The sequence below is a fragment of the Lissotriton helveticus genome, chromosome 2_1 (genome assembly GCF_964261635.1).
Source record: "Lissotriton helveticus chromosome 2_1, aLisHel1.1, whole genome shotgun sequence".
NCBI classification, from domain to species: domain Eukaryota; kingdom Metazoa; phylum Chordata; class Amphibia; order Caudata; family Salamandridae; genus Lissotriton; species Lissotriton helveticus.
Genome location: NC_136059.1, coordinates 1927250446 through 1927394624, shown reverse-complemented (window position 1 = coordinate 1927394624; position 144179 = coordinate 1927250446). Strand labels below are relative to the sequence as shown.

The 144179-nt window shown below is 43.1% G+C and overlaps 1 pseudogene; it reads right to left on the bottom strand.

The window, feature by feature from the left end:
- Positions 1-52308: 52308 nt before the first annotated feature.
- LOC144819976 (sorcin pseudogene) lies at positions 52309-53026 on the bottom strand (annotated as a pseudogene).
- Between the last annotated feature and the right edge of the window lie 91153 nt (positions 53027-144179).

Genomic DNA, 144179 nt, shown 5'->3' with positions numbered 1-144179 from the left:
AAAAAATCTTTGAAATTCACAAAAAAAACTAAAGGTTACATAGATATTATAATTAGGTTACAATAGCATTGATTTTATTAATTCATTATTATTTTTTTTTACTTTTTAGCTAAAAAACACTGAAATATCTACAGTTATAGTTCATTGAGCTAACTATAACTCAAGTCCCCTCTATGCACTTCTTGAGACCTTATGTATTAAATCACTCCGGACATGTTCAATGACATCATAGATGACAGCACTAATGATATCTTTAATGGCATCATTGTTGACATCATCCAATGAGTGTGACAGTTTGCTAACTGGTTTGGTGGCATTCTGAACGGTACGTCTAGGTGACATAATGGGATCAGCTCCTTGGAGTATGTGTGACAACAGTATGGTACCTCATGCCAGATATGCATGATCCCCCCCAAAAGAATAATTACCCCTAAAATACAGAAGGACCCACATTCATGTGAGAGCCTTATACCTCACTAAGGTGCATAGAACACCTGTTAAAAAGCAGGGACACACATATCTAGACCTAAAGAAGGCCCCAGACCTGTATGTGCTCTTTGCAAGGTCCAAAACATATTGGCAAGAATCAAGGGTGATTGAGACAATAATACTCAATTAGAATCCTACACTTACATTTTAATAAACTCAGGGTACCCTATTAATAAGAAGCACTTCTGACTGGGTATACCATGAGGTGTTGTTAACCTTTTCTTCATTAGACTGGATCCCTGCTTTATTCTGCTTGATATTTCATATAATAACTCCCCTTTGTGGTTGAGTCCACCCTGGTGGTATCACCGTACCAGTGTGTGGAAAGGCACCAATGATGAAGCATGCCACTATTTAGTGGGTGTGGCGTCTATTTCAAAAGAGTTTGATTTCCCGGTAGGATCTCTAATTGGTTTTCTTGGATTTGGCTTCTTAGGGCCTGGTTGCCCTTTTGTGTGTAGATATTACTTTGGGAGAATGCAATTTGGTTGATTTTCTCTTGCTATCCCTGTGTGAAGAATGCTATATGCTTAACACACTGAAAGGTATTAGGAAACTACATGTGGAGCAAATGTTCTATACTTTTTTTTATTGCTAATGACTGTAAGCTTTCACAACATGCTTGGCATCCTAGTATGTCTCAGTGTTCAGGTTACATTTATAAACCACTCTGCCTTTCGTCTCATGGTTTATAAATGTCACCAGAACTCCTCAATGGCACTATATTGCCCAGGATAGATACACACAAATAAATACACATACTCATAAGAACTCACACACACACTGCCAACTAACTTAGAGGGGAAGTGTAAAGTATTTATGTAGCATATTAACAATAATAAAGTGGAAACATAACACAAGAAAAATCCCACTCTAAATTAGAAAAATAATTTCATTTTAAAAATGTATTTGACGGCAAAGCAACAAAAACTCCATCAGTAGAATTATAGTTATGAATTATCAGAGTTTTTAGTAAAAACTAGTGCCGTAAAGATCAAACTGCTAACCACAGATAGTCATGTGAGACCGGGTCAACGTAAAAAAATATGATCGACTGCGATAAAGCGTGGTTCGGATACAAGAAGTTGATTTGGCCCAGTCAGCACTTACCTTCAGACTTAGAAGAATTTTCAAGAACATTTACTGAGAAGGTAACGTTCAGTGGGGCAAGGCCACAGGCGGTTATACGAGGAGGAAGCATAGTTGTTGGGGAGCCTCTGGACGAGTCATTGTGAAGATTTCTATATACAGACTAAGGGCCCGATGTAGGTAATCTTGATATACCTACTCTTAAATACCGAATCATACTGATTCGGTATTTAAGAGTAGGTAAATGGGATGCAGGTAATTTCTCTTTTTAAATTACCGAGTCGGTAAGATTCGGTAATTACCGAATCGGTATTTACCGATTCGGTAATTGCCATTCATTCCAATGGGCCTGGAGGCCCATAGGAATGAATTTCAATTACCGAATCGGCAAATACCGATTCGGTAATTGGGGGAAACATTGAAGGGTGGCAGGGTGTCACTTTGACACCCTGTTGCACCCCTCAATCGTGTATGGGTGCACATGTTGCAGACATACATGCCCTAAGGGCATGTATGTCTGCAACATGGCAGCGTTTGAAAAGCAAAAAAAATGATTTTTCAAGACTTTTCATTATTTACCTCCAACTTCTAGTTGGTGGTAAATAACAAATTCTTAAAGCCCTGTAGCACTGATTACAGTGCTACCTACATCTCATAATACAGATTCGGTAATGTTACAGAATCGGTAATTTAACCGAATCTGTAAAATTACCGAATCTGTAAAATTACCGAATCTGTATTTTAGGTGGCCCTACATCTCATTTTCCAAATACCGATCGGTATTTGCCTACCTACATCGGGCCCATAGTCACTTTTTTGTAAGACAGAAATCTGCAGTGGGACAATGCAGGAGGTTGTAGCTGAAGACAATGCCTGGAGACTGGATACTCTTTTGGAGAAAAACCGCTGAATAGGACTTGCTGCTTCAGTGAAGAATGTAGAAGGAGCATCCGCAAAGTCAAGCTGATCGGCGATGTACCCTGGGTGGATCGAAAAGCAGGTTTGTCCCAGTCTTCCCACGTTTCTCAGAGCAGGTTTGAGCCAAAAATGCTCACGTGAGCTCAAGAATGCTGATGGATTAAACCCAGATCAGTTGACTGGGGTGAGTGCTTGTAATGTTTAACACCCCGTCCATCATCCCCTTTGGTTTTGCTTTGTTCGCCCTAAGTTGGCAGGATATGCCCAGACGTGGGTCCCTTGCTCACTTTGCCACTGGATTCAAGCTAGCCCGGCTGTTGACTGCTGATTAGCCAGAAACCAGTCGCAGGACGCTTGTTTCAGGTCAAGGGAAGACATGGCTTAGCAGTTCGGGTTGGATTGTTCCCATGAGGCACAGGGTCAGACTGATTTGCATATGCTCCTGTCTGAACTGGAGTGGCGGAGTGAGCTAAAGAATGGTGATGGGTTAAACCCAGATCATTTGACTGGGGGTGAGTGCTTGCCAGCCTGGCTGATGACTGCTGATTAGCCAGAAACCAGTCCCCGGATGCTTATTTCCGGTCCAGGGAAGACATGGCATGGCAGTTCGGGCTGGACTGTTCCCATGAGGCACATGGGTAGACTGATTTGCATATGGCCATGTCTGAACTGGGGTGGCGGAGTGAGCTAAAGAATGATGATAGATTAAACCCAGATCAGTTGACTGGGGTGAGTGCTTGCAATGTTCAACACCCCGTCCATCATCCTCTTTGCTTTTGCTGCTGGTCACCCTAAGTTAGCAGGATATGCCCAGACGTGGGTCCCTTGCTCACTTTGCCACTGGATTCAAGCTAGCCTGGATGATGACTGCTGATTAGCCAGAAACCGGTCGCAGGATGCTTGTTTCAGGTCAAGGGAAGACATGGCTTTGCAGTTCGCGTTGGACTGTTCCCATGAGGCACAGGGTCAGACTGATTTGCATATGCCCATGTCTGAACTGTTGTGGCGGAGTGAGCTAAAGAATGATGATGGATTAAACCCAGATCAGTTGACTGGGGGTGAGTGCTTGCAATGTTCAACACTCCGTCTATCATCCCCTTTGGTTTTGCTTTGTTCGCCCTAAGTTGGCAGGGTATGTCCAGACGTGGGTCCCTTGCTCACCCTAAGGCTGACAGGTCTAAAACACACGATTTTAGATGGAGAAATATTACTGTTATTCTTCCCCTTTATTTCAAGTTATTTATTTCTCTACTATTATTTACGTCACAGTATTTTGTGTGACCATTCGTTTTGTTCAATTTGTTGCTTTCAAATAGGTTTAGAACTTGTTACTGCAAGTCCATCCTTGTTTGCATTTGAACAATTGCCATTACACTTTTATAACACACTGTACAGTGACCTTACTCTTTACTTAAAAGCTTCATCCCATTCAAGGAGTCATTAGTGCATACCATGACTTTTGAAAATATGTTGTACTGGAGCCATTGGAGACAAGCCTTCCAACTTTTTCTTTTCCATTCATTATTTTTTAGAATACATTTTTCATTATGTTCAATTTTCTCCTTAAGTAAGTGACAACAATGTACCGTCTGGAATCATTTTATTTTCTTAACATATGTTCGGTGAGATTGGCACTTGCTTTCAAGCTTGGCTTTTTATTAGATTGCTCATACATCACACTGGTGACGGTATTTTCTGCATTTCACTTTTTGGACTATTCTCTTGAGTGTATTTCCTCCCTGCCTATCATTTTTGGATGTGGCTTCTATTAATATTTAGTTTTCCCTATTTTAGTAATCTTTTTTGTTTCACTCTTACTTAATTCTACCTAATATCACTTAATTGGTATTTTGTACAGCATTATGATTATGCCTCTTGCCTTCCTACTACCATTTATACCATTTTACTGTATATACATTTTGTAGCCTTGCAACAGTTTTTTCGATGAAACACGTCGGCTGTTTAGAAAGTACCCAAGAAGACCTTATCTCCACATAGGTTGCTGTGAAAGCGTCCAAGAACTTCTTGTTTCCACATATATGCAGACTACAGCATTGCAGCTAATTCAACATCTAGTATTCAACTTACACCTGTTGGAGCACCTTATTACAATGCCTAGCATCCTCCCCCATAGCTACCCATGGCCTACCTTAAGGGTGACATATATACAATAAAAGGGGAGTTCAAGGTTTGGCAAGTCACACTGGCAGTCGAATTGGCAGTTTAAAACTGCATTCATGCTGCAATGCAACACCTGGGACATGTTTGAAGGGCTAGTTAAGTGGATGGCACAATCTGTGTTCACAGCAACCTGTTACCCTGCATGTCAGTTCTGTGATTGGATTTCGAGGATCCTCTTCAGGTTATTTAGGATGAATGCAGAGGAGCAATTGGAGGGTCCACTTCTTCGACTTTGAATCCATGCATTCTTTTATTGGTTTGAGCAGGATGCCATGATCTGTTGTATCATACCCATAAAAAGGGCCGCTTGTTGGTCTTCACTTAGGAGAACAATGAAGTCCTCCCCTTTGTCAGTGACAATAGTTTCTATTACTCTCATAGTTATGAATGTTGATTGACAATCTGAGTGACTTGTGTTGTTTGACGTTTTCGCTTTTATAGTGACCACTTTCAAATATGTTGCTGGTCACGAAGAGACCAGAAGTGGCGCATTTGTAGGTCTGCAGATTTTTTTTTGTGGAGCAACTAAAGCCTGTTTTAAGAGATTAGGCACTCAGCACTCTATTCTTAGTTATGGAAGAGGTTGTATGTTAAAAAAGTTTGGTGAAAAAATATGGCCAACACTGATTACTGAACTAGTGAGTTTCGTAATCATCTGTGTAAATAACGAAAACATTGACTACTAAAATCTCGCTAAGAAAATATCAAACGAACACCAATATCAACCAGAAAAATATTAAAAGGCAAAATAATATGCACATAATTATATTTCGCACATTTACATCATTCACAGACTTCATACTGGCCATTGTAGCAACCATTACCCTTTCACAAAAAGGCAAACATTTACTTACATACGGGTTACACATAAACTAAAGAAAGTTTAAACTATGAGACCATATTGGCAATGTGCCAAATATTATTCAAACGGTTGCTAAGGTTATGTAATAACAATAAATGACAATGTAGAAAATGTTAAAGAGCACAACGTTTCACCTAATATATCAGAAATAGAAATTCTAAATATTGTCCATGATTTAAAAGATGCCTACAATAGTTAATCTACACCAACAGGGACAATGCTCAAAAAATATATTCCTAATATTCTTGAACAAATAATAGGAAGGATGTCCTATATTCCTAGATTATACAAGAGAATAATATAAACCACATGAACAGGAAAGCATGCTACGCTTGCTTAAAAAAAATTGAAGAAATATACATTGCAGCTCACCCGACAGATACACATATAAAAGAAAACTTTATTTTATATCTCCATGAAAGTAATGAGAAAAGGACGATAGTGTTCGGTACATCTTGCACTATAGTAACCTTAATGGATAGCACATTTAAATCCTACACACCACTATTCCACGGCCAGCACCAAAATATCAACATTCCACTAATCTATGAAGTTCTGCCCCATAAACAAAGAAACACCTTTCTCAAATAACTAATAGTGGTTAAATAAAAAATATCTAAATACATGAGGGAGGTAGAGGAGTTTAAAGTGCCAGTGTCAGTTTGATGTCCCTGTTCATAGACACACATAGATAAGACAGTCTAACGGCTCAAGTTTGTATTTGTAAATTGGTTCTTTATCTTGTAGAGTTGTTTATGTTCCTCTTCCATGATGATGCATATAGATATATTCGTCTCTTAAAAAATATTCTTAAAAAAATGCCACAACCTCTCACTTACACTAGGTGGCACACTTACTCCTAGGTGTAAGCTCAGCTCTGCACAGAGACAGCAGACATCCCAGCCTCCCAAGACCTCTGCAACAACCTCAGTGCCTTCTTCCACCACAAGATTAAGAAGATCTACAACAGCCTCAACGGCCTCGATAACCAAGACCCTCTTCCCACCCTCTCAACCACCGCACCCAATGACCCTGATCAGCTGGTCCCCCCTCCCCACTGACAACTCCCTAAAGATCATGAAGAGCATCCACTCAGGATCACCCTCAGACCCCTACGTCCACCACATCTTCAACAGAGGCACCAACTCTATTGGCCCCGAGCTCTGCCACAACATCAACGACTCCATCAACTCCATTACATTCCCCGAAGACTAGAAACACACAGAGATCAAATTCCTGCTGAAGAAACCCCTCTGCCGACCCGAAGGACCTCAAGAACTTCAGACCCATTTATCTACTCTTCTCTCCAGCCAAGGTCATCAAGAAGGCCATCAACAACCCAACTTTCTGAGTTCATCAAAGCAAACCACATCCTGTACCTCTCCCAATCTGGCTTCTGAAGCAATCACAGTACCAGAACTGCCCTCCTCACTGCCACAGATGACATCCACACCCTCCTCGACCGAGCCAAAACTGCAGTTCTCATCCTCCTGGACCTCTTGGCTGCCTTCAACACCACTCCCACAGCACCCTATGCACAAGACTCCACAATGTCGGCATCCGCAAAAAAAAAGCCCTGGAATGGATCTGACCCTTGCTCACAGGCCGAACGCAAAGAGGGAGGCTACCACCGTTGCACTCTGAACCCACAGAAATCAGCTGTGGAGTGCCTCAGGGCTCCTACTTGAGCCCCACGCTCTTCAACATCTACATGGCCCGCTCGCAGCCACCATCAGGAATCACAGACTCGACATTGGCTCCTACCCTGATGACACCCAGCTGATCCTCTCCATCACCAACAAACCCACAGTTGCAAAGAACAACTTCCTTTATTGGACTAAGGCTGTAGCCATCTGGAAGAAGGAAAGCTGCCTCAAGATAAACTCAGAGAAGACCGAAGTCCTCATCCTGGGCTCCACCGCCTGCACCCCGGATGACTACTGGTGGCCCGTAGATCTTGGACCCCCCCACCTACAAACCATGCACAAAATCTTGCCATCTTCTTGGACTCTTTGCTCACCATGAACCTCCATATTAACGCCCTCTCATCATCCTGCTTTCACATGCTACACCTGCTCTGAAAGATCTTCAAGTGGATCCCCACCAATTCTAGAAAGATGTTCATCATCAGCAGACTCAACTACGGCAATGGACCCTATGCTGGAATCACCCAGAAACTTCTCAAGAAACTGAAAAGCATTCAGAACACCTCCACCAGACTCATCCTTAATATCTCCTGCCGCAGCCACATCACCAACCACCTGAAAGACCTCCACTGGCTCCCAGTCAACAAAAGAATCAACTTCAAGCTCCTTAACCCCTTCCATGCTCATGACAAGCTCAGCTCGTCATGGCATATACCTCTCAGGTGCTCATGACGACCTGACCTCGTCTTGACCACACCTGTTTTTGTTGCTGTCCAGCACAGCAGGGAAACTACCAAGCACCAATGTGGTTAAAGCACCTACAAGCCCTACAAACCTCATCCACCGCCTCTCATTCCAGGCACCCACAAGAGACCTCTGCTCAGCCCATCTGCCGCTGGCTGCCCTCTCACGTATCCACAAGACCATGGCTGGGGGGAGATCCTTCTCCTACCTCACAGCAAAGACCTGGAACACCTTGCCTCTCCACCTAAGGCAATCACAGTCGCTGTCCCAATTCAGGAGGGACCTCAGAGCTGGCTCTTGACTGATCCAAAGTGCCTGTGACAGATAAGCAGTCCCCTGCCACTACCCAATCACCGTAAGACCTTTATGAGACAGTAGTTGCACTTTACAAGTCTCTTAATTGATTGATTGAGGGCTGTTCTTTTGCCAGCAGCATCTGGTGCTATGAGGGCACATTTAGACCAGGTGACTGAGCCCAGTTATTTATTTTAGTCTTTCTTATAGAGAAACATCTAGCAATTATGTCCTTAGAAAAATGTATTGGACTTTGAAAATCAGTAATCCATACTGTTTGAACCACTTGACTACAAGGGTTTTGCCCTCCTGCATTTTGTTTGATGTTTGAGGTATTTCACGTTTAAGCCTTCATAACTTTTTCCCACAAAAGGTTTCTAGGTCAAATCTGCATCCTTTATCCCCACATCTTGTGGATTCTAAAAGTACCTGGGGTTTGTGAATCTCCCATGAGAAAAGTAAGAAAGTAGGCAAAATATAGCTATTCAAAATAAAAATATATTTAGGAAACAAAGTGCCATGAAAGAAAGTATTGGCTGCAAAGGGTTTGCTGTGTTAAGATCATCATCTTCCCAGCTTCCAGGAACAAGTACAGTTGTGAAAAGCAATCACACTGTTTACATTTTACTAACTGATAGTCCATTTTCCCTATACTTATGGTTTCAATCTACATGCAGTTTGTGATGAAATCTGATGTGAACCCATAATGCTATACATTTCTGAAAACTAGACAATATTTTGAATTCAGTAAGGGGTTCTTTGTGTGCATTGCTTCTGGTTTTTCAAAATAAATTTATCAAAGAATTTGTGAATATAATACAAATTAGTTAGAAAAATTAGCAATTGATGACAACATTTTGACATGGATCTTTTTAAATCAATGGTTTACCTATAAAAGTGACATACCTTTACTTCCTGGCTGATGAGGGGTGATACCCTGAAACCGGTCCTAGCGTTCTTGTTTCCGGTCCAGTAAGGACCTGGCTTGGCAGTTTTGGCTGGACTGTTCCCATGGGGAGCAGGGCCAAGACTGATTTGCATATGGCTAGGTCCAAACTGAGGTGGCGTGGTGAGGATAAAAAAGTATGGGGCAGATTTACAAGCCCCTTGCGCCACTTTTGCGTCACTTTTGACATGGGAAAAGTGACGCAAATGTGGTGCAAGGGGCTTGTAAATCTGCCTCTATGGATTTAGGCCAAAATTTCTGTACTAGGGGTGAGTGTTTGACATTTTTTAGCATTCCATGCATCAATTATTTGTTTTGCATTTGTCACATCAAGTGGGCGTGGATTCCCAGAGGTGGGTCCCATGCTTGCCAAGCCACTGGATTCAAGCTATCCTGGCTGACGAGGGGTGATACCCCAAAACTGGTCTTAGGATTCCTCTTTCTGGTCCAAGCAGGACCGACTTGGTAGTTCAGGCCGGACTGTTCCCATGGGGAGCAGGGTCAAGACTCATTTGCAAATATCTAGGTCCAAACTGGGGTGACAGGGTCACCAAATAAAATGATGGATTTAGGCCCAGAACTCTTTACTGGAGGTGAGTGTTTGACATTTTTCAGCATTTCGTCTATCAATTGTTCTTTTTGCATTCGTCACCCCATGTGGGCGGGTATGCCCAGGTGTGGGTTCCATACTCACCATGTCACTGGATTCAAGCTATCCTGGCTGATGAGGGGTTATACCCCGAAACGGGTCCTAGGATGCTTGTTTCCAGTACAGGGAGGACCTGGCTTGGCAGTTCAGGATGGACTGTTCCCATGGGGAGCAGAGTCAAGACTGATTTGCATATGGCTAGGTCCAAACTGGGGTGGCTTGGTGAGGAAAAAAAACAATACATTTAGGTCCAAATCTCTGTAATGGGTGTGAGTGTTTGACATTGTTCAGCATTTTGTCCATCAATTGTTCTTTATAACTTTATGTCTGTCACACCTTTCTGGTTGCAGGCATCTATAGAATTTGTTAGTTGCCAAAAAACATGGAATAGCCAGAGCCAACAACTGAGCTGAAGCCTATAATGATTTTCCACTGTGTACTGACCATGCAACAATTTATATTGTAAAATCTAAAGAATGAAAAATGGGTTTGAAGAAAGCCAATGTTTCTCTGAAATGTGTACAAGACAATGAGTCTAGGAATAGTGAAAATGTGTACAACTCTGGATCTGCATTTACCCATTCTACCATGGGAGTCAGAAGGTACATTTAAAAATGTGTTCTTTCTTGCACACTTGCTTAGATTTGGGTGACAAAAATTGAGAAATATTCAGTTGATAATAACAGATGGCATACTGTTCTCTGTTCCTTCACTTCTCACAATAGAAACAGTACCTCCTTTCTGTAGCTGGGCCTACCGCCCACAACAGAAAAGGCACCAAAACGCAATATCAAAAGGTCAAATAATTTCAATCAAAATCACCCCTTTTTTTGGTATGTGGATAGCCATGGATTCTAGGCCTAAATTCAGCCACATATCAGGTAATCTACCAAAACCAGACATCGATGTGAAAACTAAACACCGAAGGTTGTATAGGGTGGTCTCGCTTGCATGGTTTACACTTTCTATTCGTACCCAGAATTCCTTGCAAACTTCAAACTTTGGCCAGACACATGTATTGTCCTCACATTTCTGTGAGGAAATATCTGCAATCTGTAGAGATCCACAAAAATCCTACCACCCAGTGTCACCCCACTTCTTCTCATAAAAGCAGTGCCCCATTTATGTGGGAGGGCCTGGTATCAGCAACATGAAAGGTTCAAAATGCATTGTGGAAAGATTCAATTTTCCTAATCAAAATCAACACTAATTTTGCAATGTGAGTAGCTATGGTTTTTTGGGCCGGGCTCGGCCACCCCCCAGGAAACCCCACCAAACCAGACATTCAAGAAAACTAGATACCCTTGGAAGTCTAGGGTTGACTATATTTTCTTACCTACAATTCCCTGTAAACTGCAATTTTGACTTCAAATACAGATTTTCCTTAAATTTCTGTTTGAGAAATTTCTGGAATATGTGGGGATCCACAATATTCTTATACCACCCAGTGTTCCCTTACTTCTCCTGATAAAAAGGGTCCCCAAGTGTATTGGTGTGCTTTGCTCCAAAACACAAGAAGATATCAAATTTTGCCACATAAAATCAACCCTTTGTTGAGGATCTTGGGACGAGGCAAGGACACGACCCAGGTAAAACTATGAAACCCAGACATTAATGAAGATTATACACCAAGAGAAGTCCAGGGTCATCAGGCTTGCCTAGATTGAAATACCTTTTCTTATCTGAAATGCAGAGCAAACCTCAAACCTTTTTTCTAAAACACACATTTTCCATTCATTTCTGTGAAAAAAACGTTGGAATTTGCCGGGATACGCACAATTCCTTCCACTCACCATTCCCACACATCTTCCTAGAAGAACAGTACCCCACTTGGGTGACCGGCTGTCCATCACAGGAACACATTATACCTTGGACCATGCCAAGCCCATATGATCCTTACATGGTCTGATCTATTCCTGGTGCAGGTGCTAAGCATTTCCACACAAATTGAATTCAATTTGTTTCAAGAGAAGTGTGGGAAGGATGTAATGTAGAAATTCTATGGATTCCTACAGATGCCAGGAAAATGTGTGATTTTAGCCAAAGTTTATCCAAAGAGACTTGGAGGGTGAGAAAACTCACACCACAATGGACTCCCATCCGTTTTAGTTTTCGTGCACGTCTCGGTTAATAAGTGTGGGCTTATTGTTTTTTGTTTCTTCAAAAACAGAATCCTGCTTTGAGATTTTCTTTTTCAAAAACCAAAAACTTGTTGAAAGTTAGATGAATGTGCGCCATTTCAAACTTTTAACCCGCTGATAGGAACTGCGGTGACAGCAGTTCCTCTTAATGAATAGAGTTGTCACTGGGCCAGCTGAAAACTCTAAATTCGGAGGATGAGACCTTCTCAGGGCAATGGTCTGAAGGATTAAAAACTGTTCTCTGAATTCTAAATCAGTCCCTTATAGCTTTAGCATTCATTCCTCCTAATGAGATAGCTAAGTAATTTGACCTATTCCTAGACTCACAATTCTAGAGTACCAATGGACATAAGCTAACTTCCTTTCTATATTGCTTTCTAGCTACCTGTTTTGGTTTCAGGCACCAATCAGGACAAAGACCACAACCAGGTTCCATATATTCTTGTGGAATGCCTATGACAGCATACTATACCTGGAAGCAAAAATGAAAAATACCATGGAAGGAGGGCATAACTCCTTTCAAGGTGCATTTGCGAGGACCCATAATACCCTGTATTAATTTGTTCAAATTCTAAAAAATTACACATATAGCAACAAGTAAAAAGCAATTGGTATGCCTATAATTACGCCATAGACTTTCCTTACAAAGTAGACAAATGCACAAATTGCACACTGACAACAAACAATTTTGTTAACCCCTTCACAGCGGGGGTAATTCCCCCACTGTGCTGGGGTAGTGGAGGGGGCGCGCACAGCGCCCGTGCTCATGACTAGCTGAGCTCGTCACGGGCACACCCGTTTTCGTGGAACATTCAGCACAGCAGGGGGATTATCCCCGCATGTGAGCGTTCCACGGCTCATGACGAGCTCAGCTCGTCATGAGCACACGAGCACCGTGCCTCATGAAGAGCTCAGCTCGTCATGAGCACGGAAGGAGTTAAAGCAGCCAAAGACAACCCCTCTTAAAAAACCTAACACAAAGACAGCAACCACTCTACTTTAAAGGGGACAGGGATATCAACCACCACCAAGTATTGAAATCTAAAAATAATTTCTTTACATTTCTAATGAGCGGAGTATTACAAATTACTTATATATTAATATATATCAAAATATACATTATATTTTATAAATAAAAATGTTTACTATGTAAAACTGAATTTTACATAATATAACCTAAATGCATATTATTAAAATTATTCACGTGGTTTTGCAATGTTTCCATTTCATCTTTTAAAATAAAGATGAAAATCGCATTGTTTAAGTGGATTTATTAGCATCCCTAACTTTACCCCGAAAACTCTTCCCCTCCCTAATAACCCCTCCCACCTCAGAATAATAAAGCTTCGCTGTGAAACAATGATATTGATGTTCTTCTCCTCTCTTATGCCCACCCACTAAACATGAACAAAACACTTCTGGACTCATGCAAGACCCCTATGAGCTCAATCCAAACCATCCATGCCAACCCAAACAGGGAACCCTCCCACAACACGCAGCCGACATCTTTAACCTCATCCTTAACAACGAGCTGGATATCATCATCCTCACGGAAACCTGGCTAATAGGGTCATCCACCCCTGTCCTTGACCTTCTAGTCCTACCTAGCCATGACATAATTTGATTAGACAGATTCACAAAACAGGGTGGAAGTTTAGCCGTTGTACATCGAAATACACTCTCTGTCTCTCATGCCAATCCATCCGGGCTGACCTCCAGTGGGTACCTATTCATAAACATCTCTAGCAACCACCGCCCAATATGAAAATTACACACATTCTATGACCCCCCTGGAGACAATCTTTCCCTCATTGAAGAATGAATAGAAATAATCTCCTCCATTGATGACATTCTAGTTTCCCAAATATTCCTGGGAGAATTCATCCTTCAGTGGTCTAACCCAAATGATCAAGCTGTAAACTTTCTAAAAACTTTCCTATTGGAGAACAAGCTGACACAATACTGCTAAAGTCCAACCCATAACAAGAGTGAAACTTTGGAACTCATCATCTCCAAAGGAAAAACCATCTCAATAGATGCCATTTTATCCCTTATGATTGGTCTGACCATTACTGCATCTTCTTCCTAATTAACAAGGCAGTAACACTGAAGAGGGTCCAATCCAAGAAAACAAAACAATGGAAAAGGAACCTTAGGATTATTAACTCTATAGATCTAGCATTCCACTGTAGAAAGACCTTAACTCCCCAATCGGACATGTCGGATGTGCATGACCTCATCGACTTCTATAACACCACCATCGCTGGCATCCTGGACGAAATAGCACCTCTACAACTAAAAAGTGCTTCCATCAAAATCTCCAAACCTTGGTTCAATGACAACTTAAACTCTGAACGCCGCAACCTAAGGCCAGCTGAAAGAAACTGGAAATCAGTACACTTCACCGAACATCTAATTCACCTTAGATCGGTCAGGAATACCTATAACAAAAAATCAGAACTGCATAGGCTGAGTTCTTCCGAACAAGCTCAATCAAGTCAAAAACGCCCTAAGAAACTGTTTTAAATTGTTATACAACAATCAAGCAAGACACCCAGCAGCTCTGACCATGAGGACAGACTTCCAACTTGCGACTAGTTGGTGGTCTTCTTCACTGAGAAAATGAAGAGCATCAGTTTTGACCTGGAAGCAAAGAGGGCTATTCTACCATTAGCAGGGTTGATCCATCTCACCGTGAGAGGCTCAGGCCCTTTAATACTGGCCCTAAGAACAATGCCTCTTGGTTCTCTTTTACCCCCCTCAGCGAAAGAGCTATTTACCACACTCTGCGGGTCATCAACCCATTGAATCATTTCACCGACCCGTTCCACCACCCATCTACAAAGACATCAAGGATACCATCCTCCCCCTTTGGACACAGATTATCAATGCCTGGCTTTAAAAAGGCTCGATCCCCGACTAAAGTCGGGCAGATCTGCCCCATTCTAATGCAGACAGAGCTGATCTCAATAACTTCCAGCCCATCTTCTCCATCCCAACGCTGGCTAAACTGCTGGAAAAATGCATGCAGAAACAATGGTGTGAACACATAGAGTATTTTCAACTTCTGGGCCAACATCAATCCGGATTTCGAAGAGGGTACAGCATGGAATCTGCTCTCACTCACATTTTGGATGACATCTTGATAATGTTAGACCACAACGAAGCATGCCTCCTGATTCTCCTGGACCTTTGTCAGCCTTCAACACTGTTAACCACAACAGTCTTTTATCCAGCCTTGAACATAGGATGAGCTTTTGAGGGCTGGTATTGCGATGGATTATGTCCTTCCTCCATAACAGATCACAAAAAGTCAAGATAAAGCAATTCCTATCCCAGCCCTCCTCAGTCTTGTTGAAGGTTCCACAGGGTTCAGCACTATCATCGATATGCTTCAATTTATTCCTAGAACCCTTGGCAAATGCTCTGAATGCTGCGAACATCCTCTTCCATATGTATGCGGATGACACTCAGCTTTATCTGAAAATCACCTCCCCTGAAGACTTCGTCTCACTCAACTCTACCCTTTGGGATACTCAAAACTGGCTAACTGACCACCTCATGCTCAACACCTCCAAAATGGAATTCCTTCTCATTGCTCTGCCTAATCGGACCCCAAAGATCAACCACTGGCTGAAACAGTTATGGCTTTCAACTGCACTCCCCGCATTATCTACTCTGCGAAATCCCTCGGAATCACACTGGATAAGCACCAAAGCATGCAGAATCATATAAGCAATTTAAGAAAGAGAGCTAAACACCAAACAAAACCCCTAAAGAATCTAAAACCTTTCCTTCCACAAGAGGATTTCAAGATGGCGGTGCAAGCTCTGGTGCTGACTAGGCAAGCTATGGTAGTTCCACTCTCTGTGGACTTCCCAAGTATAACTTGGCCCCACTGAAAGGGTCCATTAATGCAGCAGCTAGGCTGCTCATTGGGTCAAAAAGTAACAAACACATCTTCCAAGCCCTCCAATCCCTAAACTGGCTGCCATACAAGGCTAGAATTCAGCTAAAGATAGCCTGCATGACTCACAAAGCCCTACATTTCAAGATTCCAATGTATCGGCTCAAAAATTAGAACTGTCTGGAGATTGCAGACAGTCAAGAAGTGCAAGTTCATGGTTTTTAAAACCACAGATCTTTCAAAAAATGAGAATGAGTCACAGAGCTTTCTCAGGCGCTGACCCAAAGATCTGGAACTCTCTTCCTCCATAGGTCTGATGAATTTACTCCACAACTACCTTCAGAAAGGGAGTAAAAAAAATACTAATGGCTAAGTTCCTACCTTAAAACAGCTCTGGCCCACTGCTCATTGATTACCACCTGATTGACAATGAGATTGCTGGACACCTTTGAATCCCAGCACTCACCTGCCATGCTCATTTATGTAGCAAAGATTATCGAATTCTCTTCTCCATGATCTGTATCCCACGTACCTTAACTATGTTGCACGTAAGCATGGGCGTAAAATCCGCTCCGCTCGCGGATTTTTCGGATTTTCGGCAAATTCGCAATCCGCGAACTCTCGCGAATTTGTTGAAAATCCGTGAATCTGCTCGCGGCGGATTTTTTTCTTGGTTGCGGCGCGCGGCGTGGTGCACGGCGTTCACTTTCCGTCATTAAGCGTTTGCCGAGTTGTTTTTCTCGATCATATTTAGCGAGTGCCGCGCCATTTTGGATCTTGCTGCGTGATCCCGCGGGAGTTTGGCGCCCGCGAATACGTAATCGCGGCTTGCCACCTTGCACAGCATACCTCGCGAGAGTTCGCAATTGCGAACACGTAGTTGCGGCGGAAAGGAACAATCTCGCACTCGCGAAATAGAGATTTTGCAATTCTGCACAAGAAAATCACCAGCAAACAGGATAAACCTTCAGAAAATTATGATTTTTATCAGAATCACTCCTCAGGTTGACATTTGCATGGCCTTTTTTTTTGCAAGGAGTCCATTTTTTGGGGGGGGGAGGAAGGAAGTGCCCCACAGTCTCCAACTTCCTGTTCCTGTCCAGCAGGCTCCTCCCAGTGCTTTGTCCATCTCCTGGTCACTTTCATTTGGATCTGGAGCTGGAAGGATTACTTTTTGTGGGTGCTGCTGGATATTTGGATTTGAGGCCTTTTTTGACTGTCTTTGGATCACTTTTGGATTAGAAATCAACTTTCACAAGTAAGTTTGTTTGGGGCATTACAGTTGCTGCAAGTACAATTTTGGAACTTTTTCAGAACATTAAATAAATTATATTGTTGGTAGCCACAGTATCCAGTAGGACCAGGGTTGGTTAGGGGTGCATGATACAACTGTTTTGTTGAATTTAAACACCATTGAGGCCATGGATGGGCTGGGATTGTGCTGATTTTATTGTTTTTTGTCGTTTTTTTTGGGGCTGCTGGTGGGGCCTTTTGCCAAGGGGTAGTGGTGCATGGACTGAGTGTGCCTGTAGTGTGGTCTCACTCTCTTTAATGTAAACATCATGGATGGCATTGGATTGTGGTGATTTCTGGCTGGTTTTCTGTTTTTTGGGGGTGTACTGTTGATGTGGACTGTGGCCATGTGGGTGGTGGTGGTGGCCATCTTGAGTCCTGGCTGGTACAGGCAACATGTGCTTGGGGTGTAAGGGGCCATTTTTAAGAGAGGCAGTGTCTGAGGCCTGCACTTATTTTGCCTACTTTTCATCCATTATGCCCAGGGGTAGTGAGTGTTGCATGGGCCTAGTGTTTCTGAGGGGTGTCTTCTTGAATTTAAACACCATTGAGGCCATGGATGGGCTGGGATTGTGCTGATTTTATTGTTTTTGTCGTTTTTTTGGGGCTGCTGGTGGGGCCTTTTGCCAAGGGGTAGTGGTGCATGGACTGAGTGTGCCTGTAGTGTGGTCTCACTCTCTTTAATGTAAACATCATGGATGGCATTGGATTGTGGTGATTTCTGGCTGGTTTTCTGTTTTTTGGGGGTGTACTGTTGATGTGGACTGTGGCCATGTGGGGGATGGTGGTGGCCATCTTGAGTCCTGGCTGGTACAGGCAACATGTGCTTGGGGTGTAAGGGGCCATTTTTAAGAGAGGCAGTGTCTGAGGCCTGCACTTATTTTGCCTACTTTTCATCCATTATGCCCAGGGGTAGTGAGTGTTGCATGGGCCTAGTGTTTCTGAGGGGTGTCTTCTTGAATTTAAACACCATTGAGGCCATGGATGGGCTGGGATTGTGCTGATTTTATTGTTTTTTGTCGTTTTCTTGGGGCTGCTGGTGGGGCCTTTTGCCAAGGGGTAGTGGTGCATGGACTGAGTGTGCCTGTAGTGTGGTCTCACTCTCTTTAATGTAAACATCATGGATGGCATTGGATTGTGGTGATTTCTGGCTGGTTTTCTGTTTTTTGGGGGTGTACTATTGATGTGGACTGTGGCCATGTGGGTGGTGGTGGTGGCCATCTTGAGTCCTGGCTGGTACAGGCAACATGTGCTTGGGGTGTAAGGGGCCATTTTTAAGAGAGGCAGTGTCTGAGGCCTGCACTTATTTTGCCTACTTTTCATCCATTATGCCCAGGGGTAGTGAGTGTTGCATACTTGCATGGCCCTAGTCTTTCTGTGGGGTGTCTTCAATATAAACATCATGGATGGCATGGGATTGTGCTCATTTTTCTGTGTTTTGTCGATTTTTTGGGGTGTATAACTGAACTGATGTTCCTCTGTCTTCCATTGCTTTTAGGTGCACAAAACTCAAGAGAACCACCAGTGCCAGGTAGAAGTCCTGCAGCAGTGTGTGTGTGCAGCATAACGTCACGCGACGTCACGTCTGGACACAGACAACTCTGCAACTCGTGCAACTGCTGCCTGCTGTTCTGACCTGCTCTGAAGAAGATGGCCCCAAAAAAAGTAACCCGTAGCTCCTCTAGCAAGAAAGGTGCCAGTAAGGAGCAGAAGAAGCAAGTTACCAAGGAGACTGGTGTGCCACCCGCCCCTTTTTTTGGGAGTAAAAAAAAAAGTATGCCTGCAGCAGCAGCGGGATCTGCTGGGGACCAAGCTGGCAGCAGCACCCCCGCTCCATTGGGCTCAGTGCCACCACCACCACCACACCAACTTAAGTCCAAGCCCTTGAGTGCTGCAGAGGCAGCCAGTATAGTTCTTCAATCACCATCGACCAGTGATGTTGGCTCATCGCAAGAAAGCAGCAGCAATGTCCCTCAATCAACACACGTTGTTGTAGCTCATCTGACGAGTGTTGAACAACCACAGCCGCAACAACAATCACATGTGCAAGTACAAACCCAAGTACATGTGGAAGGAGAGGCAGCGCAAGGAGATGCGCAAGCAGAGGTGCATGGAGGGTCACAAGTGCCAACAATAGTTGTTCCTCCCGAAGTAGGGGCACATCAGGAAATCGACAATCAAGGCGAGGTATCATTTGAGGAAGCCACTCCTCCTGATGATCCTTCATTGTCTTCCACACCCCTAGCAAGGAAGAGATCAAGGGTGGTGTCTACATCTTCTTCAAGCACACCTCCTTCTGATGATACGGATAAAACTTGGGAACCAGCACCACTGCCGTCTGAGAGTGAGGCACACCATGATCCGACAAAGGTAGTTAAGCGTAAAAGGAAGCTCGTCCAAAGTCTCAGAGTTATGGAGTGTGATGAGGCTCAACAAGAAGTGGCGGATACTGCTGCTGATGAAGACTCTGCCAACGACGACCCAGTCATCATAAAGGTCACTGCAGCCCCAGCGGGCATGCAGCAAACAGACATTTTGACCCTAGCCCGAAGAGCTGCTGAGCGTGATGATGATGATGTTGTCGATGAGGAGGCAGTGGAAACACCACAATCATTGGAGTTAAGTAGTACACCAACTCGTCCCGCTTCCATATTTCTTTCTGGCAAGAAGAGACCTCCATCCACCTTGACCTTAATTAGTGGCGGTGAAAGTGCACAACGTACAAAAGTTGGGCAATCCAGATCCTCCACTTCATCTGGCATTAGCTTCATGACCACCACCACCAGTATCGCCGCCTCCTCCAGGTCCCACAGACACTTCAAGTCCCCAGTTTGGGACTTCTTTACTGTTTGTCAAAAAAATCCAAAGTTTGCCATTTGTACCCTTTGTAAGGTTGCAGTTAGTCGTGGTAAGCCAGGTACCAACTATGGTACCGGAGGCCAGAGAGGTCTTCTTAGGAGACAGCACACTGTCCAATGGTTTGTGCACCTAGAAGTGATCAATAAAGGCCGAATTCAAGGAAACGTTGATGTTGCATCTGATGATGACGAGGAGGAAGAAGACGTGTCAAACACTTCCCTTACACCCAGTACCCCTGTCAGCAGCACACCCAATGTGAGGCACACTAAGAGTGTTGGAGCGAGTGAGACACCAACGCACAAAAGTTCACCAGCGAGCAAAATTGGGTCAACGAAGTCATTATCAGCCCGTAAATGCTTGGTCCAGGGCAACATTAGAACAATGCTTACTTCAGACGTGCCATATGAACGCAACCACCCACTGACGCGTCTGTATAACACTAAGCTGGCTAAAATGCTAGCTGTGGACCTTCTCCCTTTTTCTTTTGTAGAAGCGGTAGGTTTTCTAGAATTAGTGGCAACGCTCTGCCCTAAATGGAAGGTTCCTAGCCGGTTCTATTTTGCCAGAGTTGCGGTTCCAGCACTACATGAAGATGTGCTGGAGGCGATTGGGGCAGCTTTGCAGAAGAGTGCTGTTCACACAATACATCTGACAACAGACATGTGGACCAGTGGCGCAGGCGCTGATTACATGTGCATCACTGCACACTGGGTCTCTTTTTCAGGTGTTAAAGCAAAGCTAAACGCAGGTGTTGACCCGGACAAAGTTTTCAAAGCTGCTCGGAAACATGCAACACTAGCCATGTTTGGCTTGGAGAAAAGTCACACATCCCAAAACATTTTGGACGAGTTTGACAAAAAGGTCTTGAAAATGCTATCCCCAAAAAAACGCCGGATTGGTTATGTTTCCACGGATAATGGCGCCAATGTAGTTAAGGCCATGGCGCTGGGTCGCTATTTTAGAGTGCCGTGTTTGGCGCACTGTATCAACCTGGTAGTTCAAAAATTCTTGAGTGATAGAGACAGTGCAGCGTTCGCGGTAATGGCCACCTGCCGCAAAATGTGCAACCATTTCAGCCATTCTTTTAAGGCCCGGAAGCATCTGAGGAGGCTGCTACTTCAAAGTCGAATACCAGTGAAAGCACTCATCCAGGAGGTGGCAACACGTTGGAACTCAACCTTCTACATGCTTGAGCGTCTGTATGAGCAGTATACGGTACTCGATCACTATTTCTTCACAGAGGGTACATCTCAGAAGGAGGACATGCGGATGGGTGCGGCACAATGGGACATAGTTAAAAGCCTGACAGACATGCTTCGTCCTTTTGAGTTCTTCACGCGTGCAGTCAGCCAGGAGGACTGTAATTTGGGAAAAGCTATCCCATTGTTGTGCATGCTGGAGCACCAACTGATGGCGGTGTCTTCTGAGTTTGAAAAAGATGAAAAAAAAAAGACCATTTTATTTTGTCTGAGAAATTATTAGAGCGCCTACGTGGTGATGAACGTCTTCAAAAGATCAAGTCAGAACAGCATTACATTTGTGCTACTATTCTGGATCCACGCTACAAAGAGGCGCTGGCAGGCGAAGCATTCTTTCCTTTTGCTGATGCAGATGTTCAAAAGTACAAACATTGGTTAGCCTGGTCAGCCAAGAGGTTTGAAAAAGAACGGCAGGTTATTGAAGGAGAAGACAGTACATCAGCATCAGCATCAGCAGGCCATCCCCAGTCACAAGAATCCACTTCTGCACCTGTGGCTGGGGCACAAGTGACCTCTCAGCCGTTAAAGACACCGGCAAGTGGATCATCTGCACCACACACAATGACAACACTAACAGTGGCTGCGGAGGAGGATTGGCTAAGTTTGATGGGGTATGGTTCTCGAAAAAATGTCACAGGCACAGCAAAAAGTAAGCAAAGTGGAGGAACCGTTGATGACCTTGAGTCGATGGTGCAGGACTATCTGAATGACTCAACAGAGGTCTTTCTTAATGATGAGCCATTGCAGTATTGGCATGGGAAAAAACAATTGTGGCCAGAGCTCTCCAACCTGGCTATAAACTATTTGTCTTGCCCACTCGCAAGTGTGTCTTCTGAACGTGTTTTCAGTGCTGCTGGTGGCATTGTAACTCCCAAACGGAGCCGCCTCTCGCCCCAAAATGTGGAGCGGCTGACAATGATCAAGATGAATCAGCACCTCATACCACCAGATTACAAAGTACGAGAAAGCACGCCGCATGAAGACGAGGAGGACGGCAACGTAGATGAGGGGATTTGTTCTCTGTTCGGTGGCACTGACCTCATCCTGCCTGAATTCGCAGAGTATGATGACGAAATCTTCTTCTTATTCCCTGACACCGAGCCCTGAAAATGAGACAATGAATCAATAACTTTCTTTTTCGTCCTTATTCACTTTTATTCCTGTGTGTCTCTCTTTCTTTGTTTTGCACAGTTAATTTAATTCAAACTTTAATCACCTAATCCTAAAAACAAGACCATCAGCAGAACTGTCTTCACTTGTTTGCTTATTGATTTGAAGGTGCCGCAGTCTACATTCCTCAGGTTCACAAGTTCTGAAGAACATGCTCCTCTATCCTCCTCCTCCAGACTGCGATTTCCCTCAAAGCAGAGTGCTGGATTACGCCCAATGAAGAAAGACTCAGCACTTGTGGTGGTGTTCTACTTCTTTGCGGGTGAGTTGACGGATTTGGGCCCATTGCTGTGAAGCTCTAATAATGGATAAAAGTGTTTTGGACCAAATATGAGGTGGAAATTTCTTGCCGTTTTTGCTGACTTGCTTGCCTTTGAGGTGCTCTTTGGCGGGGTTCCGGGTGTTTGTGGGTGAGTTTTGGGGTCTGGGAGCACTGCTGCGACAGTCTAATCTTGATTGCATTTGCTTTTCAGGAAATCCGTGGTGGAAAACAGGAGTTATGATGATTGATGATGACCTAGCTGCACAGCGCGTTTGGACCAGAAGGCCGAGAGATATTGTAAGTATGAGATTTAGCTTTTTTGCTGTTTGGGGGTGTTGTCGCGTGGTTTTTTGCGGGTGGGTTGGCGGGTCTTGGCTGGGGCATTCCTGGGGCATTCCTGGGAAGGTCTAATGCCGGATAGAAGTGTTTTGGACAAAATCCTTAAGGAAAAGCCTTTTTTTTGCTATTTCTTCTGACATCTTGCTCAATGTAGCGTTTTGGGGGGCTTCCTGCTGTTCGTGGGTGGGTTGCAGCCGGGGTCTCTGTCGAAGCACTGCTGCGACAGTCTAATCTTGATTGCATTTGCTTTTCAGGAAATCCGTGGTGGAAAACAGGAGTTATGATGATTGATGATGACCTAGCTGCACAGCGCGTTTGGACCAGAAGGCCGAGAGATATTGTAAGTATGAGATTTAGCTTTTTCGCTGTTTGGGGGTGTTGTCGCGTGGTTTTTTGCGGGTGGGTTGGCGGGTCTTGGCTGGGGCATTCCTGGGGCATTCCTGGGAAGGTCTAATGCCGGATAGAAGTGTTTTGGACAAAATCCTTAAGGAAAAGCCTTTTTTTTGCTATTTCTTCTGACATCTTGCTCAATGTAGCGTTTTGGGGGGCTTCCTGCTGTTCGTGGGTGGGTTGCGGCCGGGGTCTCTGTCGAAGCACTGCTGCGACAGTCTAATCTTGATTGCATTTGCTTTTCAGGAAATCCGTGGTGGAAAACAGGAGTTATGATGATTGATGATGACCTAGCTGCACAGCGCGTTTGGACCAGAAGGCCGAGAGATATTGTAAGTATGAGATTTAGCTTTTTCGCTGTTTGGGGGTGTTGTCGCGTGGTTTTTTGCGGGTGGGTTGGCGGGTCTTGGCTGGGCCATTCCTGGGGCATTCCTGGGAAGGTCTAATGCCGGATAGAAGTGTTTTGGACAAAATCCTTAAGGAAAAGCCTTTTTTTTGCTATTTCTTCTGACATCTTGCTCAATGTAGCGTTTTGGGGGGCTTCCTGCTGTTCGTGGGTGGGTTGCGGCCGGGGTCTCTGTCGAAGCACTGCTGCGACAGTCTAATCTTGATTGCATTTGCTTTTCAGGAAATCCGTGGTGGAAAACAGGAGTTATGATGATTGATGATGACCTAGCTGCACAGCGCGTTTGGACCAGAAGGCCGAGAGATATTGTAAGTATGAGATTTAGCTTTTTCGCTGTTTGGGGGTGTTGTCGCGTGGTTTTTTGCGGGTGGGTTGGCGGGTCTTGGCTGGGGCATTCCTGGGGCATTCCTGGGAAGGTCTAATGCCGGATAGAAGTGTTTTGGACAAAATCCTTAAGGAAAAGCCTTTTTTTTGCTATTTCTTCTGACATCTTGCTCAATGTAGCGTTTTGGGGGGCTTCCTGCTGTTCGTGGGTGGGTTGCGGCCGGGGTCTCTGTCGAAGCACTGCTGCGACAGTCTAATCTTGATTGCATTTGTTTTTCAGGAAATCCGTGGTGGAAAACAGGAGTTATGATGATTGATGATGACCTAGCTGGTAGTAGCTGCACAGCGCGTTTGGACCAGAAGGCCGAGAGATATTGTAAGTATGATGTTTAGCTTTTTCGCTGTTTGGGGGTGTTGTCGCGTGGTTTTTTGCGAGTGGGTTGGCGGGTCTTGCCTGGGGCATTCCTGGGAAGGTCTAATACCGGATAGAAGTGTTTTGGACAAAATCCATAAGGAAACACCAGTTTTGGCACTTTTTGTAAGTTAGGGTTCGTTAGGGTTAGCCCTAGCAGCAGGATTGCATGTGTTTCGGGGTGTTCTATTGCAACGCAGTTCTGGGGTTTTAGAGCACTGTTGGAGCGATGCTGGCTATGGATACTTTTGCTTGCTTGCAAGTGGTTTGAATACAATCCACGGTCTGTATTTGGGCCTACTGTTACTTTCAAAGTACGTTTTGTCTCCATTTTTCTGCTAGGCATCGTTTTTGGAGATCTGATTGGGGATCTTCTACATTTTTGCGACTGGCTTTAGTAAGGGTCTTGGTGGGAGCATTGCTGGGAAGGTCAAATTTTGTTCTAAAACACAGTTTACAGTACACCTACCTTGAGGGGAAAGATCCGCTATAATATTTTGGCCATACTTATTTATCCTTAAAAAGGTGACTCAGACAGAGCACGCAATTTCAAAAATATTCTACTGTCTATTAGGGAAATCAAAGTGTGACTTTTTGCACCACACAGCGTGCATACCTTTTATTTATTTATCAGTGGTATTGTAATAGCAATTCCTGTTTTCCGTTCAATAATTACAGGCCGGGTTTCAGTCAACATCCGCCAGGCAGGCAGTGGACAGGGTGTCTTCTGTCAGTGGTCACCAACATTGATGGACGAAGCGTCAGCTGGAATGGAGGAGTGCCGCTAATAAGAGGAATTGTTTGCTGCATGCAACTTACTTACCAAATTCAACAGGACAACTCCAACAACATACAGACTACAGATACAGTATCCATTGTTTTCTTCTATGAGTGTGACTGCATGTGCTTAGCTTTAGTTTGTACCCAAAGATTTCTTTATCTTCAATTATTGTTTGTCCAGGCTGTGCTTTTTTTTTCTTCTCTCAACAAAACCTACCCAAAAAGAAACCCACATTCCCATCCATTTTCCAAACCCTAACCCTCTTCCCCCGGGCTGTGTTGTTTTGCTTGATGTCTGACTAAAATGACATCAATAATTCCACACACTTGCTGGGGAGGATAAGGTCATAGCAACAGGCTGGTGAAGGAATACGAGGATATCTTCTAGACTTACTCAGCTTCAGTACTATATCTTCTAGTAGTAGGAGCCAATGTCAAATAAATTCAACTCAAGTACTAGTTATACTTGCAAGCAAATACTTTACCATTTGTTAGGCTACATTATGGCACTGTTCTAGTGTACTGTCACCTGCTATATTCTCGATCGTACCGTAACCGATGTAATGCTACAGTAAGGACAAACCAGGTTTCGTTTTCTTTTTTTCCATAGGCATGCAACTGCCACTGTGTCACACCACTAGTACCACCGCAATGAGGAAATTTCACCCGCCCAGGATTGCCAACGTTAATCCCCATTTCACGTGGAGCCAGCCCTGGGCCTAGCCCTAATTTCTAACACAAATTACAGGTAAGATAAGCGTTTGGTGGGAGGTAGTATAATGGAGTATTATTTAGGACTAGACGAGAGATTGACGGTAGTACTACTAAAGTCCTACGACTGTTCAGGAAAACAAACTTACTGTTACACCCCCGTCCCCCACCCACCAGACTGAAAAGCAGTAAAAAACAGGTATGGTCAGATAAAGTTGAAAAATGTATATTTATGTAGCCCTAACAAAATAATCTCCCTCAAGACCCACCCTAACCCCAACGATTGTCTTTGAAAAGTCCCAAAAAGAACCCAACTCCCAAATCCCACCCCCCAAAAGTCTCTAAAAAAAGGGCAAGGGACACTCCACTACTGGAGGGTGCTGGTGCATTTTGCGGCATGGGCATCATACTCCTTGCGGAGGGTGGCAAGCTCGAAGCGGAGGCCCTCTACCAAGTTCTTATAGTTCTGGACCTCCTGCTCCAGGTAGGACATTCGGACTCCTAGGCGGCGTTGGCGTGCCTTGCAGCTCCTGTGGGGGGCAGCTGGTCTTTCTGTTGCTTGGCGGTGGCGGTTGGCTTTGTTAGCCCGGCTCGGTCCCGCTGGAGCACTGCGCATGCTGGCGTCCCGTGGGGTCACGGAGGAGGATGCAGCTGTCCCAGTCGAGGATGTTGTTGTTGCACCGGTCGACTGCGTGTCCTTCTCCTCCTCCAGGGCCACCAGCCGCCGATATTCGGCGACAGTGGCATCCAGCCTCCGTTGCCGGGCCATTCGAGCCTGCTCCCTCCGTGATGTTGATTTGGAAGGAGCAACTATATGAAGAAAGAAAGACATAGTCTGTAACCAATGCTCCTTAGCATTAATAACACAAAGTGATTGAGCCGAAAGTTGGGTCACAGTACAAGTAGCAAATTGAAAGCACAGTACATAACTATTGAGGACAGTATCTATGTAACCTCCCACTTCTGCATCCTTGCTCTAACATTAGTGGTAGTTTAATGAACAAATTCTACGACCACTATGGACTTCCATTACAGTCGACTATGACAGTACACCAGTCTTATTCTTCTTCTTCTCTCTTGTTTAGGAAAATTGGTACGTTATCTTATGCAAGCCGGCAGAATGGCAGCACAGTGAACTTGCACCCGAGAAAAACAGTTGCACACCATGATGAGTGAGACAGACTTGCGTTACTGTACCGGTCCAGTACATGCAGGTGGTGAAGCTATTACTTTTCTATTACGGGTGGCACTGAGAATACTCTGATACAAGGGCTACTGCTTAATTAATTTACCTTTCACCCTACAGTGCAAATGAGTACTAGAAAAGGAAAATGAACAAGCTAAATAATTTGATTATCTATCACTTCACATGGGACGTATTTGATGACATATGGGATGACTTTAGGTGCTTTGCTTAATATTGAGTGAACAGTGATACACCCACACATGAATGACGTACTACAACTAAACTAAAGTTATTAAGAGAGGTACGGAGTGTCCACCGTAATAACCAGATATATGCTGTGCTTGCAGTTGCAATACAAAGTACTGCTACTATTCATGGTAGTATTGGACACATTTACAATTTCTTTTCCTTGCCTTCCCTACACTGGAACGGACGTGCGGGTGCGGTGGTACATGCTCTTCAAGGTAACACTTAGTTCATCCAGCGACCATCTACTCTCTCTAGATACACATGTGCTATCTAAGAGTCAGAGAATACCATGCTCCAGGAATCCATTCATTCAAAGTATACGCACACATACAGTTTCTGTTTCACCCACCCAGGCTGCTGTCCTTCCACCCATCCTTGCTTCATCATTGACCCAGCCATGTACCATACCATATTCTTTCCTGCCCAGCCACCTCGGGGGCCAAGCAAACACATATCGTTCTTCTTTGCCAGCTATCATACAATTTCGCGTCCCACTTACTTACACCCTTCTTTCGCTTTTCGTTCATCCCATCCATCACGTACATCTAAGAACTTATTGGGATTCTTCTCACCAAAAACTTCACAGCTAAGTCGAAGTACATTTCGAGGAGGCTACTACCTGGTTGATTTGTAATACACCCGTGCAGAAAGCACACTATGCAGTCTTCAATCTCAATAAGTAAGGAATATATATCTTACCTGTTCCCGCCACCACCGTGCGAACCCCCACAGGACCGTCCGCCGGCTCTTGCACCGCCTCCTCCCCAGAGTCCTCCGAGTCCTCGCCCAACACCGCCACCTCCGCGCTGGCCCCGTCACCAGATGTTCCACCTACAAAGTACATTTAAGAATGTTAGAATACACCACTCACTACTATATAATATTTGGTCTAGGAGTAATAAAGAAATGTTAAAAAAACAGAATACAATGTAATAATTTGTGACTGTCTACTCTAAAGTAAAAATGTCCCTTTTTCCAGGGAAGGCTGTTGTCTTGCTGCACTTTTATGCACAACTGATGAATGCTTGCTTTTTATTTTTAACACGCACCACTTTTTCTCCTAACAGACAGAAGCTTGACTCCTAAGAACACGACCAGGATCAAGTTCAAACCAGGTGAGAGCTCGGCTCGACCACAAGAAATGTGTCCAATTAATCGTCAGCACTAAGCACTTTTCCGTTTTCAGTTAAATAGTTTTATGACAAAGTAGATTTTAATAAATGTGTTTACTTTTAATAAAGCTTTTAAACTTAAATAGACTCTGTGGTTTTTGGTCCTCCAGACTAGAGTGGATGAGCTAAAGGTTTTGGAATTTTTGCAAGCATGAGTGCCTCTGACACTTCTTGACTGTGACTCCGTACTCTTGTCCTGCGTACGATAATCTAGAGATCATTGGGGATCAATCATCGGTGACTTCGGGAGCTAAATGACTCTGCCACACTATCTAGTCAGTAAGGAGACAGTGCATAGAGCTATTGCTGAATAGAATGGGAGTACAATGGAATTGCCAAATGTCCAATCTTAGTTAGCTACACAGACAGACTAATAAGAATAATCTAGTAATACCACATGGAGTCATATTCGAGGCAGGATAAGAATTTATATCCAGTCTACAAGAAGATCAAAGACGATTTAGAAAAAATCGAATGAGGAACGCTAGGAAAAAATAGGTACTCTTTATTAAAATTTAAACTTACTGGGGCCAGCAAAGGAGCCCTCGCCTGCCCGATCCTGGCCTGCATCCTCCTGAACAGCACCCTCCTCCTGTGTCCTCTTGCCCTTGGGGGGAGCTGATGTACAACATGAAAGAAAGAAAGACCAGAAAACATGGATGAGATTTGTCAACCAAATCAAACATTTCAAAAGAACAATAACAAAATATTTTGGAGAAATAGCAAATAGATAGACAACTATTCCACGGGATCTATCTCATGTGGTATACTACGTTATTCGTATTGCCTGATTTGCGGACCGTTGACTTAGAAAGTTCCTATGTAACTCAATAAACAGACTACTAAAGAGGTTTGCCTAGGCCTGGCAGGCAGCAGTCCGCAGCACGCGAAGTGACAGACAAAGTCCATCCTGCTTGCAGATCAGTGAATACTCAAACTATCAATCCACCGACCACCGCCACTATTTCTTCTTATAGCCATGTGTCTAAAGGAAGGACTGGACTTCAGTCTGTTGGGGCTGATTTAGAAGTCCCTTGCGGCTCATTTTCCTCCATTGTTGCATGACTTTTGTGACGCAGCGGCAGAACAAAAGACTCGCCATGGTGTTGGTGCGGCGTATATATGCATCACGTTGTAAAGCCCTGCACCATCAGGGGGCGTTCCGGCGCAAGGGAGGGCGTACCTGCGCAGGAACGAATCCTAAAAGTGGCTGAGGGAAATCTACAAGATGTCAATCAGTCACTTTTAGGACAATGATGCATGACTCAAACCCTGCGCGCTTGAAGCCGACGTACGGCTTGATGCAGCATTGGGGAGATAGGGTACCCCAGAGCATTGCTGGAGCTGCGCCATCGTTGGCACGCAACTCCAGCAATGCGCCGCCTTTACGGCACAGATGCGTAAGGCTTCTGTGACATTTTGGGCCAACGGGTGGTGGTGGCATGGCACACAATTACTGCCGCACCCCTGCTACTTTGCAGGGATGCACCGGTAATTGAAAATATGACCCTTAGTGTCTAGCATTACGCAGTTCTTATCTTTACACTACACTCATACATAATTTCTCAGGCCAATGAAATGAACACAAAATACAAAACAAATAAGCATAGTAGCAAGCAAGGCTACTGAGAAGGAGAGCAGTGCACCTGAAATGCATAGAAGATTTTGAAATATAATTTACCTACAATGTAATCGGCAGCATTATTGCTCTTGGTAAAGAACAAAGATTTGCAAATGACAGAGCTGGATAAAACAGAGTAGTGATGAATAGCTACTACTACTCACCAAGCCCGGGGACCTCTACGCCGAGCGCGTCCAGCAAGTCCCGCTCCCGGTCCATGACATCTGTCCAGCGGTGGGTGGCCTGGTTATATGTGCGCCGGACCCCAGAGAGCTGAAACATGGCCCGGCACACCTTCTCCCACCGCTTCCGGCGCTCCCGGATGCCATAGCCGGTTGCGATCTTGCCGCCTCCCAGGATCGTCTTGGGGAGGCGGCGCTGGACGTGGAAGATGAGTGCGGCCACCTCCTCCGCGCTAAAGATCTCCCGTGGCACCACTTGCTCCCCCCTCAAACGCCCGCACGGGAGCCGGTCACGGGGTGCGGGACCCTTCCCCTTCTCAGGGTGCTTCCCGGCTCCCTTTACCATGGTCTGGGCAGAAATAAAGTTAAATGATAAAGAAGAAATAGAATAGTGAAGAAGAAAAGAAAAGAGTTTAAAAAAGTAGTTTAAAAGTAACTAAAAGCAGCAGAAAACACAAAAATATAGAGCTAGAAAAATAGAGGGATAGATTAATAAGTAAAATAGATCAAATAAACTTCAAACAAGCAAAGGATGGCAGAGATTCAGAGAGGATACAGAAAGCATGCCCAGAACCATAGCAATGAATGAGAAACAAGATGGCCGCGCCCGTTCCCGACCGCGTGGGTAAGTTCGCGCGAGATTTTCCTCGCGAGCACGCGCGAAATTGTACTAGCGAGCAGCACACTTTGCGAGATTACACATAGCGGCCGGAAACTGAATTACGTCACGCAAACAAGATGGCCGCGCCCGTGTACGACCGCTAGGGTAACTTGGCAAACGTATAGCTACAAGCGCCTCGTGAACACGCACAAAATCACGCGAACATACACGTCGCAAAAAAAATTAGTGTATTCGCAAGCATTCGCGGCTTCCGAAATCGATCTCGCACGGATTTGCGCCCCAAAAAACGCGCGAAATTGCAGAAAAAACAATTTTTGCTAAACTGAAAGCAATGAGCAGGTGCAAAAGTTCAAACTTAACATTTGTAACATTCACTGTAGTGCTTCCTGAGGGGCCCCTCCAGAGTTTGCAACTATTCTATGACCCTGCTATGACCCAAACAGCAGGCTCATAGAATAGCTACAAGTAGACCATAAAGGTCCTGTGAAAAAAAATTTCACTGCAACAGAAAGCAAATTACAGATAAGGAAGGAAGCAGGTGCCAGCCAGACTGGAACTTTCTAAATAACTGACACATTAATCAACCCCAAATTAATTCATGGCAGTTGAAGTAGGGGAGGTGTGCTTGCTTTTTTCACCCCCCATAAACTACAGTGATAAACAAACCTAATGGGTGGCAGTGAGGATGTACCAGAGGGTGGCATGGGTGTCCCAGAGGGTGCAGTGGTGAAACAGAGGGTGCTGTGAACCTGTGATGATAAACCAGATGTAGAAACAACATAGTCGCGACCGTTGCGAGCCGAAAAGTAAGTTCGCAATTGCGAAATTGTCCCAAAATCGGCGCGAACGCGCGCCAACACAAAAAACGGGAAAATCCGCAAATCCGCGAGAGTTCGCGTATCTTCGCGGATTGCGAATCCGTAAATCCGCAAATTCGCGTACGCGAGATCCGCTAGATCCGCCCATGCTTAGTTGCACGACTATCTTGTTGTATTATGTTTACTCTTGTAATACCTACCCAAATTATAAAGCACTCTGATACCCACCGGGGTCAAGTTTGCGCTATATAAAACTTTCTAAATAAAAAAATATTAGTTCAGCCCTCCTTCTTCAGGGTGCCATAACACAAAGATTTCCATATTTCATAAATAACTTTCTCTTAAAGAGCTGAAAAAACAAACGCACAAGAAACATCATTGTGTGACACCGCTCATGAATTAAAATTCAATGCTATCAAATAGACATCAGTGATCCAACAAATTCTTTGCCATATTTACTTTATTTCAAAATTTTATAAACTACTTACATTTTTCTATTATCTTATTCATTCAATCTAAATAATAGTCTCCATATTTTTCATAGGCTATGTAACAAATAAATACTATATTAAAGTTTATTCACCCATATCTCTCCTTACGACTACTTTTCTGTAGCTCAACCACACTATTGACTTGACAAGTAGGACTCTAATCTTTTACGTTTAGGATCATACAAATGAATATGAATCATGTCCCCACCTTCCTAATCCATATGTTGAGTCAAAGTTTTATAATCAACCTCTCAGTAATAAAGTTATTTGCTATAACCCTACACTAAATTGAAAACATAGCACAATGGTTACTCTAACCTACACCACAAAAACACAATAAAAAAACAATTAACAAAAACTTAAAACATCAGACTGAAAATTAAAGTACGAAAGATAATACATAATTTTAAAATAAAATATTTGTAATTTATTTTAAATTAATCCTAAATATTAAACATCAAAATAAAATATGTTGAATTTCAAATAACAGATTAAAATAAAACATACACATGAATATTAAGCACAATCCTCAAGCTACATCAAATTAGAAATAATACAAATAATTAAAATGCAAAAATCCTCATTGCATAATTCCCCCTACAAGTAAAACAATACTTTCCAAATACTAAACATTAATTAAAATATCACAATATGGAAATTAAACACAAATGACATAACATTAATTAAAATTACAACCTAAAACAATTACAAATCCAACTTTTATTTAAAATAATACAGCTATAAATTAAAAACATTTAAAACCATTATCTATATGAAGCCACATTAGTCAAGGAATGCCTCCAAGCCCAGAAAAAAATGTTTAAAAAAGAAATGCTGCAGGACAACTGAACAATTTAAGGAAAAATTCCAAAGTCTTCTCCTTAAAAGAAAACTAATAAAACACATCCACCAAAGTAAAGTCTTTTCTGAGAGAGATAATTTACTGCAAAACCCTACTCTATTTACTCAAAACCCACTTTCCTTGGGGAAAGTACCTATAATTGTGTAGCTAGATTTACTATTCTAAATCCCTCTTTTATTTAAGGAGAGTGGATACAATTGTGAGGGGGAAATTTGCTTTTCCAACTCCAATCCCACTTTTATAATACCACAATGCATATAACCGAGGGGGCCTAATTTACTATTATAACTGCAATTTCACTTTTATTTGGTCTTCCCTTTCACCCATTCTCTTCAATTTGTTAATGGAGCCCCTGGCGAACGCTCTGAATTCTCCGAACATTCTATATCACCTTTATGCGGATGACACCCAGCTATACCTTAAAATCACCTCGCCAGATGACTTCGTTGCTCTTAATACTACGCTTCTGAATACGCAAAGCTGGCTCACCAACAACCATCTCATGCTAAACACCAAAAAACGGAATTCATTCTCATCTCACCACCAAACTACACCCCAAAGATAGACCTCTGGTTAAAACACCTAACCTCCTTTGACTGTGTCCCCCTCATCATAGAATCGGCTAAATCCCTAGGTGTCACCATTGACAAACACTTGAATATGCAGTCGCACATCTCTACTGCCACCAAGGGAGCTAATCACAAAATGAATATATTAAGAAAACTTAAACCCTTCCTCCCTCAGACTGACTTAAAAGTTGCTGTACAAGCTCTTGTACTGCCAAGACTAGACTACGGAAGTACCACCCTCGCTGGTCTCCCGAAATACAGGCTTGCACCGTTGAGAGCAGGTCTGAATGCTGCAGCTAGACTGGTATCAGGAACCAAAAGAAACAATCACATCTCACCAACCTTGAAAGCACTGAACTGGTTGCCTTATGAAGCAAGAATACACCTTAAAGTGGCGTGCATGACGCACAAAGCAATTCACAACAATACACCCAGGTACTTGGCGCTAAAGTTGGAAAAATCAGGAGGCGGCAGACAACTACGAAGTGCGAGCACTCTACTTCTGAAACCCCAATCCTTCAGGAAGAAGAGAACAGGCTGTAGAGCTTTCTCAGGGATTGCTCCAAAGATTTGGAACTCTCTACCACCCCGAGTGCGTGGAATCACATCCCTTACTGTATTCAAAAAGGAAATAAAAAGTCTATTAATGAACAAATTCATGTCCTAAATCTAAGTATGGGACGTAGTTGGCTGCATGTCTTTTATCACATCCCCTGTTGCTCCACAATTGTTTGCTGATTAATGTTTTTCGTGGGATATAGATCTGTGCTGCTGAGAGCACAATGTCTAATGTAATTTGTTCTGCAGATGCTATTGCTCTATTATGACAAATTGACATTTTGTTTGTGTTGACTACCTCTTCCACTGTTTACTCTTCTATTGTAAAGTGCTCTGATACCCACGTGGGTCACATTCGCTCTATATAAGACTTTATAAATAAATAAATAAATAAATAAATGCCCATTTTTTGGCTATGTTAGATTTACTATTCCAACTTTTACTTTTATTTGGGGGAAGTGCATATTTGGGTAGGGAAGGGTGTACAATTGTAACTCCAAACCCACTTTCATTAAGGGAAGTAAAGACAATTGGAGGATTTAGAGTTCCCGATTTAGGTCCAATCCCACTTCTAGCTGTGAAAGGTTGCATTTTATTGAGAACCTATGGATGGAGTCAGATGTACTATTCTAACATCAACCCTACTTTCACTATGAAAAGTGAACTTATTTAGAGGCATCAAATATATAGTTAAACACCAACTATATTTCCATGCTGAAAGGACAAAATGTACTACTCTTACTACTCTTAATCCAATTCTACTATAATTTCTGAAAAGTAAAAAAATTACAGTAACTCTGTTTTCATATATTCAAAACATGGCCACATAATTTTTAATTTTACTTTTCCTTTCAATCTAAACTATCATGATTTTCCTTTTATGAATATATTGATCAAAATAATAAATAATGTATGTAGTGTATCAACATAATAACGAATTTATAATGTGATGCATAAATCTTTTTTATATCATTCCTTCAATTTATTAAATATTCATATTAGCAATCGACAACCTGAGCTGAGAGGCACATATAAAGTCCAAGTCTTAGTCCTTAGTATTTTCTTCATGCTTTATTCCAAGATCTTTAAGGAATACATCCATATTTTAATCTTCTTAACACTTGTTGTCCAAGCCACAAACCATGCCAACACATGTTTCGTCTATACGGCTGGAAGCCATAGACTTCATCAGGGCTAGAACAAGAGCAAAAGCAGCTAGATTACAACATGTTACACCAGTTTCTGACATTGATGGTACAGTAAGTCCGTCACCCGTAACGCCATTAATGAACATACGGTATGACCCACAGCTTTAGGATGTCATGAATCAGACAATAAAAGAGGTAACTTTCTTATTTGGTGCGATTCAATATAGGGGGCAAAGAAGTAAAATAAGAGTCAGAAAAGAATCACCACTACCGTGCATACGTGCTTTTCTAATAATAAGCATTGTAACAATAATATATATATATAATTATATATGTATATAGTGTGAGAAAAGGTAGCCAAGGACCAAAATTGCCACACCACTTAGTGCACATAATAATTGCTTCATACACTTACCACTAGAAAAAATTATCATGGTAACTATAATCATAAAATCAGGGTATGGTCGCATTAATCCAAAAAGTCCTAAGAAAAATGAAAAAACAAATTGATCAATCCATTAAAAAGTAACAAGAAACTATCGACAGGGCAAAAAACTAACTGCGCACAGCCAGACCAAAACTGTCCATATCAAAAGCCCACACCTGTCTGATAGTAAAGTCATAGGTCGTAAAGTCCTCATATGAGAAGCACACACTACCTAACGAGCATAGGCGTAAAATGCGAAATGGTCATCTATTATTTCACATCCAAAGCCACTATAGTAAAGATATAGTTAATAGTCAAGCAGCAGACTAAACTGCTCTTGAGTTCATGACCAGTATAAGAGATGCAAGGTACCACCTTCTGCAGTCGCATATACTTGAAAGCTAAAATCATGTGCATCAACGCGCAAGAAAAGGAATACATCACTTAGGTCATGGCAGCAACCATACTATTTGAGAGTAATACCTTATAATCAAAGTCCAGTGAAGGAAGTCATTCCAAACGTAAAACCCGTTGTTAGCAGAACCATAAAATCAAAAGGAGGTCGCAATAGACAACATATCCTCAGAAAGGACAGAACAGACAGTATCTAGCATGTAAGACACACTGCATTGGGCTGTCAATGGTGACAATTGAGTCTGTAAAATAATTGTGCAGTATATAAGAGCCGCAATATCCTTGATGTTATCAGTTAAAAAAATTCCTTTCTTATAAAAATTACATTATTCGTAGCGCATATAAACTAAGTCTGACCCATAGAATATCCATTATTAACAAAATACCGTATTCCGGCATTACAATGGAGGAAAGTAGTCCTTGTGTCTTCAGTTGCGTGTGGCACCGGCGCCATCTTGAAGTGCCTTTTTGTATCCAGATTGTGTAAAAACTGAAGACAGTAACAACGGAAGTCACCGAGCCTAACGCGCAACCTATTCCGTGAGTAAATCAACATACGCCATATTAGACGTCAACAATAACCATTATGTATCCATGCTTGAAACCAAAACGATAATAAATTGAGTAAAGGCCAAAAAATTATCATCAACTAAGCAACCTACAGCTAAAGTTATGAAATGTCAATATTATCGAAATACCATGAAGAGAAAAAAAATATATATTTTGGGGAAAACCCACTGACTATATATATTTATTATTATTTTTTTTTATTGTCCTCATCTCTACCATTGTTGCGAACTGCTGAACTGTTGAAACAAGAAAACAAGGGCGTATAATGGTACAGACGTGCTGCCTCAGTCAAAAACTGGTGTGGGTTGTAGGGTGTGGGGAATGAAAACAACCCAACAGCGCCGACTTATACCATACCAAGCCTGGCGCCTCGTTATTCAGTTGGCAGATACTAACCATTAGCCGGTTACACCAATGCTTTTAACCACCGTCGTGCCGTGGGGAAGGCTATGTGGCTTAGCAGGGAGATTGTGCCATGGCTAGGTGATCATCGGACCTGGGGGAAAAAAAAGAAAAAAAACAACCCAGAACAACTAATTAGACCAGTCGAGTAGATACCAGAAAGCTCTCTTTTCTGGTTTCCCAGCCCTGGCGAGGTCTAATTTCGGTATTTGAAGTATTGATACACACCAGTCATGTATAGATGGAGAGGCAGCCTCCTTCCATCGCTTACAGATTTCTCTGCGCACCACCAGAATGGAATAAAAGAAAAGGTTCTTGGCTGGGCTACGGTTCTGATCCAATATACCGAAGATTACTTTTTTTTTTTTAAATATTTTTATTGTTCATCAACATCAAGAATACGTATTCATTATATATTTCACCAAGATAAGAAAATAAACAAAAATTCATTTCAACAAATTAATCCATATAATAAACTCATCATGCAAATTCTAGCTATATTGATTCTTCATGACTCAAAGTCGTTCAAGTAATTAAGTATCTTGCTGCATACTTAAGCCTCCCCCAATCTTTGTTTCCATTCCATTATTGGAGCCCATATCCGTCTTGCAGCTTCTCTTCTTACCCTTCCCTTTTTTTCAAATAGGGCCTGTTCCAACGTACATAAAGCCAAAAGCCTAGAGACCCATTGTTGTAATGTCGGAGGTCTGGGGTCTTTCCATAACGACGCGATACATAATCTACTTAATACCATGGCTATATACAAAAACTCGTAGTGAGGTACATCCAAGCCATCTTTTGTTACTCCTAAGATCATTACTTCATCTAACAATGCTATACTCATTCCCAACGAATTCTTAAAAAACTGCTCCAATTCTTGTTTAAACTTGTCTAAAACAGGGCATGAAGCAAACATGTGGATAGTGTCAGCTTGGGTAGATTGACATCTTGGACAGGTTATGCCTCTTGTTCCGCCCCACTGTGCCACCCTGTGGGGAGTATGGTATAATTCAAACAATGTTTTATATTGCTGGGTTTGCACGTTTGCTGCTCTCAGCACAGTATTTGACAGTTTTAACGATTTCTCGGCCTCATTCCCTGTCAACCCCAATTTTATTCCCCATTTCTTATACATTTTTTCAGAGTCATCCTCCTTATATTTACATATTTCACCATATAGTTGTGATATGGAGCATCCTGTTTCTTTTCTTATGTCTTCCATTAAATCTATTTTTTGCATATCAACACCCCCACCACGCTTCTTTGATAAGACAGACCTAACTTGTAGATATTTATAAAAAATCTCTATGCCTTAGATTATATAGCCGTTGCGCATTCTCATAAGTGATTATTATCCCTGCCGCCCCTATAAGATCTCCTATAGTTCTTACCCCTTGCCTATCCCAACCTTTCATTACAGAGTCATGAAATATTCCTGGGAGCGATGGGTTCCCATATAGCGGTGTATAGTAGTTCATTCTACCCAATTTTATCTTCCACTTAATGATAGACCATACTGTTATTGCAGCCCCCAGGGTCTTCAAGCGTACCTTCTTATAATAGCTTTTCTCATCATATTTAAGAAGCCATCTGTCTGAGTCTTTGACCAGAAGTTCATACACATCTGGAATCGCATCCCTCCCTCTCCATTTATCCGTTATATCCCCCCCCAACATCCCTCTTATATATTGCAAAACTGTAGCCCAATAATAGGCTTTGAAATAGGGAAGCATCAGCCCACCACGTTCTTGGAGTAGTGACAAACATTTTTGACTACGGCGTGTTCTTCCTCCTGCCCAGATGAACCTGTTTGTTACCCCTTCCAACTCCCTAAACCACTTATTATCAAATAGCAAGGGGATAGTCCTAAAAAGATATAGCACTTTGGGTAAAAATGACATTTTTATCAGATTGCACCGGCCAATTGTAGTCAAATGTAGATTATTTAATCTATTGAAATCAAGCTTGGCCTTACTTATTATAGGTTCTATATTTTTTGCCACCACTGTCGAAATATCGGAGGTGATTAAAACCCCTAAATATATCGCTGTTCCAGTGATTCTTTGATCTACCATCGTTATTTTTTGATTTATTACAACCTGCGTTTTGTCTGCATTTAACTTGTATCCTGATAGTTTTCCATATATAGCTGCCTCTTCTTCTATCGCCCGCAATGCCAATTCGGGATCACATGATGTGACCGCCAAATCGTCCGCATACCCCGGAATTTTTGTTTCATATGCGTTCAGAACAATTGGCCGGATGTCAATATTCTGCTCTATTCTTCGTATAAATGCATCTATATATAGGGTAAAGAGGAGCAGTGAGCAAGGACACCCCTGTCTAGTTCCCCGCCCAATCGTTATTGTATTGCTGATTTCACCCATGATTCTAAGTTTTAATCTTGGGTTAAAATATAATGCCCTTACAGCTTTTATAAATATACTCCCAAAGTTTACCTTTTCTAGCACTGCCCAGAGGAATCCCCACGAGACCCTATCAAATGCCTTTTCTGCATCTAACAATATTAATGACATAGGGTCTCGTGAGGCTGCACTTCCATCAAAGAGGGTTAATACTCTCCTGATATGCTCTGCGGTGCCTCTCCCAGGGATGAACCCATGTTGTCTGGGGGATACGATCTTACCTATTATACTCCCTAATCTATTTGTCAAAATTTTCGAATACATTTTCACATCGCTGTTCATTAAACTAATAGGTCTATATGACCCAGGATTAGTCGGAGGTTTTTCTTTTTAATAAACACAATCATGACTGCTTCACTCCAAGACTCTGGGGGGGGTGCCATTTTGAATATTAGTTATTAAATTGAAAAAATCCCCTTCTATTTCAGGCATAAAGGTTTTATAAAATTCTAATGGAATAGAATCCGGGCCAACAGCTTTTCCTGCTGGAAGATCCAAAATTGCTCTATGCATTTCCCCTCGATTAAACATTGTTTCCAGAGCCCCTTTATCAGCCACATCCAGTTTTTCTAAGTTTGCTCCTTCAAGATACTCCTCAATATCACGTATCTCACCCCCTTGATCAGGACTGTAAAGTAGCTGATAAAACTCCTGAAACCTTGCACATATGTCCCTGGGTGCTGTTACTTTGCTACTATCTTGAAGCATGATCTCCGCAATATCCCCCTTTGTGGCCGCCTGCCTTGTTCGAATAGCTAATATTCGGCCAATCTGTTCACTGTATTCATATTGTTCCTTCCTCCATGCCAGGTATTTCCCTGCTGCCTTAGATGCAAATATCTCCCCCACTGCTGCTTTTGCGATTGTTAATCTCTGCGATATTGCAATAATGTCTTGTTTGGACCTGATAGCGAGGCCAATTTCTTCCTCAATATTAGCCACCGTTCTTATTCTCTCCGTCACCTCCTCCCTTTCTGCCTTGTTTCGTCTGGTTGAATAGCTAAATGTCTCTCCCCTTATGCCTGCTTTCATTGTATCCCAGACTATAGCGGGTGAAGCTGTTCCTCTGTTTACCTCGAAAAACCCTTTAATCCATTCTCTCATATGATCAATGTACTTAGCATCTTGTAGCAGGGCTCTCTCAAAAGTCCAATTTGAGGTCCGTTTATATTGCGTTGGAATCGCAATATCTAAAATAAGCGGGTTGTGATCCGACATGACCCGTGGGAGCCTACTCACTTTGCCTATAGTTGCTATTGTAGGGGAGACCAAAAAATAATCTAACCTTGCTAATGTTTTGTGGGGTGCAGAAAAATATGTACTACCCCCACCAACATTGTGTTGCTGTTCCCATATGTCTATTAAGCCGTTATCTTCCATTAGCCTTATCAAAGCCATATGGCTTCTCTTTTTCCTCCCCACAACATTTTTGGGATCATTCTTCCATAAACCGTTCAAGCCATTAATATTTAAATCCCCACATACCACCAGGGGCTGGGGCCAATTAGCCAGTAGTGTATTCATAGCATTAATAATTTCAGGGTCATCAACTGTCGGGGCATACACTGAGCACAAAGTAAAATTAAATCCCTGCACCTGGCATTCCATCAGCACCCAACGGCCATGTGAATCTACTTTTTGTCTTTTAACAACCACACCGCCGTGCCGCGCTAATATAGCCACCCCTCTTGTCCTCGTCCCTTGTGTCGTACAAGCAAGCAGTTGATAACCTATCTCCCCCAATAATCCCTTTTGAGCAACCTCTATATGAGTCTCCTGCAGACAAAGCAAGTCAACATGGATTGTTTTTTAAATACTCCCTCACCTCCCTTCGCTTCCTTCCGTCATTCAATCCACAAATATTCAATGTACCTATCCGCATTGATATTCTTGTTTTATCCTCAAATCAACATTCAGCCTTTCTTCTACTCTCTCGTCTTTCAAAATTTGGTGTTTCTGATCCTCCCCTTGTTTTATCTTGTCTTGATGTGATAATTTTCTTGTTTTTTCCCCTCCTTCCCCCTCCCCCCCCCCACCTATTAGAGCAAGCAGGCCGCTGGCCTCTGTGATGGAGTCTGGCTATCGACTCTCCTTTGCCGACCTTTATATCGTATTAAATCACCTAAATAAGTTACTTCACTTTGATATCTCCTTCACATCCCCTTCATCCCAATCACCCCTGACTTTACCATTACCCTTATCATTAACGTATCTTTTCACTGAACAAAGGGAATAATTAGGGAAAAAGTCGTTAAAGAAGTCTTCAAGGTTTATCTCTAGCTTCACCGCCGTCTTCGCCACTGGCACGAATCATGTCCATATATTCCTTTGCTTGAACTTCAGAGAAGAAAACCCTAGTAGAATTCTTGTAAATTATTTTAAGTTTTGCCGGGTTCATTAGATAGGCCTGCAGGCCCATCTTGTGGCATGGATCCAGTAATTCTCTGAGTCTCCACCTCCTTTCGACAGTGCTATGGCAGTAATCTGGGGTTGAGAAGAAGGACTGACTCTCAAACGAGCGTTTGGCATTGGGGCGAGCTTTTGCATACACTTCTTCTCTCAATAAAAAGTTGCCAAAATACACTAATATGGCTCTCGATCTTGATACCCCCTCTGTGGTAGAGGGCCCTTTCTTTTTTAAGGTCATTGGGAATCTGTGCACTCTTTGAACTTCCCTGTCCCAGTCTCAATGGTTCAATTCCGGGAAAGCTCCTTTGAACATTCTCAGGGCGTATGCCCTGATATCCCCGCCTTCTGCCCCTTCCTCTATACCCAGGATTCTGAGATTATTTCGTCTCTGGCGGTTCTCTAGGTCCTCTAGCTTCCACTGGGCATTCACCATCTGCTTTTATATCCCTTCAATCTAGCCGAATCTTTGACTTGTTGGTCTTCCATCATGCCCGTTCGATCTTCCAAGTGTGTCATCCTCGTATTTGTGGCTGTGCAAATCTTGGCCACCTTCTTTATAGCTCCTTGTAGATGCTTAGTTGCTAAGTGTTTTTTTCCGCTCAGCCTTTGTCGCATCCTGCAATTGTTTGATTGAGTTTAAAATTAGCTGAAGCGTAGGTTCCGCTGATGGTGTCTGTCCCTGTGCCCCCCCCCAGCAGTAGGATCCTCCTTCTCATTCTCATTCTCTATATCATTATAAGTATGCTGTGTAGCTGAATAATCCCAGTTTAAACCTGCTTCTGTTTCGGTGCTTGCCACACTGATTCGTCTACGGCTGCTACCGGCTTTCCCTTGTGACTGCGTACTTCTCTGTCGCCTGGACAATATTTTTCTTCTTGGCTCATGACCTTTCCCCTTTGGTGGGGATCCACTTCCCCCTTCAATACTTATGGCCAGGCTTGATTCAGTGTTTGACCCACCATCCTCTTCCAAGTCAGAATGTGTGTCCTTGGATGCATCAGACCCATCTGTAACTGAGTAGAAATTATCTACTGGATCTGCGTTATCCTCTAGCCCGCTCAGGCCGCAATTTGCAGTTATTTTTTGTACCAGTAGTCCTGTTTGTTGCGCTATAGTGGTTGCTGTCTCAGGAGTCCCACCTATGATTGTATCCATATTTATCACCACTGCTGTTCCTTCAGTGGGGCGTGTATCTTCCTCTATACTATCCACTATATCATTGAGGTCCATGATTTTGCTCCACTGAGTCTCTGCTGAGGGAGGGCTGGGCGGCTCAGATGTATTGGCAGTGTCTATTTTAGCTGTATTAACTGTATTGGAGGGGGCAAAATATCCGGCGATGCTTTTTGATTGTCCGGTTGACTGTGCAGCATTTATTGCAGCCTGTTTTCTGGCTCTCGTTTTACTCCAGGCAGCTGCTCCTTCCTCATTCAGAGCGCTGTAGGCATGGGCATGCAGGTCCTTATCTCCCCCTTTGTTTTTCATAACCTGCCCAGAAGGTTGTTTGCCAGGATTCTCGCCCCCCTCGGGCGCTTTCACTTTTTCCCCTCGAGTAGGTTTTGGTGCCATTTTGACCCCCTCGGCAACCTCTGCCACCTCTACTACCTCTGTCACTGTTACTAAGTTAGGATGTCGCTGAGAAGCTCTCAGCCGTTCTGTGCTAGGCAAGCTCTGACTCAGGCTCAGGCTCAAACGTAGTATGTAGCTTCTTGCAAAGCTCGCTACTCCCGCAGCCCTGCCTGTTGAAATTGTCAATGCCGGAGTTTCTCTCGAACTCCCTCTGGCCCCACGCGCTGCCTCAGTCTTACCCCTGATGCCGTGATCAGCCTTACAGTCCTTGAGCGCGATGGTCTGGGGTCCTCTCAAGCCGTCACCGTAAGAGTAACAGCTTAGCGATGTGCACCGCCGCCGCTTACACTCCCTCCGTTGTCCTCGTTTCAGCTGCCGTTTCAGCTGGCCTTGTGGCGTTTCAACTGATACTCCGCTCTTCTGAGCTCCACTGTGTCTCCTGCGCCGTTGGGTGCTGCAGGTTCTGAGAGCTCCGTGCTCCGCCCAGCCCGCTCCGCGAATTCCGCCTGCACCACTGGGTTGCCGAGAACGCCGTGAGTATTGCACTTCAGCTGCTGCCGCCACTGCCGCTGCCGCTGACACTGCCGCTGCCGTGGAGATCAGTACCAGGACCTCTTCAATCCCCATTCAGATATCGCTGGGGTATTACTTTGTATTTGGTAAAGCCTTTAGAATATCAAAGTAGGCTTTCTGCTGTCAGCATCGTGTTCCATCTGTGTTCCTCAAAACAAACAGGTCGGCATCGGAGCGTTCTCCTCTAGCCGCCTAGCCAGACGCCATCTTGCTCTCTCTCACCAAAGATTACAAGGCGAAGGTGAATCACGACTGTAAAGCCCAGGGAAGATGTAAGTTTACTACTTATGGAGTCCCAAAAAAACGACAAATGAGGACACTCAAAAAACCTATGCGCATCCGAGGCAGATATTAAACAACATCTGGCACAAGCCACCGGGCCACCTGTGGAAAAGTTAGACAACCTCTGTGGAGAGTAGAATGCCATATGCAGGGTAAATAGGTGGTTCATGCGGAGCCAAGGTGGTTTAACTATGTCCCATAAAACATTACAAGATACTAGCCAAAGGTCGTTCACATTCAGGCTAGGCATCAAGGAACCCCACAGCTGCTCGGGAAGGTGGAAATCCCCATCAATCTCTTCCAGGATTAGATTACACCACAAAGAAACTTGTTTTGTTACAAATGGTTTATCCAGCAAAAGAGAGTCCAGTTGACTGCCTCCCCCCAGCAGCAAGTTGTTACGACGAGGGGTTTGGATAGAAAAAGCTTGTGCCCAACTTGATATTTGGAGATATTTAAATCTTGAAAAAATGGGACCTACTTTACTCACTAGATATTCCCATGGAAGCAAAGACCCTTCCACAAATAGATCCCCCCATGTAGATATTCCAGCCTCCATTAATGGAATTGCTAGTGTATCCCTCACCCAACCTGGAGCGGCGGGGATATCCCATATGGGTGATCTGCTAGAATAATATCCCAATTTTATAGAAGATCTGATATTAAACCAAGTTCTTGCTAGGCTCTGCAGTACCTTAAGTTTGATCTTCTTGAAGTATGTGGGGTCGCCAAACTTAAACAGAAAGCCCGACTCCCCAACTCCTTCGCCCGCCAGCAAGGCCGAGAACATCTTCCCTACACCCTGATCCGTTGGCATTTTTAGCAACATGCGTGCGTGTGATAATTGAAATACCCACGCGTATATCTGCAGGTCTGGACCCGCCAGACCACCCTTCTCCCTACGCCACCTGATTTTCTTCCAAGCAATCCTTATATTTTTTTTCCAAATAAATGAAGTAATGTCCGCCTGTAACTTAGCCAACATAGATGTATCAAAATAAAGTGGGATTGTGTTAAATAAAAAAGACAACTTAGGTAAAATGGACATTTTCACCAGATTTGCACGAACCAGGACCGACAGGGGAACATACCCCCAGGAAGCCAACAACTTCCAACACTCTTTAGCAACTATAGAGAAATTAGTAGAAGCAATCAAATTAATATCTTTAACAATTTTTAACCCCCAGATATCTCAAGTTTGTACTAAGTTGCTCATTGAATCCTGTTCCATCACTATTCCACACCATTATCTCGGTCTTTGAGGCATTTACCTCATACCCCGAGACTTTTCCGAATTCCAGGGCTAGCTTGATGGCTGCGGGAAATGTGGTGCTGATCTCTGAGGTCATAACCATGACATCGTCCGCATATAAGGCCAACCTCTTCTCCCAATCTCTATACTTAAATGGCTTGATGGTGTTATTATCCCGTAATTTTTTAGCAAAAGGCTCAATATAGAGATCTAAAAGCAATGGGGATAGAGGGCAGCCCTGTCGTGTTCCTCTTGTGACATTAAAAGGATCGGACAGCGCTCCATTAACCAGAACAGATGCCGACGGATTATTGTACAGAAGTTTCACAGCTCTGCGAAAGCCCTCACCCACGTTGAACTTAGCCAAGGCCCCCGACAGGTACAACCAATTGACCCTGTCAGAGGCCTTGGTGGCATCCAACGTGAGGATAGCAAGAGGCATGGAGTTGGTGGTCGCCATGTCTATGGCTCCTATTAAGTCATAAGTTAGTTCGAAGAGCTGGCGACCCTTAACAAAGCCCTTCTGGTTGGGATGTAAAATATCAGGAGCAACCTGACCCAATCTCCTAGCCAAGATTGATGAAAAGATCTTATAGTCGGCATTAAGGATCGATATGGGACGGTACGAGCCACAATCAATGGCAGCCTTGCCCGGTTTAAGAATAACTGTAATAGATGCGTTGTTACAGGATTTTGGGGGAAAAAACCCCTCCTGTAATATTTGATTAAAGAGCACAGCAAGGAAGGGAGAAATTTCTCCTACAAGATTTTTATAGATTTCGGCTGGCAGGCCGTCAGGGCCTGCAGCCTTGCCCCCCTTGCTACCGTGTATTGCTGTCACCACCTCTTCTGTAATCGTCTTATCTAGAAAGGCACTTTGTTCTAGGGATAGTGATGGTAGGGAGATGCCATTCAGCCACTCACCGATGCTTTCATGGGAGATGTTTTTATCATCCTGATATATATTCTGAAAGAATTCTTTAAAGGCTAATCTAATTTCTACGTCAGATGAAACGGTCCCTACACTAATTGTAACTGAATCAATGTTGTTACGCGCCTGATCAGTTCTAGATTTCAAGGCCAGCAATTTGCCGGTCCCTTCTACAAATTAAAAATGGGCCACCGACTATATTGATCTACATCTTATTCCACATGTGTATCAACTCTGTGGCTCATATGTCCTGTAGCGATAACAAACCCATTTTACTCATATGAATATACGCTGTCAACATTGTAATAGCAAAGGCTACTCACGCATGCAATTTATTAATCAAAGTTACCCATAGGCAAATGTTACAAAGTCATGTGTATATAGCCAATCCTAAGAAGGGTAATTAGCCAACAGAACATATTAATTGCATCTGCAGCTATACACAGTGGCATCAAACTTACATAATTTATTATGAATAGTACCAGAAAATATTTGACACAAAGGGAAAATAACTATAAACACACAGGTCCCATTTTCAACATGAAGGGAAATACCAATCATGGGCATGACTATTTCATTCATACAAGTGTATCCGCACTTAGTCAGAGCAAATAACCCATCTCCAAAAATAAGATATAGAGAGCAAATATAGTACATACATACCAATTATGGACCAATATATAGTTGAGTACACAATTTTAACCTGCACATCCATTTTAAAACACAAAGGATTTATAATCTGAGGAAGTATACAACTTCTCATAAGTCATGTAAGCTTAACAGATACATATGATGAAACAACATTTCAAAAATAGGTCAAGAATTCAGAGACCCCACAATAGGCGCCATACATAACATATTGACATATATTCGCTAATGCGTAGGTAGGTAGGAAACAATATAAGTGACAGTGTCAAACTCCTAAGAAATACTGCCGATCATTGTCAATATTGATTCCTAGTTCTACCACATGTAGTCTAGGAATCCAGCGTGCTTCAGCCTCTCATACGTTTAATTCCTGATTCCATCCCCTGGGGTGAATCGGTACAGTTTCCAAACCATGAAATTTAAATGACAATTGTTTATGTTGTTCTACACATTCTGTCACATGGTTCACAATAGGGTATCTCTCATCCAGATATTTAAGTGCTGATTTATATAATACTTTCTAGATCCATTATATTGGAAGTCACATATTCCAGTCAAGGCAAATTTACACATACTGCAATTGATGCATTTATATGATCCCAAATTGCATTTATGTAGCCATGTATGTCCCCGTGTGTCCATTTTGGGGTAACTGGGGCTTACCATATTACAGATGGTTTTCCCTTTGTGATAAGCAATACTAGGGTGTTTCGTTATGTGTCTCTGTAACTGTGGGTCAGCTGTTAGTAAATGTCATTGGGTTTCAAAATATTGAAAACTTTGTGTTAGCCATGGATGATAATTGGTAATCATTCTCACTGGTGTTTGTCCCTCAGCAGCTTTAGTAATCCGAGGCTTATGGCTCTCATTTCTAACTAGTATATGTACACTCTTCTTAGCTTTGTTGATAACTTGTTTGTCATACACCCTTGATAGAATTCTCAGTTTTATAACAATCATAGAATTCCAAGTCTTTGCTACAGTTCTTACGTGCCCTATAAAATTCTTCATATGGTATAGAGTTAATTTGTGTCTTGAGGTGAGCACTGGCTGCGTGCAGCAAATAATTACATGATGTGTCCTTCCTATACATTCTACAGTTAGTATTGTCATTGTCAACATATAGCTCCACATCAAGAAATACAATTTTATCTGTACTGTGTACATTGTAAATGTCATGTTGAACATATTGTCATTCAGATATCCCAAAAAATGGTGCAAGTCAGTAACCTACCAGTCCAAATTAAAAGGCAGTCATCTATATATCTGCCAAAATACATTATATAATCATGCCAAGTGGCCCCAGAAGGGCCACAGATATGCACCGCCTCAAACCACCACATTAAGAGACAGGCAAAAGACGGCGCAAATCTAGAACCCATTGTGGTCCCGCACGTTTGTTGGTACCAGTTTCCTCCAAACAAAAATACATTGTGCTCCAAAATCATTTGTGACACATTTGATCATTTACACATATTGGAATATTTAAATAAATAAGTACACTATCCTACGTGAACTTCCCCTACTGCCCTTCTTTGTTAAGTTTAGTTTATTAAATATTAATTTACTCACAATGAAGTCTCCATATAAGTCCCTACAGAATATTCAAATAGCACAGGCCAATTACGAACACTTTATCCTAAGTAGGGTCCACTACAACTATTTTTGGAATGAAAGAAATGGATTGCACTATCAATCGAAATTTACATTAATTGAATGGAACATATTTGATTGGTTGAATGAATTTGTCTACTGACAAGAGCCATTGCTAGATTTTTTATGGATTTGTAATATCTACTTGGTCAGCCGGTAATGTGCCATTCATATAGACTTGTTTCGGATATTGTTTGTATAAATCATGCATGTTTGATTAAAACGTAATATTGTTGGTGAATGGAAATGATTACTGAATACACATTATCAAAAAAATTTAAGCAGTGTTTGTGACTTGTGTTTCTAACAATACAGTCAGGGAATACCAACGGTACCACCGACCCAAAACATTTAATAATATGAATAATATTGACAAACAACTCCTTCGGGAGGATTTTATGTTTAGATGTATTCTAGATAAATATATGTGAGCTCTCAGTTCACTTGGGATGTTGACAACCACAGCACCGAAATTGCCCTCATCGCTGCCACCGATGACATCAGGACCCTGCTCGACAATGGAGAAACCGCGGCCTTCATCCTCCTGGGCTTGTCAGCCGCCTTCGACACAGTCTGCCACCGCACACTAAAAGCACGCCTCCACGACGCCGGAATCCAAGAAAAGGCCCTGGACTGGAACACCTCCTTCCTCACCGAGAGAACCCAGAGCGTACGCCTCCCCCTCTTCCGCTCCAAAGCCACCCAGATCATCTGCGGCATACCCCAAGAATCATCCCTCAGCCCAATGTTGTTCAACGCATACATGGCATCGCTCGCCCAAGTCGCCCGACGGCACGACCTAAACGTCATCTCCTACGCTAACGACACCCAGCTGATCCTCTCGCTCACCAAGGACACGAGCACTGCCAAAACCAACCTCTACGAAGGAATGGGCCGTCGCCGACTGGATGAGGAACAACCGTATGAGTCTGAACTCGGACAAGATGGAGGTCCTCATCCTCGGTTTCACCCACTCAGCCTGGGATGACTCCTGGTGGCCGACGGCAGTAGGAGCCCCCCCTACACCCACCTACCACGCACGAAACCTGGGGGTCATCCTCGACTCCACACTCTCCATGACAAAGCAGGTCAATGCAGTCTCCTCCTCCTGCTTCAACACCCTCTGCATGCTTCGCAGGATCTTCAAGTGGATCCCCACCACAACTAGAAGGATGGTCACCCAGGCCCTCATCAGCAGTAGACTGGACTACGGCAACGCACTCTACGCAGGAGCCCCGGCCAAACTCCTGAAACGGCTCCAACGCATTCCAGAACGCCTCCGCGCACCTGATCCTAGACATCCCGCACCGCAGCCACATCACACCCCACCTGAGAGACCTGCACTGGCTCCCCATCAACAAGAGGATAACCTTCAAGCTCCTCACCCACGCACACAAGGCACTCCATGACACCGGACCAGCATACCTCAACAGCCAACTCAGCCTCTACACCACATCCCGCCAGTTCCGCTCGGCAGACCGTGCCCTCACCACTGTCCCCCGCATCCGTAGAGTGATCGCCGGCGGCAGATCATTCTCCCACCTCGCCACCAAGACATGGAACACCCTCTCCATCCACCTACGGCAGACCGAAGGCCTCCTAACCTTCAGGAAACTCCTCAAGACCTGGCTCTTCGAACAGTAGCAGCGTCCCCCCCCACCCCAGTGCCTTGAGACCCTCACGGGTATGTAGTGTGCTTTACAATTGCTATGATTGATTGATTGAATGACAAATATTGGGGTCTTGTTCATGGAAATATGATGTATATTGTCAGTACAGGTTTACCGGTTTTCGCTTATGGTTTGAGCAATACCCAGCTACCCATCTGTCATGAGTGAGTATGGTTTTGTAGTTCTGAAACATAGGCCTGCCACGGGACCCTCCAGACCACTACAGAAGTTTTTAAGTTCTACCTGTCGTGGAACATTTGTTTGCCAAATGCCCTGAGATTTATATTCCAGGGAAGAATATAGAAGTCAATGAGTCTTTGCTCCTTTACAAAGAATGGCAGCTGGACACCAGTAAAGTTTGAAATATTTGCTATGCTGGGTCCCTTTTACAGCCAGTTTGATAAAGGTATTGAAATTAATGGCTGATCTTGTTTGGCAATCCTTTCCCCAAGAGGTTTGAGAGTAGTTGTCCTGTTATTCAGTTTCTTCTTAAGTGACAAGGGTCAGTCATTTTTGCACCTTGGCCCATGATCTCACATACAGATCTCACATACAGTCAACACAGTAGTCTGAAACTTCAACTTCGTTTTGAGTGCCAGCTGATTATAAGATAAAAGATCTTTTGGAAACATTTCTTTCTCAAGCAGAATTACATAGATTTTTCTATTGATTTTGATCAACTGTTAAGTTAGTTTGTCCCTTATATGTATGTATCTTAGTATCGGGAAATATTGACACTTAATAAATGGAGTATTCTGTGTGTGTTGATATGTACCAAGAAATATGAAAATAGTATTGGTTTTCCCTAGTGTCTTTAAAGCCTTTACAAAGGTTGGATGCCCTTTAAATAGTATATATCATGCGAGAGAGCTCAGTACAAATCAAGCTTTACATGTTTTCTCAGTAGGATAATACTTTATTACCAAGAAAACATCTTATAGAAATACATAGCTTCCATTATCAAATTACACATATATATTATCAATTAAAACAGTTTTGCAGTGAAACCTTCATGCTTTTACTCAAATCACAAAGCAGCATTGATTAATTTGACTAAAAAGATACACAGTAAATAATTCATACAAATACGTAATATCCATCATACAATAGATATTTAACAAATTAGAACTGACCCAATTGAAAGCAGAACCTTTACGTTCATCACACATGACAACAGACTATTATAGATATTCTGCTTTAAGCAGACATCTTTTTTTTTATTGTATTTTTTTTCACTTTGAGTTGCTTTAATAATATGTGAAAAAATGGCTCAATGGGTTACAAAAATATTGAAAACGCTACACAAGGAGTAATAACTACAAAATATAAAAAAACAAACGAGGTAATTACAAAAGAAAAATCGACCCAAGGAATGGAGGTCATATGCCGAGGGATATAAGGAATTTACATACGAAAACCCCATTTGATATTTGTTTTATAAAATTGAAGGAATATATTGTACACGTAGCACTAAAATCTTGATAAAATGCCTAACATGAAGCAGCAAGATTTTAACAATTTGGAAATAATTTCCTAGAATCTAGACATAATCTGGAATGTGATGCATGCTCATCCACACCATCGTCCGACGTTAGATACTCATAACACACAGTATGAAATCATCATATGAAAATGTTACTACTCCTTGTTGGGCTTGATCACGTCTTCGAAAAGTTTCAGTGAGAGATCGGAGTTTGACACAGCAGGCAACGTAATCATCAAATGTAATCCTTCCATTGTTACTGTATCTTTTTGCAATAGCATTAAATGCTTGAGGACTCAATCTAAATCTCATGCTTTCAAGGGCTCTCTGAAGCGCCGGAAAGTCTACTGTTCCACTTCAGTCCGCATCAAATGAATGAAATTCTGCCTCCAACCATTTAATGCTGCCCAAAGTTCCTTGAATTCGTTAAAGCCCATTTTGCCAGACATATCTCTATCCAGCATTGAGATCATGAGTCTGCAGGTCTCCAGATTAAAGGGTTTGTAGGAACCAGCAATGCCGGACGGAGTCAAGCACCTTTGAGGTTCATCCGCATCTATTTGTCCATCCTGACCAGAGACAGTAGCAAAATATTGATACATGGGATCTTGAGGCTGACCGCATTGAGGTCCTCCTGGAGCGCCGCCATACTGCTGGGGTGCCTGCTGCTGCTGGTAGTATCCGCCGCCGGGATAGGCCATGCTGAGTAATGATTGGGGTGCGGGTCAGGGAGTTAAAAGTACAGCAACTGAAGAGCAATGACTAGTAAGGCACTTTAAGCAGACATCTCTTGGACTTTCAAACATTTCAAATCTGAGTCTTCAACGTTCATCTTTATTGATTAACATAACATATTTTGCATTGCAATTGTCATGTCTAAGGTTTTCATTGTGCATAATGTGACTTGTACCTTTTTTCTAGTTTTGATTTCATACTTCACTAGGAGTGACCGAAGAAACCTTTTCCGCTCACCCACAAAGAAAGTAGAATCCAGAAAGAGATAGACTAGAGAATATTTGTTTGTAATCCCCACAGACAGAAACTATTGTCCTCAGTGACTCTTACTCTAATTCCAGATATTCTCCAGCTTGGGTCAGTTCCTATCCAGAGTTTGTGAATGGTACTCTGCATATGCCTGTCTGGGACCCAAGTTAAATTTGGAAAGGTTTCCTGTTCACCCAAATGTTCAATAAAGTAATATGCAGAACCCTTTAACAAATGGTAGTCTCTAATTAATGTTCCCTCCACTCTTCAAATTATTTAGAGGTGAGACATCTTCAATATTAAATATGTCTGCTATCATTTCGAGATTTGATAAGCAATTTTGCTAGGTCTTCAGAAATGAGCATTGAGTCATTCACAGTTAGGGTAAAGAATTTACCTTCTTGTCTATTTGCTACCCTAAATAAAAACCTTAACGTTCTAGTTGCAGTAATAATAACCAAGATTGTAAGCCAATGTCCTTGCTGGCTGCTTGAAGCATTACATTTTGTGGGAGAACAAAAAGAGTTTTTAGACACAAACTGTCAAACAGTTTCCTTTTAAGTCTCGGATGTAAAGTAAGTCCTCTGCATCTGTGGTATTAATTGTCCAGTTATGGAAATGTTTTGAGATTTCACAGACACTCTGAAATGGCAATAAAATCATTTAAAGCAGTTAAAGTAGCAAAGCTATGTGATTATCTAGTTGTAAGTTACTTGCAAATGATATACCTAAATATTTGTAATTCCCAACTTGCTCCAAAGGAATAATATTTAAAAAACACAAAAATGTCTTTGGGTGTTTGGAGATGATCAATGTCCTAATCTTCTCCAAATATATTGTTAGTCTAGTGTTATTACAATAGGAGTGAATGGCATACAGTTCTTGTTGCAAGCCTATCTGCATATAGTCCATTGCAACTAGATGGTCTGCATACCTGAGACAAGTGACAAATACGCCGCGTATTTGTGGTGAAAAGTGGGATGTACTTGCAATTCCAAAGGTAAATCAGAGAAGAAAAGGCTAAATAATAGATGTACTGTAACACACTCTTGCCTTAATCTATTTCTGACTGGATTTATTTCAGATAAAATACCCATACCATCTAAATCAACCTGGACCCAATTGTTTGAATGTAGATGTTGTGTCATAAACAGCATGTCCTGTTTACCTTTCCATTATCTTAACTCTTCCCTTGGGATGCCACAGTTTTCCAGGTGAAAAACAGCTCATAAGTCTGCAAAGCAACAAGAAAGTATTCTAATTGCTTCTATTGACTTCTTAACAGGTTCCCAAAGTACCATACAATGATCAATTGTTGAGTGATTCTACTTGAATCCTTTGTGCTCCAAAGGCCCAAGACTCTACAAGGTTTAACAAAGTTTGAACATAAATATTTGCGATTGTATCCAGAAGGGAAATCCATCTATAGTTTCCTGGTTCACTTTGCTAACCTTTCTTGTGAATTGGCTTCATAACTGCATCTCTCCATGACTCTGGAACTTTCCCTGAATAGGAAACCCACCTAAAGAAGACTCCAGCTCACCAAAAAGGGTTTGCTTTAAATAATATTGCCGGCAGACTGCTTGTGAAGGTCTCAAATGAATAATTCTTTCTGCAATTACCCCTCCTTACTGAAGCTACATATGTTGGTCACTCTTCCAGTAATCAATAGTACAATCTGAAACATGTTCAGGTGCAGACATTTTATAAAGATTTGAAATAAATTCAATCCATTGTGATTCCAAGACTGCGGCCTCCAAATTCACAGGAAAGATTGTTAGTTCAGTACTTACAAGCGCCAAACTGATTTTTGAATGCCCTGTAATTTTACTTCTTGCATTTTGTTCCAGTTCATCTTGTAATAACTTCACTTTTTTTGCATTGACAATAATTAGTATGCCTTCTTTTGTGTTTTACATTCTTTGACTAAGCATTGGTCCTTCATAATTTACCTATTTTCTACCTCATCTATTTAAGGATCTGAGTATTTTCATGGCATTCTAAGTCATACCAACCCTTACAGATGCTACATCTGTCACTGCAAGTAACTAAAGAGAGATTACAGTTCACTTTTAAATGTAAAAAAAGTGCTTCAATTAAATGCTTGTAGCACTCCAGTGTGCAATTTTCAATCGTATATAGCATGTTCTTATCAATTGTGATCTTAAATTGCTCTTGGATACTTTTGTCAGCTAGAAACCCCTTACTCTATGATTATAAATGAATTTCACTTGCAACATAGGCCCTATTATTTTTTTATATTCAGCCTTGAGAACGACCACCACCAAATCTCACCCACTACTTATTTAAATATCTGTTCTTCTGCTTTCTTATCTATTGATGGAACATTCCTAGGTAACAAAGGGGTGGGAATTGGAATTGCTCTGGATGGTAAAACAACCTTTTTAATCAAATTAGCAATCAATACACTACATGGTTTCGCCTTTAATTTACTAAACTTGGGGGCATATTATCAACGTTCAGCGATAATTATCGCTGGCCGTGCTTAGAGATAATTTTAGTTTTCCAGCGATTTTACCTGCAAAACAGCGATAACCTTACCGATACGACACTGTGGGTCGTATCAGCATAATCCACCCCAATGTTGGGGATAGGTAAGTCTGCATTTTAGTGGTTTTCTCCAAAAACTAACGTGTGCTAAGATGCTTGGGCAGCCTTGTAAATATCACGATGTGAACATCAGTGATATTTGCAAGGCTGTCCATCCGGGGTACACCCAGTGATGCCCACTTTGCATCTCATTAGAGATGCAAAGGGAGGCGTTGGGAAAAAGGGTGCTAACATGCGATTATGCATGTTAGCACCCACTTGTAAATAGGGTGATAGTTTTATCTCCGCTTTTTTGGAGATAAAGCTTTTGTTAATATACCCCAAAATCCTGACAAGGCCCTATTTTTAACATACCTTTTGTTGGAGCCAAACCCCAATATTCTAATGCACCCCAATAGTTTGGATCCACTGAAATCTACCTCAGAGGTTTTGCAACAGCACTACTTGATCTTGCAATAAGAGTCACCACCCTCCTCAACATTAGGCAAAACAGAAATTATTAGAGTAATAGGTACCAGGGGCACTGACAATCACTGAGTTCTAGATTGAAGAAAAGTGAATGGGTTTTATTACAAAAGTCTCAAATTAAGCATTACAAAGTAATGCAAAAATATGTCCTTAAAGCTAAGATTATATTATATATTATGTAGTTAATAATCAGAATTATTGTAAGACCCAATAGGCAGAAAAAAAGTGGAATGGACAGCATCCCTACAAGCAAGAGGAAAGCCTCCAAAATCAGAAGTTTTTATACAAATTTTATGAATTGGTAAAAAGCACATTGAGGAAATCCGAATAAATATTTTCACTAACAAAAATATAACACTACCCCATTTCTAAGGAAGTGGAAAAGTCCACCAGCTTCAGCAGCGACAGTAGCATTTTCTGGAGATGCACAACACAATATGAAACATTTTCAAACAAAGACCCATACACCAATGTATGCTTGCAGGTCCACATTGGAACTTCTAGTGGAAGGTCCTTGTCAAGTTGATACTTTCAGTACATGAAGACAAGTCTATTCACAACAAATGCAACCGAAGGAAAATAATCAGTTACGTTACAGTGCCCTGTGCTCTGTGAAGACTTGTGGAGAGAAAACACGCAGGGAGGAGTAATGAGCAGAAGCAAAGGTGAACAGAACACCAAAATAACATCCCTTTAATAAAACGGTATCTCTGCAAAAATGTGGCACAATTAAACTACATTAATAAACATACTTCTAAATACCTAACTAAAATAGTCATAATTCATTGATTACAACTATATTTGTCATAAAAATCATTGGTATTCAAAAATAATGTCACCCAAAGTTGCACATTTAGAAAAACGTTAACACTTTCCTCAAGGCAACAAATCAGTCCTGGGCCATAAGATAAGTAAACACTACTCATCTCCCTTGAAAAGGACTGGCCCTCTTGATCTTAACTTAAGCTCAAATGTAATACTTTCTAAAAGAGATATCTGCTTAGCTTGCTGAGTGTTCACGAAAACCAAGGCCTTTTATATTCCCTGAAATATCAGTTGCATTATTGATAGCCTATTTAACATTGGACCTTCTGGTGCCCCCTCAACATAATTAAGAAACAAGGAACCAAAACCATGTGACTTCAGAGACACAGCGTCCACTAAATTCTGGTGAGAGAAATTGAACATAGAAAGATTCGGGGACAGATGTACGACCCTAATTTGCAAGCGCAAAGAGGTTTGCGACCTTTTGCGCATGAAAAATACAATTGGGGATATGTACTAACCCTATTTAGGGAGTTGCAATTTTTTTGTGACCCGCTACATAGGATTAGCGAGTCGCTATTAGGAAGGGGCGTTCCAAGAGCGTCCCTTCCTAATAGCGAGTCAGAGGCCTATGCGTAACTGTTTTGCGACTGCAATTGCAGTCGCAAAACAGTCGCTTGGATGGTAGACAACAACTTACGACTCAATGGGGACAAAACAGAAGTCCTGATCTTTGGCAGTCGACAATCCATATGGTCTCACTCCTGGTGGCCCATGCCCCTGCCCTGCTGTTTCAGCAAAGAATATTTGTGTATTAGAAGACAACTCACTCTCTTTTGACCCCCTGATCAACAGAACTGCATCTACCTGTTTTGGCGTTATCAGGATCCTGAGGAAATTTTTTCCATGTATTTCTCTCTCTTCTCGAAAGCAGGCAGCTGTTGCCTTGATTTTGTCCGGGTTGGATTATTGTAAAGCTCTCTACCTGGACATCAACAAGGGATCCATCCACAAGCTGTAACTTGTACAAAATGCAGCAGCAAGACTTGTGATGGATCTTCCTAAATTCCACCCAGTTTCTGCAGAAATTCGTAAACTATATTGGCTTCCTCTAGAAAAGAGAATTCTGTTTAAGGACCTATGCTTTTTCCATAGGACTATTCATAATTCTGGTCTCAAAGGTATTAAAATAGTTAATACTTCTGTACCCAGTGTCCATGTCAATGAGGCCTTTGCATCCCACCTCTTCATTCAATACCACTCAAAAGTAAAGTCCTGGGAAACTGACTGAGGAGTCATTTTAAGTTTTAGCTGACCTTCTCCTCCGATGGTCTGATGGAGTAAGGGTCATCAGAGGTTTTCCCATTTGTCCTTCTTCCCTATTTGGAGTGGATGGACAAACTTCCAGTTTTTACTTTAACACACAAGCATTCAAAACATGACAGTAAGTAAAATGACAAACATTTTAATGACCCCTTAGCCCTGGGAAAAAAACTTCCATGGCAAGGGGGTCATTACTTTTCTTATGTTCAAAAGAAAATCCTACCTTTGGATTTTGTTTCTGAAAATAAAAAAAGATTAAAAGTGTGCCATTTGATACTGTCACGTTGATGGAGCTGCATGGTATACATTCAATGCATTGACATGAATCGTCATTATGGCAGTTCCTGCCAGTGTAAGATTCCACTGAGACTGCAGACAGCTCTAAATTCGGAGTGAGGTTACTCCGCCAGAGTGATGTAGTACTTTACTCTGTCACACTGATAGAGAACAAGCTATACTCTGGACTTTAAAGAAGCCCCTTAGTCTTTCCGGACATATATTTTCTAGGGAACGTAGGAGAGTCTGCCTCAGAATTTGTACCACAGTTTTCAAATGTAGATCTGCTCACATTGTCTGAGGAATGGTTCAGCAAGATTTCGTTTGACACCTCCATCTTGCTTTCATGCAGTGGAAAAAGTTGCATTTAGTGCAGTAAGTGCACTAAAAGTAACAAATAAGAATGTTCCTGAGCCCTGAATATGGGTGTGGGGCACCTGATCCCTGTACCAAGACACAGGCACCGCATGGTGCCTGTTATGTAGTACAGGACTGTGTTACACATCCCTTTTCTCCATTACGGGGGGTGCTGAAGCCAGCAGCACCTGCCGCAATGGAAACCCTGGACAATGTGACCGCAACGGTGGCGGTCACATTGTAATTTGTAATTTGTCCAATGAGACCCCCAACACTATGTCGGGTAGTCCACATCTCCGTAAGGGTGGCGGGCGGACGTGATTCCACCCACCATCCTAATGAGCCCCTCTGTGTTGAAGACATACATCAAACTAAATCAACACAATAATGTCAAATCCATACTGGTACACTTCAAGAATATTTAAACTTACAATGTGCATCACTTGCCAACAACAAAAAACACCCAGTGTACTGTCAACCATGAAAAATCACTAAGTGCAAAACCACTATCCGAACATACAGTGTGAATAAACATAACACAAAGTGGGTACCAAACCAAGTGTAAAATACAGTAAACTACCAATAAACTTACCAGAGAGGGAAAGTTACATCATAAACACCTCGCTGTTCAAAGACAAAACAGACGGAACAAAAAAATAGTGGTTGACCATTCACCACTTAAACGAAAATGTGCAGATTGAACCGTCTTACCAAATCAATATGCCAGAGTTAGCAAAATGAAGTATCTACAGTGAGGTATCAAAGCCCTAGTCAGTTCTATCGTGCATATTGATCAGCTACAAGAAAAACTCAGACAATACTCCACATACAGGAGGGTCTATATACTACTTACACCGGATGCAGTCATCCGCTTTGAGTCACAACATACGTTTTTTGTCAACTGCACACGAAACTCCAAACGCACTTAAGACACACAAAGATAGTGATGTGTCAGCGAAGGTCACATGAGCCTGTTAGGGTTGTGATGGCCATCTTGGAGTGGATCATGTTAGTCACCAGTCTTATAGATAAATAAGTGCGTGCACTAAAGGCACAAGAAAAACAAGTACTCCCGACTCTAAGCAGGCTGTCATGGGGAGGCATTAGAAAGGTCCATCTGGCCCCTGCACTATATTCATCAGGACTTAGGGACAAATTATGACTACAGTGGTCTAATGGACTGCTGTAGCCATGGTGGCAGTGTGGGCACCGCTTCCCCAGCGGTCCGACCTCCCAATTACAAGTGGGATGGCCGGAATGCTATTGGACTACCACAACTGCCACTGATCAGAAGAGATCTCTGGCAGTGGTGTCGCAGTCTTGAGGCTGCAATATGTATTGCAGTGCTGCTGCAGCACCAACAAACACATTACAAGTTTCCTCTCTGCCACGGTTTTCATGGTGGCGAGTACACCATGAAAATTGTGGTGGTAATGAAACAAAAGGGGCCCTACAGTGCCCCCTTTTGCCCCAGGGCCATAGGCTGCAGGCAGGGGTCACATGTGTGCATGCACCCCAGTTCCTGCATAGAATAAACTGCAGAGTCCATGCCTTTGCAGAAACTGCCTTTGACGCTTCCATTGCAGTGTTCTTTTTCAGAGGCACTGCCATGGAACCGCCTAAGAAACGCCAGCCAGACACGAGAAAACTAGTAATCTTACGGGTGGTGCTCACACAGCTTTGGTGGTGTGGGAGCAGGGCAGCGGCGTGGCAGTCTGGCTCCCACACCTCCAAAGTCATAATCGGTCCCATTGATTTGTTTTCATGGGGATTACACATAGGTAGAATGTGAGGATGACACACAGATCACTACACCCAGCCCTACTCACAAAGATTAAACTTGTGACCAGATAGCTACCTTCATCTTCTGTCAAAAAGTGCCAGAAGTTCTATCCACCGTATTACAAGTGCATTATATTCAATGATAATGTACATATTGGCAGACTGAATACCCATCATGTTTTGACAGAAGGATACCCTGTTAGCAAAATCCTAAAGTTATTTTCCTTATTGAAAATGCCTTTTCTGCTCTTCAATATTTACTACAGTTTTCAAATGTAAAAATGCTCATATTGTCTGGGAAATATCATCCTCTGACACCACCCTACCTACTACTTTGCATTGGAGGGAATTGAATATGTCAATTTTCAACTGAATTTTTTCTAGTCACTTTGCCGCTCATTATCCAAATCCTACCAGAAGAGGGCTTCTGCTGCAAAATGACTGAACTAAAAGTACAAGAAAGATAAGTCCTCCTGAGCCTTTAATGGGAAAATATAATGTTGCATTTTGGGCTGTTTCCTGTTGTGGGCAGGAGGCCAATCCACACAAGTGAGGAATCACTTTTATTGGGACAATTGGAGAAACGCTAGGTGGAAGGAAGTTAGTGCCTCCTCACATATTCCTGAACTTTCCATCACAGTAATGCAAGAACATTTTTTGTTATTAAACTGTAAGGTTTGCAAGGGATTCAGGGTAAAAAAAAACTTTGAGAGGCATGCAAGTCACCTTGCCCTGGATTCCCCCACATGTCTATTTTCCAAAAATTTACAAATGTGCTAGGTTTTTCTAGATGTCAGCTGAGCTAGGGACCAAAATCCTCGGCTACCCACTTTAAAAATAAAAGGTCAATTTTGAGTGGAAAAATGTGATGTGTCTTTGTTGCGTTTTGGGCTGTTTTCCGTTGCAGGCACCATGGCTAACCCCTATGCCTAACCCGTCAAGTGAGGTACTATTTTGATTCGGAGACTTGGAGGAATGCTGTGTGGAAGGAAATTTGAGGCTCCTCACAGATTTCAGAACTTTCCATCAAAAAAATGTGGGGAAAATGTGTTTGTTTAGTTAAAGTTTCAGGTTTGCAAGGGATTCTGGTTAAAAAAAACACACAGGTGAGAGCCACGCAACTCACCCCACCCTGGATTTGCCCAGTTGTCTAGTTTTCAAAAAAGTTTGCTATGTTTCCCTATGCTCCAGCTGAGCTAGGTCCCACAATCTACAGCTACCCACTTTGCAAAAAAAGGGTCAGTTTTGGGTGGGAAAATATAATGTATCCATGTTTTGTTTTGGGCCATTTCCTGTCACAGGCAGTAGGCCAACCCACAAACGTGAGGTACCATTTCTATCAGGAGACTTAGGGGAACGCTGGGTGGAAGAAAGTTTGTGGCTTTCTGCAGATTCCACAACTTTCCAGCATAGAAATATGAGGAAAATGTGTTTTTTAAGATAAAGTTTGGGTTTTGCATGGCATTCTGGTTAAAAAAAACAAGCTAGGTTCCCCCAGGTGTCTACTTTTAAAAAATGTGCAGGTGTGCTAGGATTCCCTAGGACCCGGCTGAACTAGGGACCTAAAACCTAGAGCTACCCACTTGGCAAAAAGGGTCAGTTTTGAGTAGGAAAATATGATGTATCCATTATGAGCTTTGGGCCTTTTCCTGTTGTGGGTACTAGACCTAACCACACAAGTGAGGATCTACTTTTATCTGGAGACTTCAGGGACTGTTGTGTGGAAGAATTGTTGTGGCTTCCTGCAGGTTCCAGAACTTTCCATCGCAGAAATGTGAGGAAAATGTGTTTTTTTGGTCAAAGTTTGAGGGTTGCAAGGGATTCTGAGTAACAAAACCAGCTGAGAGCCACGCAAGCCTTCCCACAGGTGTCTAGTTTTAGAAAATATGCAAGTTTGCTAGGCTTCCCTATGTGCCAGCTGAGTTAGGGTCCCTAAATTCACAGCTACCTACTTTGCAAAAACAAGGGCCAGTTTTGATTGGAAAAATGTGGAGTATCCATGTTGGGTTTTGGGCCGTTTCCTGTCGTGGGCACTAGGCAATTCCACACAATAGAGGAACCTATTTTATTAGGAGACTTGGGGAATGCTGGGTGGAAAAACATTTGTGGCTCCCCTCATATTCCAGAACTTTCCATTACAGAATTGAGAGGAGCATGTGTTTTTCTTTAGTTAAATTGTGTGAGGTTTGCAAGGGATTCGGGGTAAAAAAAACTGGTGAGATTCACACAAGGCACCCCACCCTGGATTCACCTAGGTGTCTAGTTTTAAAATTGGACCTTTTGCTAGGTTTCTCTAGTTGCTAGCTGAGCTAGGGTCTAAAGTCCACAGCTGGCCTCATTGGGAAAAAAGGAAACATTTGATGTGTCCATGTGTTTTGGCACTGTTCCTGTCTCTAGCACTAAGCCTACCCATTGCAAATCCACATGCAGTTGAGCACATTTTGGGAACTAATGCCTCCCTTTTCTAGTCTTCGAAATATCTGGGAGCCATTTTTAACCTGGATTCAAAAATCACAGTCATCGCCTGAAGTGACAGACAAGGCTGACACACAGACCACACCTCAGATATGATGTACTCACACCCCACACTTACTTACTGTGCCCACTCACTTGCACTACCATATTAGACCTGGGACCGCCCTACATAGGAGAAAAATGGAGAAATGAAGTAAGATGCACAAATGTATTTTATGCCTTTTCAATGGGGAAAATGTGCAGCACTGTTAATCTTGTATTATACCCTGCAAGTAATGTGACTGTTTGGATGGTTGTTATATGTTTACTCCTTTACTCATGGAGGGCATGTATGGTGTGGAATATCATGAACATTGTACTATTAATATTGCGATTGAATAGATCCTATATCGGCCCCTATTGAACTGGCCTGTTGAAATGTAATATCACTGTTTGTTTGAAAATGATCAATAAAAAATAAAGTCTACTCATGCATGTGAGGTATCATTTTTATTAAAAGACATTTGGAAGCATAGTCTAGTAGAAGATTAGTTATCACTGATTGGATTTCTCTTTATTTGTGCCATCTTAAAAAATACCCTGCAAATCATACACTAGTACGGGTACCCACAAATTCAGAGATGTACAAACCACTGCTCCTAAACCCCATATGTTTTGCCTATTTCAGAAATAGTTTCCTTGATAACCATTTTTCAATCTACATATTTCACCATATGAATTGGTCTGTACTCAGTAAGCAATGAAAAACCAATGTACGGTGCAGCTCAGTTGTTGGCTCTGGGTACATTGGTGTTTTGGAGAACCTACAAACACTATGTATCCCAGCAACTAGAAGGATCTAATGGATTTAATGTTATATTGCTATTGTGAATCGGCCCTCGTGACAAAAGTTACAGATTAAAATGTCATAAATAGCTGTGTTTTCCTATTCAGTTTCAATATTTCTTTATTTCAGCAGTCATTTTCTCTCAAAAAACCTTGAGGGATCTACACATATGACCCATTGCTGAATTTAAAATGGTGTCTATTTTTCAGAGATCTATAGCTTTCCTGGATCACCCATGACTTTTACACTGGTTTTCATCCCAAACTGGACGTAGGTTGAGAGAACAAATAATAGGAAAAATTAGCTACCTCTTTGAAAAATGCCAAAACTGTGGTAAGAAATTAAGTTTTTTGATTCAGCTCTGCATGTTCATGAACGCATAAAAGAGGGTGAATTTAGCACTGAAAACCATCTGCTGATGTAATTTGTATGTAAACAAGCACACATTTCTCCAGAGCACTTTTTTCCTATTTTTCTAAAAAAACTCAAAATGTTTCTATATATTGCTTACTTTCTCACTCCCCTCCAGGGGAATTCAGGAACTCTGAGCACCTTTAGAAACCCGCGGATGTTGGAAAAAAGGACACAAATGTGTCATGTATACCTTATGTGGAAAAAAGTTTATAAAGTCCTCAGTGTGAACTACCCCAAATAGCCCAAAAAGGGCTCAATACTGGGGAGGGTGTGGGGGGAGGCCCAACAGTTAAGGGATTAAGGATGGACCGTTTGATGAGCTCCACTAGGTAATTTTTGGAAACGTTTCATGTTTAAGAGATGATGAGGGGACTTTGAGAGCAGCTTACGCTGTTTGTACAATTCAGGAGTGATGAAAGTCCCCTGGCTTCAAGGGGTTACCTCTGCAAAAGTTTTGAAAATTGATTTGCAGACCAATTGCGAGTAACTATATTTACAGATAGTCTGTATGGCTTGGTGTGGTCCATGAATTTAGACAGTTGTGGTCCCAGGGGGGATTCATGACTTTATCTGGATCTCCAATTAGGAATGGTGAATATGTGATTAGATTGTTGGAAGCATCACAATTACCACAATAAATTGCAGTACTTCAATGAGCAGACTATAGAAGAGGGAATGACAATGTTACTGTTGGGAAAAAATATGCTCACGAAGTTGCTCTGTATTGTGCGAATGTGGCAAGCACCTACAGAGAATGTACAAATTAATCTGATGAGTACACCACCTTTGCAATGATGTTGGCAGTAGCTGAAACATGGGAAGAAAACAGATGGATGGGTCAGAGCAGGATGTGACGAAAATGCAAATGCTATTTGGGTTTCAGCAGATGAAAGGCCAGTGTTGCCTGTTATTTCCCATGACAGACAGTTTCATTGCCCTGCACACACTGGGAGAAATGCAATGGTTGGTTTAATCTCCTATTCCAAGATTTAGCTGAAGAGCTATGCCATAGATGTGTGACAAGCCAGCAGATGAATGTAGCACTAAGCATATAGGCAAATCAGGGGAACCTTTTAACAGCATGCAGTTGGATTTTATCAAAAGGTCTGTTTGTAACAGGTTGAGATATATCCGAGGTTTAGTGCCATTTTCTCCCGAGAGGTGGAAGCACACCCAACACGGAGAAAGTCTCACTGAAACCAAACTGGTATTACACAAACTCAGATTTCCAGTTCTCTAGAGTTAGACTGAGGGATCCACTTTAACAACAAAGTCCATCAGAAAGCTACGTGTGGCACTTCAAGTGGAACAGGGACTGTATTGTAGCTATAGGAATAGTAGCTAAATGGGACGCTGAAATCACGTTTGACCAAAGTCTGTGCATCTACTTCCCTGAAATGGCTAGATGCTTTTACCATTAGTGTTGGTGAGTTTCTCAAGCACTCATGACAAGTGTACAGGATTATCGCCTTACAAAATGCTCAAAGGATGTGCTACGCGACTGCCTACTGTACCTGCAAATGCACTTGTAAATATCACAGATGACATGCTCCATGATTATTGCAAGGGATTGGTGATTTCAGTTTCTCAGGACGTTAGAGCTGTCACTGCCACTTCAAGCCTGGAGCAGTGTCACAACCAGAACCCTGGCGACTGGGTCCTGCGGAAAAAACATGTTGAAAAATCTAGCCTAAAGCCAAGGTAGATTAGGCCCCACCAGGTGATTCTAATTACCAACACTGCTGTAAAGTGCGCTGGGATACATCATTTGGTGTATGCCTCTCACACTGAGAGGGTGAGGTGTCCACTTGATGAAGTGGTGGCTTTTGAATCCAGTCCAAGACCTCCGGTGTCCATACATCTTGAAGGACCAGAGGGGGGCGAAGTACAGTATACTTACCCATCTGTTCAAGTTCCTGAAATCTCGCAACGTGGTGTGGAAGTATTCCCTGAAGATGGAGGCCTAAAAACTGAAAGTAGGGGAGCTATTGAATTGCCTCTCGAACAATTGAGCAATCTTTATGAGGGGACAAGTGTGAGGAAGGAAAAACTACAATTAGGATTGGAATGGCCACACACTAGGAGACAGTTAAGATCTAGTGTGTCAGTTGAACACATATCACAAACCAGCACTGAAGAAACCCAATCCAGTGGTAGAAGTGAGTCAGAAGAAGATCAACAGACACTAAGGAGATCCAGGAGAGCAAGAGTACCTTATTGTATATGTTCTGCACCTGAGTGGACCTACTACACAGAGAACTTGTCTCATGTACAAGATCCCAATGAACTGAGATCAGAATTACTTGAACCTCCATGATATGTCTCACTGAAATAGCATTTAATGTAAATTCCTGAAACAATATTACCAAACAAGACTTGACAATCAATATTTAGCTAATTCAAAAGCAAGAGAGTTCTGATTCACAAACAATAAACTGATTTATTAAGACTGCTATAAGTGAAGATGACAATTATTCTCAACAAGGACAAATAAAAAGACCTAAGAGGAATTCCCCAGGGCCAAGGCTTTAGTCAAAAAGTAGGGATAACACTTTTTAGAAGAGGAAGATGGGGTAGGGTTAGGGATGTCTCCAGAAGATGATTGTGAATAAGTTGAACGAAATAATTGCAACTTAACCTTCAAAGTTTTTGATTATTTCACACAAGTAAAAGTCAACACAGACTATTGAATCTACTTGCTGCTCTATTTACTAAAGATCTAACTGGAGACAAACATGTGTTTCCTTACCAAGGCTAGATGTAGAATAGTTATGACCATTACATTAATAGTTGTAGAATTAGAGTTTATAATTATTTGAGTTGGTATGAATCTAACACCAGAGACAGAAACACTTAAATGTGCACCAGCACCATCATCTCCTGCACATACCATTGATGAGAAGAAATGAAAAGCTTAATTTATAGATGTTTCAAGAGATGATTTCAAAGCGATACAAAAGGGGATGATTGACGGAGCGTTTGAGCAAATCAAACACACACCCCCAGTCAACTGATCTGGGTTTAATCCATCATCATTCTTTAGCCCACTCAGCCACCCCATTTCAGACATGGCCTTATGCAAATCAGTCTGACCCTGTGCCTCATGGGAACAGTCCAGCCCGAACTGCCAAGCCATGTCTTCTATGGACCGGAAACAAGCATCCTGGGACCGGTTTCGGATTCATAATCCTCATCAGCGAGGCAATCTTGAATCCAGTGGCCAAGTGAGCAAGGGACTCACGTCTGAGCATACCCTGCCACACTTAGGGTGAACAAAGCGATACAAAAGGGGATGATGGACGGAGCGTTTGAACAAATCAAACACACACCCCCAGTCAACTGATCTGGGTTTAATCCATCACCATTCTTTAGCCCACTCAGCCACCCCATTTCAGACATGGCCGTATGCAAATCAGTCTGACCCTGTGCCTCATGGGAACAGTCCAGCCCGAACTGCCAAGCCATGTCTTCCATGGACCGGAAACAAGCATCCTGGGACCGGTTTCAGATTCATAATCCTCATCAGCCAGGCAATCTTGAATCCAGTGGCCAAGTGAGCAAGGGACTCACGTCTGAGCATACCCTGCGAATGCCACTGGATTCAAGCAAGCTGGGCTGAAGACGGCTGCAATGCCGGAAACCGGTCCTCGGTAGCTTGTTTCCGGTCCAGGGATGGCATGGCTTAATAATAATAATAATAATAAAAACACTTATAAAGCGCCTGGTTACACTTATGACAGTGTGTCCCCGCGCTAAGAAATGCTGCAGTATATCAAAGAGGCCGAGGTCAGGAGCCCACGCGGGTACAGGGGTACAAAACCAATATTACTTTGGGAAAAGGTATGTTTTAAGTTTGAGCCTGAATCTTGTTTCAGTGGGCTCCATGCGTAGATCTAGCGGGAGATTGTTCCAGTGCTTACTTGCAAGAAAGCGAAAGGAGCTACCTCCCATCCTGGTCTTACGTACGCGAGGGAGCTGAAACAGCATCGCTCCCGCAGATCTAAGGTTCCTGGTGGGGCGGTGAATAGTCAGCAGGTTGCGTAGGTAACTGGGTCCTTTTCCCTGGGCAATACGATGGGCAAAGCATAGAGCTTTAAACTTAACACGTTCCTCAATAGGGAGCCAGTGAAGTTTTCGTAGTGCTGTTTTACCGGAGGCTCTGCGAGGGAGATTCACTACCATGCGGGCCGCGGCATTTTGGACACACTGTAATTGATGTAGACATTTACGGCTTAGTCCTAAAAAAAGGGCATTGCCGTAATCCAGGTGTGGAGTAACCAGGGCATGAATGAGTGTCTTCCTGGCGCTGATGGGGAGAAGATCTAGGACTTTCCGAAGAGTTTTTAAAATACCGAGACATTTACCCGTAACTTTACTGATTTGTTGCTTAAAGGAAAGCTCCGCATCTAGCCATATTCCTAAGTTTTTCACCAGGTTAGCGGGGTGGGGAAGTGCGCCCAGTTCTGATGGCCACCAAGCCTGCGACCAGGCAGAAGGGGATTTGCCCACTATCAACACTTCTGTTTTCTCGCCATTGAGGCGTAGGCAATTGTTATGCATCCACCCTGCCAGAGAACGCATGCAGTTGGAAAAATTGATGGCATCCTCTGGTTGATTGTGGGTGAGTTTAATTATCAATTGGGTATCGTCAGCGTATGTGACGATATCCACACCAAAAGTTTCCACTATATGGGCTAGCGGCTCCATATAAAGATTAAAAAGCGTAGGGCTCAAGCTTGAGCCCTGTGGTACCCCATGTTTTAATTTGTGGATAGATGATTTATATGGGGGGCAGTGTACTTGGAAACTTCGGTTTTCCAGAAAGGATACCATCCATTTCAGAGCTGGCCCATCTACTCCCAGATCTGAGAGGCGAGACAGCAGTGTTGAGTGCAGCACGGTGTCAAAAGCTGCACTCAAGTCTAATAATACCAATGCTGCTGTCTGCCCCTCATCTGCAAGTTGTCTTAAACATTCTGTGGAGAATAGAGCCGCCGACTCAGTAGAGTGGCCTGCTCTGAACCCTGATTGCGTGAAGTGGAGAAGCGAGTTCTCTTCCACAAACTTCATAAGTTGGCTGTTTACTATCTTCTCCACAACCTTCCCACAGAAGGGGAGGAGAGAGATAGGACGAAGATTTTGTAGCTGGGAAATGTGTATATTAGCCTTTTTTTTCAGAGGTATTACTTGTGCCGTTTTCCAGGTATCAGGCACATAGCATTCCTGAAAGGATAGAGTAATCAAGTGTTCCAATTGCTCAATCATACAGTCAATGACTGCCTTACAGCGATTGGGGGCAATCACATCGAGGGGGGAGCCAGACTGAATGCCATTGATGATTTTTAGCAAGTCAGCCCGCTCAGGAACAGTGAACTGGGTCAGAGAGGCCTTTATAGCACCGACACTTCCCACGACTGGGTCAGTGGTCAACATGCCTCCTGTGAAAGTGGCATGTAGAGAATCCACTTTTTTTATGAAAAAGTCAGCGATATCTTCACATATTTCATTAGTGTAGTTATCCTGGGTCTCAAGCCTAGTTGGAATAGTGAGCTCCTTATAGATCAGAAAGAGCTCTTTAGTGGGATTTTTGGCCCATTCAATGCGTCCATTGTAATGAGCGCCTTTGGCTGCTCTGACTAGTTTATAATAGGTTTTTAATTCCTTCTTATAAAGCAGCTTATCCTCTGGAGTATAATTTTTCCTCCAGTGACGTTCAGTATTTTTACACTTAGCTTTGGCTTCCCTGAGTTCCTTAGAAAACCAGGGGGCGCTTTTATTTTTCCTAACGGGAGGTTTGGATGACCAGGGAGCTATTGTATCCAGAGCCTTAGACACCCAATTCTCATAGTGAGCCCAAGCTTTAAGCAGGGTGTCGCTGAGGGGCGGCGGGTCTTTAAGTAGGGCAGATTTAACATTTTCTGGCGTAAACTTCTTCCAGTTTCTATGTTTCACGGGCTGAGTTTTAGTCCCCCTGTCATCCTGAGGATCAGCTTCCACTTCAAACGGAATGGCGAAATGGTCTGACCAGGCAATTTGCAGTGGCGTGGCTGTTTTAATTCCTTCCCAGTTGGCAAAAATGGGATCTAAAAGGTGGCCACCTTGATGAGACGGAGCCATAGATTGAAGTTTAAGTGACCGAGCCTTCATTGCAACTATCACCTCCTGTGCCACCTTACAGTCGGGGTTTTCAAAATGTAAATTTAGATCTCCTAATACAAGAAATTTCTTATACCGCAGAGTATATGTAGTTATCAGCTCTGTTAAAAGATTACAGAATTGTGAAGCCTTCCCAGGAGGTCGGTATAAGAGGAGTCCATTAATTGTATATTTGGGGTTGACTTTTATCGTGAAAAATCCACCTTCACAATTGGGCAATGTGATCTTTTCTAAGGTGCAGTGCAGCTCACTTTTAAAAATTATTGCCAATCCCCCCCCTATTCGTCTTTCTCTATCAATTCTGATCAGGCAATATCATGCGGGAACGGCTTCAAGGGTTTCAGGGGTAGAGGCCTCATCTAACCATGTCTCCGTTAAAAGGAGTACATCAAGATTGTCCTCTAATATCAGATCGTATATCTCTAGCTTGTGTTTTTTGAGGGATCTGCAGTTTAACAGCATCAACTTCACATTTGTCAGACTCCCTACATCTGTCTTCCCCTCACCAATGGAGTAATCACAGGATCCACAGTGAGGCATGGTAGAATCTATTGACATCGTGTGGCGGCAATTAGTGTCTGCATTAGGGCGGAGGGCAAGTAGGTCGCCTCTAGTGTACCCAATTAAGGTTTTGGGGCAGGCATTTGTGGAGAAGTGAGCAGGGGTAGTGGCCCCGTGCCCCGGTCTGCCGCAGACGGGCGCAGACGGGCTTGCCTTTGGCGCGCCTTCGGCGCGCAGTCGTCGCGCCCGCTGCGCTCGTCCGCTGCGCTTCCGGTGGGGGCTCATGCTTTGTGGCGGAAGTGGGGAGGGGTTAAAGGGGGCGTGGCTTCGCTAGTGGGCGTGTCCTGGCGACAGGCCAATCACGTCGCGGCAGCTAGTAATACCTTGTCCACGTCAGCAAGCAATCTGCTGAGTGGCGAGGGATCAACAGAATCGGCGATTTTAAAACAAAAAGCAACAGTATTAGGTACAAGTAAAATAAGCTGTTTGTCCCTGCTCCCGGCTGTGCCTCAAGAGCTAAAGCTAGCAAAACGCTGCGCTAGTGGTCAGCGCGCGTTTTATGTTAAAGGGGGCGTGGCTTCGCTAGTGGGCGTGTCCTGGCGACAGGCCACTCACGTCGCGGCAGCTAGTAATACCTTGTCCACGTCAGCAAGCAATCTGCTGAGTGGCGAGGGATCAACAGAATCGGCGATTTTAAAACAAAAAGCAACAGTATTAGGTACAAGTAAAATAAGCTGTTTGTCCCTGCTCCCGGCTGTGCCTCAAGAGCTAAAGCTAGCAAAACAGGCAGTTCGGGCTGGACTGTTCCCATGAGGCACAGGGCCAGACTGATTTGCATATAGCCATGTCTGAACTGGGGTGGCAGAGTGGACTAAAGAACGGTGATGGATTAAACCCTGATCTTTTGACTGGGTGTGAGTGTTTGATTGGTTCAGATGCTCCGTCCATCACCACCCCCTTTTGTACCGCTTTTGGCCGCCATAAGTGTGGCAGGGTATGCTCAGACGTGAGTCCCTTGCTCACTTTGCCACTGGATTCAAGCAAGCTGGGCTGAAGACGGCTGCAATGCCAGAAACCGGTCCTCGGTAGCTTGTTTCCGGTCCGGGGATGGCATGGCTTGGGAGTTCGGGCTGGACTGTTCCCATGAGGCACAGGGCCAGACTGATTTGCATATAGCCATGTCTGAACTGGGGTGGCAGAGTGGGCTAAAGAACGGTGATGGATTAAACCCTGATCTTTTGACTGGGTGTGAGTGTTTGATTGGTTCAGATGCTCCGTCCATCACCACCCCCTTTTGTACAGCTTTTGGCCGCCATAATTGTGGCAGGGTATGCTCAGACGTGAGTCCCTTGCTCACTTTGCCACTGGATTCAAGCAAGCTGGGCTGAAGACGGCTGCAATGCCAGAGACCGGTCCTCGGTAGCTTGTTTCCGGTTCAGGGATAGCATGGGTTGGCAGTTCGGGCTGGACTGTTCCCATGAGGCACAGGGCCAGACTGATTTGCATATAGCCATGTCTGAACTGGGGTGGCAGAGTGGGCTAAAGAACGGTGATGGATTAAACCCTGATCTTTTGACTGGGTGTGAGTGTTTGATTGGTTCAGATGCTCCGTCCATCACCACCGCCTTTTGTACCGCTCAAGAGATGATTTCACCACTAATGTCTATTCCAGATTGGTTAAGAAATAGACTTAAGCTTTAGATACTAGAGATTGTTATGTGTGTGCACGCTTACCTTCTTCGGCTGCTGAAGATGTAACCTACCACCATATTCCACTTTCATATGCAGTTATATGTAGTATGTTGCTTAGTTCGCTTTATAGACAAGAATATTTAGCAAATTAGTTTTTAAATTATGATACAATTATTTATAAAGTTCTCTTCAGCAAAGAATGAACCCTGATCCACAAGAAGATGTTATGGAAGTAGCTTGGAATTTCTTTAGATCTCCTTAGAAAATAGACACTGTTAAGCCATACAAACCAAATTTGATATGTGTGATGGGACCATTAGAAAATACATTTATTCTAGCATTTGAAGAAAGGAGAGCACACATTCAAAAGGTAAATAAAGAGGAAGTTGTATTAAAGAATGTTGGAGCAAGGAGGAAAATGAATAAAAAAGAACATTATATATCCTAAATTAAAATTTGATAGATGACAGAAAAGAAAAGTGTGTGTTTATAAAGGGAGAAATCAGTTCAGAAAGAGACACATTGGGCTAAGTAGCTTTGAACACACAATTGAAGTTCTTGAAGGAACTGTTCAAATGTTAGCAGGAGAAGAAGCAGTTATTTCTGGACTCTATTTTGTTGTGGGCGAGGTGCATGTTTTCTATTACCTGCTGATTGGGAGGGGTGGTATTTAGCTCTATTGTTCCTCAAAATGTATCAAGAAAATAGCTTAGATGTTTTAATAAGACTCCATAACACAGACATAAACACAGTGCCACTGATGAAGCACAATTAGTGGCAAATATTATTGGGGTAATCATTCAACCACTAGGAATAGTTCTGAATGATGAGAAAATGTGGAAGCTGTCTACGGTAGCAAATAAGCTGGCTATTAGTGCTTTTGGTGTTTTGTTAGCAGTTAATACAAAATTAGTGACTATTAGATCAATGGTCTTTCAAAATTGATTCATTTTAGATATATTGTTGGCAGAAAAAGGCAGAGTCTGCAAAATGTTGGAGGATCAACAGGGCTGTTCATACATACCTGATTAGAGAACTCTGATTGAAGAATTTGCAGAGAACATGTCTAAACTTAAAGCTGCATTAGAACCTTTGGAAACTACTAGAGTGTTAGGAATCTTAGGCAACGGAGCTTCTGCTATAAGTAGTTAGCTTGGAATGATAAGGAGTGGATTTTGAGGGGTAATATTAAAAATGTTATAAATCATTGTCATTTGCTTAAACTGTTTATATGCATTATATTAGGGATTTGGGTGTTATTGAACACTGACAAAAACACAGAAAGGAAAGGAGATAAAAAATAGAAATGGAAGACTTTCAAGAAGCTTAAGGAAGTGGGAACTTTAAAAAGTAATGTTGATGACGCAGCAAGGGAGGAAGGTTCACCTTAGTGATTCATTTGTGATACGATTGTGATGGCTATTGTAGTGATCAGAGGGGGAAAGCTGCTAATGTGAATTTCCACATTTTGAAAATAAAGATGCATTTATGTGAAAGGTGCACATGTTTATGCAAAGTAATTCAATTATGAAAAATGCAAATTTGTGATGGGTAGTCATACTTATTCATTGTAAACACATATGTAGAATAACACAACATTATAATTTAAGTTAGATTGTATTTGGCTTTGTGCTGCCATAGTAAGAGCAATTTACAGTTTTGTTGTGAAAGTCATGTTTTCTTGTTGAAATGTTGTTTTGTAAAATATGCTTTCTCATTCACTGAAGATACTATAACTTTCCAGAAGCTATCTGTTGGTCACTAAATAGGCATCTGTTTTGTATTAGACAGCTGATAGTGAGGTTCTCACCAGGAGGAAAGGAGATGGCGGGAAGCGTGACTCATGGGAAGAACTGTCTGAATGGCAGGATGTAGATGAAGTATCTTTTCAAGGAATTATTTCTGCCGTCCACTGTGAAGATGTGAGAGTCTAGGGAGTTAACCTGCTCCCATGGTTTGCTGAGATCCTATTGGACATCAAGAATGGGGAATGTAAAGCTCTTTAATTCACACAAATTCTCTTTATTGCCTTAAGATGATAAAAGAATTGCTGCTACTGAAAGATTAAATTAAATGATTGCTCCTGTTAAATTCTCCACACCGACAAACAAAGGCCAATGTGACCAGTGGCGGGGGTTGTCTAATAATTACACCAGAAGATTGAGATTTAAAAATCCCCACACTGCCATTCCATATTAGCATCTCTCTCTCTCTCAATAATGTTTTCACCTCTTGTTCCTTCTAATATCTATCTATTTCAAAGAAAAATTGTGAAACATGAACAAAACCCTAAAGTGGCTCTTGGCACTAAAGAAAGAAATCTATATTAGGTACAAACTGAATAGCATTGCAAACAATTTGATTACAGAATGCATATATTGTCTGCTACCTGTTTTTTAAACTTTCATGCAAATATAGTTTCTCTTCTGTTCATAAATCAACCATTACTAGCAGCACTTTCTATATAGATGTTTAGCAATGGTTGTAAAGTGGTTATTGTCAAGTTGAATAGCTTGGCATGTAATCACTTGCTGCAAATATGTGTGTGCAATTTGTGAGTCATACATTATGATCTACATTGTGTTGATGAAACATGCAACTTTCCATAATCAATTAGTACTTCTATCTGGAGTAAATATGACATCTATTTTCACTATGTTTATCCTTCTTTGAGTTTGAGATGCATAGAACATTGTTGCCCAATTAGGATGGTAAGAATGCACAATTGCAACCTTTAGTTTTGGAGTCTTAGACGTGTGAACACACAACAATATAGGCAGACCCTGATCCACAATAAAGAAGGAAGACCAGGCCAGCATCATGTGACAGAAGGTTTTGTCATCTCAGGTCCTGAGAGAAATACCTCAGTATGACAATGCCTGATGCTTCATTATTCATTGTCAACTATAATAACATTCCAGGTCTTTTGCATTGCCAACTAAGCCAACTTGGTGCAAGGCCCAGAATACTTAACTCTCTAGTGCCACACCATGCACCAAAAAGGACTATTCGCTCAATGAAGAACACAACTAAAAACGTGTCAAGTTTTTTTTTCAGCTGATCACAGTGCAGAAAAAAGTATTTGAACAAAAACCACTGGATAAGGTTTCACCTCACTGCTGAGATGCATCACATAATGACCAAGGGAGATTTTCCATTTAGGACCACCAAGACTGTGGAGTGATCACAAGGGGCATGCAGAGCTCTATAAAAGGTCAACATAAATGTGTCAAGTGGGACATGAGCATGCTACTGTCAGCAGGTCTCAAGTCTCTTTGTGTCTTATTCCTCCATGAGCTCTTTATTATATTATGCAAGGTAATGCAAATGCTTATACTCCATCCTGCAAGTGTTTTGTGTATGCAGGACTATGCAGGACTGTTCTGCTTCTATGTTCCTGTAATGTACCATCCCTTGAGTGGTTACTCTGCCTGGTAGGGATACCCTAAGGGATGGAAGTGTACAACAGGTTAACATCTTGGTGTGGCCATTGGTGGATGAGTGCTGATCAGTGCCTCCTACACACCATAGCTCGACCACAAATGCAAAATTTGTCAGGGTCAGGAACACGTTTGCAGAGCAGAATTAGCACATGAACTGTATTCTGTCACACCAGTGAAATAGCCATACAGCCATATGCATGATTTCTCCATATAGTTTATATACACCGAGGATTGTATGGAGGGGTAAAACCCTTATGACATTTTTATATGCTGAGGACATCATTTTGTATATACAGAACGTAGATATAAATATGTCCACTATCATTAAAGACATTTTTACATTTGGAAGATACTCAGCTTTACAAATTAATTGTGACAAGACTGAAATTTTCCCAGTACGAAAAAATACCATTTTATTTGATGATGAATACCTGCTTAGATAGCGCATAGAAGAAAGTGAAGTACCTGGGGATTTATGTCACCATTTACACAGTAGAATTAATTAGGTGACACTTTGTATTACTACCCCCATGGGTGAAATCACCCGGGGGCTCAGTTTGGGGCCCCTTTCTTCCCTTTCACCCATACTTTCCATGGCGGGCTATCCACCTTGAAAAGGCTGAGCAAAAGGGAAGTTGTAAACCCAACAGTGGTGCCACCATTTACTCCCACCTTCTCCTCCACTGCATCGTCGGGATCAAAACTTGTAATTATGCATTCAGACTGCCTAGGTTGCAGTGGTCAGACCCGCAACACAGGTCCTGCGGTCCTGGGACTGCCGTACTCATAATAAGGCCCTCAGTTTGATTTTTTTTAATCAGTTATGTCCTTTGATAGTAAACCCTAATTTATGTTTCATTTATGATGTTTAACGCGTAGGTCGATAGTTTTAAATAATATGTTATTATGTTATGTAGATAAAGGTGTTTGCCGAAACGCGTTTATTGTTTTAGTAACCCAATAATAAAGAACAGGTGATTTTCCTGACTCATGAGTGCTGTCTTTTCCTTGGAAGTTTTGGAGCTGCATATATATATATTTATCCACATATATTAATTCATTTTTAGATTGTTGTACAAATGTTTATAGTTCATGGATTTGTTTTATTTTGCTTATATTGCTATGTATTAAGTTATATATTTTATTGGTGATGTAGTATTTTAGTAATATATTGTTAAACAATTATTTTGATGATGTCATTTTTTTTATTCAGTCATGCGTATGTATTGTTTAATGTCTATTGTAAATATTTTTTAATGTAAAAAGTAGTTTGTTTTATAATAATAATGTAAGTATTTTGACAATATTATTGTAGTCAATAGTGTGCAAAGCAATATTTTTGACATAACTGTTTAGTAAAAGATGAAAATAGTTTTGTTTCCGATATTTGTGTTTTTGATATAAGTGAAAATTATACTTTTAACAACGACATTTGTGTTCTCAATATTTGTGTTTTTTTTAATTAAGTATAAGAGGGTGATGTTTTTGTTTACAATTTTTATTTTCTGATATTTTTGCATTTCAATATTGTGTGCATCAATATCATGTCAGTGATCCGTGAATGTATGTAAGCTGTCAACAAAGCCCTCTCTCTACCCTGTGTGAATAACTGATCAACCCTTAAGTGGTCTCACCCCTGTGTCACAGGATCATCACTGCAATCATACCAGGAGGTCCCCACCAGCACAAGCTCACTCAACAAGGTGGATGGACTCACTTCAACTTTCCATATGGCAGGACATCATTAAAACAGCAGGTGACCATCCTGCCCAATATCAGCACTGGATCCGGACAGGCCAAGGACGCAGCCCAATCTTGCAGACACACCACCAATGAAGGCCCCAGCACTGTCACAAGTAAATCAGAGGTAGTACCCAACACCTGAATCCCACATAAAAGCGGTGGCTCCTGCACAATGGCGGAGGAGCGTTGCCCCATTGCCTGGCTCGGAGCCAGGAAATGAAATATAAAACGATGTTCTAGCATCGTTTTATTTTTCATTGCCAGCTCTGTGCCAGCACTGTAGGGAAGGGCAGGCTGAGGCATGGGATAGGGAAGAGCAGTGCTATATGCACTCCCTAAGTGTGCATATGTGTTTAGGTTGGTTTCCTCAGGCTCACCAAAACACACATGCACACTTAGGTTTCTTCAGCCTGGATGCATTGAGCAGCAGGCTGGAGAAACCCCACAGACAGACCAATCCCCCCACTGGTCTACAGCATAGTGATTGGATGGGAGCCTTTCCCAAGATCTGCTCGGACCAGGAAGTGGAGAGAAGGTGCAATGTGACACGGGAGCAGCTGGTGGCTTCACATAAGTTCTTTTTTAAAATTAATATGTTTGCACTAACAACCGCACAACATGACCCCTCCTGCTTACCGTCTACCCACCCCACTACCCTTTGTTTGTGGCGGTCTCCACTGCAAACCAGCTTTGTTGCTCAAAATGGTAATTCTGGCACAACAGCAGTATTCAGACTGCCATTCTTTTGGTGCACAAGTGTAATGCGTGGCCTCAGCTGCCACCCACATGAAAATAGTATCAGACACCAGCAAGTTGTGGACCACCAGCATGGCCACACTACCAGTTAGGTAGATCTAGCAATTTTCAGCACTCTGCAGCCAGTAGAACTTAAGCCACAGTAAACAGAGAGGAACGTCCTCTCGCTCACTCATCTGCCTCCAAGTCAGACACCTCCAAGTGCAAACCGGGGCACCCATGATCCTCAACTGCCTGCCAAACGGCAACTACAGGTCCCGATGTGCCATGATCTTCCCAAAAATCCTGGCAGCAGTGGTACCACAATACAATTGCATATAAGGCCACTCCACTATCAGGGAAATTCAGGCCGTATGCTCCGCTCAGTGGGTAGGAGGCCCACAAACGTGACAGGTAACACGGAGACCCCACTCTTTAATTTGCTCACACGGCTACTTTCAAGCAGGGTTCCTCTCGAGTCACCCATGGGCCCTCTCCACCTGACTGCCTGTTCAATGGCAGCTTCTGGGCCACATGGTCCAGTGGCAGGGCTACTCGTAGCTGGGTCTATCCAACCTGGTGTTCTGCAGCAAGAGGATACAGGTCACAGGCCTCTCCTAAAGCCTCCAGGACCTGGGTCCTGGGTCCAGCACCTAGATACAGCTGGGCATCACAGCGATCCAATTGGTCAAGAGTGAGGCAGGAATGTCAGGTTGCGGGCCAGGAAACAGCAGTTTCATAAATTGGAATGGTAGAGTTCCTCACTCAAGCTCTCCAGCACCCCCAGCAATTACAGCTTTAATTACATAAAATCACAATCACAATTGATTATCACAGTTAATTTGTAAATGTGGAAATTCGAAAGGTATGCAGAAATGTCTACATGCGCAAATTTAGTGTTAGGGCAAGTTTGTGGGTATTTGTGAATGAGTCTACCTGTAAAAGCAGATGAACACGAACAAAACTGATATGTTTGTGACTAATTCCATCCATCTTGCAGCTAGCTTTCTTCCCTAAAAATGCATACAATTGTACTCCTTTCTAAGATAGTAATTACTTGATTTCTAGGTGAGAATATGGAAGAATACCCACATTATAATATGACATATAGTGGCCTGCATAACTAATATATTCATTAGGCCCTGTGATTGGACATTTTGCAAAGCTTCCTATTTGAACATAGATTAGCATAGCACGGTGACCTGTCTTTTTGTATGTCATTGTCAAGCAACAATGTTCATTCAAGTTGTGCATAAGATTTCTTCAGGGTTGCCAATTCAAGTACAGTAAACTAAGAAAGCAACTATGGAGTGCCACCCAGTGCTGGCACTAAATTGAACAAATAGACCTGAAAAAGCCTTTTTGTCAGTGTAAGGAGGTGCTCAAGGAGGTAAAATTCTATTCTAATACTGCCGCCTGGAGCACATACCTTTTTCCACTTCCTCGATGATGTTAACAGAAACAGAATATACAGAAGCCTGCAATCACTGTATAAAAGTACATCTATAAGTTCCTTATTACAGTCAAGTTGTGACGTCTGTAGTCACCTATAATAAATAATGACATAACTGCTCAACTTCAAATAATTATCGTAGTTGACTTCTTTTTAAAAAAAATATTTTTATTAAAAGTTTTTCACCTTTTCTTCCAATGATTATACATCATAGCACAGCTTTATACAGTACATCCAAACCATAAAAACGTATATACAGTATAAATTAACTGCAATTGAGCTACATTACAATCTATTAAAATAATATATACAACAACCTAAGTCAATCGGAGAGGGATCGAGCATTCCAACCTGGAAACACTCTTGTTATAATAAGAAAGGAAAAGAGGGGATGAAGATAACTAAGAAAAGAGGCAAAAGAGAGATAAACAAAAACAAATATATACGATAAGCAACAGAGGATTCAATTATTACAGACAGTCAGAGCACCTCCAATCCCTCCTTCCATCTCCTAACAGGATCCCAGATTCTCAAACCAAGCTGCCTCCCTCTCCTGCCTTTCTGTGCATAGATTGATTTTTCCAAATTAAAGGCAGCCAGAAGGTTTGACAACCATAGTTGTACTACCGGAGGTCTTTTATCCAGCCAAGCCCTGGCTATACCTAATCTATAGACTGCCATAGCTACAAACATAAATTCCCGCTGGGGGATGTCGTCGTCTGGGCTGATCCCCAATAGTATCAAGGTTGGTGTAAGTGCTACTTGAATGCCTATTGATCTATCTAAGAATAACTCCAAATCTCCAATAAGTGTATGCAGTTGAGGGCAAGTAGCAAATATGTGTACAGTATCTGCTTCTGGGAAATTACATCGTGGACAGCAAGTCCCCGAGGTACCACCCCATTGTGCTATCCTTGCTGGGGTGAAATATAAAGAATATAGGGCCAGATGTAGGTGGCCAATTACCGGTCGGTAACGGCCGAATTCGGCCGTTACCGACGGGTAATTGGATTTTGAGATGTAGGGCATGCATTTACAGAATCGGTATTTTACCGATTCTGTATTTACCGATTCGGTAAAATTACCGAATCGGTAAATACAGACTCGGTAAAATACCGATTCTGTAAATGCAGTTGTAGCTGGCACATGTCAGAGTGCCACAGGGCTTTAAGAATCGGTATTTTACCACCCAATCCAATTGGGTGGTAAAATACCGAATCCAGGTGTGCATGCACATGTGTGCATGCACACCTGTGCCATGTGACACACAGACATGCCCTTAGGGCATGTATGTGTGCCACATGGCGCACATGCCTATTTTTGGGGTGCCAGAGGGTGTCAAAGTGACACCCCCTGCACCCTTGCTAAAATCGGTATTTACCGATTCTGTAATTACAGAATCGGTATTGCCCATTGATTCCTATGGGCTGCAAGGCCCATAGGAATCAATGGGCAATACCGAATCGGTATTTACAGAATCGGTAAATACCGAATCTTAACGATTCGGTATTTACCGAATCTGAAATACCTACATCTCCCCCCTCTATTTTACCACCTCTTAAATACCGATTCGGTATGAATCGGTATTTAAGAGGTGGTAAATTAAAAGTACCTACATCTGGCCCATAGTGTTTTGTAGTGCTGTGCCTGCAAAAGGGCTGAACAGAGAATTGTACGACCCAAGTCTAATGACTCCTGAAACCAGTGTGTTTCGATACTCAATTTCTCAGCCCATTTAGCGCCATATTTACATAAGTCATCCGGTTCCCTGCTGCTAAGCTTACATAGAAACTACGGATCGTGCATCCCCCCCGTTCCCTATTTTGTCCAGAATTTCGTTATTACCAAACCATGCAGGCCCACCCTGTTTAGTATTCAAAAAGCACCTGACCTGTAAATATTTAAAAAAAACTCCTGGTGTCTATACCGTATTTGTTTATTAATTCTGTGAACTGTACAACCCCAACCAAGTCCATGATATCCCCGATCTGTACTACCCCTTTATCAGCCCAGCCTGCCATAATTGAGTCTGTAAAAATCGCCTCTGGGAAAGATCTATTTCTGTACAACCACGTGTACCTATTATATCTACCCAGACCAAATTTTTCCAAAAAGGCAGTCCAGAACTTGATAGCGGTGCTAACCATCTGGAATCTTGTCCTCTTATAGTATGCGAAATCAGTGCAATTTAGAAAACAGTTTTCCACCTCAACCCCAAAAAACGCTGCATACACATCTGTGGAATTATTAGTAATCCTTTGATCTAACCCACCGCCCCCAATCAAGCCCTGGATATATTGTAGAGCCGCCGCCCAATAGTATAACCTAAAATCCGGGGCACCCCACCCACCTCTTTCTCTTGGGAGGGGAATAAACCTATATGCCCTCCGTGTTTTACCCTGAGCCCAAATAAATCTATTCAAAATTGACTCTAATACGTTAAACCACCTAGCCTCAAAGTATAAAGGAATAGCTCTAACAAAATAAAGACATTTAGGCAAAATTAACATCTTAATGACATTGGTGCAGCCCACTAAGGATAGATGCAAATTATTCATTCTTTCTAGGTCTATCCTTACTCTAGCCATTAGAGGAACCATATTGTTCTCCACTACCGTATCCAGATCTGCCAAGATCTCAACCCCCAAATACACTGCAGAACTAGTGACCTGTGTATCACTACAGTATGTATGGGTGTTTTTCACAATCTGGGTCTTAGTTCTGTTGAGTCTATAACCTGAGACCTGACCAAAATGCTGAGCTTCAGCTTCCACCTTCCTGATAGCTATAGTCGGATTGGATGTTAAAATGGCCACATCGTCCGCGTAAGTCAATGTTTTTATCTCCTTGTCATTTATCCTTAGTGGTGGAATATCAGGATTAGCTTCCAAGCTACGCAGCAAGGGATCCATATAGAGAGCAAACAACAAGGGGGAAGAAGGACAGCCTTGTCTAGTCCTCCTGCAGATCTTGACCGCAGTTGAATACCCTCTATTAACCCTGATCCTGGCTGTTGGTTCTCGATACAGGGTCTGAATAGCCTTTATGTAGCCTTCCCCTATACCATACCGCCTCATTACTGTCCACAGATAGTCCCAGGAGACCCTATCAAACGCCTTTTCTGCGTCTAAGAACAAGGCCTGCCGTAGGGTCTCCCGGGTCTCCCATCGCATCAAACATCGTGACTACCTGTCTGACATGCTGAGTAGTACTCTTACCAGGGATAAAGCCATGCTGTGATGGGCTTACCAAGCTCTCAATAATTCTAGCTAATCTTTTCGCTAATATTTTAGAAATATTTCTTGCGTCAGCATTCATTAATGTGATTGGTCTATATGACCCCGGTACTGACAGGGGTTTCCCTTTCTTCAATATTACTATGATGTCCGCCCCCCCATGAATTACAAATCGACTCCCCATGATGTTGAAGATGTCAGAGATCAGCACTCCCTGGAGCACTTTATAAAATTCTACCGGGATCTGATCCGGGCCGGAAGCCTTACCCGAAGGGAGGCTGCCCAGAGCTAACATAAGTTCCTCTAGCTGAATTGGTAAATCTAAAGCCGCCTTCTCTTCCTCGGGCAGGATCGGGGGTTGGATATCCCTAAGGTACCCTGCTATATCTGGCGACCCCCTTCCACTATCCGAAGTATATAGGTCCGTGTAGAATTGCCTAAACACTTCTCTCAACTTATCAGGTTCCGAAACACAATTGCCCTGTCCATCAATGATCTCCTTAATGTCAGATGAGGCTAGTCTATGTCTAGTACGGATGGCTAATATGTGGCGGACTCTCTCATTTAGCTCACATGCAGTTTCTTTCTTAGTTAGGTAATTCACTGTGGCTTTATTGGCAATGCACTCTGAGGCTTCCGCTTTAAGCGCAAGAATTTTAAGTAAGTGTTGCGCCAACGGGAGTTGCTGCTGAATATCTAAGGTTAACTCTCCTTCCACCTTAAGCAGACTTTTACTCAATTCCTCTGCCCTAGCCTTTTCCCTCTTCTGCTTATATAAAGTAAAGCTCAGTGTCTCTCCCCTGATTCCAGTTTTGAATGTGTCCCACACCATACCTGGGGATGCTGTCCCTCTGTTCATTTCCCAGAAATTCCTAATCCATACATCCACATATTTAATATATGCCTCATCTTTCAATAATGCTCTCTCAAATGTCCACTGTGTGTCCCATCTTTGTGCCTGGCCTAGTTTAATCGTTAACACCAATGGACTGTGATCTGAAATAACCCGAGGGTGTTTTTCGATGTGGGAACCAGCAACCAGAGAGCTAGATATCAAGAAGTAATCCAACCTAACCATAACTTTGTGGGGAACTGAAAAGAATGTACTGCCATCTATAAACGGGTGTAGCTTGACCCACGGATCTACCAAAGAATTATGCTGTACCATATCAGACAGTGCTCAATACGTTTTCTTTTTCCTCCCTAAGTAGCGCCCCCCTACTTGTATGAATGAACTGGCGGTGTCATGAATATTAAAATCACCGCAACAGACAATGGGTTCAGGCCACTGAGCCAACTCTGTGTCTAAGAATTGGAAAATATCGGGATCATCCTCAGTAGAACCATAAATTATGGCCAGCGTTAGTTTCTCTCCTCGATAGGTTATTTCAAACAGCACCCACCTACCCCATTGATCCTCTTTCTTTCTATTAACAACCACATCCCTACTTTTACCCAACACTGCTACTCCTCTGGTTCTTGACCCCTGCTTGGTGTTTGCTAATAGTGAGAACCCCAGCTGCTCCAAGAGATACCCCTTCGCCCCCTCTATGTGTGTTTCTTGTAAGCAGACCAGGTCCAGCCGAAGCGTTTTAAGCAGTGCAGCAACTCTAACTCTTTTGTTAACATCTTGAGCCCATATATGTTAATCGAAGCAATTCTGCATGTCATTAGAATACATCAAATGTCTTGCCTGCAAGTAAAAACGACTCATTAAACATAACAAAGCGAGAGAAAAAAAGATTATTATACTGCATTGTGTGTACTGTGAAAGTTGTGCAAAGTGTGCGTGCTGCCCCTTCCTCGCCCCCCTCCCCTCAACCCCCCCTCCTCCCGCTGTCCCTCCCCCCAACCCTGCTACCCCCCCTTCGGGCAAATAGGTCACTCATGACCTATGTGTGACAGCTGTTGAGTGCAGTAGTCGCAGCCCCCCTCCTCCTGTGCGAGCCTTCCAGTACAACTTCATTCTCCTGACCTCACTAAAGAGAATATATCGACACAGATTCTAGCCATCTTCTTAACCATACTCTAGTTAGCCGCCCCTCTTCTCGCTCAGCTCATTAATGTACTGTTGCACCGCCAACTCAGAGGTAAACATCCTGACATGCCCCCTCACAATGGTTTTAAGCCTTGCTGGATAGAGTAAATATGCCTTGTGTCCCAAATTTTGTAAGGGTGAAATCAGCTGTCTAAGCCTCCACCTCCTTACCACTGTAGCATGACAAAAATCTGGACGGGCGTAGAAGGTAACCCCTTCAAATATACGTCTTGCCTCTGGTCTTGCCTTGTCCATGATGTCCTGCCTAGCCAAAAAGTTACCAATGTATACAAGGGACGAAAATGGAGGCAAGATGGCCGCTGACTGATTGCAGCAGATAGTCGCATCAAGCTCACTCTCCTCCTAGAGAGAAACCTTATCTCTGAGATGCTTTAATACCGGAATGATTGGAGTAATTGTGCTCTCTTACTTCGCCCAGAAGTCAGGTCCGCTTCTCTGGCTACGCAAAATTAATGTAACACTCAGGAAACTGCTTCAGCATCCTTCTGTTTGAAGGCTCCGTCATCCCAGAGACAGCAGTCCGATGGCACCGAAAGGCGTTAGGCAGCAGAAAGACGCGGACCCTTTGAAGTGCCCACCACCAGCGAGCTCAGATCAGGAGGTTTCAGCAGCCGCAGCCGTAGCCTCACGGACTTCTGCCCAGCAGTGGAAAAATCTTGGAAGGCAACCGGAGTCTCGTGGCAATGGTGGCGGGGGTAGCGCTGACGAGCAGCGTTTCACGAAAGAAAAGATCGGGGATTCCGGTAAGGATAGCGCTAATGCCAGTGTCCCAGCAAAACAGATGGCAGGATGTCCAGGGACCCGAGAGACCCAGCACTGCGCCAACCAACCCTTAAAGAATCTTTTCTGAAAACCCCCGAGGCTCCGTCAGGACGCGAGGCATCTCCGGCTGGAGACGGCGGGAATGCGGTTGCCGAGCAACAGCCTCAGCAGGAGCAGGGGCAGAACAAGCATACTGTCGAGACACCAGCTCGAACATCTCAGGCTCCGACGGAGGAAAAGCAAGGGTCGGTGATGGCTGGAAACCCTCAAGGCTTCAAGCAGCAAAATGCAAGTAAGGAGGCCGATAATACACGGAGCAATGGTCAAAGTCGGGCGAACCACTCTGAGGGGGTAAATTAAGATCCCTTAAGAGAACCACACTCATTAGAGGGTAGTGATCAGTCAATAAAAGGGGCGACTGACGAAACTGCTTCGGTGGAGGGGGATGGCAAAAATGATCCAGCTTACAACAGAGAGGGGGTCCCTGGAACCCCTGATGGTGACTGCTTTTTTTCGCTAAATGAAGACTCTGACTCTTATCTCTCAAGTGAGGAGGGAGATGAGAGCCTATCTATAAGTACGGACTCTGAATCGGCAGCAAAGTCATCTGTCCAGAAAGCCCCACCAGGTCATAAGAACTTCCAGAAAACACAAAACATATCTAAATCAAACCCCTCAAAAAGTCCCTCAATACAAACTTCAAATACTAAATTATGCTGGGACTATTTGGCAACCTCTCTTCTATATCACGAGGAAGCCGACGGGGGCCCGCAAACAGAGGGTGAGAAAGGGGGGGGCCCGCCTCAAGCCACCTCATTGTACCTTGTATACACAACCCTGAAGCAGATGCAATCTGAGGCTCGATCAGAGAGTCGCCGACCTAAACTGACTGCTAAGAAAATGCAGCGTTCTATGAGAAAAATAAACAAGCTATACGAAGAAGTTGCAGCCACGTGGAAGAGCGGACTTGCTGGCTAGAAGATGACGTTACCCACTGGCAGGAATTTAAAGATGCGCAAGAGAAGATGTCCGCCGATATTCAATGGAAACTTGAAGATTTTGAAAATCGCCAGCGACGAAACAGTATAAGGCTCTTGGGGGTGGCGGAGGGACTGGAAGGCCAGGACGTGAGGGCATATGTAATTAAATTACTGAAGGGGGCATTTCCGGACGTTACAACTTGGATCTGGGAGAGCGAAGTTCAGAGGGCGCACCGCTTTCCGCTGGTTCAGAGACAGAATTATGGGGCCGTATGAGACTCAAAACCCCGAGCAATCCTTGTATATATTGATAGTTGACTTCTGATGTTTTAGTACCATCAGCCAGGGCAAAATGCAAGTCATGGAGCTTAATTACAGCAGCATGTTAAGCAAGGAGAAAGGGAATTGGCTTTTCCTTTTTCTTATAGATTTTGTAAAAAGAAAAAGTGATCAGCAGAAAGGAGATGCTGATGGAAACATGTTATTCTTTCAACATTATGGGTCAATACAGGAAGAACAGAATTTCAAGCATGTTTCTACAATTCTGTGCCATTTGAAACTGACTTACATTAAACTGATTTTAATATTTTTTATGTAAATTTTCTAACTGCTTTATGCTGTGTTTAATTTTGTAGTAACTGTTCTGCTTTTACTCTTGTGATCTGTAATGGACATGAAAGAGTAAGACATTAATGATGTAAGCGGTCTTCGGCTTTGCTCCTTTATATGGTCACAGAAAATAGCAATATACTTATAACTGATGACTGGGGTACTTTTACCCATATATTACCATTGAGAGGAGTGCTGCGCAAAAGAGAAAATTGGATAATCCAGGGCAGTGATGTGCCTCTGAAATGTTGGCGTGGGTAAAGAAATAGTTGCATTTCAGATGTCCACAATGGCCCTCTAGATACAATGGTTTTCCAGAAAACCTCCACTGGACCCATAAGGGACTGAATGCCTCTGTCACCTTCGAATTTAACAGGAAAGGTTAGTTAACATCTTAGTGCCTGATTACGAGTCTGACAGTCTGAGGACGGCCATACTCATGGTGGCGTGGCAGTCTAGCCACTGCCGCACCGGTGGTCTGACTGCCCAATTAGGACTTTGTTGGTCGGACTGCCATTGCACCACCGCAGCTGCCAGGGAACCTCCATTCCCTGGTGGTTCTTTGGTGGTCTGAGGGGTGCAATATGCTTGGTGGTGCCCTGCGGCACCGCCAAGCAATTATGACTTTCCTGACCACCAGCGGTGTCATGAAACTGCTGGTGGTGAGGAAAGAAAGAAAGACATCCATCCAACCTCTTGCACTGTGCATGGGGGTGCATGTAGGGGGGGGGCACATGTTGTGCCCCCCTTTAGTTTTGCAGCCCCAGTTCCTGTAGAGGACGAAATGCATGACATGGTGCTTTTCTTACTGTGTAGGAATGTGTCCCGGCGGTCCTGCAGCGGTGCTGTTTGAGAAGCAAAATCCGTTTTTACACAGCACCACCACGGAACAACCATGCCGTCCACCCGCCAGACCACTTTTAAGTTGCAATCTGGCGGGTGGGCGGCAACAACTCTTGGAGGTGTGGGGTCATGGCAGTGGCATGCGGCATGCACCGTAAAAAGCCATAAGTAGGGACTAGGGGCCAGATGTAGGTGGCCATTTACCGACCGGTAAATGGGTTTTTGGGATGTAGGGGGCCAATTTTACCAAATCTGTAAATTTACCGAATCGTTAAATTTACCGAATCGGTAAAATACCGATTCGGTATTTTTACCGATTCGGTAACTTGATGTAGGTGGGACTCTTCTGAGTCCCAAAGGCCTTTCAGATTCGGTATTTTACCACCCAATCCAATTGGGTGGTAAAATACTGAATCCTGGTGTGCTTGCACATGTGTGCATGCACACCTATGCCACATGGCACACATGCCTGTATTTGGGGTGCTAGAGGGTGTCAAAGTGACACCCCCTGCACCCTTGCTGGAATCGGTATTTACCAATTCTGTAAATACCGAATCGGTAATGTCCATTGATTCCTATGGGCTTCAAATCGGTATTTACAGAATCGGTAAATACCGAATCTTAACGATTCGGTATTTACCGAATCTGTAATACCTTCATCCCCCCCCTCTATTTTACCACTTCTTAAATACCGAATCGGTAAAATTCGGTATTTAAGAAGTGGTAAAATAAAATTACCTACATCTAGGCCTAAGTGTTCTAGGTCTTTTTACCCTGCAGTAAAAGTTGTACATAGCAAAAATTACATTTATGTTCCATTTATGTCATTGTATTTACCTTGTATTAGTGCACATCAGTATTCAGAAAAATCACATTTTAAGCCATATACTGCCAGACAGAAATAATCTTCCACACATAGGCCCTCATTTACAGGGATTTGGCATAGGGCCAAATCCCCTTAAATGAGGACAGCGCTCCCAACGCCAAACTGAAAGGGCAGGAATGCACTGTATTTATGCAATACAGTGCATTCCTGTCCTTTCCCCTTGCGCTGGTGCTGTTTCGGCAGCCTAGATCTGATGCAGGCACCCTTGCACCTTCCTGCACGAAAGCAACCCTAAAAGGCGTTTTCCTCTTTGTATGTGTGCTGCTCATGGACACCTCCGAACTGCATAGTAAGGTAATGAAGCGATTTGCGCTGCCTTGCCTTATTCCATTTTTTTGAGGCTATCTAAAGCCACGCATAGTGGCTTTGCTTGGCCTCATAGACATGAATTTGTAATTTGCACCGCCGGTGGCACAGGGGGGGCTCATAAATAAGGGCCTTAGTGTTTTAAGTCAAACATGCACCAAATGCATACTCTTGTTAATTGTTATTATCATCTCCTTCCTCGGAGCCCTTAGACATTCCCACTCTCATCACCATTAATACCACAAAAAATGAAAAAACATAATGTCATTCTAGAGAACTCATACGTTGTGATCTGAACTGATCTCATACAGTGAACATTTAGAACACATTACACAGGAGCGGAGGAATCAAACCTCTGTAGGAACAGAAATATGGCAGGGCTCCGAAAAGGTCACAAAAATATGCTGAAAAGTGTTGGGAAATCCTATGATTTATTTTTCAAGCTAAACCTTGGACCGCAGGAACATAAAATCATTTGTTAGGACTTAACGCAGCAACCAGCTGGGGGACATAAATCAGTGGAAAGGGGCCAATAAATAACTGGCATTCGGTGCCTGTATTCAAAGCAGCAAACTAACAGCCAGGAAACAAACATTGCTTGATTTTGAAAACAGTTGGGCAAGGTTTATGAGCAGTTTGTGACAGGGCGAGGCTGACACTGCACAGAGAGAGAGATGCTTGATTTAAGGTGCACTCCACTCATTTAAGAACTGTCATTTGTCCCTCATGCAGGTCACACGTGGCGATTGTTAACCATTGTCCCTAAGTAGGTCTGTGGTCTCCATGGTAATGAGATGCAATGGCATTCGGACAACCTTCACTATGTCTGTGGCCCTTAAATCGTTATCCTCTTTTGCCTTTGAGACTATTTGAGAAATCATCAGGCTATTCTTGGTAATACCATGTTTCGGGTAATTGTATCATAGCAAATGATATTCATTACATTGCCACACTTATAAGTAAATGAGGAATCATGTGTGAGAAGACAGCGCCCATCAGATTTTTCACATTTATTTGTGCAAAACTAGCACCACTTTAAACACAGCGACTGGCGCTATCGACTGACTGGGGTGCAGAATACAAAGATTATGTAGTATTGAGTCCACCTCTTCCACTTTAATCCACCATCAGATGCTGTCCATCTTTTTCTCTCACTCTTTCAGGTTTTTTTCAACCGTACTTTCCTCATTTGCCACAGTTTCCGTGTATTTCTCTTCCTCCTCTTTTTCTGTCTCTTGCTTTAAGTCAAAGACTGAGAAGACAAATAAGTGCCAAACCCAGTGCTGGTGGGCTCCACCCGCAACCATCAGCTCAAATTAAGCATTGGCCTCAGTGACATCACTGAATTTGCCATTAACTCATCAAAATTACCTTAATCATGCTTGGATGGAGTTGTTAAGTGTGATATGTTTAGTGTTTGCCTCTTCTTCCTAGGACACTGGAGGTTTCATGTTTTCAATCCTATGCTCTGAACAAAAGGCCCCAATTAGGTCACCTCTTGAACACTTGTGTTAACAAACTGCATGTTCCCGTCTCTTGATAATACTCTCACAGCGTTGTTTGATTCTCTTTCCCATTTGTCAAAAACAAGGGAATTACAATTAGTTCACACAGGAACTTGGAGCAATTCAGTGAAACTAGACAGTGGTTCTCTCACTCATATTAAAGGAAAATAGTATGTGGATAGAAAGGGCCTTATTACAAGTTTGGTAATCCTCCTGTCGGCCCACCACAGCCGCACTGACAGGAGGACTGCCAAGCCTGTTGTGCGCCCACCCGCCGGATTACAAGTGTAAACCAGGGCTGACGAGTGGTGCTGCAGTGGTCTCATGGCAGTGGCTGTAACAGCAGTCTGCCTTCGTGACAGCGCCTGCAGCACGTTCCTGCATGGTGTGGCATGCATGACATGCTGTACAGGAACAGGGGTGCAATTCCAATGGGAGCTTAACATGTGCATGCAACCCGAGGCCAAGAAGTGGCAGGGCCCAGGGGGTCCTGCTAGTGCCCCCTTTACTGCCTCTGTGTCCCCCTTCTCATGGGGGGCTCACCCCCATAAAATGCACGGTGGAAAGTCAACTCGCAATATGCTTGGCGGTGCCGGCATAAGCACCGCCAGAATAGTGAGGCCAGTTGCAGACCGCTGGCGCAGCAGGATCTCTGATCCAGGTGGTCTTCTGGCTGTCCTCCTGCCAAACTCCGAGTACAGCAGGCGGACACACAGCGGTAAAAGAGAGAAGGAAACAAAGAAGGAAGCAAGGAAAGACAGTAAAAGGACAGAAGGAAGATAGAAAGGAAGCAAGTAGGAAGGCAAAACAAATGGAAATAAAGAGGAAGACTACAAAGAATGAAAGAAAGAAGGCAAGAAAGAAGAACAAAGGATAGAAAGATAGACAGACAGAAGGAAGGGAAGAAAGAAAGAAAATAAAAGAAAAAAGAAAGGGGAAAAGAAATCAGGAATGAAGGGAGGCACAAGAGACAGATGGAAAGAGATATGAGGGCAAGAAAAAAGAAATGAAAGCAAGAAAGAAAGAGAGAAAAAAGGAATGAAGGCACGAAAGAAGGAGAGGGAAAAGAGAAAAGGCAAGACAGAAAGAAAGCAGGAAAATAGGAAAGAGGGAGAGAATAAAAGAACAAGGGGCAGCACGAAATAAGAAATTAAAGAATGAAAGAAAATGAAATCATGAAACAAACAAAGAAACAAAGAAAGAAACAAAGTAGAAATAAAGAATAAACAGAGAAAAAGAAGGAAAAAGGAAATCAGGAAAGAAGCAATCGAATGAAAGAATGAAAGATAAAAGATAAAGGAAAGAAAGAACGAAGGAAAGAGAGAAAGGAAGGAAGAAAGAAAGAAAGGAAGAAAGGAAGGAATGAAAAAGTGTGCTGCAAATTAATATATGCGCTGGTCTTCTCCTTGGGCGAAGTTTATTAAAGAACCTTTAGTGAAATTTAGCGCAGAATAAATGTGTTCTGAAGAATTGTCTGCTTATGAATTCACATGTATAATGCTGAAAAGTTTTAAACAGTGTAATAAAGAAACGTTTCAGATTGACACAATCTGTTGTGCTGTGGAATACCAGCAGGCATATAAATAAAGGACACTCCAAAAGGAATTTACAACAGCACTGGCAAGAGACAGGAACTCACCTGTGTTATCACCTTGCTCACTGGTATAAAGAGTACTGCTAGCATATCAGAGTCTAAACACAAAAGGCACATCAAAGTAATAAATTACAGACAAGGACATTGGCACAGAAAGGAAATAGCTTGTGTGGGGATCTGCTCCTTCTGAAAGAGAAAAATACAGTCACTCAAAGTGAAGTTATCCAGTGGCTGAAGTGGGCTGCACCCCTCCCGCATGCTATTTCCTGTAGTGAGCATGAGCAAAACGTCAACGACACACAAATGTATAAGGATGAAGAATGCTTGCTGACAGCCCCTTTAAATAAGTATATTGTAGATATATTTGTTTAAAAATCAAAAGGTATTGGCTAATGCCAGACCTAATAATAAGACAATGTGAAGTAAGTCAATAAAACTAAACAACAAAATCTTAATTTGGGTTAAAAAAAACGTGCAAATTATATAACAGACAATAGGTAAATCAAATTTAATTCGTATGGAAAAAGTTAACTATGCATCAAACCCTGGTAATAAGCTGTTTATCATCAGCCCTGTAACTGGATAGGAAGGCCCAAGAGGAGAATGGTAATTGATTCCAACTCAGAGAAGTGTACAGACTTGTTCTTGGTGTGGGAATGTACAGTCCTGAAAATAATATGTAGTGACCATTTGATTTCTGTTCCAAAATCCTGAAGATGTCTGCAAAAATAAAACTGTCAACAAATATGGAGCCTTGTAAGCCTAATTCAGGTTGTTAAAGGTCCACTTGCATCCTGAAAGACACTGTGTATCTATAGAGCAACACGCACTCATTTTAATCACTAACTAATGCAGGAAACTGCAGCGCTGCTAAGGGTAAGACGCTACTGGCATGCTGGAATGTGGGTGGACTGTGGAAATACTGAGTAGTCACTTGTATTCAAGACAGGTGAGCAATCCAAATAGGGGAAATGACTGTGATGCGTCAGCATAGCAAAATGTCTCTGTCTGTTAGAGATACAATCCTTTGGCAAAGCTACAATGTCTTACCTTGTTTATTGATTAAATAAGAGTTACAATTTGAAAAAAAGAAACTATTTAGTGCCTCAAAGATTGCATATTATAAATGTATAATCTCCTATTAGTCAGGTGACATCCTAAATGTTACTGTACCTTGCTGCACAAATGTAACCCCTTGCAAACTGAATGAATGAATGAATGAATTTGAATTTGTAAAGCGCAAACTTAGCCCAAGGGCGTCAAGGCGCTGAATGCAAGCATCAGGAGGCGGTGAGAGAAGAAATATGCTTAAACTGAGGAATCTAGCAAAAGTCAGGTCTTTAAGGCTTTGCGAAAAAGTGGAAGAGAGACCTGACTAGAGAGTTCTTCTGGAAGAGAGTTCCACAAGTTGGGCGCAACCGTCGAAAAGGCTCTGCCACCCCATTTAACCTTCTTAAACCTCAGAGAGAGGGCATTGTCCACAATCACCCCAAAGTTCTTCCCATGAGAAACTGGACAGGTACAGACACCAAGCGTGGCTGGCCACCAGTCATTGGACCAGAGTTCCCGGTTACTCCCAAAAATCAAGACCTCGGTCTTCTCTCCATTCAGCTTCAAAAAGTTCTCCACCATCCAAAGGGAAACTGCCTCCATACATTTCCTAAAATTGAGGACAGAATCTTTTACAAACTGGTTTATTCTTTAATTTATCTTCTTTAAACAAAAATGAAAAAAATACCATAGCATAAACTACATATATAAGGATGTGCAGAATGCTACATGCTATTTATTAATATTGTTGACCTAGGGGAAAGGCTTCAAGACCCTCTCAAAGTTTCATCTTGCTTGAGTCAGGTTTCATCCTTCAACTCAACAATGGTAATAAATAGCACAATGCACACTGCATACACACACACACACATATATCTCTTCAAGTGCATATATGGGAAGTTAAGTATAATACCCCTATAGTTAACTATATATACGCTTCACAATATTTTGTAGTTTGATAGTTTGCTGGAACAAAAGATATTGGTTCCCTCTTCTAAAAGTCTAAGGGGCCGATTACGATGCGATCGTAAAAGGCTCCATCGTAATATGCCGGTCGGATTCCTTTCCAACTGCCTCATTACCATGGAGGCGGTCGGAAAGGAATCCGATCGGTCTCTCCGTCTGGCTTCCGACAGGCTCTCCGAGTCCGTTGGCCACTCGGAATGCGGTCTGTAATGCCAAGAGTGTCTCTTTCCGCCCTTGAAATTATGATGTCAGGTTTCGGCAGCCTTTCTGTGATTTCCTTTCTGACACAGAAAGGCTGTTGGAACTCACATTTGGGGGGCCCCAGCAGGGTCATCGTAATCAGTCCCTTAGTTGTGAATCCACAATGAATTCTGGAAATGTTTCCCTCCTTAATGCATCCAGTTCTGCAGTTCTGTCAAGCAGGTATACATTCCAAATATTTCTAAATGTGAATATATGTATGCATGAGACTTACAAAGAGCAGCCCTGGCTAGAAAGCAATGGAGCACTTTACAAGAGAGAAGCATTCAATGCAAGTGGCAGGGAGGGGGGGGAGCAGGCATCTCGGAGAGGGAACAGAGAAGGAGAAGGCATTTCCAGTCTGCCTCAGAGAAGGGTGAAAAGCATTAGCAGCAGCCCATCCGTACAGGCTGAGGGGCGCGCCCCCACCTTTTGTCAGGCAAGAGTGTCTGCCAGAATGAATAAAGGTCAGCCTGACAGACAGTCTTCTGGTTCAGGTCAGGCAGCCAGGAGCTAGAAAAATGCTAAATGTGCAGGCTCCTGGCTGCCTGAGCTGAACTTTGCCAGACTGAGGAATATAGAGCCCTACCTCAAGGCCATCTCTCTCATGATGAAGGATTTCTGGAGTCCGCCCTTACCTCCTTTCATTATTTCACCTCTCTCATTTCTGGTTGGAGCCCTTAAATCAGTGTCACACATTACACATCAAAGGACACATTAACTGAGTTTCTACTTTGTGCAAAGTCCCGTGTAATTTTCAGGGTTTTTTTTCTTTTTTTTTAGAACAACAACGGTCCCATGCATGTGAATATAAGAGACAATAAATATAGACAGAATCAGATCTATATTTGGAGCGACATATCCAGCCGGACAGAGGTCTTTAAATTTACTCAATAAACAAATGATTCATACAGAAAGAATACCTTCAACAATTCACCAGTGTGGTACACAAGCCTGTGCCCAAACACTATCAGATCAGTTGCAGAAGGTAGGTTACGAACAAACAAGGGCTTTTTAAGGCAAAAGTAACGTTTTCTGTTTCAAATTCAATTGTACAGAAGTATCAAAAAAGCACTGTTACATCACATATAAATCAGGTTTTGTATAGGGTGCTACACAGGTCGACGGCGTTTCGGTCCCCTTACTCAGTCATGGGGACCATCATCAGGACATTCAATTAATGCCTTAATGTTATTAAGCCTCTAATTGCCTAGGGGAGAGATTGGGAGAAAAGCATATATACATTTAAAAAAACAGAGCCATAGAATTATGCACATACTTAATCAAGTGACTTAAGGTGTGTAGTGAACCTATTTACATTATTTACACGTGGATCGTTAGAACATAATAGAGGAAGTGGAGGTCGATATTTATTTGATTCAGCATGAGCAGGACCAAGTGGAAGTTCCTCAGTTGTGTCGGTATAGTGGACGATTCTATAATCCGGGCGGAGCAAGGCAGTGAGATCTTAATTGTGCCGATATTGTGGCGCAGTAGTTTGCAGTAATCATGGCAGAATAAACGTGATTCCTTAATTGTGCCTAGCTTGTGGTCGGCACAGTGGTATCGGCAGTAATCCGGGCAGAGCAAGGAAGCTAATCCATAATTGTGCCGATTTTGAGGTGGTCGCAGTGGTACGGGTGAAGCCGAGACTAGTGTGCATTTAGGACAGTTTAGCGACGAGTGCGAGTAGTTGCGAGGGGTGATTGAGGAGTGCACAAATTCAGTAACGGGCTTGAAAGCATGTGCATTTAGGACAGTTTTGCGATGAGTGCGAGTAGTTGCGAGGGGTGGTTGAGGGGTGCACAAATTCAGTAACGGGCTTACCGGGGCAATACAATCAGCCGTTTGGAGGCAGGGGGGTGGCAGTAGAATGACAGCAGGTGAGCCCTGTAAAAATGGGGGAGTTATTAGAGTTGGACAACCATTGTGAGCCAGGAGGACCGAGTGACCGCAAGAGGATTCTTACCAGGATCGGGCAATTTTTCTTTGAACCGCGTTACAATAGCATAATCCGACGGTGCCAGGATTCGACCTGTCGGAGAACATGGGTCGTTAGAGTTGTGTAAGTTTAACAAAAGGGGAGAATTATGTGAGCTACTAGCTGCTTGAAACTTACCGGGTTAGTCGATAGTTCGATCTGTTCCCTGCCGTGCTCGGGCGGGGGAAGCGATGGGAGATGGTATACAACCTTTACAACGAAACTTTTACAACGAACTACCATTACAACGCAACTTTTACACCGCAAACTATTACAACGCATAGCGCTGGGGGGCGCTCTAGGATAGGGAATAGGTTTAATGCACTATCCAACACATTCCCTACTATCCACGGGGACTGGAGTTGGAATAGTAAATTAAACTATTCACTATCCAGCGCCCAAAAGCATTATGCGTTGTAATGGTATGTGTTGTAAAACTTGAGATGTAAAGGTAGGCATTGTAAAAGTATGCGTTGTAACGTCATACATCCATGGGAGATGAATGAGGGAGAAGATTCTGATTGGTCTACGGTCGCAGGGCGTGCTTGGGCATAGAAATCAATGACGGACAATTAGCTAAGCGGCCATATTGGGTGAGGCAGAGTGCACTTAGCCTAGTGAGTGAGTGGTGCACAGTGCATAGTGAGAGTGACTTCAACATAGATCACATCAATTTTGACAATCACAACGATTTAACCTAGAAGAAAAAGTTTCACAAGGGTAACATTGTGTGTGACTTGTTAAGCCAGGTCAGAATTTTAGTTCAAAAAGTGAGTCAGACTTCAAATAAGGGCAGTCCATTCCTCCTCAAGATTTAGACCAGAATTCAGACTGTCCGTTTTCAATATCCATTAAAGCTCTTCTCTGTTGAGCATTCGGGTCAAGTCACCACCTCTTGGTGGGATGATAACTTGGGTGATTACAGTCCAGCGAATTTCATTTTCTGTGTGCCCTTTGTTGGCAAAATATTCGACCAAGGGAGCATTAGGAGTACTGCACCGGATCCGACTCCGGTGCTGGGATATTCGCAGCTTGATTTTCTGCTTGGTTTGGCCCACATAAATTAAGTCACAGGGACAAAAGATAGCATAGATGATGTTACAACTATTACAGTTAGTAAAAGTCCTTAATTCATTCTTTACCTCTTTATATACTAACTCTGCAGTCTATAGAGAAGTCACACACAACACATGACCCACACTTGGAATGGCCTCGGAGGGGTGGTAATGACCAATGGTCGTGGAGTGTGGTATTTAGAGGGGTTGTGGGAGGCAAGGCTGCCCTAACCACTTGATCTTTAAGATTTTTGCTTTTTTTGAAGGCAAAGAGGGGCACTTCCCAGTTCAGTGGTCCTTAGTTCAGTATGTGCTAATTCCTTTTTATACTCTGTTTGACACGATTGGAGATGGTGGTAAAGGTAGTGACACATACCATTTTTTCTGAGGTTTGTTTTGGTTTTGGCTCCAAAAGGGTCTCACGAGGGCAGTACCAGGCCCTTTTCATTGAGTTTTTTATTAGGCCCCTTGGGTAGCCTCTAATTCTTAGTTTATCTGAAAGGGTGTTTGCCTCTATAAAGTAATCTTCCTTCTTGAAGCAATTCCTCCTTAATCTAAGAAATTGGGACTATGGCAAGCTGTCCCTCAGAGCCCTGGGGTGACAACTGCCATAGCTTAGCAGGGTGTTTCTTTCCGTCGGTTTACGGAAGAGGGATGTGTAAAGTACCCTATCTTGATGTTGGACAGTCAGATCTAGGAAAGCAATGCTACTCTTGCTGTAAATTAGAGTGAATGTGAGGCCATTGCAGTTGTTATTGAGCCAGTGTAGGAGTCCCGGGAAGTCATCAGATGACCCACCCCAAATGAGGAAAATATCGTCAATATAACGTTTCCAGGTAAGCAACCCCAGATGGAATGGGTTGCTGTTGGAGAGAATTGTGTTGCACTCTAGCCAGTCCATATACAGGATCGCCAGGGTAGGGGCAAAAATAGCACCCATAGATGTGCCTCGTACCTGCTGGTAGTATTGTGAGTCAAACATAAAGAAGTTCTGGGTGAGACAAATCTCAAGGAGTTGCACTATAAACAGAGTGGGTACTCTGTGCGGGCGTGATCTGGTGTTCAGTATGCCTTCCATAACAAGGAGCGAGTTTCTCTGGGGTATGTTTGTATAAAGAGACTCCACGTCTAGGGTACATAGAGTCTCGTTTTCGTGATTGAAGGGGTGATTCTCGATGAGATTAATCAAGTGCATGCTGTCTCGGATGTAGCATTTGGTTACTGGCACAAAGTATTTCAAGAAAAAATTGATATAATGGCCCAACGGTTCTAAGACAGACCCGCACCCAGACACGATCGGTCTCCCTGGGGGATAATCTAGTCTTTTGTGGATCTTCGGTAGCGTGTAAATCACCGGAGTTCTTGGGTTAGTGATATTGAGAAAGTTGTACTCATGTTTGCTTAAATAGCCATTCTCGAGGGCTTCCGTGGTAAGTTGTTTAATTAAAGTTTGTATGCCTTCAGTAGGGTTGCATGGTAATTTGCAATAATGGTCCGTATTAGAGACTTGGCGTTGGAGTTCATCTTTATAGTTTTCAATATTTTGTAGCACTATTCCACCCCCCTTATCAGCTGGTTTAATAATCAGGTTGGTATTGTTTTTTAGGGTGGTGATGGCAGATTTTTCTTCCAGCGAAATATTGTATGGTATAAAAAGGTGTGATTTGGCCAGATCTGAAGTTTCTTTTAGGATGACTTTTTCGAAAGTGATGATCTCTTTGGGGATCATGTTAGAGGTGGGTGAAAAAGTGGATGGTGTAACCACTGTTTTGGGCTCCGAGGGGTTGAGTTCAAAGAAAGCCCGAAGTCTTAGCTTGCGGAAAAAGCCCATTAGTTCGGACTGAAGGTCAAGGAAGTTTGGATAGGTCGTTGGGACAAAGGATAGGCCTTTACTTAAGATGGATATCTCCTGACTGGACAAAGTGTGGTTGGAAATATTAAAGACAGGGATAGTGTCTATTTTGGTCCTATTTGTTACCATTGGTAAAACTTGTGTCTGGTCTGGCGTTCTCCCGGATGATTGTGCCATCTCTGTTACTGTTTCACTCGTCCTCTCTTTGGAGGTTCGGAGTTGCCTCTGGCTAAAAAATTGCTCTGATTTCGTGTAGGGACGCTTGGTCCCTCACCAGGGTCTGAGCTATCGGATGATTCAGCAGACGAATCAGTGAAACCCACCACAGTGTTTCTTCTGTTGAAACGTCCCCAAGGTCTTGGGGTCTGTTGGTGAGAGTTGAAATTGCGATTCGTATAAAAATCTTTCTGTAGATAGGGATAAGTCTGTTCAAGAGTAAAGGCTTTAATATCTTTCTTTACTTTATTTGACTTTTTGTTTTGTGAAATACGATGAAATTCTAGGACTGTTTTTTCAATCTTTTCATGCAAGGCCTTAGCGTCAGTAACCGTTTTATCATCAATTATTTGTTTCTCAAGGTCTTTAATAATGTCATCCAATTTTTTGAGTTCTTCACTTGCAGTTTCTATTCCTAAAACAAGCCAATGCCTAGAGCAAGTGGTTCCAATGCTACTGAATCCTGTGATGTACTTGGGGTTATCGGTAAACACCCCAGGGATATTTCGGACTTGCAAGCCCAAGGGGATAGTGTTGGATTTCAAATATTGGATGTGCATAAGAGTCATCAGTTCAAGTCGTGCATGTTTTTTCTTTTGTTTTTCTAGATCTTCAGACAGACTAGAACTCCCAGTGGTAGTATGTTCTTCTTGGTCTGTGAATAAAGAAGGTCCTGCGCAAATATTTTTAATATATTCAACTGAATATAAGGGGGCTGAGTCAGACATTACAATGTGTAGCCAAGTGTGAGGAAAAGGGATAGGGGGGAAGAATTGTAAAGACCGGGTAGTGCCAAGGTAGAGGGGCGAGTAACCACTTAGGAGAAGTGGAAGGAAGGCAAGTGTAATTTTCAGTGGCATGTATCACACATATGGTGGCAAACCCATAAAAAGTTACTGACAACTCAAAGGGAGTAAAACTGCTTTCCAAAGAAGAGGTTTCCCAATAGGACACTTTCCACCCTTGCACACATTATATGGAGATTTTTTTCTTATGTGCGGCAGGAGTTGTACCACTATGGGCTTTTCTGGTGTAGAGCCAAGCCCCTTTTCTATGTGCCTATAGTGCATGACATGAATTAATTTACCTTGATATTTCTCTGAATTGTGCTTAATTTCAGACAGTACAGCTTGGAAAGAGTGACCAAGGTTTGCCTCTTATAACAAAGCACTAACTCAGAGAAATATCAGGTTAAATTAATTCACTTTATGCACTGCAGGCACACAAAACAGGTGCTGGGCTCTGCACTGCGCCAAGAAAGCCCATTACGATACAGTTCAGACCTAAAGAGGAACAAGGACAGCCATCTTTGGGAGGCTTAATAAGCAATACACCAAGGCCAGGAAGGCTGTCCCAAAATGCTAGTTAGGGCTGTTTTTTGTCAAAGTGGACAGGAATGGAATTGATGCTCGGGCAGACTCTTTTCCTAATCATTAGTGCAGTACTACTCTGCGAGCTGAAGCGGATGAGCAGAGCAGTTGCTGGGGCTGATGCTGTAGTTCCATGGATGGCTGAACATAGAACATGTTCTGAGATGGAAAAGCTGATTGCTGTTTATTTAACTGTGTCATTTACCATTTGCCCCAAAGGTGTCCCAACAACCTCTAGTGGATGATACTAATCACTGTAGTATGGAGAATCTAAAATCTTATCCACTGACCTCTCAAACTTTTGAAGCTTCTTTGTGGGTCACATTTCTGATTTCTGTGGAAGACTCTATTCTTTATCCTTTGTTTGCCATTATTTCACCTCTGAGCTTTGTATTTGAATCCATACATTTAAATACACTGGATAAACATTGATTGAAGAGTAATGGCATATTTGTGAACGTATTGCTTTTTTTATACATGGTATTTGCCTTGCACTCCTCTGCAAAACTAGTTCATAAAGAATGCTGGGGCAATACCATAATGAGGTAAACCTTTGCCTTTTAAGCAAAGAGCTACCCAACAATTTTTGAGTTTCAATCACTGTACTTTATTCCAGTCTCACAAAAGAAAATGAAGTGCCATGAATTAGCTAACACTTAACGTCTGCTATTTACAGCAGATGTAGCGTGATAGGAAAGAAGCATTACAAAAACCACTAAGTCTCGCCCTTGGGACCTATTGGCTTTACAAATTGCTCCTGACAGTACTGTACAGCATTGGGAGACCCTGTATAGGATTCATTATTTTTTTTTTAAAAGGCGTGACAGAGGTCATGTAATTCCACTGATTAATGCATCTATCAGAAGGTATACATGTGGCAGTAGAATAACTGGGTACCATTTGCTTTAATTTTGTATTTACTGAGCCAAGATTGTGGATGCCACTTGGATCAGTAAATATGAAAATAACAATGTTTTTAACCAGAAAGCTGCAATAAAAAAAAAAGGAAGGTGGGTGTTAGGGAGCAACGGGGGGGGGGGTTCACCACATGGAGGATAGGGGGAGTAGCACAAGCGGGAGAGAGCATACAGGCAAGATAGAGCAACATGCTGAGTGCGATGGGGGAGAGAACCACAAGGACAAGAGCGAGCTGTGCAGAGTGAGAAAATATTGCAGATAAGATAGGGCAACATGGTGCAGAAATGGTGTAGAGAAGTACCTGAGGGGGATGGAAAGTGCTGCAGCGAAAAGAAAAAAGTAATCCCTTAAAAGGGAGCAGTAGAAGGACACAACAAAGAGGTTAGGCTTTGGTGGGGGGGTCCCACAATTCGCTCCCTGCACCCTCGTACCTTCCACTAGGCGGCCTATTGGTGGATGTTTCCAGTAATCAAATAAGCTTACAGACCTACTGTTTCAACCATATACTGATTTCCAGCATCTTGGCCACTGTTCTGAAATTCCTATTCATCCCAGAGGGGTTTTGTGAAAATCAGTCTGCTCTTCTTGCTAAAAACTCCAATACGTACAATTCACTGCCAACTGCTTCATCTCTACCCATGCAAGCAAAGGATGGGTGTGGGAATTCAGCACTTCTGTGACTGGCATGTACTATCCTCCTCACACCTGATGATAGTGAGTAGTTTTAAGCACCAGTGTTCCTACGTTTAGTGTTTTTACTTGTAGCAGTGTTCCTGTTTGACTTAGAATTTGTTTTCAAATTTACTGAGCTTTTACTAAAACGTGCTACTAGAGGATTCCTGATGTCTAAGCTAAAGCTAAAGCTTCATCTTAGTTCCTTGAACAAGCGCTGTCTTACAGTGCTTCATTGTTTCCTTGTTTCCTTGCTTTCTGGGCTAGCACTGTTGTGCATCCTTGTAACTTAAACATTCACCCTTTTCGCAGTCCCTGCTGCTTTTATTTCCTGTTCCTTAGCTTCAGTGCCCACAGTGCTACCATCTTATCTCTATTGTCTTAGATTCCAGTTGCCCATTAGGCACTCGCACTCCTCCTTTCTAGCTCACTTTCCATTGTGACAGTGTATTCTAGTTCTCTGCCCTTGCTGTTACTGCGTTGCATGTTCCTGTGTGATTCCCAGTATTCATGGGCCCAGCTAACAAGCTAGGGGGTATTTCTAATCCAAAGTGAGTATTTTGTTTATGTTACTTTTATAACATCAAAAAAGGTATCAGCTCCACATACCCTACCTTCGCATGATTTCTTAAATGTGAGTCGGTGCAGTCAATATCTGAAACAGAAGCAACTTTCTGAACTCTAGTCTTACAATGTGACAATGAGAGTGCTGTACCTCCACATTGCCTTTTTTGCTAATGTTGTTATATGCATGTCTTGCACATCCTGGTTGTTATTTACTCTTAATGCAGAAGTGCCTCTTGAATGCCTGTTCTTTCTGAGTTTAGATTTCTCGTTAACTTGTGCAGAGCTTTCTCATTGGATTCCTTTTCTTCTCTGACTCCCTGTGTCATTTTGGGCAGCTCTGTATCCAATATTTTGTTTACTTTCTCTACCCTGTCACCAATCCTTGACAGAGACCCAGACAAAGAGACAAACACAAGGTAAACAATGCAAGCAATTGAATAAGAAGCAACCAAATGAGAGTGTTAATAAAACCAACCAATGGCAAGCAATGAATGAATGTTGAGGTCTTGGTATATTGGCAGAAGGTCAGCTTTGGTGATTCTTTTATTTTAAATGTAGAACAAAAGAGAATAATAGCACGTTTAACATAATCTTGAATGACATTTTTAAATAATGTAAATATATTAAAGTAAATTAAAATTATTTTGCTGGTCCAAATAAAAAAAATATTTCCCACCTGAAGTTAAAAATATACATTTTTAAGAGGTATTAATAATGATTAGAAGGGATGTGTAGAATTAATTAAAGGTAATGTAATTATATTTTAATTTACAAATATTATTGTTACATTCATGTTTAAATTTAAAAACTGCATTACATTTTTATAATTAAATAATACATACTAGTTTTAGGTTTTAATATTACATTATAACTATCTATATTTTTAATTATTTTAAATTGTTTATTTGCTGTAACATTCATTTCTTTGGGGTTCTATTTTTATTCTCTACCTCCACTATTTTCTAGGACAGGGCGTTACAGTACAAGTGGTTGGCCATGCGGGGTGCTGAACTTACTTCTTTGACAGTAGTAAAGCACATTCATAAGTTTGGCCCCACCCACTCATGTAAGTCTACAAAGTAAGTAACTTTATAATCAGATTTTGTGAATAGCCAACAGTATTACATTTATCTAAATGTGTAGAGTATATTACACACATAAATTGCTCACAAATGTAATATACATTTGTGAATAGCCCTAATAGAATTAAAAATGCCTCGAGGCAAGGAGAGGAGAGTAATTTATTAGTAATAATAAGAACACAGTGACAGACCAACAAGTATCTCTCGCGCCAACAAGCTATGAGTGGACTATATAAAACCACAAAATAATAATTTTGCAACACTAGACTGAGAAATTGGCAAATCAAATGTGTGTGGGTAGGCATTTTATAATAAAGCAGATCTCCTTTGGTTATGCAATTTGCTTAGAGAAAGAGAAATCTAATCAATATTTGTGTAATTAAAAAAATAATAGCTTTCTAGCTTGTTGTTGGTGTTTAAAATTGGTAAGTGTAAAATTAGGACCTATGCTTCCCAAAGGCTTCCAACTATTCTTAGAACAAAACACTCCATCAACAACCTACAGGTGGCCTCCATTTCTGATAAAATGGCATGAAAATAAACTGCATTTTTCTGCTTAATTTATACAATATAAATAAAATAAAGGAGACGCACGCATGGAAAAGTGAAAGCCCATATGAATTTGATTTTGATCTAATATGCATGAAAAACAGGCCAGCAGTGACTCTTTGCCAAAGCGCCGGGACGCCCTCTTGGGCAGCCGTGCGCTCTAAAAGTACGGCCTTAACATAACATAACATACTACTTACAGTATCAAGTTATCTTTTTATGATTTTCCTTTTTCTTGGGACACCACAAACTGTTATATAATCCTTGTAATGTGGAAATATGTTTGTAATATGAAATATTGATGATGACTATTGCATCTAGCGTTTTGCGTTTTCCATTCACATTCCCAGAATATGATGAAAATCAAAGCGTGTATTACAGCTTGAGCTGGTCAAAATCTGCATGATAACTCTGCGCACTCACTGACACCAGGCGGCGAAGCCTCTCATTTCCTGACTGCCAGCTCAAATCTAGCTGAAGTGAGGACGCCCTGATCGTCTGCAAACCTAGTCCAAATATAGTGGGAAGTCTGACATACTGGCAAACATGTTACTGTTGTTTTTTCAGTCTTTTTTTAATTTTGGGTGGAAGCACTTGGTAAAAATTCTGTCACTGCACCTGAAAGAAAAGAGAGTGGAATTTCCATCTGTTAATGTGGAGACTCCGAATGAACACCCAAAGATCGGCCACATTTCAGAGCTAACATATCTTGTCTTCCTAGCATTCTGGGAGATTCTCTCCCACAACTAACTTCGCCCGAAATAGGTAAGGATCCCCCAGCATGGGCTGAATGGTTAGCTGAACAGCCATGATCATGGGCTTACTTGACGGACCACATTACGTAATCACACATTAACTGAAATATTTATGAAACCTTTTAAATTCGATCCCCATGGTAACAGATTTTAAAAGGGGAGACAACGATCGCCTTCCCGCTGGGCACTCTTAATGAGGACTTAAGGCTATGGCCGTGTCAGTTATCAGATTGGTACGGTTTCAATGTTGTTACGTGATCTGTGCAACTGCACCTTTGTCCCCATTAACCTTGGGTGTACACAGTACCCTACAAGATGCAAAAGGGTGTTACTCCTACTTACTACTTTAGCGCCAGGACACCCACAGGTAACAGAGCGCTGTACAAATGCCAAAAATAAATAAATACAAATAAATACTCCACTGCAACATGTTTGGCTGAAAGGAGACGCCATTCCAGCTGGTGTTTGTACTCACACACACGCTTTGGGGATCAGCAGACATGACTCGGCCTAGCTTTTGGGACAAACTTCAATGTTAAAGGTATGCTCAAGTGCACCACCTGAGGAGGGGCTGTGAAAAAACAGCTTTGGAGAGGGTGCACTTACTCACACGCAATTAAGAGAAATAAATAATTCTCTTTTCTGGATCTTCCTCAGGGCGGAACTCAAGCCCTAACCCAAACAATTGCAGAATGAGCAACTTTCTATTATGGTTTTGATTTCTTTGAGCACCAAACTACCCCCAGTGCTATCTCATCTGTTAATAAATGCCAGATAACTCCTGGAAGCTCGAAGCCATCACTTGAGTTTCTTGCTTTCAGTATTTCTCCTGTAGTCAAATCTTGACATGGCTGGCCAACTTTCAATAAAGGAAACGGATTCGCTGTCTTCCAATAAAGGTGGGGATAGAGATCCTGGTGCCCAATTATAAGCACCAAATTGTGGCTCAAGTCATGTCACTCTGGAGCAAGTTAGATGTAGACCAGATTCACTGGGCTACAGTGTGCTAATGTCCTCTTATAAACAACCTTTCCTTTGTGCACGGGTGCCTCCAGTACCTCTCCTCAGTAGCGATTAAACCAGTTCCTTCCAGATGATATCAAAACAGGTCTTCATGACAGAATGTAGAGCCCAAGGTTGCTGTTCCTGATCCTGGCAAAGGGAAGCTAGCAGCAGCAACCTCAACCGAGGAATCTTTCCTGATCTCCACTTTTGCAAAGCCACTAGCATTGGTCAATGAGAAGTACTGGCACAATGAAAGAGGTTCTTCTCCATAGTTGTATGTAGTTTGCTGATAAAGATTGTCTATTTCCCTGCTGCAGCTCAGCGACTAGTGTCTGACCGTTCCTGGCCTTTCTGTATTCCCCACAGACTGCTTTAGCAAAGTCGTTTTCCTCTAGTGTTAGCAGGAAGGAAAAGAGGGTCTGGGATCTTTCTTACAGGGAAGACCCGAAATAAAATGAGAGACTTCCTAACTTATCTACTTCTCAGCCTGTTAGGGTTGACATTGGGAAAGAATGAAGACAGAAGGGTATAATGGATGTCCCTGAAGCTCAAAAGGGCTGTCTGTCAGGCTCCTTCCAATCTCCATCTCAGGTGCCACTCATATCCATTATGTCTCATATGTATGGAGCAGGACAGTCATGTGGTGTACCCCTCCAGGCCAGCTTTCCCTCTTGTTCTGTGTCAATGAATACATTTAAAATATATGCAGTCTTGACATGCACTGAGGCCAAAAATAAAAAATTAACCAAAAACCCATTATGAGAAACTCAGGCAGGCCCGGACTGGCCATATAGGGCACCGGGCAATCCCCCGGTGCGCCGCACGGGTGGGGGCCGGTTTTGGGCCTCTGGGGGCCGTTTTTGTTACAGGACCGTTTTTGCAGCATAGCTGCAAAATCGGCCCTGTAACAAAATTGGCCGAAAACCGGCCCCGGCAAAGTGCTCGGCCCACCCCCCTCCGAGTGGGTAGGGGGGCCAGCCGAGCACTTTTCCAGGGTCGGTTGTGGTTCCCAGTCCGTCCCTGAACTCAGGGCAATGGTGCCTGCTTTCCTGGGCCGTGTGTGAGATGCTCTCCATCTCAACAGGACATAATTAATTTACCTCCACAACTTGTACTGTAGCTGAACCTGCACTGTCCCCCACCTCATAATGACTGATTTGATTTGGAGACGATTTTACAACAAGAAAGAACAACTCTGAGCACAAGTTATGTGTTTTTTTTTCACAGAGTTTTCATATAGCGCAAACTTGACCCAAATCAGATATCAGAGGGCTTTACATAGCACCAGTTGCATTACATGAGAACACATTCATTTTTGTTAGGCACGGGGAGACTAAGTGATTTGCCCAGAATCACAGGATGTTCAGCGTCATTGCCGAGACTCGAACCCAGTTCCCCAGATTCGAGGTTGACCGCCCTAGCCGTTAGGCCAACTCCTCTCCCCATTTTAAATAAAGTAAAAGAACATTGAGGTCTGGGGTCAATGTAATTAGAAATATCTTCAAATATACAGCATTGTGAATAAATGCAAAGACAGAAAATGGTTCCAGGTGAGCATCCTTGTGTCACCTCACTTGTCTCTTGCTAAAGTAAATGCAAGCATTGTTTGGCCAAAGGACCCCTTTGTTGCTGATGAGAGCAAGAAGTACAAGTACACGTTGTCAAGTTTGAAACAATGAAGTGGATTTGTGAATCAGAGTTGTAGCACAGTCTGGAACTAGCAAAATAATTTGTGAGTACATTTAATCAAAAATATTATTCCTAGAGAATTGCAAACTTTTATATGAACTAAGCAGCATAGGCAAAACACTATGGAAACAGTGGGATTGCTAGCCTGCATGGATACTGGAAAGGTGCTACCTAATCAAATTCTCTTAATTGGTGTAACAGATTGAAAGTCATTGGCACTGATGAACAGTCACTTCCAAGATTGCGTATCTATACCTATGTAAAGGAAGATTCAAAATGAATCTCTGTCCAACCACTGGTTTAGCAAACACCCAGAAACAAGGAACGTTGAGGAATTCTTGTTCTGTAACTGGATGTTTGAACCATTTCTGCTCTCAGATCATGCTCCATCTTCTCAAAACTTGGCCAATCCTCGAGATGTGGCCAGGTGGTGCAAAAAGAGCAAAGTCGGACTGGTCCATAGGGCAATCTGGCAATATGGCAGTGCCGGGAGGGCTGGCCTGACAGATCAGTGTATATGCTGGATCTTTGGCTCTTGGATGGCTGGTTTTATGGTCTGGTAGGCCTGTTTTTACTGCTGATGTCCCTCATATCATCTCAACCTCAAACATTGCCTTAATCCAGCACAAATGCATACTGTCTCTCATACTTGCAAAACTCCCATACAACTTGCTTTTACTAATATAAAACTGTCCCGATTTGCAACTCTTGACCACTTTATTAGATATCGGATGTGCTAATTGGGGCTGCTTTAATTTGGTGTCCCAGATCTATTTTATGTAACAGTACAACCCTTAAAAGATTGTTTCTTCAAGGCTATTGGACATTGCATAGATAGTACCTATGAGCCCAGGACCGACTAGCTATAGTGCCTCACTTGCTCTCCTACTCACTCACAGAGAAAAAATGAAGAACCCAACAATCCCAGATCTCTGAGGAATCGCAAAACAAGACTCACCCTTTCGATCGCACTTGTGTACTTAACCACAATAAGATCTGACAGAAACACAAAACAGTTTAAAATATTTATTTTAACTAACGTGCCATAACATGCAGTATACGTGCCACAACAAGCAGGAAAATGCATAGTAAAAATACAATCAGCATAGCAGCTTATCCATAAATCATGAAGGAAGATGTCATCATGGAAAATCAATAGAGCCTACACTCCCTCTCCTCACTAAGAAGCAGTATTATTAAATATTAGAAGATCTCTGGGTTTTGTCAGCAGACCCCATACCTTAGAATATGGATGGTAGATCTACATCATAGATGCTGTCTTGTTCTTCTCCCTGGAAAGGTCCCTCTCCAAGTGTGTGCTCCCTATTTGTGTATCCCAATAAAACCAAAGTACGTTGTCCCAAACAACAGCTGCATTGGTATGTTTTGTCTAAGGGCTAAGGCCTGGCCAGAACAAAATAACAAGGAGCATTGTTGTTCGACCTTCCTCATAATGTTCAGCCAAAATCTCAAGAACATGCAGAGAGGGAACAAAGTGATGAGTTCCCATGTGAAAATAGCTATAAAAATCATTGCAAAAAATAAAGACATGCAGTAATGTGCGCAAAGCAGCAGACAGGCTGCAGCATGCTCATGCTAACTTAGTGAAGACTACTCTGCCCATATGGGCCACGTGACATTGTTGTGAACTGAATCACAACTGTCATAGCTAAATGTGCTTAACTATGAGATCCAAACCATGCTGGTACAAAATGACTTTCAGAAATGTTCAATATATCCTGGCATGGTTCAACATCAGCAACCGCCTTGTTATTGAGACTGCACCCCTATTCTTGGCCATTTTGAGTGGTAAGTGAGGGAAATGATGCTGCAAGCAGGAGGGTATGTTCATGGTCGGCTTGTTGAAGAGCTTGATTTTGAATGGATGTGCAGAAGTGAGTGAAAGTGAGTATTTTGGGGTGGACTCCAGTGATGAGGAAGCTCATGGAAGCAGTAGGCTTGGGTTGTATGTTGTAAGCGTGCACAAATATTACAACAGTAACATGAATGAACTAACCCATGCAGTTTCCTATTACCTGCACTTTTGTAAGAAAAAATTGGTTCAGTGTCATACTGATCATGAAACCCCTTCACACTGAACATTAAACGTCATGATTGATTACTGTGATTCGGACTGCGTGCAAGCCTGCATTATAACACAGATATGAGCGGTCCTCCATATGTGTGCCATTGAACACGCACAATGTTTCTTCATATAAGTGCTGCACGAGCACCGGAACATGGCACAATAATCATATACATCTGTTAGGACTTACATTCTTCACTCATTCTGTGCTTGTCCTTTTTTATGCATAATTAAGTGAAGAGCATTACACGATCTGAGGATGCAACAGATTATTTACTTGTTTATTTCTATATTTGGGTATCGCAGGCACGTGAAAAGGCGCAATTGAAGGCATTCAGGAAATAAAGATATTCAGAATTTCTTTGTGAATTTGCCGCTTTGTAAGCAAGTACTTTTGTGGATTTAAAGCACAAGTCTGTTCCCTGTCTAGAAGATTATATTTTCTGTTCCCCTTTCTTTCTTCTCCCTTGTCCACACTATGTTTTTATTTTATTTTCCTTGCTTCCTTGTCAGGTTTGAAGAAACTACTTTAGACGCGTCAATCACACGTGTAGAAGGATGAAAAAATAACAGAAGGCTGACGTGCGGTCAAAGAGGAATATGTTTATTTGAGAATTCACGCATGACTCTAGAGTCAGCACAAGTTAGCATTTCAGTATTCAGTTCATATTTTCCACCCCTTTACCCCTAGCAGGCAAATCTCATTTCTGGATCAAAGCTTCAGACCATTTGAAGAATCAAGGCCAGTCAACATGTCAAAGCCATATGTGTGTGAACCTTGTCAAGGCCTCATCTCCAGGGATAAGTTAAGACATGAGCTGGAGCTCATTTCTTCTTTTTATTTTCTACTATATGACGCTTTTTTCCGAATGTTTCCTGCAAAGCAAGGGTAAGGGATGTGCTGTAACCAATTGTTAGGCCATGGACTGACTGACAAAACAATAATCTATGCAGGGGCGATATCATGTGTGCCAGTGCAAAAGGCTTTGTGTACATGTTTGTGCTTCCATTTGGTCATTTGGACCTAGTGATTTATACTCTCAGGGCTGGAACAGAAAATGCATTTCACTAGTGCTATTTCATGTCCTTCGTGATAAGTTAAGGCAGTGCTTGAGACAAACACAATTTACGACTGGAGGTGGTAATGTGTGACAGGAATATTTTTGTTAATAGTTGTTCTGCATTTTTGTTGTTTCTTTTCGCTGCTGTGTATTCGTGCTGCATTATTGCAATTAGATTTATGAGTGTTGTATTGTGGTTTTGTCTTTTGTTCTGTTTTTTTTTTGTTTGTTTTGTGCCCTTTAAGCTTTTAATTGTGGAGTTAGGCTAGTGTATTTTATTGTGTCATGCTATGCTATTCACTTTAAATAAATCAAGAAAAGCTTCTACATTTCCAGCAAAAAGCAGTGCATTCTTTTAAAGTTCCTATGGTAAGCAATCATTTACTACTGTCTAAGGTGATAAATAGAGCTCGTCCTGTTCTTCAAAAATATAAAATAACGTTCAGACCAAAACTGTGGCAGAAACGGAGCATTGAATTAGCGCTCCCAACAATGGATCACAAAATATTTATAACTGGTGTTAATTCATGCCCTTGGTGTAAATTTTAGGCAGAGCTCCCTCAAACACCATTTACCACCCTATTAAGAAAACAGCCTTCCGGAGGTGGCAATATGTCACAAGAGCATTTGTGTATAATTGTGCGATATTTTGTTATCGTAATGTGTTTTGTTGTTTTTGTGCTGCTTTGTTTTTTGCGTTGCATTATTGTAATCTGATAGTTTTGCACTCTGGTGTAACTATTTTGTTGGGATGTGGCATGTTAAATTGTAATTGTTTTATTTTACATTTCTCTATGTTGTGTTGTATTTTGCTGTTTAATTTAGAAATGCCAACAAATGCTGGCACATTCCGAGCCAAAAGTAGCACGTCTTGAAAGTTCCTTTGGCAAGGAATCATTACCCCCTGGTCCCTTATGTCCTCGTCCCATTCATAAATACGTGGAGATAACCATCTCCCGACAGAAAAAAAGATTAGAAGAATGCTGGGACACTAACCCCGCCCCTCCCACCGGGAGTACATAAGGGGTACTTACCCAGCATTCCACCTGTTCTTTTTTTCTGTCTGTCGACAGTATGGTCTGGATGCTGGTGCTGCTCCTGCTCCTGCTGGGCTGGGGTGGCGTACGCTTCTTCTCTTCTCCCCCTGCCCGGCTGCCTGGCTTCGCGGGCAGGGGGGGATTTTGTGATGGTCTTCCTCCTGGCCTGCCGGGCTTGCTGGGAGGCTCGGCCGTTCCTGGCTGGAAATCCTGTTTTACCGGCCCTTTGCGGCTGGTGCGCCGCCTCCTGGTTGCTTCCGGGTCGCTGTGGGCGTCTTGCTGAGGCCTGGCCGAGTGGAGGGCGTCCTGCGCTTGCTGTTGCAGTGGATTTTCATGGCCGGATGTTGGGGTGGGGGCCTGGGTCCTCTTGGTGTTCTGGCCTCCGCTCTGGGTGAGTCCCGCATAGCGGTGTTTTTTTCTCTCTCCCTGATGTTGCTCTGTGCGCTGTTGCTGGTGTTGGGGCTGCGCTTGGGCATCGTGTGGCTTGCTTGTTGGTTTCCTTTTCAGGTGGAGTCCTTCCTCATGCTTGCTCCTTCGGCGCTGTCGGAGTTTCTGTTCCCGGAGCGGGTGTTCCCGGCCTCTGTGCCTCGCTCTCCTCTCTCTCCTCCTGCCGTGCGGGCTGACTGTTTGCTGGTCTCCCGCTGGTGCTGCCTGCGCTTGGTGCGTTGCTCTGGCCTTGGGTTGCTGGGGGTTGGCCCGGGTTCCTCTGCTGTCTCGTTCGTGGCCTGGGCGTGCTCCGGTGTGTGCTGTGGCGCCGGGTTGGGTTCCCTGTTTTTGGGTCCCTGGGTGCTGGCGTGGCTGCGGTTCCTCTATGGAGTGTACGTGTGTTACTCAGTTGTTGGGGGTTTGTCTAGCTCCTGTTGCCCTTTCTGTCCTTGCTTTGGCTGGCAGGGGTGGATGTGGCATACTGGCTTGTGCGGTCGGCCTCGGTGCTATGGATCCGGGTTTCTGCTGCCGAGGGAGCGCTCCGTGTGCGCCGTGCCCGGTGCTCCTGTGGGGGTTCGGTTGTGGTCTCGCGGCTTGTCTGTCCACCTGTGAGCTGGGTCCCTTGTGTTCGCGCCTCGGGGTCGCCTCCATGTCCTAAGCTTCTGGACGTTCTCTCCCCGTTCCTTCTGCGCTCTGCTTCCTCCGGGTCTGCTTGGTGCTTTCTTCCCCTCCCCTGCGGGGGTTCCTGCGAGTCTTTTCGGCGGGCTACATGGTTCTCCGTGTTTCTGTGTGCCTCGTTGAGTGGCACCTCTTCTTTCCGCCACAACCCGGCCTGGCCTCTGTTTCTGGCCGGGTTGTGCTGCGTTGTCTCCTGGGGTTGCCGGGCTTTGTTTTTGGGTCCGCGTGCTTGCGGCATGGTCTTCTTCCCCTCTTCTGCCCTCTGATTCTCTGTCGCCCTTTTTGGGGGGTGAGGGGCCTGCTTTGCTGCCTCCTGTTCGGTTCCGTGCAGTTTGGTGTGCTGTGGTTCCTTGGCTCCTTTTGGGGTGTGTGTTTTGTCCTCTGGGGGCACGCTGGGCTGCGTCCTGAGAGCCTGCGCTCCTGCCTTTGCTCCTTGTCGCTTTTGCGTGCTTTTGGCGTGCTTTGCTTCTCCTGTTACCTCCCGTTTTGGCTGGCTCGTCCTGGCAGGGCTGGGGTCTGTTGTTGGGCTCTGCTCGGGTCCTGGGTTCTCCCTCCGTTCTGGGCTCTGCCCTCTTTCTTCTCGGCTCTGGCGTTGCTTTCGTGGCTGCCTTGGGCTGTCGGATGGGGGGCCTTGTTCCCTGTGGTGTCCTGGCTCTCCTTCTGGTCTACGGGGCTGTGTCCTTCGTATTCCTTTGGGTGCTCTGTTTCTTTCCCTGTTTTGGGGGGGGGCGTGTGTTTGTGGCTCCCTCTCCTCCTTTTTGCTGCGGTCTTTCTCTGGGTTTCTCGGCCCGGGCCTGGCCTTGGCCTTTCCTGTGTCTCTAGGGTGGTGCTCTGGGCTCCGGTGCCTCTGTGGGTCTCTGCCTGCGGCTTTGCTGGTTGGTGGGCCTGTGGCTGCGGTGCTGGGTTGTGGTCTCGGTCTTCCTGCTCCTGGTCTGCCTCGTTTTGGTCCCTTTCCGTGTTGCCTTTGCTTGCGCTTCTGTGTGGTTCTTCCTGTCCCACTTGTTGTGCTGCTTTTGGCCCTGTTGGTCTGCTGGCCGGGTCTTTCGGGCTTGGTTTTGGCGTTCCTTGGCTGTGTCCTGGGCCTGGTTGTTGCGGTGCTGCCCTCTGTGGCTTTGGCCTGTGTCCTTTCCTCCCTGGGGTTGACTTCTGTTTTGGGTGAGGTCGCCCGATTGGGGTTTCTGGGGGGTTTCCCTCGGCTCCTGGTTCTTGGCTGGCGCTGTGGTCCTGGTCTGCCCTGCTTTCTGGGTCTGTCACCCTTGCCGGTGTGCTTGGGTTGCTCTGGTCGTGCCTCTTTGCTCCTCTCTGCTGCGTGGTGTTCTGGACGCCTCGTCTGCTCTTGTTGCCTTGGTGGTGTTTTGACAGTTCCACTGGCTGCGTGTTTGTCACGTGGCTCCTTGTCTGTGGGCTGGACCATGTGCGTTTGCGACCCTGGCATGCTCTACATACTTGCGGTGAGTGTGTTCTTGGGCCGCGTATGCTGTGATGATTTTTGGTTGCCACTCCTCCTACATTTTCCGGCTTTCCCTGCCCTGGTTTTCCTGAGGGGGGGAGTGCTGGCCCCGCCGTTTCTGGTGGTTCTGTCGCTGGGGTTGTGCCTCTGCTGTCCCTGTTCTCCTGTTGTTCAGGGGGGGCGTTTTTGGGTCGCTCCTGGTCTGCTGGCTTGCGGCTGCTTCTGCTTGTCCTTCGGCGGTGGCTTCCTGTGGTTGCCTGTTGCCTTGGGCTTCCTCCCTGTTGGCTCCTGTTCTTGGCTGGTCTACTGGTTCCTGTTTGGTACGTCCAGCTCTGGGTTGCCTGGTTGTGCTCTTTCTCCGGTCCTGGGCTGCCTGCTTGGGGCTCTGTTGGGCGTTTCTTGTTTGGCCTGGCACTTCTTTCCGGGTTTCCTGTCGGCCTGTGGGGTGGCTGGTCCCTCTGCTGCCGGGTTCCGGTTTCTTGCAGGTGGGGTGTGTTCCTGTCTGCATCCTGGTGCTGGCTGTGCCTGTTTGGTGCTGTCGCCCTCTTGTTTTCCCTGCTTGTCTCCTCTTGGGTTTTGTTGGGGCGCCGCCGGGGCTGTTGGCTCTCCGGGCCTGTGCTCTGTTGGGTCTTCCCTTCTTTTTCCTTCCCCCGGTTTGAATTGGTTCTGCGGGTTGCTTGTGGCTTCGGCTTTGGCTTCCTGTCTTTGTCCTCGGTTGCTGTTTTGTGCCCTGTGGGATTCGTCCCCTGTGCGTGCCCTGCCTTGGGTCTTGCCGGGCTTTGGGGTTTGGTTGGCTTTTGCTTTCCTCCCTGGCTTCTGTTGCTTCTGTGGGGTCCTCTGGGGTTGTTGTGCCTTGGTCTCTCTGACCTCTGGGTTTTTGCCCCGGCCCTCTGCTTGGGCTGTTTGGGGTCGCTACTGCCTGGCCTGTCTCTGGTTTGGCTCGGCTGTGGTTGGCTGTCTCCCTTCGGGTTCCCTTGCTGTCGTCTGGGGTTCTCCGGGTCCTTGGTCCGTCCGGTTGCTCTCCTTCTTTCTGTTCGGGGTGTGCTTTCTTCGGGCTGTTGCTTCCTGCTCCCGTTTCCTCCAGTTGGGCTGGAGTTGTGTTTTGGGGTTCCTGGGGTTCCTTCGGTTCCCTTTTCCTCTTTTTTTTTCCGGGTCTCTTTGTCCTGGTTGGTTGCCCCTTGTTGGTTCTTGCTGCTTGGGTTTCCTGGAGGTGCTGGTTCCCTTTGGTGCCTTGTTTCCTCGTCTTTCGGGGCCTGGTGGCTTGGTTTCCTGGGGTTCGCTCTTCGTTTCCTGGTGCCTGGGTTTCCCTCTTTCCCTGTCCGTGGGCTCTGTCTTGCCTTCCGGGTTGGGTGCTGGTAGGCTTCCGCCTGCTGCTGGCCCTTTTTTTCTTGTGGCCTGCTGCTCTTTTGTCCGGTTCTGTTTTTTTTTTCCTCTGTTCTCTGTGGGGTCGGGTCGTTTTCTTCCCTTCTCTTCGAGTTTGGTCCTGCCCTTGGTGGGCTTCTCGATCCTTTGGTTTCCCGGGGTCGGCTTGGTGGGACTTTGTGTTCCTCTGGCCCGCTTGTCCCCTGCCGGTTTTCTTTCTTTCCGGAGTCTGGTTTTGCCTGGCATAGGGTGTCTGTGCCTGGGTGTGGCTCCTTTTGCCCCGTTCTGGCTTGCTGGTTTGCTGGCCTGGTGGCTCTTGGCCTTTCGCTTTGGTTGGCCTCCTCTCTGTTGTTCTCCTCTGGCCTCTGTTGGCTTCGGTGTCTGTGCTCTCCCCTTCGCTGGTTGGCTGTGGGGTGTTCCTGCAGTGGGCTGGTTGTCCTCTGTGGTTGCCGATCTGGTTGTCTGGCTGTACTCCCGTGGTTTTGTTGGATGTGCACTGGTCTGGTGGGGGTCCCTCTTGTCGGGGGCGCTACCTGGGGTTTCGCTGGTTCTGCCTTTTGCTTCCTGCGGTTGCTGCCTTGGTGTGGTTTCCTGGGTTGGCTTCTGTTTGGTTTGGGAAGGCCGGCTTTTTCTGCTTTGGTATTTCTCCACGTATTTATGAATGGGACGAGGACATAAGGGACCAGGGGGTAATGCTCTATTACTTACCGGTAATCTTCATTACTGCTGGTCCCGTTGTCCTCGTCCCATGCATACGTCCCACCCTCCCTCCCGGACGGCCGGCCTTCCTGTTGGGGGCTTGGTTGTTCAGGTGGAATGCTGGGTAAGTACCCCTTATGTACTCCCGGTGGCAGGGGCGGGGTTAGTGTCCCAGCATTCTTCTAATCTATTTTTCTGTCGGGAGATGGTTATCTCCACGTATTTATGAATGGGACGAGGACAACAGGACCAGGAGTAATGAAGATTACCGGTAAGTAATAGAGCAACTACCACTGTCTCAGGATGTAAAAAAGCACTGATTCAGTTCTCTGACACTTAATAAATCAGTCAGCCCAAACATGTCACAGAGATTGTGCCTTGCCACAGAGATCCCAGTGGTCACTTTATGTGCTATGACTATTTATGTGATACAGCCCCCGATCATCAGTAATGAACACTCTGTTGTGATCAATAAAAATGTGCATGTTTTACATTTTTCATCAGTTACCACCATTTGTGCCATTTCACATAAAGTAGGCACCTCAAGTGCTGATTTATGACAAAGCCTCTTCTACAGTTTTGGGTCAACTAGTGTCCTAAATAGTTGAATAGCTGAAGCAGCACTATTTTATCAAATAGTAGTAAATGGTTCATTGTCACAGGAACGTTAACGATATTCAGCTTTTGGCTGACAATGTAGCAGCACTTCTTGACATACCTAACGTAAATACGCGAATAAGCGAGCGTAACACAATAACATACACAAAGCAATATAACAACAACATTAAAATATAACAGGGGACACCAACATATGAGTATCATACCAGAACGCAACACAGCGAGCAAAGTACAACACAATGCCATAATGCAGCTCAAAACAGAGCAGGACAAACAACAAAATAGAACACATCACCACAATAGAAAAATAGCTCACAATAAATATGCACAAACATTTTTGACACACACTACCAACCCCAGAAACATGCTTTCCTAATACAGTGGTAAAACGTATGTGCACCAAATACTGCCTTAACCTACCACCAAGGATATGAAACAGCGCCTGTCAAAAGTGTTTTGTGATTCTGCACGTTTTATGAAATAAATAATTCCCTTTAACACAAATATACCCGTTTTACACTAATTAAATCTGTGCTTTTCAATCAAGTAACATATTGAAACTTTCACTTAGGATAATATTTGAAAGTGAAAACAGACATCCAAGGTGCTATTTCATTGTAAATATTTTGATATACATGAAAAAACACTGCTTTCCTTCAGAGCAAACATGTTTGTGCCTGGTCTCGTATTCCACTGTGCTAAACACGTCGTTTCGGTTAAAGGCAACTCAAAAGGCGGAGGGAGCATACCGAGAAAGAACTACATGCAGTAATCATTTTATCAAAAGTTAAAGTCTGGACTTTTAACTGGGCTTTATGAAAGCAGTGTGGAGTTAACCGAAAGAGCTCCATGGACCAATCCGAGCTGGCAATAATGTACATGAGGTCAGCAATGCCCTGTGATCTTTTTTAGCTTCTGCCAGACTTACGAAGAATAAAAAGAAAACAAATATGAGAATAATGATATCATGATGTCAACTATCAGAGACTGCAAAGAGGCAGAGTTACTCAATGCAAGCCATGTTCAAAGCTATGCAGAGCAATTCTGCAATCATTAGGATTTCATAGCCATTACCCATTTATCTTTGTGGCCAAGCGTCACACAACATGCATTATAAATTTCATACCCATGTCAAGCATAATTTGTAAGATCAAACGTTAGCGTATGCCACTTAACCACGAGGCTTAATTTATCTGTCACTGACTTTCCAAAGTGTCTGAAGGATCAAAAATATCCCATATCCCAGGATACTGTTTACATTATCTGACTGACATTTAGAGTACTTAATCACCCAGCCGTTTCAAGTATGTGTGTGTGGTTCATAGAGATGTATTATAAAGTACTGTAGTTACTTTTATGTAGCCCGACATTTCCCTAAGGAAGTGGCAAAGCGCATTAGTGGACGGGTAGCAAGCTACTTCATGGAAGTGCCAGGTATATTTACGGTGCCCATGTGGAGTATAAGGGTAGAGTTTTGCTGGTGTGCATGATTACTAACTTTTTGCTCTTATGGTGTTGTGTTACAGCACCTATCTATTAATGGTGCAGATCCGGGATGTCAACCCCAGAAGATTGATGGTTTTTAAAATCGAGGTCAAAAGTTTGTGATGTCAAACAATAGAATATTGAGGGCATGATATCATTTTTCATTAGAAGCATACACAATAAAATATTAAAAAGGCAACAACACAAAAGAACATAGAATTACAAGAAAATGAAAATCGAAAGGGGGGAATGCAATATAAAACGGAAACAAGTCATGTTCATTTCAAAAGAGTAATCCTTCATTTCATTAAATAAACACAATGGGGCTAATTTACAAGGCCCTTGCGCCACTTTTGCGTCACTTTTCCCATGTTAAAAATGACGCAAAAGTGGTGCAAGGGCCTTGTAAATCTGCCCCAATGTTTCCCCCAAATTTGTTTAAAGTTGGCAGTTGGTACTCTATCGCTCTCTACAGCTGGAGTTAGTTGGTGTGCCTGTGTAGTTTCACTTCACCATTCTTCGTGTGTGGACCCAATCTCGGATTTCCATTTTTTAGCAATCGTCAGCCTATCAATAATTAAAACACAAAATGCCCAATCTTCTCTCCCAACCCCTAGTGAAATCCTTTTATCAGTAAGTGTGCCCAACGGAAGTAATATAAGGCGGGCATCCTTTATTGAGGCGGGTGTCCTTTACTGACAACAGGGGGGCAGACCACAAGCCCCACCCTGCAACCCGGGCATTCTTGTGCCCGGCAGCACTTTTAAAACCGGAAGAGGGCTCCCGCAGCGCGGGTCACGCCGGGGCCAAGAATGGGCCCGTCTGCACCCGTCAGCAGCAGGAAGAGGCTGGGCTTGGCCTGCCCTCTTGGTTTTAAATTCGACTGAGGAGCTAAGGGTCGCTGACTGTGGAGTAGCAACCGTAGGTTCAAGAATTTGATATTGCTGCTGACCCAGTCTCGGTCCTAGGTGCTGGTGGCTCTGGGTTGGAAATTGTTAAATGCACGGCTGGTGCTATTAAGGCCTCTGCCGAACCAAGGGCTGATACCAAGCGGACCAAGCGGACAACCAGGCTGAACAGCGTTTATCGCTGTCTGCACCTGGATTGATGGAGGAAGGCGAAGTGATGGTACCTATAGCAGACCAAGCTCTGAGGGTTACCAAAAGACAATGAGTGTCAGAGTGATAAACCTGTAGAGGACTTGGGGTTTCTGCTGCCATTCAGCCACAGTTTAATTGGAAGGGGGGAAGGTGGAGCCTTTGCTGGCAATAAACTTGACAACGCCTTCGCCAACCACTCGAAGATTACTATACATACAAATGTGCCTTTTCCGGACCTGATAAAGATCCAAGATTTGAATAATCACCTTAACAACCTGGACAGTCCCACCTGGAAACTGTTCTGGGATAAATTAACAGCTACTGTAAATGAGTTACTAGCACCACTTAAAAAGAAAATGGATAAACTAGAGGGAGGACAGGAAAGTGTTACCACCTGCTGTAATAACCTGCCCTGTATTTTGCATATACAGTCTCTAGGGGATAAGGAAATGCGACCTAAAATCCCTAAAACAACCAATGTCTATACAACAGCGGGGACTGGTGATCAACCTGCCACGTGTTCAGACCCTAGTCAGTCCTGGACATACCCTATGGCCAACGAAGAGATAGGGCCAATTAATACAATCCCTACCCAGACATCTACAGATAATCAAAGTAGTGTAGCCCGAAATGTAAGTTATATACCCAATACCGTAGTTACCCTCACAATTCCTCCAAAGAGCAAGTTACCATTAGCTTTCCCCCAGCCTGCTGCCCATATGTGTCCGTTTTGGTAAAAATACCCCATTAAAAAATGATATCATAAAAATCGCAGAAGGCCTAAAGAATAAAGTGGTTTACTGGCTTAGTACTAAATGCTGGTTTTCACCAACTAACGCAGAACAGATTCTAGCACACAAAGTGTAAGGTGCATTGGCCCACAGATGAAAAGCTTTGAGGGGGGTTTGCATTATAATTAATTTTCTAAATCCTATCATAACCGGTGATATCCATGTAAAGGCAGCATTATTACCTCTGGCTGGTTGTGGCATAGTCGTTTTATCACTAGGGTTTTTCTACCATCATGATAAATCATGACCACCTCCTTGCTTATCTTTAAAGTGTATAGGCACCAAGGTCAGCTTATCCCTGTTCCCAAGTTCTACCTTTGTCAAATAGATTTCAACCGTTAAGTACCATGGAACACAATGACTGACTTAATTGCGATGAAAATGGGGTAGATGACACAGTAATGTATCGTAGTGAGGAGGTTGGTAAAGTACAGGAGTGTAAAGTGCCCCCAATGCTAACAATTGTGACCATGATTTGGCCATTAAGCATGGAAGGGTGCTGACTAAGCCCAAAAAAGGAATCATGCCGATAGTATCACCTTTAGTATAGCAGCAGCTGTAACTACAACCATGAATCCAATTAACGGATCAGTAGTTGGAAAATACTAGTTTGCTACATGGAATGTGAACGGGCTTATGAATAACATGGGAAACCCTGACTGGCATAATTTTATATCTAAATATGACATAACTTGTTTGCAAGAAACATTGTGTTTGAAACCTAGATATGTCAATGGGTTCTCTTCATACTCCCTAGAAGCAATAGCATCACATGCAGGGCGGGCAAAAGGGGGGCTTTCGACCCTTATTTCCAATACAATTTCTGTTAAAGTCAAGAAGATCCTCAACCCAGACCCACCCTTTCAACTATTGTGGCTGAAGAAAAATGGGGAGAAAGACTTGGTTATAAAAACTATTCTAACAATGTTTTTGATCTAACACGCAGTAGGGTGGCAATGGCATTAGATCGTCATTTGGAATCCTTCCTAAGCGTTATACATACAAATTATACTTTAATATGCGCAGGAGTTTTTAACATACAAGCCTGTGCTTTAGGTGATACATGGTTATTTGGCTGAACTAACCAGGACGGGATGGGAAATTACCATTCCTGTCATAACGAGTATGGTGAAGCTTTGAACTTCATTATTGTCAAATATTATCTTGAGCTCTTGAGGTGTGACTGTGATACCAATGGTGAGCTAGTTCCAACATTTACTGGTAGGAATTCGATGTCTATGATTGACCATTTACTGATATCAGCAAATGTTTTGTGTCGCACACCCACCATAGTAACGGCAGCCCTAATTGACCACAATCTGATTACAATGCTATTCTATTTTTGGGGTAAGAGGCACCATACATTCCCTGTAGTAAATAACATCACTGTAAGTAGGTCTAACAGTGTAAGAATTAAATTGGAATGTTTCAACCTCACTATTATGCTGCAAATAATAGTAGAGAAAACCATAATGGAAAATGATTATTGTCTTCAGGAGGATATTGTACCCGATTTAATTTTTAGACAAATCATTAGCTCCATTAAAATCCTACCTACACGTCATCCCTCCAGAGCAGGGAATAAGAAAAGAGGATGGTTTGACACCGCCTGTACTAAAGCACTTCAGTCGCTGAAACCTGCCTTTAGTAGCTCACCGAGGGATAACTTGACTATCAAGACCCTGTGCATCCAATACAAACAAGCCTGGGATAAAAGGATAAAAGCACTCCAGAATGAAGCATGGGATAATATCACCATTGAGGCAGAGAATAAAAACACTTAGTTATTCTGGGACACCGTGAATGCACCAATCTCCTGAGTTCAACTAATTTGTCTCCTGTGGTAGTTGGGTGGCACATTTCACTGATAACTTTAAAGAGAACACCGAGGATGTAGTAAGGTCTACATGGAGGTCGGGAGGGGAAGGGGATCAGCAAACCTAGAAATCGCCCCTGAAGAAGTCAAACTGGCAATTAAAACTAGTGCAGAGGGACCGGCTCCTGGTCCAGACTGGATGTTAGTTGTTGTATTTAACTCTGCTCCTGACCTTTGGGGGCCTATCTCGACCAGGGTCATTAATGCAGCATCGACGGATAGTATTCCATCCTCCTGGTTGACATTGATTATCATATCTATTTACAAGAAGGGGGACAAAGCACACTCCAAATCTATTGCCCGATTTAACTTTTAGACTCCTGGTAAGGTTGGGGGAATGGACACATTAACAATTGATCCTGACCCCGGTACATGGTTTTAGGAAGCAGATGGGTACGGTTGCACAATGCATTAACCTTGAGCTCTTGATCAGAAAATATAACAGGGCCAAGATGGGTACTTTATATCTATGAGCAGCGCTTTTGACTTAGTTGATCATAACCTATTATGGGTATTGCTGATCTCCCTAGGCGCACCCACACCAATAGTGGGGTTCCTCTCACACCTCCATGAAAAGCTATCTAGTCAAATACGTTTCGGCCCTCAAGTAGAATGCACGCCAAAGTTTAAATTAGGGCATGGTATCTGTCATGGGTGTGTATTGGCACAATTACTTGTCTTACTTTTTAGTAATGGGGTGGATAGCCATCTAGGTCTCTGTAGACTGATGCCCGTAAGGCTGCAGGATATCCAATACCAGTGCTGCTTTATGCAGACAGCGCAGTACTCCTTGCTAGAACACCGGTGGGTCTGCAGAAACTTATTAATGCATTTCGTGAATATATGGCTTCCAAAAAAAGGGTTATCAACAAAACCAAAACATTCACCATGGTCTGTGGCAAACACTAAAACCCTGCAGAACCTTTTTTATTGATAGTGCACCAATTGTCTCAGTGAACTACTTTAGTTTTTTGGAGGATACTGTTTGTGGGCAATGGCTCATAGACAGGGCTTGTATTAAATACCAGGGCTAAAATGGGCAAGGTCTCTCAGGGGATTTTTAAGTTTGCCTCAAAACTGGTTAGTCGACCCATTAAGGAAATGGTAGCTATATACAAAGCTAATGGCGGGACAATGGGAACTTATGGGGCTTAATTCTGGGGCTATGCCAATGACCATGCCCTGCAAATTGAGGAAAATAAATTTCTAAATAGGTTTCTATATTTGCCACCGTGTGCAGCAAACACCATGGGTCACAATGAGGTTGATTTGCAATTTTTAGAGGATCACCTTTTGGTGATACCCTTGTTATTATGGATATCACTTTGGGCCAAAGAAGAAACTAGTTTTACTAGGAAAATTATCCTTGACTGTATAACATTGGATAAAGCCTTAAATATACCTTGGCTATTATACATTAACTCTCTTCTTGGTAAATCGATCAATCTGTCTGTCTGGTCTGATATCACCCAGTTTATATAACTTACCAAGAATAGGATTAAAAAGAAACATTCCAAGCCAGGCTGGACAGACGTGAGTTGGAAGAGGGAAAAATATTGCTAGTAATATTCTATAAGTCCTTGGATAAGGAAGAGGGGGCTAACCATCTTGGTCCTGCCACTCTGAAGCAATTCTGTGTCCCTGTGATGGTCATAGCAAACAAAGTACCCTGCACTTTCTATTGTTCTGTAAACTGTACCAGAATTTGAGGCTCAGTTATTTGAAACCTATGTTTCTTGTCCAGAATATCCAAACCCATAAAGCCGCACTGAACATTTTGGTGTCACTAGTTGGCCCCCATGTGTGCTACAATGTTGCATTATTTATAACAAATGCTATCAAATAAGGAAAGCTTATCACAACAGCTAATGGATTGAGTATTGTTAATTTTATAGTTCCTCGATCGACCGGACATTGATATATTTGCATTACTGATTTGTATTATCGAATTGTAAGACTAATTGTACATATTATATTTAGACGTGTTTTAACTGTACCCCTTTTATACAATATCGCTATAATAGAACCGGGGCTGGATATTTGATTGTATTCAATATGTTTTCCTACTAAATAACCAAGAGATTTGATGAAGGGGTATGGATTTTATCTTTTGTATTTATTCATTCATATGTGTTTTAGTCATGGACTTTTATGCTTGTATTTTTTTCTGCAACTGAATAAAGAATAAAGTTTACAAACTGAACTGAGTAGTATAAGTGTTATTTTCTTTGATATCGAGCTCCAGAACCCATTAAGTCTGGGGCATTTGACAAACACAGGCATATTGTCAGCAGCCTCGGTTAAACATCATGGACATAGATAAGATGTGTTGATCCATCTGCAGAGATTTTAGACTATAATGTGAAAATCAAATAAGGTATAATATACTTGGCCATGTTGTATAGTTGCCTTTATGATTTTGCAGAAACAGGCAAGTCTATTTGCCAGTTCTTGTTCCGTAGTAATCTCCCCTAAAGTTGCTGACATTTACTCGCCCATAATACTAGATCGTCCTTATCATGTTACATTACAGAAAAATCTAGATCTGAGATAAAGAACTGATTGGAGTTGAAAATCATTACTGCAAAATCATGTTGAGTAAATGACGTTGGTACAATAACCCTACTTCTGAGTAAAAAGCTCTTATCGGCAAATCATTTTCAAATTCATTTCAACATATAATGAACTCCTTCTGTATATGTGACAGTCAAACAGTTACACTAAATAAGTGATCCTGTGCGAGGTTACAAAATTAACGGATATAAAACTTTCTGAAAGTTTTGGATTATCAAGTAGAATAGAATTTTCAGAATTATTTTAATATTAAGTCAGGTTCTATTAAAGTCTCCAATAAATTTCAGCCTGACCTTCTTAAATAAATTATTTGCTGAACTTACCACGCAGTCACCTGAGTTATTACTCATCAATATTATACGTAGCAAATTAGCTGGGTTTCATTTGTATATTAGCTTAATGCCATTGCCAATACTCTCCCAATAATACAGTCACCAATGAGGAATGGGCCATCTGCCTTTAATAATAGGGAGTTTTAAGAAACTAATCGCTCACCATTCTTTCTTCCCTTCCCAAATAAATGTAGATACGATTGAATCGAGTTGTTTCAAATGCTTATCAGAGAATTATAGTGTTAATGTCCAGTAATAATAGAACATTTTAGGCAAAATGTTCATTTGAACTAGTTTGATTTGCTCGACTAGCGAGATTGGCAAATGGATACATTTGATTAGTAATGCCTTAGTCTACTGCAATAAAGATGTATAGTTATATTTAAAGCAAGGTACTAGTGTAGGTGCAATAGTGATACCCAAATGCCTAGCCTTTAAAGTAATGCATGGATCACAGCTGGTGGCCCTGTCAGCTAGAACAATTTGAGTTTTGGGAGAGTTCAATAACAATAAGTGTAGGATTAATAAAGTGTGAAAACACCAGAACGTTGTCGGCATAAACAGTTAAAGGAGATATTAGAGTTATATTGGACTAATCAGTTTTGGACTAATCAGTTTCCTGCCGCTAAAGCGGCGATAATTTTAACGCCGTTTCTTGATAATATGACCCTATATTCTTTGGTAAATTCATGATATATGGTTCCATGTATTGAACATGCAAGGCTGGCAACAGTGAACAGCCTTGTTGGATAGCGTGGGTAATTGAGATAAAAGAAGCGAATTCTTGTTGTAGTTTGGCTTTTGGAGTTTGGTATATCACCCGGATCAGATTGCCAAATTGAGGGCTAATATTAAACTTTTCCCATAGGAATTGCAAGGTGACCTGGTCAAATACTGTCTCAGGATCAAATAAGATAATGTTATGTGGTTCTCCTAAAGTGTCTCCTCTATCGATTATTGCAGTAATAAAGTTGGTGTGGCAGGTTGTATCTTTACCAGGAATAAAGCCATACTGTTCATCTCATATCGACCTACTAATTATCCTATTAATCCTATTGGTCATTGGGTGTATATCTTCAAACCTGCATTAAGGAATGATTTTGGGTGGTAGGAGCTACATTCCAAAGGATCTCTATCCTTTTAAACAAATATACTTATAAAAGCTTCATGCCAAGAAGACAGGAAATGTTTGGTAGTTTGCATTTCCTTGAGTACATGCAAATATAGTGAAGAAACGATATCAGATAGTATCCTATATATTTCTACAGGAATGTAGTTGGCACCAAGGACCTTTCCAGGTGGTAAGTTAAGATTAGTGGTTAAAATCTCCTCTAATGTAAACTCGGAATTGAACATTTAATTGCCCATACATATTGATATTTCTAAGATAGTCATGAATAGCAATATCATTACTGTCTTCCCGATACATTTCTGAAAGAATTCCTAAACGTTAATTACATATCTCCCCTGTTATGTCTCTGATTTGAGTAATTAGGGCCTACTGATGATCATTGTCTCAATTTCCCGCCTACTTTGCTAGATTTGGCTCAAGAATGAAAGGCTCTTTTGTTAAATCTTGCTGTTAAAAATACAGCAATGTGCCCCTTTAAGCCTGCTATTTGTAAATATGTGTCCTGTGCTATTCAGAATGAGAGATTATCTAAGCTGTGTGTCCCTGAATAATCTATTCCACTGCCTTCATAGTAATCCTTCTTCTTCCCTATCTGCTCTTTGCCTCTGAGCATTAAAAGATTGTGTAATGCCCATAACAATGGTTTTCATAGCATCCCATACATTGGATGAAAGAGTGGTATCCAGATTCATTAAAATAAATCCATGAATTTGTGTTTACAAATATTTAATATAGTCGGACCTTTCAAGTATATATTTGAGAAATAACAGGAACATGGTTTGGTGTTGTGAGCACCTCTAGGTTCCCGTGTTAATGCTATGTGGAGTGCTCAGAATGTAAGAGATACTAAATTTGAATTTGATAGGAGGAAGCAATTAATGTATTGGTTAAAACATGTCTATCCAAGAGTATTGCGTATGCAGCTTTGAGAAAAATGTATACTCTCCTGTGTTAGGATTAGTGCTCCTCCAAGCATCCACTAAATTTAGAACTTGCATTAATGATGCTGAGTCTGGATCTTTTCATCCGTCCGGTAGATGCGGCATTAGTAGAATCAATAGTAGGATTTAGCATGAAATGTAAGTCGCCCATGACAACAACACGTACATTATAGCTACTCAGCTCCAACATTAATGTAGCAAAGAATTGCATGTTCTCATAGTTGGGTGCATATAAATTAGCTAGAATAAACCGGTCACTATCTTCTTGGTTGGCTTTCTCCCCTGACACCCATTGGGCAGCAGCACCTACCTAAAAATCATCATTTTAAATGCATTGTTTAAAATTGTTATGCAGATTCTTCTCTGCCCTGAGATATATGTAGCACTAGTTATGTCATACGTCCTTGGCATAATATAACATTTGGAACAGTAAGATATATAATGAATCAAGGTTTCAAACTTATTAAGATGTGCCTCCTGTAAGGCTAGAATATCTGTCTCCAGCCGCCAAGCTTCAGAGAAAACTGTTGCTTTCTTTCTTAATGCTGTAAATATTCCATGACACCATTTTAACCATTCCCCTTTATATTGGATATTGACAGAATATTATTTACTTTGATTGCTTACTTTATTTTGCCCCTAATATACTGCCCTTCCTCCATCCTTCTACTTTCCCTGTCCACCTCTCTCACCCTACCCCACCCATCATCCAACCTCCCCTGGTATCCTATGGCAACCTAGCCCGGCATTGTCATGGGGTTATGAAACTCCTGTTATCTAGGCAATATTTTGGGTGGGTCCTCTTTCTCTCAGCATTTTATCCCCCCCCCCAAAAAAAAAGATTCAGCCACAAGTTCTCAAATTCTTTAACATAACATACTGGGATAGATACTGTATTGAATCTTGAAATAAGCACCCTCATTCTTCACAGCAGCTTCCCAGACTAAGGCTTAAAAGATTAAAAAGGAGTAGCCTTCTTGTTTAGTGAATCTGCAATGTTGATGAGTAAGTGCTAAGCATTTCTCCTTCATGTTGAAGTCTTGTAAAAATGCAATAATAGTGTGAGGCTTACCCTTTTGTTTGGAAGGACATTTCAGCACCTTAGGCACTTAAGCAATAGAAAGTGAAGGAGCAGGTCCTTGGTCACCTTCCATAGGATGACTGAGCACATACATAAAAATGAGTGCGGCAACCCCGTCAGTCATATTTACGTCTATCACATCAGTGCTCTAAGGGCCTTCTGGTATCCCAACAATTAGAAGGTTGGATCTGTGGGAGCGGTTTTCCATATCCGCACACTTGTGTGTGAGATTTATGACTTGGACACCGGATCTCTGACCCTTGTGAAGCACTATCTGTCCCATGCGGGACCGCCAGCAGTCACAAAGTCCAGAACCCCCAGCATCTGTATCGCACTGGGAGGGGGCGGGCCATCTTTAATCCTCTCGCTCAGAGCATGCCCTATACTACTGCAGTGAGGGATGCATGAGGACGTTTGTGCCAGTCCACAGCTGGTTGAGGCTGGACTAAGCCCTGTCTCTTGGTTTTCTTTTCTGGATCTACTGAGGCAATTTCTTGTGGCTGATGACTTATGCTCCCAAGAACGTAAGTGACATTGCTTTTCTGTCTCATTTTGTCACATCTGACTAGACCATTCGTTTTTTTCTACTTTAATAATTTTGTTCAGGGTGCAGGGTCAGGTAAATCGACCTATAGAGGAGGGGGGGTGGCCCTCTGTTATAAGTTACATATTTGCCTCCAAGTACCTCTTGTAGTGGTGTTCCAGTGGTGCAGTAGTAGAAACCCATTGGGAGTCCATAATGCTATTATGATTGAAAGTACTCTACCACTGTGCTACTCCACTAGTCATGATGGTATCAAAAAACATATGAGAGACGGGCTCAGATTAATTTGGTGCCTTAAAGATCCTAATGCCACATTGGGTCTGCTTCTTAAAAATAATTTGTCTGTATTTTTGGGGTGCTTAGGCAAAGGCTTGGGGAATTTCTAGTGACCTTCTACCAACTGCTTTGCACTGGCATTAACCATCTGTTGAAACAAGCTCTTTCTGTCCTGGAGCACCCACAATGGTTGGAGGCTAAACGCTCTGCGGCCAATCGACATTTGAGAAAGACATTGACTAGAACCTCTAGGGATGTTGTGGAGGTCTGTGATGCAAGGTGAGCCTTTCAGTTGCCCAAGTTGCCCGTAGGGACAGCAATCATTCCTAGTATTAAAGGGATTGGGAATCACTTGAGCTTGCAGCTGACCAGAACAATAGCAAGATTTTCTGGGACAAAATCAATAGGCTCTGACAACGGGATGCCCCCCTAACCAACTTGTGATACTCAACATCTACATGGCCCCCCTCACCGCCATCGTCAGACAGCATGGCCTCAGCATTGTATCCTACGCCGACGACACCCAGCTCATACTCTCGCTCATGAAGAATCCCGAAGACACCAGACTCTGTTTCCAGGAAGGAATGAAGAACGTGGCAGCCTGGATGAAGGACAGCTGTTTGAAACTCAACTCAGAAAAGACCGAAGTCCTCATCCTCGGACACTGCAACTCCGCCTAGGACAACACCTGGTGGCGCACCGCCCTCGGGAATCCACCCACCCCTACAGACTATACACGAAAATTCTGCATCATCCTTGACTCCTCCCTCTCCATGAACCGCCAGGTAAACGCTGTTGCCTCAACCAGTTTCAACAGCCTGAGCATCCTCCGCAAAACCTTCAAGTGGATCCCCCCCGACTGTAGAAGGACCCTCACTCACGCACTCGTAACCAGCAGACTGGATGACGGCAATGCACTCTATGCCGAGATCAACAGAACCCTGCTACACAAACTCCAAACTATCTAGAAGCACAAGCCAGACTCATCCTCGGGACACCGCGCCATGAACACATGACCCACCACCTACGAGACCTCCACTAGCTCCCCATTGAGAAGATGGTCACCTTCAAACTCCTCATCCACGCCTACAAATCCCTCAACAACATCGGACCCAAATACCTCAAAGAGAGAATATCCTTCCACGTACCCAAGAGGAACATCCGCTCCGCTGACCTCGCCCTGGCAGAGGTCCCCCGCATCCGCAGAAACAGAATGGGCGGGTGAGCCTTCTCCTACATCGCAGCCAATACCTGGAACAAGCTCCCTGTGAACATAAGACGTTCCTCGACCCTGCACACTTTCAGGAAGGACCTCAAGACCTGGCTCTTCGACTGATCTGGAGCTGCTACCCCCCACCAGCACCTTGAGACCCTCATGGGTGAGTAGCGTGCATCACAAGCCCCTGATTGATTGATATGTAACATCTTGAATCAGGAAAGGGTGGAACATTTTACCTCCATTATCATCTGCCCGAAGATAAGATGTGTACTGTCTGGCTATGTGATCTTTGAGGTCTCCCTCCAGGAAGTGGAGGATGCAATCATACTTAGCTCCAGTGGGAAAGCTCTGGAGCCTGATGGGGTCGCCATGAATTTATTTAAATGCAATCTGGGTTTATGGGGGCCCCTGCTCACTAACCTATGTAACAACACTCAGCATAATTTGATCCCGGCATCTTGGACCCTCTCAATCTTCAAAATAGGTGACGAAGAGTCCCCGAAATGCTATAGACCGATATCGCTTATAGATAGCTCTATAAAGGCTCTGGGGAGGGCTATTTTTCTGTTGCTTGCAGACCTGGGCCGACAACAATAATATCCTGTCTTCCTACCAGTATGGTTTTCGTCCTGGGCTTGGTACAGTGGCGCAGTGCCTGAACTTGCAATTGATTGTGTTTGTGAGCAAGTATACTATCTCCAGGAGCTCCCACTGTACCTGGCCTTTATGGGTTGTCTTCTGCATTTGATCGCCAGTCACCTTTTACACTCCTTGCATAAAAATCATGTGGCTAGGGTGTGGTATGGTCGGACAGGAGAATGATCTAATGTTTTCCATTAGCTACTGGGGTGTGTCACAGGTGTGTTCTGGCACCCCTGTTCTTCACCTTGTGCATTAACAATCTCAGCACCCATTCATCCATTGCTACTAGGGACATGACCAAAATTGCCAATGCACCTGTCCCAGTATCATTATACGCTGATGATGCTGTCTCAAAAGCAAGGACACCCCGTGCTCTGCATACTCTAGTTGAATCTTTTGTGGCATTTATGGTTAATCTTGATTTGTGACCAATTTTGGAAAATCCCACATAATGGCCTGCGGGCCTGGCAGGAAATGCCTAACGTCCCTAAAACCTCAAGAGCATTACTTGTGTACCATACAGAACATTTTTATATGAGTGTTGTTTTTGATGTGGGTAATTCATGGCAACCATAAGAAAACGCAGCATGTTCAAAAGTGAGTAGGGCAGCAGGATCTTTGCTCAGCCTTGTCCAGAAGAATGGAAGGGGTACTATTCATCCATATCTCAAGATTTATAGATTACAGTGTGTCCCAACTGAAACTCATGGAGTTGGGGTATGGGCATATGGGAAATAGAATCTGTAGCGGATGTTGAATGTTCTGCCATCTACTCCACCTATATCTTGCATTCTGAACTTAATTTCAAATATGTTACAGATACCAATACATTGCCCCCCATCTGCTTTGGGAGTGTGTGTGGTCAAACAATAAAGCTAGTTTTAATAGAGATTTTATTTTAGGCAGTCTCAGTCAGGATAATGGTCTCTCTATTCCCTGGTTAAACTACGTCAATAAGTCCTTTGCTGACATTGGCCATTCTGAATTGTTCACCCCACCTAAGACCATTAGTATGTCTGATACGAGGTTGGTTAAATGAGATCCCATTATTCAGAATTCACCTTCTCCCAAAGAACAAATGAAGTTTTCAGAAATTACTCTGCACATAATTATTATATCACATTATCAACAGGGGATTTAGCCCTTTATTTAACTCTAGAGCTTACACGTTGGTAGAGATCTCTCCTTTTTAGATTCAGGTTAGGCATTGTGTGGCATTTATTGTGTTTCTATGACGGTGGAACCGTATGGGATAGCAACTAGCCCCTTGTCCCTGTGATGGGATTGATTGCGTCACAATCCTTGTTGCATTTTTTATTTTTCTGTAAATTCCATCATACATATTTTCAACTCTGTTTTAAGCGGACTGTGAAATCCCTGGCCTTCAAGAAGTGCAGAAAGGGTCGTATGTACCTACAGATGTTAGGCATACATCTGTTTTAGTGTCTGCTGCTTTCTTAAAATATCTATACGCAGCAGGAAAATCATGGAGGGTGATGTACTTGAAGGGCTTTTACTCTTGGCTCCCAATTACTAGCTATAGTTATCAGTATTACTGTCAATATGGTTTCCCTCCTCTGGTTAATGTAGCATCACGTCAGCTATTCCCACCTGGAATGACTTTGGGTTTGTCGTATAGTCCTCTCCCTCTACCATTACTCAGCCTTGCAGGTATATGAGTCTCTATTTAAGCAACCCGGATTTCCTACAATTGTTGATCATAAATGTGGCACCAATCATCTGGCCTCTCCCCGGACTCCCACAGAGAAAGGGTTCTCCTTCCTTCCATCTTGTTCCCTTCTCTTTCTTTCTTAACTCCTCCTTTTAAAAACTCTTATGAGTGTAACAAAAGAAGTGAATGCTATTTCGCTATTCATTGAGTCACTAAATAGATTCTGATTTTCAGCCACCCTTGCCCTCCCATACTTTATCATGCAGGTATCAGTTCTGTGGTGGGGACAAAGTCAAATAATGCGGTTTACAAAATCTAAATACAGCATATCAAACACTCATGCTCATACATTGATAACGGTACCTTTTAGTTCACAACCCCTTCGGTGATGATGGTAACATCAAAGCACCTTTGGTTAGCAGATTCTACAAAATTGATATATAAGAGCAGATTAATAGAGCACTGAATCCTCTCTAATCCTGTCATGCCGCTGCAGCCAAGCATAGTGCAAAAGAGTTCAACAAATTCCAGCAGCAAGTTCCATTCACTGCACTTGTCTTTTCCCTGAGACAATTGTAGCGAAAATAGTTACCATGCGGCAGCTAAAAAAGAAAAAGGTAAAGGAAGGATGCAGCATAATCCCAAACAACCCTTCACCCTTCAATAGTCCTTCGGTGTCAGCATTAACCAATCATTTGATGTTCAGGATTGAGCATCAAGGGGCCTCATTGAAAACTCGTACCTCATCGCTTGCAACCCCCCTTTACAGCAACAGTAGCGGGGAGACAGGTAACGCACATTTGAAGCTCCCTTTCACTCTACCCCTCTGTAGTCGATGCAACAAGTGACAAGCAGCAGACTAGCCATCATGTGAACGATCCCGAGTCTGAGCTGCTGTAACTGACATCAAGGAGCCTGGTGGTCACATCTCGTCCACTGCATTAAGTAGTAAACAGTTTAACAGTAGCGGCCTGTGGTGGGAATGCAGCCGGGCGGTGACGTGGGGTGGAGGAGGGACTGGGTGGGGGGTAGTTAAGTACGGAATACGGACGAATAGAGGTAAGTAAACATATAAATAAATAAAACTAATTTTGTTTTCCGCGCTGCATCGCCAAATGCGATGCAGTGCGCGCAACGGAATGCGCTGGCCCTTTTGCCACAGGAACGTCAAAAAAGTGACGTTCCCGTGGCGATAGGGACTTGAGAATATGCCCCATTATTCACTCCGTAAACAAATTGGTACAAACCACTACTCGAAACTGGAGAAGTAACAATTGCTAACAAATGTGTAATTCTCTCTTTGAAACAGCAGTTGCAGAAAACTGCCTAAACATTAGTACTCATATGACACTACATAGTGGCATGAGTTGAGAGTATAGGTTTTTGGTTGGAGGATCGAAATATGCACCTACATTTGTCTACCATGTAAGAAGTGTACCTTTAAATATTTCACACAAAAAGGAGAATGTTTGGTAAAAACATAATTGTGCCTACTTTTTTACTACATTACAATAGAAAGGTATACTGGAAGAGATTCTGCTTTTAAGAAAAAATTATTTTTACCATATACTCGAGGCAAGAGACATGAGTGCTGTTTACATCTTGTGCTAGTGTCCAGTCACTGGAGTATGGCCCACGAGGATGGAGCCGTGCGGCTGTTCTCATGCAGTGACTACTTATCTATACTGCAAAGCTTAAAATTGCTTTCATATTATTTGCACATTTGGAGAGTTTTGTTACTTGCTTTCTATTTGAACAGCCATGATACGTGTGAAAAAAACCACCATCGCCGTTGGTCCCTTCCTAGGTATGTACCTCCTCTTTCCACTCCAGATTGGTTTGCCAGTCTGTAGCCTTTTGCTCGCAAGATCTACCATTAGTCTGTGATCTGCCCAGGGAATCAAACTTGGTTTTCTAGGTGTAGGCCAGAGAGGATAATGGCATGTTCCAGGGGATTATTTTGTATTTGACTTGTTAGGACATGGAAGGGCCTTGTGCCGGTGCCTTATCCACCTCCCTCATTAAGCTTTTCCTGAACCTTGTCTTTCACCTCACCTGTCTTCCACTATAATCTAAATGCATTTCTTTCATATAATCACTGATTGACGCCCTTTCTAATTTCCTCAGTATCACCCACATTGATTGGTTCTGCTCTCAGTTCTTCAAGATGGTCACTAGAAAGCATGTGCATTTTGTCTGTTTTTAGGTTGCTTTTCTTCCACTCCTGGTACACTCCGCAGAGCATATACTATAGCTACATAGGTAATAATCCTTTCAATTAATTTCTTTTTCTGCCTTTCCCGGGGGAACTCTTCCTATGACTATAGGTTGCTTCTGTGGCCCTTCTGCTGGAACTCCTTAGCCTAATAGCATGGTTTGTTAAACAGTGACAAGTATTGTGTGTAAGAAAACTGGTTATTAGTTGTGGAGCATGAGTACTTCCCAACTAATAAGCCCACAATCCTTTCAGGTTAAACACATAGGGGCCTATTCACAAAGGTAAATTTACACTTGAGTACATCTGCATTTACTTGTACACTTTGGAGTAAATTTACTACTTTGCAGTAAATGTACTACTTTTGGCTATTCGCTATTTCCGATTGTAAATTTACTTCAAAGTGTATACTTACCTCTCCGGATGTACTACTTGTAGCTTTTCACATGTAAGCATATGTTGGGTTGGAAAATCCCTCTGTATGGTTAAAGACATGTACCCCTGCCCTGAGTGCCCAGCTGTACTGTTCTCTGGATCCCTAATGCTGATTTATTGTCATAGGCGAACATGGATCATGCATGTGCACCATGACATTGGCCTGTCTCATGGATTGTGGTCTTCTTGTACTGGGAGCGGCACCCTAAACGATACCCTCATAGTAGTGGAAGGCTACCACCTTCACTAAGAGTTAAGCAGCATACTGTGTAATGAACAGTAGTAGTGAACAGAACCTTTTTAGCCTGCGTCACTGGAGTGAGGCCTACAGGCTCACTCACCTCTTTAAAAGTTCACTTCTGTGTGTTTAACTCACCCTTGGCATACATCAGGTGGATGTGGACTGCTTCTCAGCACAGGAGAGGCCTACAGGCTCACTCACCTCTTTAAGAGTCCTCTTATGTGTGTTTAACTCACCCTTGGCGTACATCAGGTGGATGTGGAGAGCTGCGCAGCACAGGAGTAGTGTCTCTGCACTGGAAGTGTGTGTGTCTGGCAAGGGTACAGTAGAAGGACAGAAAAAATACTGTGCAGTAGAAGTAGAATTAATGCATGTGCTGAGTGTATGTATGCATGCGAGGAATACATCCCTTCAACAAAAAACAAGAGCAACCCATATGTCCCTGTGAACCAGGGTGCTGCTAGTCAGCTCAAGCACAATTGTTCACAAGGAAATCATTTAAACTAAAAAATATTGTTTTCAGCAAGTTCCTAATATTTTGCAGTGATTTAAGTGAAGTAAGCAATTGTTACAGTCAATAAATTCAACATTTATATGCCTCTTTACATTTCTGTTTAGTTTATGACTTTGAGAGCCACATATGGTGTAAGGGTATTGGATTCACCCTTGACACATGAGTGTAGTAATATATCCCAACTTGCCTGTATCAAGAATGATTTTACTAAGGCATGTACGCACTTGCTTCTGTATAATGATTCAAGGAAAATCAGAGGTGTAAGGGTATTGAATTCACCCGCTACACATGGGTGTAGTATCCCAACTTGCCAGTATCTAATACTGAAGCAGGACGATCGGTATGGCTCTTGTCAAGTTGGGATAAATTACTACACCCATGTGTAGAGGGTGAATCCAATACTCTTACACTCTGCTATACCTCTAATCATTTACACCTCTGCTATACCTCTAATCATTTTACAGAAGCAAGTGCATACAATGCCTTAGTACAAATCTGTATTCGGAGGATCAATTAATACCTATTGAGGACAGTCTTGGAAGGCCACAATAGGCTGCAACCATAATTGATTTCTTGACGTTGGATAACTGTAATAATATTGCACCTACGCCATACATCAAAGTGCCTTGATCCCCAGAATCTCTGTCCTGAAGAGACCCCGTTAACGATAGAGGGTCGAAACGTCGTCAACAATTTATAATGGATAGTCCAAAGAACACTAGAACACTAACTAGAACACATGATTTATTCTGAAACCTTAATGGACAACTTTTTATTCCAACAACCAAACCCTTGTTTTAAAAACTGTCACGTTAGCCATATTCACTTGTTGGTTATGGTCACTCCTCTGGGGTTAATAAGTCACAATGTTTACCTTATGAATATGTAGATAGTGTTAATACACAGCAAACGTTTATGTATAATTCTCTAATTTTCATTAACTGTGGTTGCAAATAAAAAGCACTCGCTTTGGCTGAAGTGAGTGCTAAATAAGAAATTCTGTTGGGCTGTTTTTCTCCAGTCATATGTGGTTCTCTGAAGTCATAAACTAAACAGAAATTTGAAGAGGCATATAAGTGATGAACATATTGACTGTATCAATTGCTTATTTCGCTTAAATCATTGCAAGATATTAGGAACGTGCTGAAAACAATATTTTCTAATTTAAATGAGTTCCTTTTGAACAATTGTGCTTGAGCTGACTGCGGGGAATATATGACATGAAAGATGTAGTGCTGTGCAGTGCGTGCACAAAGGAACCATTTGCTAGGTGTATGCGTGCTAGTGTGAAGTACAATACATTAAGGGTGAAGTGTTGTGCAGCACGCCCATGGCGCGTGTGTGTGCTGGCAGAGTGCGTGTTTGTATATAGCACACTGTACAATATAGAAATACTACAGTACTGAGAAGTGCACACAGCCTGATTGTGTGCTGAATGCATGTGTGGGTGTAGTTTCACAATGCATGTAGGTAACAGTACTAGAGAGTAAGTGTGCTGGGAAAGTACACTGAGTGCAAGTGTGACTACAATGGTACATTACATGAACAATCCTAGGTCACATATTGGGAAGCCTAGGCCCCTAACAGATGTGGGGAATCCATACAGATAGATGTGTGTATTGATGCATTCCTGAGAGCTAGGTGGGACACACTGGAGGAAGGGAGGATGAGACTCTCTCTTTACACTGCAAAAAGTTGCTCTTTGATTCTGCGAAAGGTCACAAGGGAGCGGCCTGGCACATTACTGAAAAGGATATGGGACTCGTAAGGGAACGATGAAGAGTAGAGCTGGGAGCATAGGATTACACTTGTGATGCACATATCACTAAGGCTGGCATCCATGTATGAGCCCTGGTAACTTCCATGAATTGTGTTATGGTTCAATCAGCTTAGGAGTCTTGCCTGCTGTAACAGACATCCTTTCAGGAGGTAAGAATAAAAGGAGAAATGCACACTTCAAAAGAAGCAGAACCCCAACATAATCCTTCATAGACTCAGACCCCAAATCACAGTTAGTGCCTGGAAAAAAGACTTTAGAAGGGGAGATTGAGACCTCAAAATTAATCATATGCCAGCAGCCAGACAGGATGTGTGAGGAGGGGAAGCTCTCAAAGACTTCTGCCTGTGACAAGGACTGGGGGCCAAGTCCTGACAATCTCCCTGCTTGATGATGAGACATCACCCAGGGAACACCAAGATCATCTACCCTGGAGTCTGGAGAACCAGAACCTGCCTGCTTGCTAAGACCAGTGTGCCCTGTTAGGAAGAGCAGTCTGTTGGAGGATGTGAGTTCCAGTAGGAAGCCCTAACATGAGACTCCCTGTGCAAGGTGGGCCATAGCCCATGAGTAGGATTGTTGTTGATGACTCGCCTTATTCGAGGAGAGGGCTGCCATATACTGAACCATGCAACAAGCACTGTGCAGGGGGCACAAATCAGTGACCCAGTATGCCAGAGGGGTCCTCTGTGGAATTAATTGTGTGAGCAGCATGCCAGGCCTTGGGGATGACCCAGTATGCCTGGAGGGGCCACCGTGGTGTGGGTAATTGCACTGTAGGAGTCTCAGCTATGTTCAGAGATAATGCAGCAGCCCCGTATGCCTGGAGGGGCTGTCAGTAATAAATTGCCAAGGATTTTTGGCTGGCTGCTAGCACTAGAGTGAGGCTGTGGCCAGCGGGTCAAGCCTTTTCTAAGAGATCTGCCTTGAATGTCCCCTGAGGGCCGAGAAGAAGCCGAGGAAAATGTTGCCCCCTCGCTAAACATCACTTGGGAGATGATGGATTGAATTCCCCCCACTGGGAAGAAAAAGACTTACTGTGTCTTCGATAGCTGGAAGCAGCTTGATCAATGGGGAGAATCAGTAGTGCCACTCAGAAAGGTGAGCCTGCGACTTTCTGATGCTGCCACATGTGCAGCGAGCTGCCCGTCTTCTCCGGGTAGGATCTGAACTTGCAAGTTCCCGTATTCAGGGCATCCACTGTACCACTGAATGCTTCTTTGCTGCAGGAGTGGGTAAGACTTGAACGGGGCCGTTGGACCTCATTGGATTTGCTGATACAGGTGCTGCAGCACCATCGCCACTTTTGATTAAATTCCTAAGATTCAAAGGGGAACTCTTAAGTTTGGTCTATTAGTGAGCATTCCTTGGATGAGATCATTAGTGTATGGGGAATAACCCCGACCACATTATATGTGAGAGGGTGGTTCAGGGATGTGTCTGACAACTACTAGAGGCCCGACCTAAAGGGGATTGTGTTATTACTTGGAATGTTATTATTCCTTTGAATGTGAAGAGCTAGAAATAAAATACCTCATTTGCTTTAAAATACAAGTGTTTGACTGGACATTGATGTATTATTCATACTGTGTGCACTTTGAGTTATGAGTTGTGTTCACCTACCTACATCTGCACTTCCCCTCGAAGGAGCCTTTTCACTGCTCGTCCACAGCTACCTCTGAGAGTCAAATGTAGAAGAGGTACTCAGCATGGTTTCGCAGGTCAAGGCGGGTTCGGGGACATCAAGAGCAAAATGCCTCAACCCCCATGGTTGGGCCCAGTAGCCCCAGCATTCCCCATGAGCCTCTGAAAAAGGGTTCTGACCGCATACAGCTCCTCCCCCTTTTTTTAAACAAACTTTATGTGCATTTTAGTCTCCAACATTACAAGAAACATACACCAGCGATTGACTGTTGTCACTTCTGTATATTGCAGGTATATAGTGAAGACCACATTGATGGCGGAGATCTCTTCCACTTTGGTGGAGATCTCCACCTCTCTGGTGAATATCTATCTCTGCCACTGCTGTGGATATCACCCTAGGAGAAAAAATAGGGGAAATTATTACAATTTATACATTTTTAAAATATATATTTTATTGTAAAACATAAATGTAAACTAAATTTAAATAATTATTTTACCATTGAACTAATAAAATAAAACATTAAACCAAATTACCGCTTTGAAATAAATGTTTATTAAATAATCCAATAATTTTAATATTGTAATTTATTTTATACATAACAATTTATTATTTAGTGGCTGTGAATAAAAATTGTGTCTAATTAATGTAAATTACATTTTAATTTGTACTAAACGTTTAAAAAGTAATTATATTTTAATATGTTAATTCATACCTTTTAAATTAATAACATATTTAATCATTCATTATGCAAAAGTTTTAAGACAAAAAAAAATGCACATACACATAATTTGAAGGTTGAAATATTCAACATTTTAACATTATTGCCTGTAAGGTGCTAAATTAAGTCCTGCCTCAATCATTTTCAATAGGAGTATGTTACACTACCTATGAGAGCCCTTGTGTGGTGCTATACGTACTTCAAGGATGACATCTTTAGGGCACTAGTAACTTTGTGAAGTGTAATTTGTGAAAGCAATGGTCTCACTCTTTTGTGGGTGGACATTTGTATTAGCATGTCACTCACTAACAGCCTCCATAAACCTCCCTAAATCCCTCCTTATATCTCTCTAAAGATAGTCCCCATTTTCCAGCACTCACTTAGTCCCTCCTACATTTACTACTACGGACCCAATCCCGATCTCGGTCGGAATGGCTCCATATTGGATTTGGAATTGCCTAAACCGATCCACTGCTCTTGTTTCGGACCGAATCGTTCACAGTAAGGAACAACCAAGTACAATGCCTGGAAAGCCTTCCCGCTGACCGAATCGGTTGGCATTCGAAGGGATGGAGCCTTTCCGGAGCCGATTCGTACAGCTCTATGGAGTAGGTTTTCCAAGCGAGTAAGTATGATGAACGATTCGGAGAACCTTTCCATTTCGGTTTGCCTAGATCAACAAGGCTGCTGGAATTGGTCTTTGGGGGCCCGTAGCAGGCCCCTCTTCAACCGAGCCCTCCAAATCGGGCCCATGGGAGTTCCAATGGGTCCCCGCTTCCCAAACCAGGCACAGTGTGGCAGGCAACAAGGGGTGCCTGCCACAGGGTGCACAGTTATTCCCAACTACCCCTTTTGTCAATGCGAGCGTGTGTACCCGTTCGGTACTCAGGCTGCCATTGAAGTTAATGGGAGTTCCACCGAATCATATCCGGTTGCATTCAAATGCATCGTACTCATCCAGTCGGACTCCCCCAAACCGAGTCGTACGGAAAACATTCCAGACCTGAGTCATTCGGTATGCTCTCCGAATGAGATCGGAATCGGCCTAAATAGTAAACTTACATGTGCCCAAATTTCCCCATAGGAAATATAGGAGAGGTGAAGATTTTAACCAGTAGGTTTGTGAATTACATTTTTATGTAAATAGTATTGCTATAGTACTACTTTACACATTATAAAATGAGGTTTGTGAATTGGGCCCACAATTTCAATAATTTAATCCTGGGCTCAATGCCTGGTAGTGATTGAGCAGTGGCGGGATACACCAAGTAGTTTGTCTAGGTCAAAATGATGTGCTTCTGACTTGTACATTTTTATGGATGTTGTTATTCTCCAGTATGGGAAGGTGGAAGGCTGTATCCAATGAGGTCCACTTGGAATCAGGTACCCGTTGGCCAATTTCTAACTGAAGCCATTGTATTCAATGTGAAAGCACTGCATGGTAAAATTCTAATGTCACCTTCATTGAAGTCCTCTTTTTGGCCAGATACTTTTTGCACCTCCACCAAGTAGGTATTTCTACAATGGGGCTTAGGCAGTAGTTTTTTTGCACCTCTACAACCTCCAGTGGGACAAGCCTAAAATCTGTAGTCTGAATGCCACAGCAAAGCTTGATAGCTTACTTTAGAGAATCTGATGCAGTTCTTTTTTGGGTGTCAAAAAGTTCCACAGGAGACCAACCTGATTTCTTGTCCACTGAGTTCACAGCATGGGTGGTTGGTCACAGTCCTCCGGAGGTATGGAAGCTGAACTTTTTTCTGAGACCCATCCTTTTCCTACTTTCTGGAGTAGTTCCTTTTTGACACTTCTAAGGCTTCCCTGACCTTGTGACAGGACTTAAGGCCTCATTAGGATGACGGGCGGACTTTGTCCGCCCGCCACCCTATCGGCATTCTGGACCGCCCGCCATAAGGGCGGGGGTCCCGTTGGCCACAGTGGCGGGCACATCCTTCATTTTTAGCATTGTGGCAGGCGGTGCACTCTGCACCGCCCGCCACAATGCTAAACATGCATTTCGCATTTGCATATACAAAGAGGCAGGCACCGTGCGGTGCCTGCCGCTTTGAACATGCAAATGAAGGGGGGTACCATAAGTACCTCCCCTGTGCACCCCCACCTCGGCCTTCACCAGGGAGGCCCAAAGGGGCCCCCCAAAGTAAAGACTGCCTGCCTTTGCGATGCCGCCACGGAAAGGCACCTATTTTCACGCATCCAAATATGGCTGGCGGTGTCTGATAGACACCGCCACCATATGAACCCTTTTCCACCCCGGCCGCAAGGCGACCGGGGCGGAAAAGTGGCGGGCAGTGTTTGCCTCCGCTGCGGTCCCCCCCTCCATTGTAATGTGGCGGGGGGAAAAGGGTGGGGGGCGGGCATTTCTGTCAGGCGGATCGCCACCGCCACCATGGCAGTGGCAATCCGCCCGACATGGTAATGACCCCCCTAGTCTCCCGGAGCCACCACAGCAAAGGCCACCACGGCAGTCCAGTCCATGTCCACTTTTCGCTTTTCAACTGGTCACACCAGTGTCATTTTACAGCATTTGACAACCAGGTATTCACATACAAGGTCTGCCAATTGACC